The sequence below is a fragment of the Cnephaeus nilssonii genome, assembly GCF_951640355.1.
Source record: "Cnephaeus nilssonii genome assembly, chromosome: 5".
Taxonomy (NCBI): domain Eukaryota; kingdom Metazoa; phylum Chordata; class Mammalia; order Chiroptera; family Vespertilionidae; genus Cnephaeus; species Cnephaeus nilssonii.
In genome coordinates, this window is record NC_137076.1 from 106,046,024 (window position 1) to 106,176,066 (window position 130,043).

Consider the following 130,043-nt stretch of genomic DNA (forward strand, 5'->3'; position numbering starts at 1 on the left):
GGGCCCTTGCAGGCCCGTGGGGTCTTGGTCTCCTTCTCTCGGCCATTATTCTATTTTGCATCAACACCCAGAACTCAGCTCTCCTGCAGGTGCAGAGGGAAGCAGGGAACCAAGGCAGAGAGGTGGTGCTTCATGAAGCCTGGGGCGGGGAGGACTGCAGTGGGCAGGGTCCTCAGGAAGAAGAGAAGCCACCTCTGCCACAAGGACCCCTCTCCTCTCCTCCCCGTCCCTTCTCTTCCTCTCAGGTCCCTCCATCCTCTCTTCTGGCCAGGCCCACCCTGCCCTCCCTCTTTGGCCGTGTGTTGGCTCCTACCTGCTGCTTGCACTGTGGTCATGGCTAACTTCAGTGAGCTGCCCCTGGGTGGTGAGAGGGAGCCTGAGGACTGGGCTGGGAAAAGACCCCTTATGCTCCAGCAGAAGACAGGCTGCGGCCAACAACATGAATGAGCGGTGGAGGAGAAAGCCACGGGGGAAGAGCCATCTCAGGTGGGGTGACCGGGGAGGAACTGGGCAGGGCCAGTTCAGAATGCAGCCTCACAATCCTGCCCTACCACGAAGATTCTCAGGTTCTGAGCCTGGAGTCCTGCCACTAGGAAGAGGCTCACAGTGCCACTTACCACATTTCACTCCGGGAGCTGGAGAAGTTCAGGAAATTGCCTGTTTAATTCCACTGCCAAGGCAATTCCTGATAAAAACCATAACCATGAGAGGGACTGTAGGGCCAGTGAGGTGACAATAAAATATGACAGGCACCAAAGACTAAGTCCCATCCATAGTAAGGCTTTCTCCTATGTCCATGACTAGGCAAGAATGGCCCCTTGACTCCAGGAACCAAGCCCTCCTCAAACGAGACCATCATTCATTCGTCCGCTTTTGTGGGTCATTTTCCTTCCTTTCCTAGGACAAGTTCCTCCTGCAGTTCCAAAGAAGACCTAACAGAAAGGGAAATGCAGTTCTGTACCTCTGCCAGGAGCAAGGGGGTACCAGGTGCTGTGCCTACAGGTATCCAGGTCCAGAAAAGCAAGGGCTTTCGGGAGGAGCCCAGCAAGGTCCACTCTGCCCAGGCCATTCCCTATGTTCACTGACTAGTAGGACTTCAGGCTGGCTGCTGCAGGCTAAAAGGTGGAACAGATGTGAAATGCAGTGAGAGAGAGAGAGAGAGAGAGAGAGAGAGAGAGAGAGAGAGAGAGAGAACAAACGTGGGATCAAACCCGAAACCTTGGCACATCAGGACAACACTCCAAATAAATGAGCTACCCAGCCAGGACCTGCAGAGTAATTCCTAACTGCACACTCCATGCCACATTGTCTGAGGAATCCATTTCCAAATCTGAACTGTTACCTCAAGTTCACGATTACAAGCCAAATCCATATCACCTTTCGTCCTCGTTAGTTTCAGTGAAAACGTATCTCCTTCCTCTATTTCTGCATGTGGGACCTGGGACCTGTAGTCTTGTTCCTTCTTTTTAAAACAGTCTTATGGAGGTATAGATGTGTGTTCTTTCTTTCAAAGGCTACACAGCTTTCTTTTCCATCTCGTGACAGCAGGTCCTGGTCTCCGTCATGTCCAGTCTCTCTGCAACCCCTTCACACCAACTATCAGAAGAATCATCTTTAAGAGCCATGTGCTCAGTCATGCTTACCAGCACTCCCTGCTGTAAACCTTCAATGGCTCTCCACTACGCGTTTGTCTTCCAGCCAAGATCTCGTGCCCCTGCGAGAAGCACCCTCCACACAGGCCAGTCTTTCCTTCCTCCTCGGACTTCCCATGTCGCTCATTTAGCATGTTCTCTTATTTATTTACTAGAGGCCCGGTGCACGAAATTCGTGCACGGGGGGGTGTGTTCCTCAGCCCAGCCTGCACCCTCTCCAATCTGGGACCCCTCAAGGGATGTCCGACTGCCCATTTAGGCCCGATCCTAAAGGGATCCCAGTAGGATCGGGCCTAAACGGGCAGTCGGACATCCCTCTCACAATCCAGGACTGCTGGCTCCCAACTGTTTGCCTGCCTGCCTTCCTGATTGCCCCTAACCACTTCTGCCTGCCAACCTGATCACCCCCTAACCACTCCCCTGACAGCCTGATTGATGCCTAACTGCTCCCCTGCCAGCCTGTTTGCCCCTAACTGCCCTCCCCTGCAGGCCTGGTCACCCCTAACTGCTCTCCCCCGCAGGCCTGGGTCCCCCCCAACTGCCCTTCCCTGCAGGCCCAGTCGCCCCCAACTTCCCTCCTCTGCCGGCGTAGTCACCCCTAACTGCCCTCCCCTGAAGTCTTGATTGCCCCCAACTGCCCTCCCCTGCTGGCTATCTTGTGGTGTCCATCTTGTGTCCACATGGGGGCAGCCATCTTTGACTACATGGGGGCAGCCATCTTGTGTTGGAATGATGGTCAATTTGCATATTATTCTTTTATTAGATAGGATTTTTATTTTTTAATCCTCACCTGAGGATATTTTTCCATTGATTTTTAGAGAGAGTGGAAGAGAGAGGGAAAGACAGAGAAATATCGATGTGAGAGAGACATCAATTGGTTGTCTCCAGCTTGTGCCCTGACCAGGGCAGGGCCTGGGCTGGGGAGGAGCATGCAACTGAGGTACGTGCCCTTGACCGGAATCGAACCTGGGACTTTTCAGTCCGTGGGCCGGTGCTCTATCCACTGAGCCAAACCGGCTAGGGGCATGTCTAGTTCTTTTGAATACTGCAAACATCTTAGGTAGCAAAACAAACATATACTAATGTAACAGTAACAAAACCAACTTCTTACTCTAAATATCAACATCATGGATTTAACCAACATGTTATTTCCTTTACTTTTTTAAAAATAGAATTTTTGGGTTACTGCTATGTGTACTTTGATATTTTTTCAGGGTTGAAGGCCCCAATGAAAAAGAATACCATCCCTAACAAGTGAGTTAAGGCATTTTGGCTATAGAAGGCCTGATTCTTGGGTAGGGCTGGCTCTAGATGGCTCTTCCCAATGACATCAGATTAAAGTTGCATTAAGCTCAAACCCTTCTCATAGGTTTTAGTTCTCTGCATCCTTGTGTCTCCCTACAACAATGCATTTTAAAAGTCTTGTTTGGCCCTAACTGGTTTGGCTCAGTGGATAGAGTGTCGGCCTGTGGACTGAAGGGTCCCGGGTTCGATTCCGGTCAAGGGCATGTACCTTGGTTGCGGGCATATCCCCAGTAGGGGGTGTGCAGGAGGTAGCTGATCAATGTTTCTCTCTCATCGATGTTTCTAACTCTCTATCCCTCTCCCTTCCTCTATGTAAAAAAAAAAAAAGTTTTGCTTGGTAGTATTACATAACCCACCTTTGGGATTTTATGATTGGCTAGCCTAGTCTTGTCACTGCAATAGTGATTTGATTAGCATTATTAAAAATGTATGTTTGCATTCTTAGTACTGTATTAAAATGAGCAAGACCATTTATAAATATGTCACCAAGAAATGAAGGCTTGCATCTTCGTGGTATGTCTTCTCTTGAGGACATCTGGGTAGTGTGTTATCTGGTAACTCACTGCTGACCTGCTCACTATCTAGCTTTTGTGTGTGAGCACTGGGCTAGGCACCTCCGGTTCTCAGGAGTAACCACCAGTGCTGACAGTTCCTGCTCATTCTGGGGCCACCACTGACTGTTTATTGGTCTCATGCATTCACCTGTTTCTACTTACATAGACAGAAACACATACGCAGCGTCACTTTATAATCTGGGAAAACAACATACCCAAATATTAGCAGTCTCCTACTGTATTAGTTTTCTAAGCTACACCACAAATTACCAACAGATTTAGCAACTTAAAACAATGCACATTTATTATCTCACGGTTTCCATGGGTCAGGAGTCGGCACAGCTTACTTAGCTAGTCCTCCCCTCAGGGTCTCACAAAGAAGGAGTCGGCCAGGCTGCGTTCTCACCTGAAAGTAGGAGTGGGGAGGAATGTGCTGTCAGCCCCATTCAAGTTGTTGGCAGGATTCAATTCCTTACAGCTAAGGATTGAGGGCCCCAGCTTCTTGTGAGCTGTTGGCTGCCCTCAGAACCTAAAGGTCTGTGGTCCCCTGCCCTGTGGCCCTCCCCAGAGGCTGCTCACAACACAGCTGTTTGCTTCTGCAAAGCCAGCAGGAGAGAGTTTCTAGCCTCAAAAAGAGCTGCATCCCTCTTTAAAAGGGCTGTTACCTAATTAAACCAAGTTCATCCAGGATAACCTCCCTTTCAGTTACCTCAGTGTGCATTTGTGAATAGTGTGGTGTAGTCGCAATAACAGATCACTGTTTTGTTCAGATTCCTTTGTGTGAAAGAAACTTAGTTCAAAGTCGCTGATATGAATACCAGTAATATGTGAGTGCTTGCTGGGTGCCAGGCACTGAGGTAAGGGCTGTGCACACACCTTCTCACTTCATCCCTCAGACATCCCAGAGAGGTAGGTAGGTGATGTTATTCCTAAAGTTAGGATGGAGAAGAAAACAAAAAAAGGAGACGTGACTGATGAAAGGCCAGGCACAGTGCTCATAGAGGCTGAAACTGTCACTGGACCTAGGTTCCCTCCTTCCCCCCTGGATCTTTCCAAGGATGCAGACCGACTTTTTCCCTGATTGTGATGACTGGGGAGGCCTCACGTGGGCCAGCTCTAGTAGGAGAAAAGGCAGAAGCCTCTGATTCATCCTGATGGCTTTGTGCAGTCCTATGTCTAACCTGGAACCTAACTTGTGAGGGAATGGCATTCATGGACCGGCTTAGTCTGAAGATGTGGGTTGTTATGAGTTATAGATTTACATCCCCCACTCTCAAATTCGTAAGTTGAAACCCTAATCCCCAATGGGATGCTATTTGGAGACGGGGCCTTTGGGAGGTAATTAAGTCATGAGGGTGGAACCCTCGTGATGAGAGTACTGCCCTTATAAGAAGAGGTACGTGACAGCTGCAGCCCCCTCCCCTGTGAGGATATAGCAAGTCAGGAAGTAGGCTGTCACCAGACAGCAGAGCTACTGGAGCCTTCATCTTGGGCTTCCCAGTCTCCAGAACTGTGAGAAATATTGGTTGGGTAAGCCACCCAGCCTAAGGTGTTCTTGTTTGAGCAGCCAGAGCAGGCCAAGACCCATGGCATGCGGGCTCAGCGAGGCAAAAGGGTGGTTCCTTAGAGGAAAATTAGGGTATTAGCAGGAGGATGAGTGGCTGCCAAACTGCAGAAACATTAGTCTGCAAGTAGGAAGACCTGGATTCTGTTCTGGCTGTGACACTTTGTAGACATTTTTCCTCTCTGGCCTCAATTTCCACATTAGAGGCATTGAATTAGGAGCTCTCCAAGGTCCCCGCAGTGCTCATGTGCTGTGACAGAGTTCAATACCAATTTTCCTGAATTCAGGGTCTGGCACAGCAGACCTGGGGATCCCTGCCCCCACCCCCACTACGTCACTCCCCACCCCTAGTCCTTTCAGACTTTGCAGAGCTGACTTTCTGCAATTATTGTCAGAAGGTCTGCTTTTCTGCCTTTACAACTGATAATCCTCATTCCCATTTCGGCCTTTTTGTTGTTGTTAATCCTCATCCAAGGATATTTTTCCATTGATTTTTTTAGAGAGAGTGGAAGGAAGAGAGAGAGACAGAGAGAAAAAAAAATCGACAGGTGAGACATATCGATTGGTTGCCTCCCACATGTGCCCTGACCAGGGCCAGGGATCAAGCCTGCAACTGAGGTACATGCCCTTGACCAGAATTGAACCTGGGACCCTTCAATCTGTGACCCTTCAGTCTGTGGGCCAACGCTCTATCCACTGAGCAAAACTGGCTAGGGCCAATTTCTGCTTTTTTTAACTTTCATTTCTTGTTTCTTCTCCATCCTAACCCTGCTACTTCTCTCCCAGGCCAGGTACAGGGGGTTCAAATCCCAGCTCCATCACTTACTATGTCACTCAGCCTCTGAGCCTGTGTCCTCACCTGTAAAATGGGACTAACACCACACCTGCCTCTTTGGGTCAAAGGGAGGGTGAAGTGAGAAGGTGCATGTCCAGCACTGCCAATGGTGCCTGGCACCCAGTGGGCACTCACATATTACTATTATTATGACCTCTGCTTCTCTGGGATTGGGACACTTGGCCATGTATGTCACTGCTTAGTCAGAGTTCCAGAAACACTGGCTTCAGCACCACTCCAAATGATTAATAGAAGGCTGCTTTCAGGATGACGGACATTACTGTATACATCTCCAGTGTTTGGACAGAGAGGGATGGCTAGACTGATGCCAGGCTGGGCGGGCTGGAGTCCAGGGTCGGCCACAGGAAAGAGCTCTGGCTTTTCCTCACCGGGCTCTGCCTCCCTTGTAGCCTCGTTTCTGCCACAGCTCCCATGAACCTTCAGGCCTCCGCCTTGGCAGAACTCACTGCTGCAGGCCCTCCTCTACTCCATCAGACTCCTAGGCTTCCCCTACACAGCCCCACTGTCCCACACGTCCTAGCGACCTTCCTTCTTCCACTGTCCATTCCCAGTCAGCCTTACATCAAAGGGAACTCTTCCCGAACCCAAGGAGAAGAGCCCAGGCCCCTGCCCTCCCATACTCCAGGTTCTCCACTCTAACCCCCGCACATGCTGCACTGTCATTGTTTTCTCAGTTGTCTTCCTGACCACACTGTGAGTTCGCTGAAGGAGTCACTTTCTTACTCGTATTGGAATTTCCAGGGCTTAATAATTGCTTAACACCTAATAGGTACTCAGTCCTTATTAGCAGAATGAACAAGTCTCCCTCAATTCCCCAAATAACAGCTAAGTCACGCACTGAAAAACATTTGGAAGAGCCTGAGCCAAAAGGGCAGAGATTTGCAGAGCTGGCCTGCACACGTGTCTCCCTGTCTCCACCTCCTCCCCCACCGCCACGAGTTAAACAGGGGCAGTTAGGTCCCTAGTTCCTCAGCTCTTTCTGATGGTGTAATCTTTGTTAACCACTGTCCATTTTTAACTTTTTCTGTAGAAACTATCATTTGCTGGGAGTAAACTCTTCATCACAAGTGATTCATGGTATCTTTACTTTGGTTCTGCTTACAGTCATCCTTCCCTTTGCAAAGCCAATGAGCCAACCTCCAGTGCTGAGTCTGGTGCTCCTTGCTCCTTGCCCTTGGCTACCCCCTCTCACCACTCAGCCAGGCATGCCCAGCTCCCAGGGTCACACTGTGTCCGTAGCTCCTTCCTTACGCTCTGCTAATTAATTTCAACACTTGTTTTTCCTTGTGACACCTAAGGTGGTAGGTAGATGAAGCAGCTAAAAATGTGATCTTTCCCTCCCTCCCCTCTATCTTTGGCAAAGGAAAACTTGCAGAAACTGTAGAAAAGTGCAACTAGAAGTTCATGTGCACGTCCTAATTCACATATCTAAATACAGGCGACAATACCTTGAAGAGAAGTGGTGTTTTTGTTTCTAAGAGAAAAAAACCCCTAACACCTAAATCACAAACAAGGGGCTAAGCCTGGAAGTCAATGATAGTCACTAAGAAACTCAGCTGTCTGCCCTCCCGCTGGTTATACAAAATCATGCAAACATGGCCAAGGCAAGTGTTCATTCCACAGGTGTTTACGGAGTGCTTGCTATGTGCTGGGTTCTACGCTAGCACTGTTGGGAGTTCACATTGGCCAAGAGACCTTTTCACCTGGAGCGGAAAAGGTTCAATGGGGGAGAGAGAGAGTTAGAGGGAAGGGGAGACTGAAACCCATTGGGGTTTATGTGCGATGTGTGTATAAAGGTGGTTATTAGGGGTGAAGGAGGATAAACTGATGTCAACAGCAAAGTACAAGGGTCAGGAGTAGATAAAAGAGAGCCCAGGTTAATTTGTTGAACATAAACTATGCCCCAGGAGCAAAGTCATACTTGCACTCAGACCGTCAGTTAAGCCCTGACATTTCTGTACCAGGAGGCACATGGGTCTCTGTATGGATCTGGTGGACCAGAACCCTCTCACACGGGACCTGCCTTCCACTGCTCTGTGCATTACTCTGCACTACACCACGTACCGGCCTCTGGCTGACAACAGTTTGAGGCATTTCTACTGGCAGCAAACTCGAACAGTAGAAGGAACATACTATATATTTTGACTCCAGAAATGTAACTTGTCAAATAAACCAATTGTACCTAACATGTCTTTCATTGTGTTTTACATCATTTACACACATGAAGCTTATTATTAACCTGCTTCAGAGGGATGTTTTCTGTCCGAAAGCCCACAGCTGTCTTCCCAGCACAGAAGCAGAGCTCCGCGGACTGCCACCAGTGGGATCTGCCCTGGGTAGGAACCAATGAAGCAGGCCCCAGCCTCAGCTGCGATGGGCTCCCCACAGCTCTCCCAGGGCACAGGGCACCGAGGATGGATGCCACCCGGCCAGCCGGGCCCAGACCCGGCTTCTCCGTATGTTTCTCCACACCACACCAGAAGCCCTCAGTCTACTAGTACAAAGGCCAGAATCAGAACTAGCCACGAAGTGCTAACTTTTCCCCTAGAACAGTGATGGGCAACCTTTTGAGCTTGGTGTGTCAAAGTTCGCCAAAAAAACTGAGCATGCCGAAACCGGTTTGGCTCAGTGGATAGAGCGTCGGTCTGCGGACTGAAAGGTCCCAGGTTCGATTCCGGTCAAGGGCATGTACATTGGTTGCGGGCACATCCCCGGTGGGGGGTGTGCAGGAGGCAGCTGGTCGATGTATCTCTCTCATCGATGTTTCTAGCTCTCTATCCCTCTCCCTTTCTCTCTGTGAAAAATCAATAAAATATATTTAAAAAAAAAAAAAAACTGAGCATAACGCGGGTAGTGTGTCACTTTGAGGGAAAAACATTATTTCGCAATATTTATAGTTTAAATAACATAAATGTATAATTGTTATATATAATTGTATTTAATAAACCTCAGCGGCCGCGTGTCATCAGAAATGGCTACGCGTGTCAGTGCTGACATGCGTGTCATAGGTTCGCCATCACTGCCCTAGAAGAAAAGGGTAAGGGAACTGTACAGACACTTCAGGTGCCAGGAGAAGACATAAACCTAGGTACTATGGCCACTCTAATTACAGGTCTAAATGTGAAGCAAAACAAACCTTCTAGAATATATAACGTTCTTAAGACCTTGAGGAGGATTTCTACCAAAAAAAAAAAAAAAAAAAGGTAAAAAGCACCAACCTTAAAGACACAATTCAACTACCTTAAAATCACGAACTTCTCTTTATCAGGACACCATTTCATCAAGAGGGTAAAGAGGCGGGAGGAGATAACGTGCAACACCCACACCAACACGGGGCGGGGAACCAGGAGGCAGAAACATCTAAACTGGGGCGGGGGGGGGGGGGACGTGAAGAGACACTTTAAAAAAAAAGAGGAAATACAAATGGCCAACAAACTTATCAAAGAGCGACCTCGGCAGTAAGCGGGGAAACGCAAATTAAACCCACAAGGAGATGGCCTCCAGGTCGGCGAAGTGGAAGGGGTGCGAGGCCTGGGACACAGTGCGGCGTTTTCCAGCGAAGCCGATGGGGCAACGCCGCGCGCACCGCGCCTGCGGCCACGCGACACCGGGAGCACCTCTCCGGCCGGAGCGTCCAGGGCGCCCCCCAGGGGCAGTCAGCAGCCGGACACCGCCACGCACCTGACTCGCGCCGGGCTCTCCTCCCTCCTCGGCCTCCGCACCCAGGCTCCCTCCCTGGCCTGCTCGCGGGCCGGGTCCAGCGGTCTGGTCCGGGGTGGGGGGTTAGGGAGCCCACGGACCGGGATCTGAGGGGAGCGGGCCGGGACCTGAGGGGAGCGGGCCGGGATGTGAGGGGAGCGGGCCGGGAAGAAGCACGGGTCCTGAGAGGAGGCCGGCCGGGACCTGAGAGGAGGCGGGCAGGGAAGGAGGAGGGGTCCTGAGGGGAGGCGGGCCGGGAAGGAGGACGGGTCCTGAGGGGAGGCGGGCCGGGAAGGAGGACGGGACCTGAGGGGAGGCGGGCCGGGAAGGAGGACGGGTCCTGAGGGGAGCGGGCCGGGAAGGAGGAGGGGTCCTGAGGGGAGCGGGCCGGGAAGGAGGACGGGTCCTGAGGGGAGCGGGCCGGGAAGGAGGACGGGACCTGAGGGGAGGCGGGCCGGGAAGGAGGACGGGTCCTGAGGGGAGCGGGCCGGGAAGGAGGACGGGACCTGAGGGGAGGCGGGCCGGGAAGGAGGACGGGTCCTGAGGGGAGCGGGCCGGGAAGGAGGAGGGGTCCTGAGGGGAGCGGGCCGGGAGGGAGGACGGGACCTGAGGGGAGCGGGCCGGGAAGGAGGAGGGGTCCTGAGGGGAGCGGGCCGGGAAGGAGGAGGGGTCCTGAGGGGAGCGGGCCGGGAGGGAGGACGGGACCTGAGGGGAGGCGGGCCGGGAAGAAGGAGGGGTCCTGAGGGGAGCGGGCCGGGAGGGAGGACGGGTCCTGAGAGGAGGCGGGCCGGGATCTGAGGGGAGCGGCCCGGGAAGGAGGACGGGTCCTGAGGGGAGCGGGCCGGGACCTGAGGGGAGGCGGGCCGGGAAGGAGGACGGGTCCTGAGGGGAGCGGGCCGGGAGGGAGGACGGGTCCTGAGGGGAGCGGGCCGGGACCTGAGGGGAGCGGGCCGGGAAGGAGGACGGGCCCTGAGGGGGAAAGGGTCGCGACCTGGGGGAGGCGGGCCGCGTCCGGCGGCGGCGGCGGGCGGTCTGCAAGGCCGCTCCGCTCCAAGGAGCGCGGGAACTCGCTCCACCGGACCCTGCGGCACGGACCTCAACGCGACCCCGCCGCGACCCCGAGGCCGGCCCGTGACGCAATGCGCCTCAGCCAATGGCGCGCGCCCTGCTTCTGCGTCACGGAGAGGCCGGCCAATGGGCGCGGGCCTGGCTGCCGCTTCCTACGCGCCCGCTGTCCGAGCGGCTGAGAAGCGATCGCGGCGACCCTGCCCGCCGGGCGCCGGCCCAGGTGAGTGCAGCGGGGCCCGGGCTCGGCGACAGCGCCCCAGCCTCTCCCGACAGGTCGGGGCGACGGAGGCCGCGGCGCCTCCTCCCCCGGCGGCTGCGATGCCCGACGGTAGGAGGGAGGGCGGGGCTGCGCCCGTGCTCTTTTCTGCCCGGGGATTCGGGCGCCGCCCCCGCCCCCCGGAACGCGGCGGCCAGGTGACGCCGGCCCCCCAGCCCTCGCTCTGGAGTGACGCGTGAGGCGGGGGGCTGGAGCCCGGCAGGTTTGGAGGATCGCGCCGGGAGGAGCCCGCTGTCCCTCTGGGCAGTGGCGGGAGCAAATCTGCTTGGCGTGGGATTAGCGCGGGCAGATGGTCCGGGCCCGGCGCTCCGACTGCGCTCCTGGCGGCCGGGCCGGGAGCCCACCTGTCGCCCAAGTGCACGCAGCGAGGCTGACCCGCCCGCGGTGATGGGGACGCGGGGCCCCTCCTGCCTGGGCGCCGGGCGGACCTTGCTCCAAGAAAGGGCTCTACGACCATGCATGCCCCGCTGTGTTCTCCTGCCTCTTTGGACCCTCATGTCGCCTTCCAACAGCCCCCGCAGCTGGCAGGCAGTCATCCACCTTGTTTGCCAGGACTCTGTTTGCCAAGGGGGTGGGATTGACGGGGTGCAATAGGGAAACAAACCAACAGGCAACCTTTCACGAAGGATCCTGAAGCCGACTCCGGGAAGTAAATGCTTCAGGCGCTTCCTTGGGATTATGATCCTGTTCCCCACCCCACCTGCCTTGGGCACTTTGGCCTGAAGGGATCTGTTAATAAACCCCTGCAGATAGGCAGAGGGCTCTGCGAATGACCGAAGGTCCCACTGGAATTCATTGTGCCGAAGTTCTTGATGAACCGGAAGTGGCTTTCTTGAAAGATGTACCTTCCATCCCTTCACCCCTACAAAACAAAAGAAATGCCAGGACCCCAGAATCACGGGATTAAAGCTCCAACCCTCCTTTCAAGAGTCCTCTGACCCAGTGACCCAGTGTCCCCGACAGGTTACCTGATCACCTCGCACCTGGGAAGTGGCCTGTAGGGAGCCGGGGCAGCACCCTGGCAGAGGTGGAAAGGAGGTGCAGCTGACCTAGGTAGGATATTCTCGCCCTGTCATCTTTAGCTGGGAAGGGACTGGAGCCCAGGCCCCACTCGGAAGGCAGTTTGCAAACACAACCCCACCCCCATCCTTCCTCTGAATTAGGTGCCCCGAAGGTTCAATTACCGGTATATCTGTGTGGGAATTACTGCTTAGTCAGTTCTCTGAGGGAAAGTGTATCAAATACAAGTCAAAGTCCCCATTCATTGACTTCCACCTGTAGACTGAGCCTGACTTAACTGGTCACATATACAGTGAACTGTCAGCTAAGAGATATTTTTGAAGACTGGAGTTATATTAAAAACTAGAGGCCCGGTGCACAAAATTTGTGCACGGGGGGGGGGGGGGAGGGGGAGTGTGTGTCCCCTCAGCCCAGCCTGCACCCTCTCCAATCTGGGACCCCTCGGGAGATGTCCAACTGCCCACAGGGATCGGGCCTAAACTGGCAGTCAGACATCCCTCTCACAATCCAGGACTGCTGGCTCCCAACAGCTCGCCTGCCTGCCTTCCTGATTGCCCCTAACCGCTTCTGCCTGCCAGCCTGATCACCCCCTCCTGCTCCCCTGCTGGCCCAGTCACCCCCAACTGCCCTCCCCTGCAGGCCTGGTTCCCCCCAACTTCCCTCCCTCCCCTGCAGGCCTGGTCGCTCCCAACTGCCCTCCCTGCCGGTCATCTTGTGGCGGCCATCTTGTGACCACATGGGGGCGACCATCTTGTGTGAGGGCATGACAGTCAATTTGCATATTACCTCTTTATTATAAAGGATAACACCATTGGAACCAACATTTCCCCTCAAAAAAAAACCCTTACTTTTCTCCCCCAATAATTTATGAGGATTTTTAAGCATACAATCAAGTTGAAAGAATTATACAGTAAGCACTCACACGCCCACCACCTAGATTCTACTGTGGATGTTTTGCTATATTTGCTTTATCACACACCTGTCCACCTATTTTGACCTGGCTGCTGACCTGAAGTAATTAGTGATTTTTGGCTTTCCTGGAGCAATAGTTCCGTCTTAGCTCAGGGAGTTGGCAGTGTGGTGGTCGGAGGTGGTGGTAATTATCTCTAACTTCGGTAAAGACCTACTGTGTGCAGAGCACTGTAGGTGCTGAGGAAATGAAGAGGCTGAAGACTCAGGCTGACCAGAAAGGGGCTTGATTTTTGTTTTTGTTTTTAAGAGATAGAAGGTAAGTGGCAATTTGTGGTAGCAAATGCCAAGTAATAAAATGACAGCAGTAACATTCATTGCGTTCTTGATGGGTGCTGAGCACTATTTATTAAAAGCTCTGCAAAAAATAAATTAATAAATACAAGAAAAGCTCTGTACCTGTATTATATCATTTAATTCTCAGAACCACATAAGTAGGTCATGATTCCTTTTAGCCTTTTACAGATCACGAACCTGAGACACAGAGGTTAGTTGACTTTTGGTGGTGCTGGAAAGAAGTGTAGCCAGGACCCGAATTCCAACAGTCTGGGTCTGAGGTGGCTCTGGGCACTCTTAGTCACAGTGTAGACGCCACAGGGATAGGGGACCCTCAGACCTGACCAGGGAGGAGCAAAGGGGTCACTGGGCGTTGCCGCAGTTCTTCCAGGGGCCCCAGCTCGGGCACCTGGACTCAGGTGCCAGTTTCCAAGTGGCTCCAGAATGCTGGTATTCTGACTTCCCATATGTTTGACCTGGCGCCGGTGCCCTAGGAGACAGGTGGAGGTTCTGAGAGAGCTCCCCTGGGGTACGTGTGCCCCACTCTGCTGGTCAGGCTCTCTCCTGTCACCTTCCTCCACTTCCTGTCCCAATATTTCCCAAGCTTGACTCCTGTCCCTTGTGCTTCCTTTCTTCCTGTTCCTTATTCCCCTCTCACTTCCTTTCTAACTTGTCACTTCTCTTAGTGTTTATAAGACCATTTGTCCCCAAAAGGCCTGTTTGCCAATGGCAGATGCTCCTGTGTTCAGACGCGGTCCATCTCGTGTTGACATTGCAGTCGCCAGCCTTCCAAAGTGCCCTCGCTCCCCTGGCATTCACAGAGGCAGCCTGGCCCAGCTCAGGGTGCCCAGACTGCCTCCTGGTGGCTCCAGTTTCCAAACCAGACCGGCTCTGTCCTCACCTTCCGGCTCTTCCCTCCGTCGTCCTAGCCCTTGGGCAGGCTTTAATCTTGGATGTGGGAGAGCTCCTCACCTCCATTCCCCCTGCCCCCTGCCGCCCTCATCCAGCTGCTGTTTGGCTGCCATGGGTCTGGCCACATGGCCCTGCTATGGAGGGAGGCTCATTCCTACCCGATGCCAGGCTCCAGGAGTTATGCCCCAGGGTCAGCAGCACAGACATTCCCCAGGGTGAGGGGCGTGGCCAGTGGCAGAGTGCAGTGGTTGCCTCGCCCACTCTCTGCCAAGAAGAAAGAGAAAAAGGAACAGGAATGGAGAAAGGCAGGAGACGGATGGGGAAGAGAGAGAAGTGGTCACGCAAGGAGAGTGAAAATAGGACTCACACAGCCGCCGGGCTCCTGCAGGACCATGCCAGGCTCTGGCTAGGGTGCCAGGCCCACGTGGTGACCCCCACCAAACCCATAAAGGAAGGTCCCAGCGGGACCAGCACAAGGGAGGGGACCTTCCCACCGTGGGGCAGAGGCTTCCTGGGGTGGCAGCAGGACATTATTTGGAATTCAACTAAATCTGTGACTTTTCATTTGTTCTTTTTTAAAAAAATACATTTTTATTGACTTCAGAGAGAGGGAGGGAGAGGGAGAGATAGAAACATCAATGATGAGAATCATTGATCGGCTGCCTCCTGCACACCCCCTACTGGGGATCAAGTCCAAAACCCAGGCATGTGCCCTGACGGGGAATCACCATGGCCTCCTGGTTCATAGGTCGGTGCTCAACCATGGAGCCACACTGGCCGGACTCATTGATTCTTTTGGCATGAAAGATCTGAAGGCAACATGACAGAATAATATTCATTTAATCTCTGTGTTCTTTTGGATGCTTGAAAGAAGTCCCCGCAATGAGAGGGACAGAAAGGCAAAGAACGAAAAAGGGCCCTAGACTGGAAGCCGGGCTCTGTTCTCACTTGTGGGGTGACCATTCACCGCTGTGTGGACCGCATTTTGCCATCTGTGGTATGAGCCTAGAGCTGGTTGTGGACACGACACTGACCCTGACCCTCGCCCGTCACCTCCGGTTTTCTTTCCTGCAGCCCTTGCCGCCATGCCCAGCTCGGCGCTGTGGGCGGTGGACCTCTTCGGGAGGGTGTACACCCTCTCCACAGCCGGGCAGTACTGGGAGCTGTGCAGGGACACCCAGCTGGAGTTCAAGCGGGTCAGCGCGGCCACGCAGGGCTGCTGGGGCATCGCCTGCGACAACCAGGTCTACGTGTACGTGTGCGCCAGTGACGTCCCCATCCGCTGCCAGGAGGAGGCCTATGAGAATCAGGTGGGGCACGCGTGTTTGGGTTGCTGAGTTGGTTGGTTGGCTGACTGGCTGGGAAATAAAGTCCCCACTCACCAGACTTCCAGACGGTTCCCATGTTCGGCTAAAGATCCAAGTTGCATGGTGTCATGGGCCTTTGGGACCAGAACCCCTGTTGTGTCCTCACCGAGGCAGGCTGGTCAGGTTCACACAAGGGTGGGCCCCCAGCGGTTTCCAGGAGCCCAGAACGGGCCATGCCCTCCACTGCTGTCCCCTGGGGGGTGTCCTGTGGCAGGTTCTCTGCCCTTTGGGGCCGTGATGATGTGCTGGCTGATCCCCGAGTTCCGGGCAAGCCCTCTGCTCACATCCCTCCATGGAGACGAGCCGGAGTGCCCTGCTGGCAGGGGCCTGGCCTCCCCAGGCAGCTGCAGGCCTAGAGCCCGTGCCTGCCTCCACCCTCAGCGCTGGAACCCCGTGGGGGGCTTCTGCGAGAAGCTCCTGCCGAGTGACCGCTGGCCGTGGAGCGACGTGAGTGGGCTCCAGCATCGGCCGCTGGACGGGGTGGCGCTGCCCTCGCCGCACTGGGAATGGGAGTCCGACTGGTACGTGGATGAGAACTTTGGAGGGGAACCCACCGAGAAAGGGGTAGGTGAACTTGGCTCCTGGTGTGGCTCCACGTGGGGAAGGAATGCTTTGGGCTCAGCCCGTCCCCTCAGTGCTGTCCCCAGTGTCCTGTGGCAGCCGACCCCGGCCTTTGCCCTGCATGCACCCCACTTTCTGCACAGGATTGGTGGGGATCTGTGCTATTCCTTTGCCCTGCATGCACCCCACTTTCTGCACAGGATCAGTGGGGATCAGTGCTGTTCCTCCTTCTGCCTGCTCCCCCTTCCCCAGCCCTATCACTTCCTTCCCCCAGAGCCTTACAGAGCGCCCCCACCTTGTATTTCAGGGGTGGACATATGCCATGGACTTCCCTGCCACTTACACGAGGGACAAGAAGTGGAATTCTTACGTGAGGCGGCGGAGGTGGATCCGGTACCGGAGATACAAGTCCCGCGACACCTGGGCCAAGGTCGGAGCCTGCCTGTGGCCTGGGGGTGGGGCAGGGCCCACAGCAGTCCCACTGCTGGGGGGATCACATGGACCCTCATTTCTGCCTTCCTGCCTCTGCACAGAGGGTGCCACCCCACACTGGGACCTGGCCTTTGATTGTCTCCTGGGAACACTGTGGCACTGCGTGTCCCTTCCTCTGGGAGAAGGCCACGTGGGGAGGCAGGCCGATTGGCCCAGGACAGCACAGAACCTGTCCTGACCCTGGTCTCCAGCTGCCCTGTCCCAGAATGAGGCTCAGTCTGTGCACATCTTCCTCCTTTATTCCTGAACTAGAGGCCCGGTGCACAAAATTCATGCACGGGTAGGGTCCCTAGGCCTGGCCAGCGATCAGGGCTGATTGGGGCCTTCCGGATGCTGGCCAGGGCCTCCCTTCCCCAGCTGCCAGCTGCCGGTCGGGGCCTTCCTTCATTCTGCACTCTCCCCTGGTGGTCAGTGCACATCATAACAAGCGATAGAACTCCAGGTCAAACTCCCATGGGGACACTTGGCATATTAGCCTTTTATATATATATACACTTTGGCTCTTGTATTGACCCAGACAAACCTCCCAACTTAGAGACATGAGGCCTGCACTGGGTCCTACATGGCCTTCGAATGAGGGGAAGGCCTCGAGCCCTCACCAGACCTCTCTAGAGGGTCCACGCTTTGAGGTGGGTCTGCCAGCCCAGCGAACCTGCCCGTTGAGCTAGGAGTACCCCAGAGAACAAGGGCTTACACCGCAGGGCCACCTTCTGTGATCGGGCCCCCTCTTGGTGGGGGATGGAGTCCCAGCGTGCAGGTCACTGCAAAGCACAGAGCCATACCCTATGTGTGCAGCTGCCTTCCTTGCTGGAGCAGCAGTGACCTCTCGGGGATGGCAGCTGGAGCCTGGTGGCTGGCAGAGGGAGGACAGGGTAGAGAGCACCCAGGGGAGGAAGCCGGTGTTCTGATGTGCCTGCTCTGTGAAGCCAGGCAGCTGTGCGCTGAGGTGGAGAGTGAAGGCAGCGTGCTGAGGGCCTGTGGCGCGGCTGGTGCAGGGCAGCTATCTACCAGGAGGGGAACAGTGCCATCTGTTGGCCCAAGTGTCCTCAAGGACTTACTGCCCCTGCCTCCACCTGTTTCAGATCCCGTCAAAGGATGACCCCAAACAGCTGCCCGACCCCTTCAACGACCTCTCGGTGGGGGGGTGGGAGATCACAGAGGAGCCCGTGGGCCACCTGTCCGTGTGGGCTGTGTCTCTGCAGGGAAAGGTAAGGCCTGTGGCCCTGTGCCTCGAGCAGGGGGGGCTGAGGGGTGGCCACAGTCAGGAGTGGACAGGAGATAAGTCGGCCTTCGTTGTCCTCCCAGAGGTGGAGGAAGGAGGAGGGCTGCCCCTGAGACCTCCTCGCCTCCTGTCCCCACCGCAGGTGGCATTTATCAGGGTCCCCATAATTGCCCTTTCTGTGAATCCTGCTGTGCTGTTGACCCCCTGGATTCTACTCCTCCCAGAAGCCTCTGACCTCCCACCCTACTCCTGGCCCTGGCCTGGCCCTCCTATGAGCCCCCAAAGCACTGACCAGTGCCCACCCTGGGCTCAGATGCCATCAGCGTAGTCTCCTCAGACAGACTCAGAGTTCCCTGCCAACTCCCTGTGGCACCTCCACACCAGTCTCTAGAAGTACTGCTGGTTGGTGGGTGAAAGGGGATGGGTAGGTGGGGATGCATGGATGGATGGGTGGAAGGGTGGGTAGGTGGGTGGGTGGGTGGGTGGGTGGGTGGGTGGATGGGTAGAAGGATAGGTGGGTGGGTGGGTGGGTGTGTGCATGGATGGATGGATGAATGGATAGGTGGATGGGTGGGTGGGTGGATGGATGGATAGATGGGTGGGTGGGTGTGGGTGGATGGATGGACGAATGTATGGGTGGATGGATGGGTATGTGGACGGGGGATGTTTGGTGAGGAGAGGAGACCCTTTTCTCAAGGAGGTTGTAAATTAAACAAAGTAATAAAACCAACCCAATTACAGCAGCAACATAGATGGCCCTGAGTGGGGTGACCCAACACTTACTCGTGATTCAATCCTCCGTTCCACAAACTGACCAAAATCCTCTGGTTGGCTTTGGGACAGTCACGGCAGGCTTTTATCAGGCTTTCCTCTGGGGTCCTATTTGGGCCTGGCTTCGGTCAACCACAGTGTTTCTGAGCCATGCTGCAGGGCCTGGCTTGGGACAGAGCCCCCACCGAGGGGCCACGCCCACCTGGAAGCAAAGAGAAGGGAGAAGGGGGGCTCGAGAGCAGTGTTTGTGCTGCCGGCCGTGAGCCAGCGCTGCCCTGCACCAGCCCTGAGGTCCGCACAAGCTGTGACCAGGACCCTGGGCTCCAGGAGAAGCTGGGAGACAGGGGGGGCCCTAAACCAGAGGTAGCAGAGGGAGGCTGTCCAGGCCTAGTTCTGCAGTGCGGGCTGTAGGGGTGAGGCAACAGGGTTGGGAGGCCCAATATGGAGACAGGTCCCAGGAGGGGGCCCCCAGCCCTCCTAGACCACACAGCAATGTGCAGCCCCCTCCAGATGAAATGTGCCAGGCAGTGTGCACATGTGATCAGGTGGCTCAGTCTTAAATATTTGGTTATGCTCACTGTCTTCAGGTTAAAGAGAAAAAGAAAGTGTGTTTTATTTATTTTTTTATTTCAAAGAGAAGGAGGGAGAGGGAGAGAGAGATAGAAACATCAATGAGAGAGAATCATTGATCAGCTGCCTCCTGCACACCCCCCACCAGGGACCAAGCCCGAAACCCGGGCACATACCCTGATCAGAATCGAACCATGACCTCCCAGTCCATGGGTCGACACTCAACCACTGACCCACACTGGCCAGGCATCTTAGACAGCTTAGACATTCCTACGAAGGAGAGTGGTCAGCTTCCCCTAGAGACAGGTGTTTTGAGAGCGTGTCACCACTAGAGTGTGCAGGACGCCCAAGCTGGGGCTAAGTTCTCCCATCCAAGTACTAACCAGGCCCGACCCTGCTTAGCTTCCGAGATCAGATGAGATTGGGCGCGTTCAGGGTGGTATGGCCGTAGACATGGGGCTGAGTTCTCACTGTGCACAGGGTGAGGGAGGAGGGGGTTGTCCCCTAGGACAGCGGAAATCCAGGTGTGGCATTTTTAGCCGCCGGGAGAGATCTCCGCCTTTGGCACTCTGGGCCCTGGTCTCCCAGGACTCCACCCATGCTTGGCCTGTGCGTGTGCTGACGCTAATGCAGCCCAGCTTGGGCAGCTGGGTTCTTCACGGAGTCCTGGCCTGGCCCCGCTGGACCCTTCCTGTGGGCTTCTCTCACCTCTCAGGTGTGGTACAGAGAGGACGTCAGCCACCCCAACCCAGAAGGCTCATCGTGGTCCCACGTGGACACTCCGGGGGAGGTGGTCCAGATCAGCTGTGGGCCTCACGACCTCCTGTGGGTCACGCTCTGGGAGGGGCAGGCCTTGGTTCGGGAAGGAATCAACAGGAACAACCCCAAAGGTGGGAGACCTACACCCTTACAGTGGGGAAGGGGGTGCCCAGCTTCTCCCCGGTGCGCTTGCTGATGGAGACCCTGCGCTTTCTTCCGGGGTCGTCGAGTAGGAAGTTCCTGGTGCCTAGTGGAGCCTCCCACCTCTGAAAACGGCATCATGCACGTCTCCGTGGGAGTGGGCGTGGTCTGGGCCGTCACCAAGGACCGGAAAGTAAGGCTGGGTCAAAGCGGGGCTGGGTCCCAGGACTCTGTTTCACGTTGAGGGCGTGTGTGTTTTGTTCTTTTGTCCTGAACCCTTGAGAACAAATTAGCCGAGCACCGTGCACTGTCTGGGTCGCGTCCGAGATGTCCGGCACCTGCAGAATCCCTCCTGCTCAGGCCCTGTACCAAGTGCGGGACAGCGGCATTGCTCACTCGATAGGCCGTAACATCTCAAGGAATCAGAAACTGGTTTTCTAAAACCCTCACCTAATTGGTTGCCTCCCCCTGCTCCTTTTCGTGCTTGTCATTTTTATTTATTCTTTTTCCCCATTGATTTTTAGAGAGTGGAAGAGAGGGAGGAGAGAGAGAAATATCGATAAGAGAGCAAAACATCAATGTGAGAGAGACACATTGATTGGTTGTCTCCCGCATGTGCTCCGACCAGGGCCAGGGACGAACCTGCAACTGAGGTACATGCCCTTGACCAGGAATCGAACCCGAGACCCTTAGGTCCCTGGGCTGAAGCTCTAACCACTTAACAAAACCAGCCAGGGCTGGTCGTTTTTATTTTATCAGAGGCAAGGCCACTAAAATAAGCTGATTTCAGGTTGCTTACAAGTTCTCTAACCCCACCCACATCAAGGGCATCCCCTAACATCCAGGGGGACGGGTCTCCCACATATCCAGTCCATCTCCAGTGAAGCTCCAGAGCCTCAGGCCACACGCCCCCTGGGAAAGTACAGATGGGCTATTCCCCCGGGTCCCCAAGCACCCCACTCTCAGATCAACAGATAAATGAGCAGCAGATTAGATGAATAGGAGCAGTTTGCTCAGCCTTAAGACAAATATTTGGTTATATGTGAGCTAAGGTGGGGGTTGCACGGAGGTCCACGGGATGGGGTGTCACTGGTCATGCTCACAGGTCAGAGTCTGGATTTGAGATGGAGTATGTGCCCTTCCCTCCCCCACCCCTCCCAGCTCCCACTGCACCACTCAGCCGACACCTGCTGCTGCCTGCTGCCAACAGGTGCCACTAGTGTCTGAACTGGTGGGGAGGAGGTTCTGGAACGATTCAGGCAGTCTTGTCTCCTGGAGGGACAATGCCCTGAGCCAGAGAATGGACAGGAAGCCACCAGGATAAGTGTGATTGGGGACAGGTGACCCTCAGCCCAGAGGGATGTGGGCAAGAGGCACGGGGTGAACGTTTCCTTCCTAAAGGATGTGCTGTGCTCATTTGCGGCATGAACCAGAGGGTCAGATTATTCATTTGTTCTTCTTTCGCTTTAATTAAGAACAAAGCACCCCACCTGTGTCAGTGGCACTCCAGGAGGCGTTTGTGTCTGCCTTTCCCAGGTGTGGTTCCGCAGAGGCGTCAACTCGCACAACCCCTGTGGCACCAGCTGGATCGAGATGGTTGGAGAAATGACGATGGTGGACGTGGGGCTCAACGACCAGGTGTGCCGTGGTTCCACGCCTTGCTTCCTGGGGGCGGGTCTCAAATGGGGGCTCCTGATGCTTCCTCCCCGCATCTCTTCCTGGTGCCCCCATCGGTGGTTGGGGCGGGGGGGTCCCAGCACCTCCACACTCTCCCAGCCTTTGTCCCAGAGCCCCCGCCTGCCTTGGGTCACCACCAGCCCCCCACAGGACCCCCAGAGCAGGGGCAGGGAGCACAGATCTGGGGGAGAGACATGCATCCTGGAGACTAGAAGAGTTTGGTTGAGAAATATTTGGGGGAAATCAGACCACCAGGGAAGGACAAAGCTGATCTTCCCACTTTCTAGATGCAGTGTCTCTTAAACGTCATCCGTGTAGTTCGTACTGCATAACCCCCTCCTCGTCAATAATGAGGTCTGGCGATTTTTAAGACTCGATGTGTGAAGGTGACATGTCCCCCCTGTTGCACAGGGATGGAAGCTCCCCCCAGGGGTGCTGGCCCTCCCCGCACCTGCCCCAGTGAGCTGTGTGCATAGCGGTCAGGGGTGAGGCAGGCGCCAGCAGGTGCACACAGGGATGGAGCACCAGGCCAGCCCTCCTGGCAGAGGCACGGGAGCCCTCCCAACAAGGCCTCCTGGGGCCAAGGCTGGGGCCCGTCAGGCACCCCAAGTCTAGGCTCGAAATGGTTGCTCCCTGGACCCCTCCCCTGGGCCCTTCGGCTGCCCAGCACCCCTTCCTCGGCGCCCAGAGGCAGAGGGAAGAGCCACCTTTCCCATGGAAAATGAGGTCAGGATCAAGGAGGTTATTTTACTTAAAGACCAGGACCACCCTCTGTTCACTGGGAACAGCTTCCCTCCCACCAGAGACAAGATGAGCACATGTGGGCTTCGTGTCCCAGCCCAGCGCCCACCGGCACCACCACCTACTCTGGCCCCGGGTCTGCCTGAAGGTCGAGGAGCCGCACAGGCCCCTGCTTCTCCTGAGCTTGGTGCCAAGCCCTCACCCAATGGCGCTAGGCTCCACTTCCTGAATTTTACCTCTGCACTCACCCCACGGCCACGCCATCCACCTTCCACCCCCAACACACGTGTACACACACCCCACTGCGTGTACAGACACGCCCTCTGGTCTTGGGGCGCTCCCCTCAACCCCATCCTCCTCCCACACCCGCAAAGGGAGGAGAGCCCCCAGGTCTGCCCCGGCTTCCCACCCAGCAGCACCTCTGTTCCAGGTCTGGGGTATCGGCTATGAGGACCGGGCCGTGTATTTCCGGCATGGCGTCACCCCGAGCGAGCTCAGTGGGAAGATGTGGAAGGCCATTGTCGCCAGCCGAGTGTGTGACCGGTCGCACTCCGGCAGCTCCTCAAGTCTCCTCAGGTGATCCCAGGGGCGCGGGGCATGGAGGAATCGGGCGGGGAAGGGCTGTCCATGGCCTCAGTTAGCAGTGTCTGGAGGACGCTGCCGCCCAGCCTCTCAACAGGGTGCTGAGCCTCCTCTCGGGCAGGAAAAAACTGCAGCCTGTGGGTCCCCCTGCCTGTGCCTGGTGTTCGGGCTGGTCCCGAGGGTGGGAGGTGAGCGAGGCTGGGATGCCTGTCCCTGGTGGAGCCACGGATTGTCCCTGAGCAGGACTGGCCTGTTGGTTCTGGCACCTCAAGGTCAGGGGAGAAAAGGCCTCTTTGCAGGTGGATGCTCAGGGATGAGGATGGGCGGTCTCTCTCCTCTGGAGCTGGGACTTCAGCCTGGGGCGTGCCCCAGACCCTCTGGGGACTGGGTCCCTCGGTGTTTTCCAGGCCCCGCCCCCACAGCATCTGTTTCTATAGATACGGGCACCCAAGATTTTGTTTCTTGCACTGGCCCCAGGTATGCTGCTGCCTCAGTTCTGGGGCCACACTGAGGTCCTTGGTTCTAGAGAGTGTGGGTGAGGCCCAGCTCCGCCCACCGGCCCTTAGATTGCAGGCAGGTGATTTAGCGTCGGCTCCGTCCGCTCCACACGATGCTCCCCAGCCCGCCAGGTTCCTGTCCGCAGCCTGGGCCCTCCCACAGCCTGGTGGTCATTGCACTGTTGCACCACCAGCTGAGAGGGCCGGGAGGCCAGCCAGGCAGGGTTTCCTCCACTTACTGGAAGTTTCCGTCTCAGCTGGTGGTTCTCACGCTGAGCAGCACATTGGAATCATCTGAGAAGCTTCTGAAACTACTGATGCCAAAAATCTGCCTGACCTTGCAGTCGGCAGTGGCTTCTTAAATACAAAAAAAAAAGCACAAGAAACAAAAGGAAAGATAGATGGGACTTCATCAAAATGAAAAGTTTTATGCACCAAAGCACACTATCAAGAGAGTGAAAAGATAATTCAATGGGAGAAAGTATTTGCAAAGCATATATTTGACAAGGGCCTAGTATCTAGAATACACATCAAGAACTCTTACAGCGTGACAAGGACTAACAACCCAATTTTAAAAGGGCAAATGACTTGAATGCATTTCTGCAAAGTAGATAGGTGAATGGCCATCAAGCGCAGGGAAAGATGCCAGGTGTCGGCAGTCATTGGGGAAATGCAAGTCGAGGCCCAGGTGAGATGCCACTGCACACCCACCAGAACAGCCGCGATCAAAAAGCAGGGCAGTCAAAGGGTTGAGATGTGGAGGAACTGGAGCTCTGTACACAACTGGCAGGCATTGAGCGTTGGGAAGCAGCCTGGCAGCCCCTCGGGAAGTTAAAGATCAAGTCCCCTTGTGACCGAGCAGTTTCGCTCCTAGACAGGTACCTGAAAGAATGGAAAACAGGTGCTCACTCAACACATGTGTGCGAATGTTTGTAGAAGCAGGACTCACACCTGCCAGAAGGTGGAAACAACCCAAATGTCCGTCATGGGTGAATGGAGAAGTACTAGTAAAATGGGGTCTAGCCATAAAGCAGAATATCACTCAGCAATAAAAGGAGTGAAGTACCGCCCTGGCTGATGTTTCTCGGTGATGAGAGTGTCGGCCCGAGCACCGAAGGCTCCAGGGTTCGATTCCCAGTCAAGGGACGTACCTGGGTTGCAGGTTCTATCCACAGCCCTGGTCAGGACATGTGAGGAAGGCAACCAATTGATGTGTCTTTCTCACATTGTTTCTGTTTCTCTTCCCATTCCTTCCTCCTCTTCCTTCCCCCCTTCCACTCTCTCTAAAAATCAATGGAAAAGATATCCTCAGGTGAGGAATGAATAAATAAATAAATAGAAACGGCCTGCCCAGCGTGGCTCAGTGATTGAATGTCAACCTAGGAACCAGGAGGTCATGGTTTGATTCCTGGTCAGGGCACATGCCTGGGTCTCGGGCTTGCTCCCCAGTGTGGAGCCTGCAGGAGGTAGCCAATCGATGATTCTCTCTCATCATTGATGTTTTCTATCTCTCTTGCTCTCCCTTCCTCTCTGAAATCAATAAAAATATCTCTATATATAAAAGACTAATATGCGAAGTGTCCAACTATCCAGGTAATGATATCACATAGCCATGCCCGGCTTCCTCTCCCTAGTGACTAGCCTCCTTGCAGTTTTTTTTTAAAAAAATATATTTTATTGATTTTTTTACAGAGAGGAAGGGAGAGGGATAGAGAGCCAGAAACATTGATGCGAGAGAAACATTGATCAGCTGCCTCCTGCATACCCCCTACTGGGGATGTGCCTGCAACCAAGGCATATGCCCTTGACTGGAATCGAACCCGGGACCCTTCAGTCCACAGGCCGATGCTCTATCAACTGAGCCAAACCGGTTAGGGCTCCTTGCAGTTTCTTCAGCCCAGGAGCATGATTTGCTTTATAGCCAGGTGCAAACATTTTACACTTTTAACCAAATGTCTGTGAAGCATTTTCCCATGCCTCATCTCATTTGATCCTCACAGAAGTCCTGGAGTAGGTAGATAGGAGACTCAGTGGAATCCTATTTTCTTTTCATTAGCTGGAAAACGGAGATTTAGAAAGCGTAGACACTTGACCTGACTGAAACGAAGTAAGAAATAGTGGACCTTGACAATGACTTCAGGTTTTCTCGCTGCGCAGAATATAGTCAAACACTGCTGCAGTTAAATATTTTACCCTTTGTTCTCCCTGCGTGATCTACAATAATAATCTGCTTCGTGTTGATATTTACTGCTGTGTAGCTGACAATTACCTGAAAGAGAAGTTGGGGTGCTTCACTGGGATGGAAAAAGTTTAGCTAAATCAGAAAGCAGGTCTAATTAAGCAAGTTTATTCTCTATCTATAAAAGGCTAAGTTGACTTGCTCATGCGCAATACATATAAAGCTCTCACTGGCGCCAACCGCACACATGTGTTTCGACCTGGCATTGTCAATCGTGAATTTGGTTAACACTTATATTATAGAGAAAGGGCGAATAGCGATATTAAAATATTACTTCTAATTAATTTCCTTTCAATGTGCACAAATTTGTGCACCAGGCCACTAGTATTAAAATTAAAAATAAATAAAAAGGAACGAAGTACTGCCACAACATGAGTGAACCTTGACATCATTATACTAAGTCACAGAAGCCAGTCCCAAAAGGTCGCGTTTTGTATGATGTCATTTACATGAAGTGTCCAGAATAGGCAAATCCATAGAGAAAGAAAGCACATTAGTGGTTGCCAGGAAGCTGGGCAAGAGGAGGATGGAGAGTGACTCAGTGGTACAGTGTTTCCATTTGGGGTGATGAGAAGATTCTGGAACTTGGTTGTGGTGATGGTGGCACAACATTATGAATATACTTAATGCCACTGCATTGCATGATTTAAAATGGTGAACTTTATATCACACGTATTTTGCCATAATAAAAAAAAAGATATTAGATCTCCACGTCCAGGAATATTGATTTGATGGGCGTGGACACGGCCTGGGTGTCGGGACTGCGCACAGAGCCCAGCTCCCTGTGTTGCACAGAGAAGCTGTGACTTGCCCGGGGGTCACACAGGTTCTCAGTGGTGGAGCAGGTGAGCAGCACGTGTTCCTCCCTCCAGGGAGTCACAGCTCTGCCCCCTTCGTCCCCAGCGCTGGCTGTTTCTTTGGTGACGAGGTGAGGGTCAGTGGCGATTCCTGCGCGCCGAGCGACACGGATGCCTCCTCGGAAGCTGAGAGACCAGGGCCTGAGCAGCCTGTCCCTGCAGAGTCTCCGGAAAGTCCCAGCAACTCCAAGGGCAGCTGGGCTTCAGGCCCAGGCACCACCAAGACCACAGAGCATGCCTTGGAGGGTGCCAGCCCGGCTGATGGGACCCCGGGGCCTGAGCCTTGCCCTGGCCAGGCCTCCACCCCTGCCGAGCTGCCCTGGACCAGTATCGACCTGAAGGAGCCCAAGAAAGCGCCCAGCCACTCCGCTGAGACCACCGGCCTCTCCTCGCTGGAGATGCTCCCGCTGGGCTTGGAGGAGCCCTACTGCGCGGACGACCACCCGCTGTGGGTCTGGGTGTCAGGAGGAGGCTGTGCCGTGGAGGCCCACACTGTGCTCAAGTGGTTCACCGCGCAGTCGGGTAAGAGGGTGCTCCGGGGAGGGAGCAGGCCTGCTGCCCTGTGCTTGCCATTCTAGGCTGGACTGGGGGACATCAGGGAGAAGGATGTGGGGAGGGCTCGTGGGCATTTTCGGGAGATCATAGCTTTCTAGCAAGAAAGGGCTGACGTAAAAACAAAAACAAAACCCTGGCCTGCTGCCCAGCTGTGGGCGGGCCAGACATCTGGCCCTGAGGCTCTGGCCGGCCGCAGGCCTGTCTTCCTCCATGCAGACACTGTCCCTGTCCATCACGCCGGCCCAGACCGCCGCCTGGCGGAAGCAGATCTTCCAGCAGCTGACGGAAAGGACCAAGCGGGAGCTGGAGAATTTCCGACACTACGAACAGGCCGTGGAGCAGGTGGGTGGGCGCCGGGCACAGTTTCTCCGCCGGCATTTACTGAGTGCCTACTGTTTACCAGCCCCAAGGTGAGGTGGGAGAAACAGACAGACAGATGCCTGCAGCCCTCTGTCCATCTCTCTCGGATGGGAAGCCTGCCTTTCTCCTTGCAGATTCCAGAATGAAAAAACAAGTTCGTTCCTTTATTTGTCCACCCACAGGCCTCTGTCAGGCCCCACTGTGATGCGGGCACAGCGTAGACCCTGGGACCAGAGACCACTGCAGCCTCAGCGGGTGGTGGGGTGGGAATCACCGTCCTCTCCCTGCAGGAGGGTCCCCACGTGCCCGACGGGCAGTGTTTTATTGAGAACTGGGGACAGGATTGAGGGTGGTCTCGGCTCCCTCAGGCCGAGCCCAGCCCCTGGAGGCGGGAACTACATGAAGGACTCAGCTGGGTTCATGCAGAGGACCCGCTGTGTCTCAAATGGTGGCACAAGCATCTCCCCGTGGCCAAGGGGCCACCCGGCAGGCGGCAGGGTGTGCGCCCGCTTTGCCACTGGCTCACTCTGTGATGCTGGGCCAGGCACAGGATCCCCCCAGGCCTCGTTTCCCCACCCAGAACAAGGGGTGACTGTGACCCCCAGGCTGTATGTGCAGCTGACACTGGCTTGCAGCCTGGCCTCTGTTGGGGTCTGATAGTGTCCCTTGTCGTTAGGGTGAAGTGGGGGAGCTGGGAGCGCTGGGCGGGAGTCCCCTGTGAGGTGGCGAAGGGACTGGGGCCAGGGTAGCTCTGGGGTGCTGGGAACTGGGCACACGCAGGGCCCAAGTCGGGGGCCCGGGGGCCCGCCTGTGACCGTCTCTCGCCCTCGGGCCTGTGCTGCAGTCCGTGTGGGTGAAGACGGGGGCCCTGCAGTGGTGGTGCGACTGGAAGCCCCACAAGTGGGTGGACGTCCGCGTGGCCCTGGAGCAGTTCACGGGGCACGACGGGGCCCGGGACAGCATCCTCTTCATCTACTACGTGGTCCACGAGGAGAAGAAGGTGCAGGGGAGGGGCAGGCGGGAGGGGTGCGGTGCCCGGGGGAGGCGGGTGCAGGAGCAGGACGCTGGCCCCGAGGTGCCCAGCCCAGGACAGTGTCTGGCACCTACAAAACCCCAGCCCCTACGACAGAGTCCCCGTCAGTGGCGGGCAGGTGTTGGCGGCCCGCAGAGCCATCTCCCGGGTCTGATGCTGGCAGGCTCCCGTGTCTCATGAGAAGTCAGGCTCAGAAATAAAGCCGCCGCCCCCCTCCCAGCCCCCCCCCCGGGGCTGGGTCTGAACCAGTCAGTCCCAAGAGCCCTTGCCATCAAAGGTGAAACCCGCACCTGCTCGTGAGCTGGGCTTCCATGCTGGGACTCCCAGAGCCACCAGCAAAACCAGAGGGCCAGGGTCCCAAGGACCAGCTCTGTGGGAAGGGGGCCACCCAGGCCGACCCTGTCCATCCGGTGACAGCCTCGCCGTCGCCCTCTGTGCGCAGTACCTGCACGTGTTCCTCAATGAGGTGACGACACTGGTCCCCGTGCTCAATGAGGACAAGCACTCCTTCGCCCTGTACACCCCCGAGAGGACCCGGCAGAGGTGGCCTGTGCGTCTGGCTACTGCCACCGAGCAGGACATGAATGACTGGGTGAGTGGGCGGTGGCCCCACAGGCCAGGGGTCAAGGGGCAGCAGACTTAGGGCAGCCCAGCCTTGGCCTACTGCCCGCCCCTTCCCAGTGGTGACCGCCATCTGCCCACGCCAGCTGGCCCTGCTCAACCTGTCCTGCTGTGAGAGCCGGCGGGTCCTCGGCCGCCCCTCCCTGCAGGCCATCTGGTCCATCACCTGCAAGGGCGACATCTTCGTGAGTGAGCCCAGCCCGGACCTGGAGGCCCCTGAGCACCCGCTGCCCTGCGACCAGATGTGAGTCCACCCTGGCTGGTCACTGCCACCCACAGCCAGCGCCGAGGCTCCACAAGGAGGGGCCCCCGCAGGACACACGGCCTCGCTTCCTGCCGCCGGCCACGTGGCCGGCTGGTTCCCAGGCCTGAGTCTGCCCGAGCCTGTGCGAAGACCCTGCCCAGGGGACATCAGGGCGGGTCACCCTGCTGAACAGTGTCTGTGTCAGTGAGAGGATGGCTCTGCAGGTGGCATTTAAAACCAGGAGGTGGAATGAGGCCACCCACTGGGGGCAGCGTGATAGAATCTGGGGCACCCACCCTTTTGGTGGGAACATGGTGCTCCCAATTCTGTCCCCAGAAGGTCACCCAGAGCCAGGGAGGACCAGGGAGACACGAGACTAGAAGGCCCTGCCCAGGGGGGACCGTGGCTGTCTGCCCGCCTTTTGGTGATCCACTCATTTGAAAAAGTCAGATCCCCTCTGGTGCCAGTGGCGGGACCTGGGCCACAGGAGGTTGACCCAGGTGGCAGCCGCACCCTGCACTCTGCCCCCCAGAGGGCCTCACCGTCAGTGCAGCAGAGCAGGCGTCGCTGGCTGGCATGGCTCACACAGCCGATGAGACGACCCTGCTCCCTGCCTACTCGCTGTCCCAGGCCCCAGGGCTCCGGGGGGAGGCTGGAAGGCCTGCTGGGGTCGCTTCCCCGCCCTCTCTCCCCTCCTCCCAGGTTCTGGCGGCAGATGGGCGGCCACCTGCGGGTGGTGGAGGCCAGCAGCCGGGGCGTGGTGTGGGGCATCGGCTACGACGGCACAGCCTGGGTGTACACAGGTGGCTACGGAGGAGGCTGCTTCCAAGGTGAGGGTGGCCCGCGCCCCGAGCTGGCAAGCCTGGCTCCCCGCCCTGCACAGCCTTCCTAGCAGTTCCCTCTCGTCCCTCTGGCTCCCCGGCCCCACGCCAGAGCCGCCGTCCCGGTGTTGACACTCAGTTGGCAGCCAGGTGACAGGTGACCTTCAGCGCTGCCAGCCTCTGCAGGGCACGTTCCTGGGCCAGCCCAGGAGGCATGACAGCCCGGAGACCAGGCCTCGCCTCCCACGTGCCTTCCCGGCCTCGAAGGCTCTAGAAAGGCGGCCACCGAGGCCTCCACCCTGTCCAAGCCCTCATTTCATAGACAAGCCTCAGGCACAGGGGCAGCCCGGCACCGGGGTCCCCTGACTCCCAGGCCCAGGTTCCAGCTCGTGAGTTGTGCCTCGGGCTGGGAGCCCCGTGCGCTCCCCCAGCTCTGGGAGGCCGGGGTCCCTTTCTCCTACTGGGAAATGGAGCAGAAACAACGCTGGGACGGGACACTCCATGCCCACGCCCTGCGCTGGGGTGGCTGACGCTGTAGAACTGGGTGTCCACTGTGACCACGGGGCCGCACCTCTCACAGGACTAACAGCATCCGTGTTGGTGAGGCAGGGAGTGCCTTGGTCCCCACTTCACAAACGAGGAGATTGGGGCTCCTGGAGGTTAGTGAGTGTTAATAGGGGTGAGCTGGTTGGGCCTCTCACCTGCCCAGTCCAGGTAAGTGGGATGGTGAGGGGTAAGAGGTGCAGCCAGAACAGAGTGTGAGACGGAGGAGCTGGCGGGGGTGTGGATGGGTGGATAGCAGGTTCTCCTCACCAAGGTTAGGCAAACCCAGAACAGTCAGAGGCGCCCTGGCTGGCCAGCCGGCCCCTGCGAGGTAAGCTCAGCAGGCCTGTGAGCCCCTCTCGGCTGACCTTCAGCCTGACCTCCCCACCCAGTCTCTAGGGCCTTTGGGACCCGATGGGCAGGTGCAGCCCACGGCCTGGCAGCCTCTTCTCCCCCCAGGCCTGGCCAGCAGCACCGGTAACATCTACCCGCAGTCAGATGTGAAGTGCGTCTACATCTATGAGAACCAGCGCTGGAACCCCGTCACGGGCTACACCAGCAGGTGAGCACGCAGGGTGGACGCTGCATCAGCTGCTGTGGCCCAGGCCACAGTCGGACAGAACGGGGCAGCCACGGCCAAGGGGCTGATGCAGCGTGAGAGCTGGCGTCGGCCCGCCATGGCCTCACAGCGGCTTTTCTTCTTGAGTCTTTAAATGTAAGGAAAACTTAACAACTCACTCGAGAGGTACAACATACATGAAATGCACAAAACGTAAATGTACATACAATGAGCTACAGATCGATCTGTATGCCTGGAGACAGGTTCATCCATAGATAGGGGTAGACAGAGAGGTGGGCTTTCTGCCCTCACCGTGGCCACAGCCCTCCGTGGATTGCAGGCCAGGCCCCCTCATGATGTGGGGTCACCCCAATTGTGGTCCCGGACCTGGGGCAGTTCATCCCTTCGGAGGTGGAGTGGTCCCAGTGTGTGTCTGTCACTGGCCAGTGCCTGGGTGGGACAGGCTGTTCTTGCCTCTCGAGTCACACACAGACACACACACACTCCCCGCCTTGTCCTGTGCAGGGGTCTTCCCACTGACCGGTACATGTGGAGCGACGCCACGGGGCTGCAGGAGTGCACCAAGGCGGGCACGAAGCCCCCCTCCCTTCAGTGGAGCTGGGTGAGTTCCGGCGGTGGGGCGGGCAGGGGTTGGAGTGGAAGGTCGGCCCGCACTGACCCGCCCCTTCCCCAGGTTTCTGACTGGTCCGTGGACTTCAGCGTTCCTGGGGGCACTGACCAAGAGGGGTGGCAGTATGCCAGTGACTTCCCTTCGTAAGCATCTCTCTCTCTTTCTCCCTCCCTCCTTCCCTTCCCCCCTCCCTCTCTCCCTCTCTCTCTCTCTCTCTCTCTGCATGGGGAGGCCCTCATGGGGCTGCCCTGAGTAGCAGGACTGGGGGTGTGGCCCAGCCAGACCCTCCTCCCCAGCAGTGGCCTCACCACCCTGCCAGGCAGAGCCCTGCCCTCTGCCCCCCACCCCCCAAGCACCTGGCACAGCTGAGGAGCAGACCCTGTGTGCCTGCCTCAGCTGCCAGCAGGGTTTGGAACCGGCTGGAGAGGTTGGGGGGGCTCAGATGGGCCCACGGAGGATGCCATGGCTCCTTCGACACCTGTCCGGTGTCTGCCCAGCAGGGTGCGGGAGGGCCAGCTGGGGACCTGGCTCACCAGCTGAGGGGTCTCGGAGCTCTGGGCCGGCAGGAGGCCACGTGTCAGAGCGGGCAGTGCAAGAAGCGGCTGACAAGCCTGCTGGGCTGGGGTCCCTGGCAGGGGCGGGGCGGGGCGGGCCCCAGGCCTTCAGGGAACACCAGTCATAGGTTCGAGTGGAAGACGAGCTGGAGAGCCCAGCCAGGGCCTGAGCCATGAGCCGACCAAGGAGGTGACAGGCGCCAGAGGCCTCGGGCCCTCGGCTTGGCTGTTCCCAGGAGAGCCCTGGTTGGGCCTGGGGTGGCGAGGGCGCAGAGCTCCCTTAGCTAGAACCTCCGGTCGGGCAGCTGCCATGTCCTGGCCCTGGGAGACCCCAGCCAGGCAGGAGGTGTCTGAAGGAGGAGCGTCGTGTCCTGTGATACCTGCTCCCTCAGCCCACTCCCCAGCTCACAGGCTCCGCGCCCTGTACCAATGGAGAGAGAGTGTGTGTGCGCATGTGTGTGCGCATGTGTGTGCGGTGTCCCTTTCCCCGAAGGGGTCTCGATTTCGGCTTCTTCTTCCTCTTGCAGCTCATATCACGGGTACAAAACCATGAGGGATTTTGTCAGGAGGAGGTGCTGGGCCAGGTAAAGACTGAGCACAAGGTAGCTGGGGGTGTGGCCTGGCCCCTCGTCCTGGTCCCTCCCAGGCCAGACCCCCCTCCTCTGACCTCAGGCCCCTGGAAGGAACAGGGAGGCCGTGGGGAGGGAAAACAGAATCAAAGTAAATGTCAGCCCAGGAAGTGCCCGCGGCTCCCAACGCTTATTTCTGGAGAGTTTGCTTTCAAGAACAAATAAGAAAAATGTCATTGGCAGCCTCTGCTTGTAGGCAGGACAGGAGGCCTGGCTGGGGGAGGGAGCGGCCGGGGCAGGAGGGTGGGTCCACCCATCCAGGAAGGGGTGCCCACCCAGGTGCGGGGGTGGGTGGGGTGCCCTGCCCTCCCCAGGGTCCCACGGAGGCTGCTTCCTCCTGAGCCTCCAAGTGCCCAGGGAGGCGGCCTGCGGCTGGCAGTAGCCTCTGGGTGCCCAGGTGCCCAGGCTGTGCTCTCCCCACTGCACAGGAAATGCAAGCTGGTGACCAGCGGGCCCTGGCTGGAAGTGCCCCCCATCGCCCTCAGGGATGTGTCCATCATTCCCGAGAGCCCGGGCGCCGATGAGAGTGGGCACAGCATCGCACTCTGGGCCGTCAGTGACAAGGGGGACGTGCTGTGCCGCCTGGGTGTGTCCGAGCTCAACCCCGCGGTGAGCACCCCAGTCCCTGCCTCTGGGGACCACCAGCCTGCCCACCTGTGGTCACTCTCGGGGTTCTGACAGACTGTTCCAGAAATAGGACTCCTGCTGAGGAGTCCGGCGAGGCATGGGCCCACCCAGGGGTCACCAGGCTCTGGGGGCAGTTGGAACCGAGGGTGAGGTTGGCGTGAGGAGCCGCCAGCTCCTGGGCCCGGGGCTGAGGTGGCAGAGGCTGGGCCAGGCAGCCCTCAGCGCCTCCTCGCTCGGTCTCCAGGGCGCCTCCTGGCTGCACGTGGGCACCGACCAGCCCTTCGCCTCAGTCTCCATCGGGGGCTGCTGCCAGGTGTGGGCCGTGGCGAGGGACGGCTCTGCCTTCTACAGGGGCTCCGTGTCCCCCTCCAAGCCGGCTGGTGAGTGCCGCCTGCCCTGGAGGGGAGGGCTGTCAGCGAGGCTCAGTGCGGGGAGGCTGCTGCCGGGCCTGGCTTCCCGTTCCCACAGCGAGCACGTGGTGAAAGCAGCCTGTGGCCCAGCTGCTGGCACAGCCAGGGTCCCGAGGCCACGGCCCTGCCCCGCAGATGCGCTTCACCGTCCTGGCCTCCTGCCAGGGCACCTGGTGGTGGGCACTTTTGGGTGCCTTGCAGGTCCTGCCCGCCAGGGCACAGGCCTGTTGAGCCCCTCCTGGGGTGGCCCCGCTCGGCCCACTCCAAAGTGGCCACTCCCCGGAGGACAGCCTAGGCCGGTGTGTTCTTGACTGGATGTCTGGACAGTGTCCGGCCCGTGGGAGGGCGGCACCGGGATGGACGGATGAAGAGGTGGTGGCTGGTGCGTCGTGCCTTCCACACGGGGCCGCGGGCCTCGGGTTTGCACAGCAGCTGCAGGGCTGGCTCTTGCCCACATGCCGGGCTGGGCACCGTGTGTGCCTGCGTGTGAGACCGGCCCCTCCAGCCCCTCCATCTGGAACCTGCCCCGGCCTCTCTTGGGCCTTGAGAGAGGCCAGGGTGCTGGAGGTCAGCAGGGCATGGCCAGTGCACCCCCACCCACCCTGGGAGCTGGGAGGAGGCCATGGGCCCCCACGCGCCTGGGGTCGCAGGTTCGGTGCCTCCCAGGCGCACCCAAGTCCGACTCCCTCTGCAGGTGACTGCTGGTACCACATCCCGTCTCCTGCCAAGCAGAGGCTGAAGCAGGTGTCTGTGGGCCAGACGTCCGTGTACGCCGTGGATGAGAATGGCAAGTTGTTCCTGGTCCCCAGTGGTCACCAGGGGGGTTGGGGTTCTCTGAGCACCCCGATGTGATGAGACCCTCACCAGCCCCCAGGTCCCTGACACAAGACCTTCATAAGCCACCAGGAGAGGCCCGAGGTCAGCCTCCAAACAGATCCCTCCCATGTTCCCTAGGGTGGGGACCCTGGCCCTCCCCGAGGTGGTCAGCCCTGCCTGGGCGAGGGCACAGTGCCAAGGCCTGGGTGACCTGCGAGCCCCGCGACAGGCCCTGGGGGAGCAGATGGCCACATGGCGCTGCCTCCGGCACCTCTGTCACCGCTCCCAGTCCTGTTGTGCAGTCGTCCCGGCTGAGCGCTGAGCGAGGGAAGGCAGGGCGGGGACTGGCCGGGGACCCAGGCCCCAGTTCCAGACGGTCCTCTGCGTGTAAAGGATTCCTTGTCCTCAGCTTCTCATGCGTAGAAAGCAGAGGAGGGTGCCAGCCCAGCCCAGCGGCACAGGGTGTGGGGCGGGCAGAGCTGGTCCTCTGGGCTTCCCTGTGGGTCAGGGAAGCCCAGCAAGTGTGGGGACGCGGGGGGAGTGGGGGGCCAGACCACTGGCTTCGCAGACCCTGCGGTGGGTCCCGACGCCCTGGGCCTCACCGTGGGTCACACCCTTCTCTCCCCAGGGAACCTGTGGTACCGCCAGGGGGTCACGCCCAGCTACCCGCAGGGCTCCACCTGGGAGCACGTGTCCAACAATGTGCGCCGAGTGTCCGTGGGGCCCCTGGACCAGGTCTGGGGCTCGGGGGCAGGGCTGATGCTCACTCTGGGGTGGGGGACTTAGGGGGCTCAGGTTCCTGCTCTGGTCTCCCCACTGCCGTCCCCACGGTGCCACCACAGCCAGGGCTGGGCCTTCAGCAGGTCTGTGTTCCAGGTCTGGGTCATTGCCAACAAAGTCCAGGGCAGCCACAGCCTGAGCCAGGGAACCGTGTGTCACCGCACCGGCGTGCAGCCGCTGGAGCCCAAGGGGCAGGGCTGGGACTACGGCATCGGGGTGAGCGAGCCGGGGATGGCTGCTGGGCCAGGGCTGCCTGGTCACATGGTACCTGCTCCCCGATGGCCTGGGGTTGGTGGGAGACCCGGGCAGTCCCTCAGGGGTGCTTGGGCCCCAGCCATCTGGAAGGATGGTCTCTGCCCCTCGACCCCCTGCGGCCCTGGTGACGCAGCTCTCCCCTTCAGGGGGGCTGGGACCACATCTCCATCCGGGCCAACGCCACCAGGGCTCCCAGGAGCACATCCCAGGAGACGGCTGGCGAGCAGGGCCTCCCCAGCGGGCCCTCGAGGGTGGCCGGTGCCCTGCAGGAGGCCGTGGGCCCCGTCTGCTGCTGAGGCCACCTCCCTCGCCTGGTGGGCGCCGTCTGAAGACTCAGCGCTGACCCATGAGCCTTCCCCTCAGAGTGAGCCTCTCTGTGCTAAAATGTGGGTCCTGGCGTGGCTTGCGGGGACCTGGCCTGCGGTCACAGCTCAGGCACCAGAAATGTGAAGCCTGTGGACGTCCTCCACACTGTCCCTGCGAGCACGGAGGCGCTGGTGTGGAGTGGGCGCCCTCACCCGGCCTCTCCCACCCGTCCGTTCCCCCTCGGCCTCCGCCTTCCCAGGGCGGGAACCTAGAGCCTGGAACCTCCAGGAAGGCTGGCCCCTGGGAAAGCCGAGCCCCCAAGAGCCCCGGTGGCCCAGGGGTCCAAACGCAGGAGTAGCTGGGGGCTCGGGGCCGTGGCCCACGCTGTGGTCTTTCTCAGCACGGGACTTGCAGATACAGTCTCATTCCAAAGGTCAAGGGCGGAGTTGGCAGGTCCGAAACAAATGCTGGAGAGGTGCCCCTCCCCAGGTGGGCATGGGCCCCGCGGGTGGACAGAGGACCGAGGGGCCTGGGAGACGTGGTTGGAGTGCAGCTGGCCCCTCTCCGGATGGGGCTGGGGCATCGTTTACTTCTGATCATGTTGCAGGGGAGGGGCCGGGATGGAGACCGAGGCCCAGCCAGGCGGTAGGAGGGCACCTCCCAAGCGCCCCCCTCCTGTCCCGCAGCTTCTGGCTGCTTTTTATCCGACGACGACCCAGTCGGTAAAGTCCCCAGTTTGCTTCCTACAACCAGTCCAGGTCTCGGAGCTGCCCTCCACCTCGGGGCCCATTGGTGGGTTGTCCTGACCACCACGCGCCCTCCTGAGTAGCCACCCCTGAGAGCAGCCCAGGCACTGGGCCCCACCTGACCCCTGCAGGACGGCTGGGACGGTGGCGTGTGACCGCATAGCCCTTCCCAGGGGCTTCCCCCGCACGCTGGCAGGAGGGCTCAGTACCTCCTTCGGGGTGCCCTCCCCGGGGACATTTGAGGGGGCCGGCAGCCTCTGCACTTGCAGGTGGGACCAGGAGGCGTGAGTCTGAGCCCAGGGCCCAGAGGGGCCTCGTGGGGTTGCCAGTCTCGGTCTGTTTACATCCCTTCGTCAGGGTCTGCCTGGGCATTAAGGTTCAATCTACAGCAGCTGCTGTCCTCTCGCTGTGCCTCCCCGTGGCTGGTCTCCCTCTGTCCTTCCTCTCACTGCTGAGCACCAACTGTTTACCCGCTCAGCATCACTGAACCCTCTTGAGTCCCAGATGCTTTATTCAATTAAAACTTACACCAGCGTGTGAGTGACGAGACTTTTTTTTTGCTACAGTTATGTGTACAACGCGGTTCCCCATGCTGGAATGCAAACTGCTGTGAACTCGTATTTTCGTTTTGTGACACAACATCAATTTCATGAGTACTTTGAAGGGGCCATTAGGGAAAATAAAAGCCAAATGTGGGTCATTTAGGAAACATTTTCACCACAATTACAGCCTGGGCGTTCAGTCCGGGTTTTCCCAGACAGAGAAGTGGGAGTTCTGGTTGCTCTGCCCCATGGCTTTCGCCTCGGGAGCTGTCTGGTCTGCAGGCGGGTCCACGGCCCAGGTCGGGGGCAGGCGCCAGGGCTCCTCGAAGGACAGGTGAGTCCAGCTGGGCTTCGGGCCCACAATGAGGGTCAAGGGAGCAGACTCAGCAGCAGGCCTCTCACCAGACCTGTTTCCTCGCGCCCCCCTATTTAACACCCCAAAGCGGAACTGAGGCCTTTAAAATTCCGTGATGTGGCCACAGGGCATGCAAGTGCCCTCCGGCCTCCGGTGAAGGCGGACTGGACGTGTGGGCCGGGTCAGGAACAGGGGGTGCAGGTCTGGGACCGAGAGCAAGAGCCCCCACGGCTGTCCTACGAGGCGGGGGCGCAGGCCCTCCCGCGCCCGGCACGCTCTCCCGGACAGAGGGCACTGCTGGGCGCCCTCCCTGTGCTTCCGGCTCAGTTTGTCGGTTCCCTCAGCAAGTTCAGGGGCGGACTGAGCCCTGCTCTGGCCTCGGCTCAGCCAGGACAAGGGCCACCAGGTTTGCGGGCCTCACCTGCTTGTTCAGCCAGCAGGCCATCCTCAGCAGGGGTCGCATGGGCCCATCTGTCCCAAGCTGGGAGCTGCTCTCCACCTCAGGTCCCATTGGCGGGTTGTCCTGACCACCACGACCTTCCCAAGCAGCCACACCTGAGGGCAGCCAGGCGCACCCGGGCCCTCACTGACAGATGCTGAAGGCGGGCTGGGACGGTGGGGCCGGGCCCATCAGGCCGCCCAGGACCTCCTTCCAGAGGGGCCTGCACTGGGGCCTAGGGGGGGCCCGGCCAGTGTCTGACCAGGTAAGTGGCCACGGCTGTTGCGAGGGGTGCCGCCCTCTCCTTGATGCCAGGGCTGCATTAAATGGCTGGGCCCGGGCCTCCGGGGCTGAGAGTGAGGGCACGCATCAGGAACAAGCCCTGGGCCGCACAGCGCCACTCCCAGCCCAGCCCTCCCCCATCCACAATGCCCAGGACAGGGACTGGGCCCCGCATGCCAGGCCAACTCTACCCGCACCCCAGCCCCTGTCACTGTGGTTCCGGCCTGAGGCTGCCAAGGGCCCTGCCCCCTCCCCACGTTGGCTGTGGGCAGGAGGACAAAGTCGCCAAGCCTGCCGAAGCCAGCGGGGCAGGAACACAGAAGGAAGCTTGGCCAAAGGCTGCGGAGACCTGCCAACATGCCAGTCCTGTCTCTGCAGAGCAGCCTCGGGTGGGGGAGGGCGCTCCTGCCACCCCAGGCTCTCCCAAGAGCGCCCCTCACCCCAACCAGGACCCAACATCCTAAAGCCCTATCAGACCACACAGTCAGCCACGACTATGGCAGCGAGCAGCAAACCTGGGTGGGACCCGAGGGAGGCCTGGGGGTACACCCTCCCCAAAGGGCCAGGGCTGAGAGGCCCAGCCTCAGCCGAGCAGAGCCTCGAGCCTCTCTCCCGTCCTGCCCCCGCCCCCTCAGCACCAGGCCACAGCCCCTCTGACCCGCCCAGCCCCTCCGCCGCCGTCAGGAGCCCCCAGCACAAGAGGAGGCGGGAAAAGACCAGCCTCCGGGACCTCTGAAGGTCCCTTTCGAGTTCATGTGAGTCGTCTGATGAGGGATCCTGTCTAACAGATGCTGAACCGCTTCAGCCATCTTGGCTCAGCCGCACTCCCCAAGTGGCCCTGAGCTTTACTTGCTTTGTGCCTCAGTTTACCCCCAATGAGGAGGCTCTGCTGCAGGTTGGAGGCGGTCCCTTCCTGGGCCTGGGCTTCAGGAGGACCGGGGAAACTGACCCAGGACGCCTTTCCCGGGCCCTCCCTTGCTTCCGGAGGGAGCCCGCAGTGAGGAGAATCTACCTACAAAGGCCTGTCAGCTCCCGTCCAGTCAATTGACAAACGGGTCCGGGGCCCACGGCTCCATCCCGAAGGCAGCGGAGTGTTCAGGGAAGATGAAGCCGCTGGGGCCACGGCCACGTGGGGATGTGCCCCCGGCCGGGGGCTCTCGGTGGGCCCAGGGCGGGTGCTAGGAGCCCTCCCGGAGGCTGTGGATCTGTGTGGAGTACTTGTGCAGGTGGCCCTCGGGCTGGGCCTCCGCAGCGCCCAGGGCGCCCCCCGCCGCCTGCTGCTGCTGGTAGTGCTGGTAGAGCTTCGGGCCGGGCCCCTCCAGGCCGGGAAGGCGGCCGCTGGACATGGTCAGGATGGTGGCCGTCAGCGACTTGATGTAGTTCTTGGCCAGCGTGAGGGTCTCGATCTTGGAGAGCTTCTTGTCGGCGCGCACGTGCGGGATGACCTCGCGCAGCGCCTGGAAGGCGTTGTTGAGCGTGTGCATGCGCTGCCGCTCGCGCTCGTTGCTCTCCAGCCGCCGCTGGACGCTGCTCTCCCGCCGGCCGGCCTGGCCCGAGAGCCCCGGCCGCCGGCGCCCACCCTCCGCCCGCACCCCCTGCGCCCGCGCGGTCCTGCTCCGCAGACCCTTGGCCAGCGGGGCCCCGGAGGCCGGCTGGGGCCTGTCGGGGGTCTGCTCCCCTAGGGTGGCCTCTGTGTTCTGCGGAGGCACCCGGCGCCGGGGGGGCCGGTTCTTGGTCTTCATGGCTCCAGACTGGTTGTCCCCGGGAGTGGCGGCTCTGAGGGGGGCCCTTGGAGCTGAAATCCAGAACACAGGCCACGCCGTGGTCACTCGTGGGCCGGTGGACACTCAGAACAGCCAGCGGACACTCGGGGCGGCTCCCCCAGCAGCCTCCTCGCTGCCCCGTGGCAGCTGACCGCTTGGTGCAGGGACCCCGGGCTGCTTCCCATGGGCACACGGAGCCCCGAGCTGACCCCCCACACCCCCATGTTCCTGTTTGATCTCATGGTGACCCCTCAAACCTTTCCCTGACCTGGTGGCCCCCTCTCCCCCTGAGGGAGGCGTCCTGAGCCCCGGGCTTTTCTCTGGCTGCTGCTTCTCACTGCCCCCAGGTGCCTCCTGGGTTTAGGGGTCAGGCCACCCAGAGCTGTCACCCCCTCCCAGCTCAGCTGCCTCCCGTGTGCCCTGGCCGACGGCACCGATTCCGGCCACCGCACTGACTGCGCGGCCCGGCCATGTCACCTGCAGGGTCGGCCCCGGGGCCAGCTGCTGCGGACCGGACCGGGGTCAGCAGAGGTCGGCAGTGGCCAGCGCCTGCAGCCGCCCCCAGGCTAAGCCGCCGAGGGTCCCAGTCGGGGCTCTGCGCCCAGACCTCCCACCCAGGCTCCTCTCCAGGCCCCACCTGGCCCTGACCCTGCGTCCGCTCCCCGCGGCTCCCCCCACCGCCGACCCCTACCCCGTTACCTGGGGATCAGCGATCGCACGCACCAGGGCTGCCCACGGGGGACAAGGACACGTCGCTTTAGCCGCCCCAGGCGGGGCCGCGGCCACATGTAAATGAGCCCGCGGGGCGGGGCCGGGGCGGGGCCGGTGGCCGCGGGGGCGGGGCGGGGCGCGCACCTGGGGACCCAGCCCCGGGCGCGCCCCCACCCCCGCCGCGGAGCCCAGGCCGCGGCTGGGGAGACTGAGGCCTCCCGGCGAGCCCAGCGGCGCGGAGAGGAAGCCGGGGCGGCACTGGCGGCCGCACCTGACCTTGGGGTTCAGGCTCGGCACCCGGAGCCGGTCTGGGGATTCGCGGAGAAGCCGCGCTGAATAATGCCCGTTTCCTCCCCGGGAAGCGGCCACGTCCTCCAAGAGCAGCAGCCCCAGTTCCGGCGAACCGGCAGCGCCCGGGGGCTCTGGGACACCCCACCCCCACCCCGCCGGCCGGTCCAGGTGCCGGGGAGGGGCCCTGCCCGCGGAGCACCTGGGCGCCGCCTGCGTGCCAGTGGCCGGGAAATAACTGGCCATCGGCCTGAGGTCCCCAGGGGGCGGGCGGGCAGCTTGGGCTCAAGCCCGGCTCTGCCACCCACGTGCCTGACGGACTCGCACCGGCCTTTCCCGCAGATCAAGGCGCCCGGAGCGCAGTGAGACCGCGGCGGAGGCGCAGGAGCCGGGGCCCCGCCCCCGCAGGACCAGGGTCAGCGCTGTCCCTCGCTGCCCGGCTTGGGCATCTCTGAAGGGGGCTCCCAGGTCTCCATCCACCCCCTGAGGGTCACATGGCAGTTATCATCACCGGAGTTGGGGCCGGTGTGCTCAGTCTGGCTAAGAGCCTGTTAGGTGCTCTCGGCAGCTGGGACCAGGAGAGCAAGGACCGGCGATGGGGACGAGGGCCACTCAGGGCACAGAAAGGTTGGTTTGGAGCTGATGAGCCTCTTGGTTTGGAGCTCATTGGATGCTGGACCTCAGGAACTAAATGCTTCCGAAACGCACGGAAGGCTGCGGATTGCAGACACACATTAAGGCAGCACCATGTGCAAGCTGTTTCCCAGTCACCACCCTCTGTTCCGGGGGCCGTGGGATTTAGGTGTGCCTCGGAAAAGGGCATCTGGAGACCAGGGCCGTGCCAGCTACCTACCCAGGGTCTTCCGTGTTAGAATTATAGAATAAACACAGCAACAGAGTTTATAAATATATAACTATATTTATTTTGAATATTAAATAGTTTTTAAATTACAAGCAATTTATTGAATCACACTATGCATCAATATACAGTAGAAATCTTACAATTTAAAAATGTACACAATTTAAACTGAAAGCTCCTTCACTGTTACACTGCCGTGAAGATAGCTCTGACGATTGTGTTGCAGTACAGCAGGGAAACCACACAGGTGTGACTGCCCCCCGGGTCCTCCTCTGCGGACGGAACTGGACAGTGGATGCGCAGGCCCACTGAGGCCACTAGACACGTTCAGCCATTCAAACAACGGCTGCTGGTGGTTCAATACTGACAACACATCTTTAAGGATTTATTTACACATTAGAGAGAACTTTCTTTTTAATAGTCAAAACTTGAGCCAACCCCGTCACAACCTAGGAAGATTGTGTTTGAGATTCAGGTCTGAAGAACCACAGCATTCTTCCTCTAAGGCTACTTCTCAGAAGGCTCCTGTCTTGCAGCCCCTGACCCGGCCGCTTCTGGAATTTTCAGATGACCGGCTGAGTCAAGTTAAGCCAGGAGCAGCATCCCACACCTGGGCCCTCAGGGCGAACATGCGGCAAGTTAAGTCATTAACCCAACACACACCCGATGAACATAACACTAAGAGGCTTTTAAAGGTGTTTCATGGCAGCATGACATACAAAGACTTGTCTTAGATAAACCCATCTCTATAGAAACCACCGCCCGTACATTTAAAAATAGAACGAGTTTCCAATGCAGCGCTGCTGAGCTGCTTCACCCTGAAGACGAATGGCTTCCTCCCAGACCACAGTCCATGTCTCAGGAGGACTCGGGAGCGCTTTTTCCACATTCTTTCTGACTCACAACCGTCACTGATAACCCACGGGACATCTAGCTAGGAAGGAAAGGAAGGTTAGGTTGTTTGTACCACGGGATTAAACTCCACCGAAGTAGGACTAATTGAATTGAAACCTGATCAATTCCAAGGGAGGCCAGGTGTTTCACACCTCGCCCGCCTTCCCAGAGAATCACTGATTTGTTCACTGCATAACTTACTAGAGCAAGTGCTGCCTGAAAACCCACTACTGGTATACAACCGAGTAAAAAAAAAAAAAATGCAACAAAGCACACGCTGACATTTCAAAAATGGGCTGAAAAGTTTAAAGTTTAGTGTACATGATTTATTTCCTGCGTATTGCTTGAGATTTCAGAAGAACATGTTCACACACGTGTTCATTATAAATATAAAATATTCCCACCATGCAACCCCACAGTAAGATCTATTCCAACCCCTCCCCCCAACTCAATGTATAAAATGCCTTTTTGGCAATTAATTATGAGCGACACAGACTTAAATTAAAATGGGAATTATGTTGTTAAAATCTCCTTAATCATGGTGAAAAATGGTCAACCCAAAAATATCAGATTTAGCCTGGGCTGACTGTATAAGACTATATGTTCTATGGATTGGCTTGGTTTTAGTCATTAAGTCTGAACCCCTTAAACCTATACTTTGAAAAAACTAGTATAATGGTCTTATTTCTCACTCAACCAAGCTGGTAGTTAGATGTAAAAATTCAGAAAGCTCAGGAAGTCTCCATAAGTAAGAAACTCAGAGTTTGGCAACTTTGGCAAAATCACCTTCTAATGCCCTGTTAACTTTTCAAAGTGCACACCACAGGGTCCGGTTCCCAGTAGCGCCCCTGGCCGCCCCGCCCCCCCGTCCTCCCCCCCCCCCCCCCCGGTGATCCATGCTCACAGCAAGTGGGGGGTAAAGGGCTCTTCTCCAGCGGAAGTCTCTTGCTCTGAAACGTTATTGCTAGTATAAAAAGTCAGTGGAGTGAACAGAATTGGTAATAAGGATCAACATTTACTCCGGAAACTAGCCAGCGCCCACATTTGCACCTCGCCCTCGGACAGAGTTCCTGACTTACACCCCGTGCCCCGGGCCTGGAGCCGGCCTAGGGCTCGGCTGGAGTCGGAAAGCACAGCAGCACCGAGAGCACCTGGGGAGGGAGCCTGTGGGACCCGCCAGACCTGGCACAGGACGGACGGCCGAGCCCCCCAGCGCAGCGCTGCTCTAGCCCCTGGGCACTCCCGACGGCGGAGCAAGACTCAGAGCTGCACAGAGGCCGCCAGCATGAGGTCGCACTGCACACACGCATCCTTTTCCAGGAAGGGGAGGGCGTGGGCTGAATGCAGACGGGAGGGTCAGTGCAGGGCGCCCGGGGCGGCGTCTGGGTGAACGGCCAGGCAGGGCTGCCCAGCTTCCGACCAGGAGGACGTGCCGACTGCGGAGGCCTCGCCGCTGTCCCTCGTCCCTCCTTCCTCAGCGGCGGGATGGCAGGTACGGCACCTCCTCGGCTGCAGACACCAGCCGCGCCTGGACGGGACAAGCTCGGAGGGGTTCCGAGGGGAAAATTCCGCTCCGGGGTTAAGAGCTCCACACCAGAGGCTGAGCCTTTACAAACAGAATCAAACCCTCTGGGTCCAGAGCCCTTCGGGGGCAGCTCCTCCCTCCGTGTCCCCGCCTCCCTGCGGAAGGAGCTCAAGGCCACGGCCGCCACCGTAGCCTGCGCTTCTGAAAATCAAGCAGGTGTCCAGTGATGGCGTGGCAGCTGGGGGGAGTGCCTCTGGGGGAAGGGCCAGGGGCCGCACAGTCTAACCAGCACTCAGCTGTGGGGTGCACCACCTGTTGATGTTTACCCAAAGGGTTTAAAAACCGGGGGTGGGAAGCACACAGAGAGGCTGCAAGGCCCTCAGCTCCTCAGAGAAGCCCCCTCCGCCACAGGGAAACCACCGCGTGGAGAAGAGACAGCAGGGGTTCCAGCCGATCGACCGACCAAGGAGCAGTCTCTCGGGACTCATCAGAAACGTTTCCTATGAGGACACGAAGCACTAACGTTCGGAATCAGTTATCGTTTACGAAAGAGGACCATCTGTACAACTCCAGCAACGCTAAGGACTGCACACACTCAAAATATTTAAGCTTTACAAGTACCATGCAGAGCAAATAAACTATAAAACAACCAAAACATCAAACCAGTGGGTAGCACCAGCTTGACCTGCCTCATTTTCCTTGAATAACTTAAGATTCTGTACAATATCAGGGGCTCTTAGAACATTTACCCACAGTGCAATTACAGAAGCAGTTGGTGATTTCTTACAAAGAGTAAGTATGGCTCACGGTGCCAGGGCCCACCAAGTGCCCTCTGGGCCCCTGTGCGCAGATGGAGGCACGGGTGTGGGCACAGAGCACCCCGCGCGGAAACCACAAACAGCCGGGAGCCCCCACGCACCCGAGCAGCGCCAGCCCTCCCCCCGGCAGACCAGAGCCCGAGTGTCTTTAGTGGTGAGAGTGGCTGCAGGCGCGCAGCTGTCGGGGCAGCAAACCACGCGGGACAGGGCCCCGGCTCCCCAGACAGGCTGCCTGCCGTGGGTACCGGGCTCGGGGCCCAGGGCTGGCTCCCGCTCCGCCTCCTGAGCCTCTCCCTGTCCCGCCTCAGCAGATGTCGCGTGGATGGCGTTGTCCGGTGGGCAGCACAGGCCGCCGCCGCGGGGAAGCAGCCTGGAACCTGAGATGCGTCAGCATCCACCTAGTCCTTTTCTCCATCTTCGCTGCTTCCTGTCGGGAGAGAGCAAGCACAGCGGGGGTTAGAGTGCCCGGACCGTCCCAGATAAAACAGCGGGGGTTAGAGTGCCCAGACCGTCCCAGATAAAACAGCGGGGGTTAAAGTGCCCGGACCGTCCCAGATAAAACAGCGGGGGTTAGAGTGCCCGGACCGTCCCAGATAAAACTGCGGGGCAGCATCGGATCTGCACGCAGGACAAGGAGCCGAAGCCGAAGTGTGGGCACCCACCACCTGCCGCGCCCCGGGCGTCCTTCCCAGGGCAGCAGGCACATCTGCTCCGCTCCCACGCTGGGTCAATGTCGAGGCTGAGGGCGCAGAAGGCGGCTGAGGCCGGCACACATCTGCCCCTCTGACAGGGCGTGAGGTCGTGCGCGTTATCTAATCGGCACAATTAAGCGCAGCACAAACACAAACAAAAGCTCTTTATGTTTCCTAGTTGTTATTTGATCTGCAAACTTCAAATAAAAAATGTACCTCTTAACAGTTATCTTGCAATCTAGTTATGGGGAAAAAGGGTCCGTATGTTCAGATAATACAACTTCAAATGTGCCCTGCCCGTGACTTCCCTCCCAGGCCTCTGGTATCGCACGAGGACCAAGACTTAATGGCAAAATCAACATTCCTGGGAGAAACCAGGGTGAATTTGGGCTCAATCCCAAAATTGGGGCCAAGTGTTCCTAAGAGCACAGCCTTGTGAAGAGCTGCTTCGAGGGGAGGGGGAACTGGAGACAGGGCTGGGGTGGCCAGCAGCAAAAGCAGAAAAAGGGAGGCGATGCCCCCACACGGGGCAAGTCCCGCTTCCGCCCAGGCCAGCCCAGCGGGGGCAGCGAGGCGACGCCTGCAAGTAGTGCTGAGCCCCTGGAGTAACAGGGTCTGGAAGGGTGGGGTGTGGCCCCGCGAGCTGCGTAGCGAACTGTCCATAACCTACCCGCCAGGAAAGCAGCAGGTTAACACGCATTCAAGAACAGGGGGACGGGTCTCCCAGGACAGCCCCCAGGCCAGCACCCCCTCACCTCCTGGCTCAATGTCTGAGTCGGTGAGATGTGTGAGAGAAAAGCTGGCGATGCTGGCGGGAGAGATGGAGAACCGGGAGTACGGCGCCGTCTGGGGCCAGCTCTGCTCCGCGCTCCGGGGCGGCGGCGGCGGAGAAAAGTACTTGGAAGTCTGCAGAGACGGCTTGGAACTAAGGAGGTTACTCGTTGTCTTTGACATAAAAGGGTCTGGGGAGAAGTCGTCATCCCATTCAAAGCCTCCACCTACAGGACACAATGAGACATGGCTCTCCTGTGATCGGCTGATGACAAAGAACAGAGCAAACACACCAGTGCGCCCGCAGGTCAGCAAACACCGCTCGGCCAACAGATGGTGTGCACGGGTCCTTTAAAGCTACAGTGAAGCTATCTTCACAAGTTTACGTTCACAACGCACTCTTTTTAGTTTACGTTAAACCCGTCTGTGAAGTGAAATACCTTCTTCATCGGTGGAACTCTCGGAATTGATGCACCTGCTCAGGTAGGGGGAGCCTGACGACGGTGCTGGGCTGCTCCGCTCAGGGCCACGCGCTTCTGCCCCGCAGTGTCCCAGCTCTTTGGTTGGGGTCTCCTGAAAGGACAAGCAGAAAGCCCGTCAGGAAGTGCCGCCCCGGGAGCTGCAGGTGCACGCATCCCAGGCTGCGGTGCGTCTGACCGGCCGGCTGAGAAATGCTCCTCTTAAAGGAGGTGGCTTCTGGTCCTGGGAGGGGGAACAGGAACACACAGCCCGGGCAGAAGGCACGAAGCAGCTACGTGGGCCTGAGAAGGAAGCAGTAGCAGGCCGGTTGGGAAGAAGCCGGAATTCAGACACCAAACAGCAGTGAATTTCACCCCCTCCCCTGCCCCGAACCATCGCTCCTGGCCTGGCCTCCTGAGCCTGTCCTGTGCATGAGCCACTCTCTGGCCAGACTGGACCGGGGGCAGCGGCCCCCGACAGCTCCGTCCAGTGCTCAGTGTGCTGGTTCAGGCAGATCTGCCATGCGCACTTGGAAGCAAGCGAGCGCTCAGAAACCACTTGATGGGGCTGCCTTTCTGAGCGCCTCTGTGGGGTCTCTGGTCCTCTCGGATGTCTTGGGCCTTCCTATTGTGGTCCTCTGGCCAGAAAGCTGGGGCTCTGGTCCCCCACCACGCTGCACGCTTCGCAGGGGAGCACAGAGGTAACAGAGATCAGGGGTCCTCCTCACTCTCTGGGCTCACAGGCCCTCTGGGTGGAGAGGACGTGCGCCCCCTCACGGTCACAGGAGCCGGGCACCCCTGTTGCTGGCACCCTGGGACTGCCGGGGGCTGGACCAGAGAAAGGGAATAAAAGGGAACTTCTCCTCCCCTTTCTGGAGCAGAACACCCCCTCCTGCTGCTTCTAGGAGCAGAACCAAAGAGCCCCTAGCGCTCTCTGTTCACTCCTGGGCCCGCTGTGCATTTCGGGGTGTGCTGAGTTCAAACAGCACACAAACACCTTAAAGAGAGAACCCCCAACCCACGAAGGCTTAAAAATTAACATGAGTGTAAATAATCTAAGGATCAAAGAGGAAGCCTTGAGGAAAATTAGAAAATACTGTGAACGGAATGAAAATACAACATTAAAATTTGTGGGGTGCAGCTAACGTAGTACACAGAGGGACACTTATAACATGAAATGCTCATATTAGGAAGAAAAGGTCTTACATCCTAAGCGTCTTCCTTAAGAGTCCAGAAAAGAAAAGCAAAATAAATCTAAAGCAACTGAAGAAAATAAATGACACAGCAGAAATCAATAAAACTGAAAAGAAAATAATGAAGAAAAAACACTCCATGAATCAAAAGCAGTTCTTCAAAAAGATCAATAAATCTACACAATCTCTTTCACAAAGAGAAATACTGCCCAACTTCTTTTATGAGACCGGTGAGCATGTCCTCGGGTGAGGGGCCTGAAAACAACAGCAGAACACCCTGCCGGTCACTGAAGAACCAGCGATGGAGACGCGGTGGCGTGAACCCGGCTCGCCTCCGTGAAGACGGCAATTCCCCTCCCTGAGCTTTAGGTTTCATGCGATTCCCATCAAAATCCAAGTCGGGCTTTTGTTTGCAGCTATAGACAAGCTGGTTCTGAAATCTCTACGGCAAATTACAGGAACTGCAGAAGCCAAAACCATTTTAAAAAGGAAGAAAAGTGATAGAGGAATCATACCCCTGATTTTAAGATTTAATCACAAGAGTGAGGTATTGGCAAAGAGGTGAATACACCAATCAGTGGAACAGAACAAGAAGTTCAGAAACAGACCCACAGAGATATGGTCATTTAATTTCTGACAAAAGAGCAAAGGCTGTTCAATGGACAGGAACAGTCTTCTCAGCAGACGGCACTGGGACAGCCGCACTCACATCCAAACATAAACAATGAACCCCAACCTAACCCTCACACAGACATCAACTCAAAATGTGTAACAGATCTAAACATAAAACGTAAGAGGAAATATTCAGGATCTAGGGGTTGGTGAAGGGTGCTTAGACATAACAAAAGTATGAGCCAGCCCGGCCAGTGTGGCTCAGTGGTTGAGCATTGACCTAAGAACCAGGAGGTCACGGTTCGATTCCTGGTCAGGGCACTTGCCCCGTTTGCAGGCTCGATCCCCAGTAGGGGGCGTGCAGAAGGCAGCTGATCGATGATTCTCTCTTCACTGATGTTTCTCTCTTTCTCCCTCTCCCTTCCTCTCTCTGAAGTCAATAAAAACATATTTAAAAAATTTACGATCTATTAAAAAAAGTGATAAATGGAAGTCCATCAAAATTTAAAACTTTTGCTCTGTGAAAGACAACCTACAGACTGGGAGAAGTATTTCCAAACCATGGATCTGACAAAGGACTCCTATCTAGAATTTATTAAAAAACTCAAAACTCAAGACACAGAGAATCCAGGTAAGAAAATGGGCAAAAGATGGGACATGTCACTGAAAAGGACGGACAGACAGCCAGTGAGCGCGTGGAATAAATGAGCACTGGGGAGTCGTGCGGCCTCACTGGCCAGCCACCGGGAAATGAGGTTAAGATCACGACTGAGGCTATCAGAACGCAGAAATGGAAGACAGTGACACCACCCAACACTGCAAAGGCAAAGAGAACCTGAACCTCCGCTACACCGCAGATGGGACTGGCACAGCCTCTGGGGAAAAGGTTATTTTCTTTAAAAAACTAAACATACACTTACCATACAACCTAGCAACCACACTCCTGGATGTTCAGCCCCCCTCTCCCCCAATCTATGTCCACTCAAAACCTGCACACAACTGTCCAAAGTGGGAAAACCCAATTGCCCCCAGCAGGTGGATGCCGAAACCACCTGGGCACACCCACCCCGCGGGACAGCGCTCAGCAACACCAAGGGAGGCACGTGGATCCCTGCGACTCGGATGGTCTAGAGGGATTACACCAGAGAAAAGGCCAGCCTCAGAGGGCAGGTGCTGTGAGGTCCATTTACAGGACATTCCTGAAAAGACAAAACTAGCCTGAGGCGGCACAAAGCTGAGAGAGAGGCCGGCAGTCTCAGTCCCAAGGACTAACACCAAGGGCGGGCGGGCGGCTTTAAGGAGACAAGGGCCAAGGACTCCCACACCTTCTGGAATACAAAGGGGTCCCATCCCATCCCTCAGTGCCTGTGACTGAGCTTTCTGTACAGTCTAGCTGATTCAAGAAGTAAATTCAAGGACTACAGAGACTACTCGACAAAGAATATTTTTTAAAAAAGTCTGAATTATAGACTGGTTCATTTTCAAAGAAGGCAAAGTCTGAGCGGGCCGCCTGCTCCACAGTGAGGTGGAGGGCAGGAAGGGGGTGGAGGGCAAGAGGGGGGAGGAGGGGAGGAGGGTGGTGGAGGGCAGGAGGGAGAAGCAGTGCAGGAGGGGGGTGGAGGGCAGGAGGGGAGTGGAGGGCAGAAGGGGGAGGAGGGAAGGAGGGGGGAGGAGGGCAGGAGGGGGAGGAGAGCAGGAGGGGGGGAGGAGGGCAGGAGGGGGAGGAGGAAAGGAGAGCCACAGACCCTGTTGCTGCCCACAGGCACTGCCCCTGGGCCGCGTCTCCAGGGCTAATCATGAGCCAGCCTGTCCTAGCTGCACCTGCGTGCGGGGTCTTACTGCCAATGTCAGATTATAACAGTGTCCGTGAAGGGTAACCACCTTCAGCAGGACTCCGCCGGGAGACCCAGGCAGAGCACAGATGTCCTTCCTTAATAAACAGGAGTCCCTGTGCAAACTGCCTTTCTGCATATTCCTGGAATTGTAACAGCAATCAACCGCAATGGCTTTTTAAAAAAGCAATCTGTGGCCTCAAGATGGAAATGAGGGAAACAGCACACCCCATGTCCTACCACATTCTGGAAGCCTCTAATGTGACAAGGTGGAATAACAGATACCTGGTCAAACAGATAGACTGTGACGTCATCAAAAAAGGTCACTGCCTTCTTTTCTCTGTTCCCGCCATCCGGCCGCTGCTCAGCCGCCGCCGCCACCGCCACCGGGCGTTTCAACAGGCTCCGCAGGTGCCTCCCGTCGTCGCTGCTGAGGATCACGGGGACAGGATGCTCGACCTCGTCCTCCGACTCGGAGCTGAGGCTGTGCAGGCTGAACGCCCGCAGGTCCTCGTCCGAGTCGTCGCTGTTCTCATCTTCCTCGTCCGCATCGATGCCATCCTCGGAGAGGTCGAGCATCCCCGACACACCCAGCTTGCCCAGGTACTTCCCTTCGACGTCTGGCTCCTTCAGCTTGGGGCCCTCGGCGTGGCCGTGGCCGGGGAAGGGCCGATCGGCCGTCAGGTCCGCCGGGCTGCCGGAGCGGGGGGCGGGGCTGGCCAACGCAAGGAGCTCGTTGGTGTTCGTCCCGGTGGAGGCGATGGCGCAGGGGGGCTCTTCTTGTGCCTCGAAGTCGTCGCCGCTGCTCAGCTCCGAGTTTAACAGGCTCGAGGGACTGCCAGCCTCGTCCTGGGGAGCGTGCAGCTCGCTGGAAGTGTCCGTCAGTGCTGGCTGGGCCGTGTCCCTCGATTCCAGGAGCCGGGGATTCGGAAAAGCAGAGAGACACCTTTGGTCTGGCGGGCTGTTTCTGGTCTCCGGGCCACTGTCCGTGGTGCCAGGACTGTGCTCGGGAATGACTGGCTCAGGCAGAGGCCGATCCGTTACCGATGCCAAGGCTGACACCGAGGTTCCTTGGACCCCCTCCGACTTCTTGTCCGGTTCGGAATCATTATCTGAGAAGTAAGCAGAATCTCGGTATGAGCTCTGAGAGCCAGCTGCGAAGGTCTGGGAGGCCACTTCCGTACTTCGGTGGCCATCGGCCGCATCTGAGATGACGATGACAGGGTTGGGAGGCAACTCGCCAGGACCGCCGTCGCCTGCTATGGCCACGTCTGAGGCTGAGGCACCGTCGGGAGCAGGGTGCAGAGTCCATTCAGGCGACTCCAAGTTCTCTGTCTCGTACCCGCTGTCTGCAGGCTTGTCAGGGGGCAAGAGTGTCTCCTGCCCGCCTCCTAAAGAACCCAACAGAGCCTCATGGACGTCCACGGAGTCCAGAGAATCGGGGGTCTCCACCGACTGTTCTGAAGTTGGAAGGGGCGTGGACAAGCTGTCTTCCAAAAGGCTGTCCTGACTGGCAGAGTCCGAGGAAAGGGCGGACGCCAGGCCCCCCTCGTTTGCAGCATCTTGACAACCGAGCTGCTGCGAAGCGCCCCCGGCTCCCGGGCTGTTCTCCAGTGGCCTGTCACTGGGAGGGTCTTCTGAAGGTGGTTGATTTTGCAGGTTCTGTCTCAGTTCCGGAAGACTGCTCTCTATGCTCACTTTACTGGCAAAAATGTCATCCACAAGCACGGAGTCACTCTGGGTCCGTCCTGAGGCCTCTTCACTTGGCTGAGTCAGCCTGTGGGACGCAGGGCCCGTGCTGTTTGTTCCGGCGTCGGCCGAGGGAATTCCAACTGGGAGCGTCACAGAATCTACATCTGCTTCTTGGCCAAGACAGTCGTCATGGATACTGACATCCAAACGCCTGGGCGTGGTCTCTCCCTGCTTCAGGAACACCCCTGTCGGTGCGCTGTGAGGTGTTCCTTCCGTTTCGAGTGAGGCAGGAGGTACCTGCACTTCCGGGGAAGACGGCAACGCGGTGCTCAAAGTGTGGTCCTGGAGCACAACCCGTGTATCCTGACCCTTGGCGCTTGTGTTTTCCTGCAACGAAGAAAAGCCTGGTTTGTTTTCAGCAAACATGAACTCAGCATCTAAAGTGTTCCTCCGTGGAGTCTCTAACATGGTTTCCGTAAAACCAGCATTCTTAAGTTCTGTTTGAAGGTCATTTATATGTTCTTTGCTACACAACGAGTCTCTTAGTAGCTTTTTCTCTTGAAGAAATAAAAAGTTTGCTGACAATTCTTGCACATTCAGTGGATCAAAATCATCTTGGTGCGCAAGGTTTTCCGAGAAGCGAAGAGGCTCACAGTCAAAAAGCTCGCGGGGCTCTCCTTTCTCAAGGCGGCCTGTCATTGCTGCGTCTCTGGGGGCGTCCAAACTCGGACTTGAAGTGGCCGGCTTCAAGTCGGCTTGAACTCCATTCAGCTCCATTAGGTCAAATATTTTTTGGTGACTGGGCAGATCCTCCGATTTGTCAAGATCATTAAATATATTGTTGAAAGGGCTCTCGGGGCCCCGGGTGGCACGCATGTCCTCAGGGGTGCTGGGATCTGTGGGGTCTGTGCTGCTTTGGAAGAAATCCTCATCGGTACTGGACTCCTCACACTCAAGGCCCCGGAGGGTCAGAAACTGGGGCGCCTCGTCACGCGTCCTCTCTGGATCCTCCAGTTCAGTGGTCAGCAGTGCAGGGGGGTAATCGAGCTCCAAGTTGCTACCACTTTTTTCTTCTAATTGGATGTAATAGTCGCTGCCAACAGAAAGGTTGTGGGCATCGAACACGGGGACCACTCCCGGGGCTCTCACAGGGACGTCCTGGCCACTGCTGTCCTGCTTCCCGGGCCCGGGATCGGAAAGTGAACTCTCAAACACTTCGACGGGGAAGAAGATGCTCGTGTAAGACAAGGCCTCGTCGGGGGGACCCCGGCTGCGCTCATCGAAGTGGTCGTGCTTAGCTGCCTCCCAGACATACTCAAAGCTCAGGCCCTGGCTGGTTTCCGTCACGGTGAGGACTTCCTCCATTTCACGACCAAGCCGATCCCGGGAAAAATGGTCGAGGATGGGGAAGGCGGCGCTGTTGGACGTGTCCCTGGTGTGCGGGTTTGATTTCAGAGCGTTCCACTGCTGTTCGAAGTCAACCTCCGGGTCCCTCTGGCTCTGCATGCGCAGGTAGGTTAGCAGCCTGTGCACGTCCTCGGCCGCCGGTCTCTTGTCTGGTGACAACCAACAGAACTGCAACACCTCATACCTGAGGACACACGACAGCTGGTTAGCGGACTGATAACTAATGACCTCACTCGTCTATGGATAACAAAGAACATCATAACCTGATGAACAAAAAGAGAGATACCGAGGCAGAGAAGCATCGAACAGACTGTCAAATTACAGCGGGAAGGCTGGGTGGGGGGAGAGGTAAGAGATCAACTGAAGGACTGGTATGCATGCATATAAGCATAACCAAAGGACGCAAGACACTGCGGAGGTGGGGTGAGGGCATGTGCCGGGAGTAGGGGAGGCCGGGGGAAGGTCAATGGGGGGAAAAAAAGTGACATATGTACTACTATTTGTAATACTTTAAACAACAAAAAAATAATGTTAAAAAAATACAAAACGAAAAAAAAAAAAAAAGAATTGACCCCCCCCACCGCAAAAAAGAGTAATATGCAAATTGACTGAACAGCGGAACAACCAGTCGGCGGGGGGTGGGGGCTGGCGAGCAGGTGGCACCAAGGCATGTGCCAGCAGGCAGAGGGAAGGAACGGCGATGGGGTGGGGGGGGGGGGGGTGAGTGGCCGGCGGCACCATCCCCTGATCAGCCCGTCTGGTCGCCTCCCACAGAGGGAGGCCAGGTGGCGGCAGCGGTGGGTGGGGTGATGGGGATGGCGCCGTCCCCTGATCCCGTTCTTGCCTCCTGCAGAGGGAGGCCGGGTGGCAGCAGCGGGGTGATGGGGGTGGTGCCGATCCCTATCAGCCAGCCCGGTCGCCTCCTGCAGAGGGAGGCCAGACTGCGGCTTAGGCCCGGTCCCCACAGGGAGCTCCCTGTGGGGACCGGGCCTAAGCCGTCAGTAGGACATCCCCTGCAGACTCCTGGACTGTGAGAGAGTGCAGGCCAGGCTGAGGGACCTTCCCCCATCCCAGTGCACGAATTTTCGTGCACCAGGCCTCTAGTTTCTAGAATAAGAAAAGACTTTACAAGAGCCCCTGAGCCAAATCAACAGCCCAGAAGTTTCTATACTTGAATCGCTGCTGGCCATAGGAAGGCGTTCAGTTCCTGGTGAGACCGTGGTGAGAGAGGAAATGCAGAAATAACACATTTGTCACTAATTTCTGTGTACTCGGGACATTCCACAGGATCACTGCAATTCTGTTGCCTTGCATTTGTTCCTCTGGTGTTTAACCAAGGACTTGTTACTGAATTCAGAAAGAGTAGTTTTAACATGCTGTCCCCAAAAACAATGGCCACGGGTATTCTGTGTGGAACGAATGCACTTGCCTTGAGTTTGTAGATTTACTCACTTTATTTTGCAAAAACTCACAGACAAATGCTCTGTAACTAATCTCACTGCCCCCTGACGAACAGTAACACTATAACCTTCTGCAGCACGTGGTTCCCTCGACCATAAACGGAGCTGAGAGTGGAGGAAGCCCAAAAGGCAGCACCAGGAGCTGGTCTTCCAGGGCTGGCTGAACACAGCTGACGGCAGCCATGCGCAGAGACAACGTCACATACTGAACTTACGGCGTATATGCCAAGTTATTCTGAGGCAATGGTTCTAGCAACCTGGGAAGCTGAGCACTGCCTATAGGCAGGGGCACCAAGCTTCAGGGGCAATGCCAGCCGGGCACACAGGGGTGTAGACAGAGGCCTAAAGAGAAGTGAACCAGATCCTAATTGGAAATGGAGTGAGAACTGGTTCAAAGACTCTTAAGAAATAAGTTTGTTTTGCAAATGTGAACATATGTTATGTTATGTTATGCAAATTAGTTTCAACTGCCAATTTAAATATTATCATTTTATGCTATCTGTTTTCTCACATATTAGATAACACTTACATAGCTAGCCTCATTTGAAAACAATTCTACAATAGCAAAGTCTCCTACTGTTGACTTTTTTAATAAATCTAACTTCACATTTTTTATTGCGCATAATACAAAAATCCCTGCTTGTTCCATACATTTTTCAAAAACAATGTTAAATTATAAAAATATACATTAATTATTTTAAAAAGTCATGAAAAATATAACGTTTATTGTATAAAAACAGAAACAGAAGTCACCAACCATCTGTCAGAATAAGGCTGCTCCAGCTGGGGCTTGGGGAGTTTTGTGTCTCTCTCTCGAATGACCCGGTTAAGAACATCTAAGTTGGAAAGGTTGGAATACGGCTGAGCAGCATTATCAAAAAGTTCCCAAAGTGTCACACCCAGGGACCTGAGGGAAAAATAAAGTGATTATTTCTTTCTCCCTTTAGACGTTGAATTTTTAACATCCACATTATTTGTGCAGTCACTAGGAACTTTAAGGACAAGGTGTGTACTGAAAGGTAGTAAAGACAGCTCTCTAACATGATTGAAAGAGACATTCTCATTAAACCGGGGACCATGGCAAGCAGGCCTCCTCTTAGCTACTGGTGGACACGACTCTGGTAGTTCTGGCCAACGCAAAACAATGTGAAACAGAGACAATAGGCACAATTATAGGGAGGAGCTAATCTGACTCAACTTCAAAAGTCAAGAAATTATTTGAGACCAAGATGGCGGCATAGGTAAACACCTGAACTTACGGCCTCGCACAACCACTTCAAAACTACAACTAAAAGACAAAACGGACATCATCCAGAACCACAGGAAGGCTGGCTGAGTGGAAATTCTACAACTAGAAGGAAAGAGAAAAGCACACTGACACTCACAGGAGCTGCGGAAGTAAAGTGCAGAGGTAGGGAGGTGCGCGCACAGAGAGGGCTGGCAACTGAGGACGCGGCTGTCTTTTTCAATCGGGAGGGAGACACAAGCTCCCAACTGCTCTGAACTCCAGTTCCGGGCGAGACTCTTACGGGGACCCAGACTCATACGGGGAGAAACTGGACTGTCTGGCAGTGGGCGGAACTCCAGGGTGGCTTTCTCTCAGAGGTGCTTGCAGCGATTACCGAGGGACACTGAGACCCAGGGGCCTCTTAGGGCAGGGCTGATGGGAAGCCATTACTGTTTGCTCCGTCCTGAGACTCCGCCCCATCCAAGCTGAGCGCAGAGGCTTTTGCATATGAATGCCCTAGTCCTTTGAAATCTAAACTTACCTAACAAACTGCAGCTGAGGCAGAGAGACCCAGAACATCCAAAAGAAGGCCCAAGGCCCTGCAGCAGCTTGCATTGCTTCACAGCTGGGCCTCATCTGGGCATCTCCAAAACCCAAACAAAGAAGAGGAATCTGCAGATCTCTCCGTAGCTCCTGCTGGGTGGCCTCGGCAGAGGCTAAATTAGTACCTCCTTGGAAATCCAAGAGCCAGTGTACCCAGTGGTCAGAGTGGGACTATCCAGATTAAACTCCTCAGATCCATAAGGGACACACTCAGGGGGAAGACTCAGTGAGCACCAAAGCCCCACTGAAGCAAGTCTTGCCCCATAAGGGTGTCTCCAGCTCAGAAGTTCTCCCATTGTAGACTCAGCTGATCCTCACAGCCAATTGGCCTCGAGGTCAATTCCTCCCAGTGATAACAACAACAATCAAGGCTTAACTACAACAAGACTGTGCACACAGCCCACAAAGGGGTGCACCAAGAGTGTCCACCTCAGGTAACTGGGGAGGCTGAGCCACTGGGCCCTATAGGACACCTAGCACACGAAGCCACTCTATCAACTCAGGGAAGCAGCCAAAATGCGGAGACAAATAAACAGGTCACAAATGAAAGAAATGGAGGAAAGCAAATGACTGGATATAGAGTTCAAAACCACGGTTATAAGGTTTTTCAAGAATTTTCTAGAAAAGGCCGATAAATTTAGTGAGACCCTCGAGGATATGAAAAAGGGCCAATTAGAAATTTAGCATACACTGACTGAAATTAAAAATAATATACAGAGATCCAACAGCAGATTAGAGGATCGCAAGAATCAAGTAAAAGATTTGAAATACAAAGAAATAAACACCCAACTGGAAAAGCAAAACGAAAAAAGAATCCACAAATATGAAGATAGTGTAAGGAGCCTCTGGGACAACTTCAAGCTTACCAACATCAGAATTATGGGGGTGCCAGAAGAAGAGAGAGAGCAAGATACCGAAAACCTATTTGAAGAAATAATGACAGAAAACTTCCCCCACCTGGTGAAAGAAATAGACTTACAAGTCCAGGAAGCACAGAGAACCGCGAACAAAAGGAATCCAAAGAGGACCACACCAAGACACATCATAATTAAAATGCCAAGAACAAAAGACAAAGAGAGAATATTAAAGGCAGCAAGAGAAAAACAGTTAGTTACCTACAAGGGAGCACCCATACGATTGTCAGCTGATTTCTCAACAGAAACTATGCAGGCCAGACGAGAGTGGCAAGAAATATTCAAAGGGATGAATAGCAAGAACCTACAACCAAGATTACTCTACCCAGCAAAGCTATCATTCAGAATTGAAGGTCAGATAAAGAGCTTCATAGATAAGAAAAAGCTAAAGGAGTTCATCACCGCCAAACCAGTATTATATGAAATGCTGAAAGGTATTCTTTAAAAAGAGGAAGAAGAAAAAGGTAAAGATAAAAGTTATGAACAACAAATACATATCTATCAACAAGTGAATCTAAAAATCAAGTGAATAAAAAATCTGATGAACAGAATAAACTGGTGAATATAATAGAATCAGGGGTATAGAAAGGGAGTGGACTGACAATCCTCGGGGGGAAAGGGGTGTGGGGGGTGCGGGAAGAGACTGGACAAAAATCATACACCTATGGATGAGGACAGTGGGGAGGGGGTAAGGGCATGGGGTGGGGTGGGGACTGGGTGGATGGGAGCTATGGGGGGAAAAAAGAGGAACAACTATAATAATCTGAACAATAAAGATTTATTTAAAAAAAGAAATTATTTGAAAGATCATGAAAATGACTTAAGAGTTCAGCAAAATGGTTAGATAGAAAATAAATATATTGAATTCTGAGTTTTATGGTAGAAAAAGAGTTCCATTCATAATGGTAGTAAATATGATAAAGTATCTAAAAGAAATCTTTACATGAACAACTCTTCCCTGTTGGACCCTCACATTTATTTGTGTGTGTGTGTGTGTGTGTTTTTTGTTAATCTTCACCTGAGGATATTTTCCCATTGATTTTTAGAGAAAGTGGGAGGATAAGAGACAGAGAGAGACACATCGATTGGTTGCCTCCCACATGAGCCCTGACCAGGGCCAGGGATCGAGCCTGTGACCGAGGCACATGTCCTTGGCTGGAATCGAAGCTGGGACCCTTCAGTCGCAGCCAACGCTCTATTCATTGAGCCAAACCGGCTAGAGCCCACCCATTTCTTGTTGTTATTCCCGTCGTTGGGGGCATGTTGCTGTTATGAAGAGATTTCCCTCCATCACTCTGCCAGCTATGTGTGTGCCTGGAGCGCCACCTGCCCGGCCTCTCCATGCTCCAGGTGTGCGGCCGTTACCAAAGGCAGGAAGGCCCCTTCATCACTGGTCCCCCTGCTCTCACGTCCGCTGCCTGGCCCCACGGAAATGACCTCTGCTGCTCAAGTCAGACGGACACTGACTCTTCACCTCCTCGACGTGGTCTCCGCATTTCTCTTCCACATTTCCTGCCTTCTGTCGTGTATGATTATCTCCTCTTTATGGCGATGGCTCCCAAACCAGGCTGAGCATGTGTGTTATCTGGGCAGCTTTCAGGAACACTTTGATATTTAGGATCCCCGCGTCCCCCTGCACCCTCCAGGACGCTTAGCTGGTAGATGCCAGTGTGGCCTATGAAATGGTTTTTCTGAAAAGCTCCCTACTGATTCTGATATCCAGCGAGGTTTGGATAATGATGGTTTACGTGACTGTGATCAATACCCACCAGAAGGCTTATCTGAATAAGCTGTATGGAATTAAATAAATGTATTATCTGACATTGTATAATACAATATAACATGAATTAAATTCTCTGATGCTAATTTCACAAATCAGTGAAAACAACCAGCATATTCAGTATCTAAGCTGAGAGACCATTTCTATCAGAGGAAATAAAAGGACCCACATTTCTCGATCCAGTTCAAGAAGTAAGAAGTACTTAGCCTTTCTGTGTTTTCATTCACTTCAATAAATATTTATTAAATTTGTATTATATGCCAGGCCCTGTGGTAGGCACAGAAAATGGACTTGGATCCCGCTTTTATGGAGCTTATTATTGGTGAATGGGTAAGAGAGGCAGTGTTCAAAAAGTGAATTATGTCACTGCAATGTGACTACTGCCATATCAATGCATACACTGTCGTTTCCATACCACCAGGCACTCTCTTAAGTCCCTACATCGTCTTCAATTACTTCCTTTAAGAAAGTGCTCCAGGAGAAAGAGTTAGGACTTTGCTACACAAAAGCCTAGTAGAATGGTAGATCAATACATACCAAATGTTACTGTACTTAGTTTGATCTGCAGTTAGTAGTCTGTCTTGAAAGCTGGTTACTAACTCTGGAGCAGTCCATCGCAGAGGGAAAACTTTTTTATCATCTGTTTCAATATAATCCTCCTGTTTTGTTAGAAAGCACACAGAATTTTGAATTCTCTCATACTTTTAATGAGCTCAGTAATTTAATTCCAGATCATTCCCAGAAAACAATACTCAACCCAAAAGAAAGTGGGCATAAAGAGAGACTTTCTGGGCGGAGGTGGGTGAGGGTTCTCCAAAGCCCCTGGGCTTCATGAGCTGGTCTCAGCACAAACACTCGCTCCGTCACCCTTCCTGGGAAGGAAGGGACGCTGCATGTGATGCCCAGAACCCAGAGCTGGGCTCTACGCCCCGAACAGGGGAGTGTGCCAGTTAATAGGGCGCAGGCTTCAGAAGTGACAGGCTGGGCTGCAAGCCCATGTTCAGCCATTAACCAGCTCGGTGACTCCAGGTAGGAAACACAATGCCCGCCTCTTCCCTTACCCATAAAGGGAGGTGACGCACTCCCCCCCTCTCTTCAGGGTGCGGGTTAAATGGGATGATGCAGGCAGCACCTCAGAGTGCCTGGTATATACAGTAAGTGCTCAAGACACTAGAGCTACTATAGCAACAGATGGCCAACTTATATTTGCATAATATTTTTTGGTTAAAAGGTACCGAGGGCCACACGAACCCCCTAACACAGCACAGGTGTTATCCTCGTGTTGCTGCTTAGAAAAGGAGGTCGGTGGCTTCGCCAAGGTCTCCTGGCAGCGTGGGGCGGACAGTTGCCTTCTTTGCCCCACATCAAGCTACCTCCTTCCCTTCCGTTGGGCTACACAAACACACAGATAAAACCTCATCTACTTCTTCCTTTCTTTGGGGATATATTTATGACAGTTTAAAAACCTAAACGACAAGCTTACTGAATTTGACCCAAAATTTTACTGAACATAGGAGAAATAGTTATGTGGCATGTATATTTTATTATACACATGAATAATTATATTGCCCAAGTGCACTCTAACATTTGTTATACAGCATCAAACTATATCAATTACACCCAGTGTACGTCTTTTTAAACAAAGCACCAGGGAAGCTGAAACCCAACCTCCAGTACAAAGTCACTGATTTAGAAAAACCACACATCAGACGCCAACACTCCTACTTAAATGACGGGAACCAACCTCTCTCCAAAAAGGCAACCTGAACAAGATTCTCACCCCTCTTTCAGAGAAGGAGTGGCATTCTGTGCTCTTACCACCTTGGCACCATGAACAATTAAATCAGACTAACGACGAAGGAGAGAACCTGCGAACCTCTGGCTTACCTTGTACCTGCTGAATCCTATTCCGTAGTCTCCCACTTTCACATTTAGATCCGAGGTAAGAAAACAATTCCGCAGGGCTAAGTCGCTGAAAACAGAGAGAGGGAAGTGAACTCAAGAACAAGGAAAATCCGTGACCAGAAAACGTGACAGGACATCGCTATGGAAAAAGGCTTTCTCTGGGAATCAGAGTAATATTTTGAGCTCCCTACTTAATAATTTATATTTTAAAATTCTCTTTTTATAGAAAATGGATTATATATCATATTTTAGTGACTTAAATAGTGGAGATGATCAGATATTTTTACAACTACCTATGACGGGTAAGGTCAAATACTGAGCATATCTGTACCTTGTGCTGCATTAACACCAGGTTTATGGGTCCTTTCCTAGTCAAGGAGTGGTCAAGAAAGAACTCTAAAATACTATTGTCTAAATTGTCTGAACATTTTTTACAATAACCTGTATTACTTGAGTAATAGTCTAGTAAAGATTAATAAAGTTACAACTTCAAGGCTCTTGCCCCCGCAGTTTACATTATCAAACGTGTTTGTGTTTAACTTCCTTTTCAGGGATATGCAGGCATTAGGAGGAGGCCCTTTTCAAATTACTCTCATCTCCTCCAAACTCCTCCTCTCCACCAGGGAGCTAAAGAGGACATTTGCAAGAGTTACTTAAAACAATTTATATAGTTTATTTAAGAACAAACTGATTTTCAGAAACACATAATTTGAAAAAAATTACTTTTCTTAAAGGAACTTCCTATATAGACGACAGATTAAATTTCTTTTATTTTGGCTTTAGTCCTTGGAATTTTTTAAATCATCAACTGGCATACACATAAAAAAAAAGCCATTAAATTAAAAATGAATTTATAGTTTTAAATCATGAATAAAAGTTATCAAAAACTGAAAATCTATAGTCCAAAATTTAAAATGTTTGTCTTTATAGGATAGAAGACCAAAAACTTAAACTAACTCTTAAATCCTTCCTTTCAAAGATTTTAATTTCCAAAGCTCACATCTGAAATATAATAATGAGAATGACAACAGCAATAACTAACACTGATATAATTCAATGGCAACTTGGTATATAACACTGATGCAATTACATGCTAATGGCTAATGTTTACAAAGCACTTACTTTACACAACTCGTTTCTCTAAGCACGTTCCGGGTGTCGTTAGCTCATTTAATCTTCACATCAAACCTTTGGGGTGGATACTACTATTTTCCCCATTTATAGACAGCAAACCCGAGCACAGAGAAGTGAAGAGCCTTTGTTAGGGTCCCAAAGCTGACAGGACAGCAGCATTTCACCTTTTCAACATCAGTCACTCCCCACCACTGCGTTAACAGCCAGAGCGCTGCACCGTATGGCTGGTTCTTCATAAACATGTGCTGATCTGAATTTCCAATTAATCTCCCAAATAATCAAGTTACACGAAATTCCTCTCTACACATTCTCTGTTGACACACGGTGATTTTCGGCATTCCATCCAGAAGCCTTCAGACCTGTGGATGTGTCTGGGAAAACCTGGGCCCCCCGCCCCCCGACTCCATTGCTACAAACAATAGAGAAACTTCCAGTCTTAAGAACGGAATTGGCCCCTACGTTTTGGGAAGAGGGGAAGGGACGGAGGGAGCAGAAGTAGCATGCCATTTGAGGGCGGAAACAGGAAAGCGCTGTAAGGGGGCAGCTTTACCCACTGGACTGAAAGCTGCAACTGGACGTGCGCAGGTTTTGCCAACAGAGGTCCTGCTGCTGAGCACCACCGATGAGCACCTCTGGAGTTTCTATGAACAGACCCTTCTCAGCCTCCCCACACCTCCCTCCTGAGACCAGAATTAAAAGCTGGGCGCCAGCATTCCGACAGTGGCGTGCGCGCCCTCTCAGGCCTGGGCTCCGGACACTTTCTGCTCAGGCCATTCCAGCCATTCCCGGACTGCCCGCTTCCTCCCCCTCCTCACTCGTGGTCACTGTGGGCATCTAGATTTCAGATGTGAAGGTCAGGTGAAAGATGGGACGTTACGTGCAAAAGGCATCTGCACCTTGTAAAGGCACTGCAAACCTCTAACCCAGCTCCACTGACAGTCTCAGGGCAGAAGAGATGCCTCTGCTAACAGCCAGGGCTAAGGAGGAGGAAGACAGTGGTATGACGGGGGATTTCTGCTAAACCTGCTCCCTCCCTCCACTCCCAACACGCCAGTCCCCAGTCAGACCTGGCACTAGTCTCAGTCACTTAACACACCAGAGCCTCAGTGCCCTCACAAACAACAGGGCTGGACTGCAAGGGCTGATCTTCCTACGGATAAAATCATACACACAGGAACTGGTAAGTGCTACCCAGATTCCAGACGATAATGAGATCTTCTGATTCAGAAATCGGTAAAAAGTAGAGACTCTCTGAAGCCCAAAACATGCAGAGCTCAAGATGAGAGAAACACAAGGTGCAGCTTCTCAACAGCAGCGTGGACTCCTGACGTCAATGCCGGTTCAGGTGAGGAAACACAAACATGCCAGGGTATTCTCCCTCCGAGCTGAAAAACAGGTCTGTGCGGAGGCCGCCAGCAACCCGGCTCTGAAAGGCTCTCTGAGGCTCTGGCTCGCTCCCCTTGGCAGCGCCTACTGTCGCCTCAGCTGCCAGTGACTGCACACGACGCAGCCACCCGAGAGACTGGGGCGACAGACACAGGAACTGGGAGCTCACGGTTCTAAGGAGCCCCCACCCGACTTGTCCTCAACTCGCACCCGATCTGGAGTTTCCCCATCTGCAAAAGGACTGCTCTCATGAACAGCTCAATGCCACTGCAGCCGTTTTTCAGAACCAACCACACCCCACTCACTCCTGTGCTTTCCTGAGTAATCTGAATGCCTGGTAGCAAATGGCAGGCAAAATGACCGAAAGTTACTGACTGTCATGGATGTCCTGTGCTGACTGCAAAAATGCACCTAAAGCCAGGCCTGGCTCTCTCCTTAAACGACAGCGAGAGGAACGGTGACTGGGTGCTTCCCTACAGCAGCTTCCCAATGCAGCCCACAGCTTCCAGCCGGACATGTGGGCTAGTCTATTTTCAACCAACACAGAAAACCTGACTTTGAGTCAGCCAATACATATTCTAAATTCCAACTTTAAAAATGCTCTACCGCCCTGGCCGGTTTGATTCTCATTCAGGGCACGTGCCAGGGTTGTGGGCATGATCCCCAGTAGAGGGCGTGCAGGAGGCAGCTGATTGATGTTTCTTTATCTCCCTCTCCCTTCCTCCCTCTCTCTCAAATCAATACAATCTTTAAAAAATTGTCATTCTATAAATATATCCCAGTCTAACCTTCCTTTTGAAAAAAAATTTTTTATTGTTTTTTTAGAGAGAGGAAGGGAGAGGGAGAGACAGAAACATCAATGAGAGAGAGGAACATCATCGAATGGCTGCCTCCTCCATGCGCCCTCCTGAAGATTGAGCCCAAAACCCAGGCATGTGCCCTGACCGGGAATCGAACCTTGTGACCTCTTGGTTCCTGACACTCAACCACTTAAACACACCAGCCGAGCCAACCTGCCTTTTAAAAAGCATAATGTTTCATAGACATTCCTTCACATCAATACACATAGGTGTCCCTTTTTTAGGTCTTTAGATTATTAAGAGTTAAATGTTAATTAAATTCAACTAAAGAGACACTGCCTGGTTTCCCAGGAGACCCAAAAAATAATTTTAAACATAAATCAGAGCTCAAAGGCTAGAGAATAAGCAGAACTCTCCCTTTGGGTTCACAGAACCATCAGATCAGGTAGGACTCAAAGCCCTTTGTTGTTTTAATTACAAAATTACATCAATGATCTGAACACAACGTGCTCCAGGGAGCCGCGGTTGTGTGAGCAGGACCAGAAAGTTTTGACAGAAAGGTGTTTACCCACCGCTGTGCTGCTCACACAACCGCTGACCTCCTGCACCACACGGCAGGCCTCTGGAGCCCTGGCCAGAAACCAGTGCTAAGACCTGCCGTGAGCCTCCTGGGCCCTCTCATCCTCTCCCAGGGCAGTGACATGGGACACACCGTGAGACCTAGCAGGCAGAACCGGAACCTAAGGCTGACATGACAAGGACACGGGAGATGTCAGGGGGTAGGCTCGGGATGTTTCTTCTCATGCAGAGCAATGTATAACTTGGTACAGTCTTTGAAATTGGGGAATAATTCCTAGAGCTCAGGCTGTATTATGACGTTGTGTCCCCCGGTATTGATTTAAACGAAGCCCAACTTATTCTGACACTGGGAAGCACAGGACAGCTTCTGCAATGTAAGCCGGAGTGGACTCTCCAGTCCGTCTCTTGGAGCTTTTCACAGGCCCTCTGACCAACTGCACGGCCTCCCCCCCGGACGGACCCACCTGTGCAGGAAGTGCAGCTTGTGCATGGCCGCCAGCCCCGAGGCGATCTCACACGCCATCCGCTGCAGCAGCATGGTCTGCGAGTCCCCCCGAATGTGCTCCTGCTCGTTGCGCAGGTACGCTTTCAGATCGCCCTGCAAAGATCAGTTCAGTTTGCTTTTACAAGCAGACAACAAATGGGCAACTAAACACGTGCCTTAACGGGCATTAGTTACTAAGATTACTTATTAGAAATTACTTATAGAGTTAGCTTAATAAAGCATCACAGACTGAACAAGTTTCAAATTACAAAATACTTCAACCAAATACTTCAAAGGTATAGAAAACACTCTTCACCTTTAGGGTCATTCTAATTAAAGGCCAGCTTACCTTTGTTCTATAAACCCCGTAAGACAGAACAGTGAGAAAGGGAACTGTGCAATGGCGCACGATTTAATCTACGGCAGGAGTAGAAACGTGCAGGGAACAGAGATGATGAGAGAGTACAGGAAACGGTGCCCCTAGCACTACCGGTGGGGATGCTTGGAGACACAGGGTCAGAGGGCACCCCATCATGAAGGCTACTGCCCAGGACTCACGAACAAGGCCGAGGGGCAGAGCAATGGGAACGGGAAAGAAAGGGCAGTAAGTGCAGCACTGGGCCAACGGCCTCAGGTGCCTGCCAGCTTCCCCAAGGCCCGTGTTGGGCAAAGGCCACTGTGAGAAAGACATTCCAGTCCCTCAAGAAAAACTCACGAAGCTAAGCAGCCTATTCGAAGGACGGCAGCTTGGGCAGGAAGATGCACAAACTCACACTTAGCATGCACTACACGTACAGGTCAACGCTGAGCTCCCAGGGACTCCGCCCGGCTCCCATGTTACTCCTGGCTTTATTTCATGACTAATTCATTTTAATTCCAGGCTGCGTGCTTTCGGGAATTCACTTTGGAGGAAATAAGTACTCTCCATTCTCTACCATACGATTAAATATTTATTGATGTGATTTAATTCCAAATTAAAGCTTTATACAATCATGCTAAGCTCTCCCCAGCATGGAGTGGTGGGAATAAAGGCAGATTTGGATGACAATAAATTAACCCAGAAAAATTCCAGCAAAAAAGTCCAGGCCTACAGGCTATGGGATTTTTATAAGGTAGATCACATGGAAACTAAGTATGAAAACAAATAGCTTACTTTATTTATATTACCAATGGAATGGCAGCTTAAACTCATTTGTCTAACCCCTTTCCAGAAGTACCCATCTGCGGTAAAAATTACCCCACACCAGGTAGCATTACACTGGCTGTGTCTGGCTAATTCTCAAAGCAAACAGAAGCTTCTGGCAAACCAGGAACACTTCACGAGAGACTCTGGCCATGAAGGCAGAGGAAGGGCAGAGCGGGCGCGGTGACTGTTCAAGGTTATCTGAGATATATTCATCACCAATCACCGTTCTTAAAATATCTTCTCTCCACAACCGATGCCACTCCCCACATTTCACTAGAAGACAGATATAACGAACAGGAGATTCTGCTTCCTAATGCTAACACTCCTAGTGTTTCTAGCTGGGCAAAAACTCAAAGCCTCACCCACAGGTCTCTAACCTGGGGCGAGGAGTTTACGTCAGCGACTACAAGGAGCCTGAGCAGTTTCTCATGGGTGAGGTTTGTGATGACTAGCAGGATCCAGGGTTAGATCTATGGTCTAGAAAGATCCTTAAGAGCTCTCCATTTAAAAGAAAAATCTGAATAAAACCTTTAATTATATAATAAAAATGTTTCTATTATATAAGTACTAAAAATTGATCCATTCTATCCAAAACAAAGCTGTTTTTCAATATCTAGTTTGTTTTATTTATGTTTTAACGATGTTTAGTGAGTAGTCGGATTACTGCTTTGATTTGCTATTAAAAATTCCCAACACTGCCCTAGCCAGTTTGGCTCAGTGAACTCAGTTTGGCTCAGTTCAGCCTGGGGACTGAAGCGTCCCGGGTTAGATTCCGGTCAAGGGACTATGCCCAGGTTTCAGGCTCGATCCCCAGTGTGGGGTGTGCAGGAGGCAGCCGATCAATAATTCTCTCTCATCATTGATATTTCTCTCTCTCTCTCCCTTCTCCCTTCCTCTCTGAAATAAATTAAATATATATATATTTATATTTTTTTAAATGCCCAACACTTAAAAACAGCAATGTATTCTGAAAAATAGTTTCCTTTATCCAAGTTTAAAAATGTCTCAGATCCTCCCCAAAATCCAAAAAAAAATCAAAAAGAAAAATTTATGACACTAGATGGCAGCAAAGTGCTATACGTACAAAGAACTCAGATAACAGAACAACAAATGGGAATGACTTCTTGAGTCATTCAGTGAATAATAGACCTTTAAATGGATTACTTAAATTCCAACACAAACTGCCATGAGGGTTTTATTCAGTTTTTGACAGGATACTGAGAACAATTAATTAATTTCAATACAATGTAAACACCAAACAATTAAATAGCTTTGTAACTGAAAATTTAGTTATTTATGTTTGATAGGATGATTTGGTGGTGGAGGGGGAGGGAGTTATAATTTTTAAACAAAACTGAATGAAAGGATGAATGAATAGCCTACATAGCCACATATTAAGCATTGCTGACTATCATCACAGCTGCAGCCCCAGGGACCCAGTCCCTGTCTGTACAACTATTTTTTCTCACTACCACTTGAACTCCCCCCGCCCCCCGTCTCCATCCACCCTTACGCACCTCCACACCTCTGTCTGTTATTATGGACCAGAGGCCCAGTGCACGGATTTGTGCACCGGTGAGGTCCCTTGGCCTGGCCTGCAGGGATCGGGCCAAAACCAGCAGTCCGACATCCCCCGAGGGGTCCCAGAGTGCGAGAGGGCACTCTGCTAAGTTGTCGCTCAGCAGCTCCTGCATTGAGCACCTGCCCCCTGGTGGTCAGTGCACACCATAGCTACTGGCTGGTCGGCCGGTCGCTTAGGCTTTTATATATATAGATTAGTCACCCCATTGCCTTCCTAAGCTCAGCCTCTTGGTGAGCCCATCTCTTCTGCCGCTCTAATGCTCAAATACCTCTCAGGTAAATCCAACAAAGAAGCAAACACGTTTCCTGGGCCCCCACTCCTCTCCCGCTGCCATCCCAGTTCCCTCCTCTCTTCCCAGATAACCCTCACAAGCCTGGTCTGTCTGCTATTCCTCCTCCTGGCCTCCCACTCTCTCTGAATCCTTCACTCCCCCAACCCCACAGCCCCTCCCCCCACGCTCAGCTGCAGCTGCTCCCAAGGGGCTATGGCTGACGGCCTCTGCCACATGCTGGTCACTGGTCCAAGTCTCACCAGCATAACCAAGTGATGGGCCCATCCCCTTTCCCCACAGCCTCCGGGCTTTCTTCCTGTCCCCCTGGCCACTCCCTTCTCGTGCCCTTTCTTGGATCCCGCCCTCACTGATCTGTAAGTGCTGCCACACCCCCGGGCTCAGTCCTTGGTCCTCATCCCTGTGACACGCACTCCTGGGTGATTCTACCCACCCCATGGCTTGTAAATAAATCACTCAAATACATTTCCTGGCCCCAAACCCCTCCATCTCCTGAGCCCGAGGCTCATTTGTCCAATTGCTGACTTGATACCCTTTCCCGGATGACCTAAGAGACACCTCAAACCTCACATGTCCTGCGTGAAACTCCACCAATCTGTTCTTTCTCAGAAGTGGCACCGCTTTCCCAGTGGATCAGACCAAAACCTCCCCACCTCCACCCTGAGCAGCCACTGCTTAAAATCACGCCCAGTCCTAACTGGCACTTTGTTTGCTTGTCTGTCCTTCCCGCCAGAAATAAGCTACCCAGGGCTGGGGCTCTGTCTGATTCTGTGTTCCCAGAATCTACAACAGCATGAGTTTGGCAAATATAGGCCATCCTCTGTAGCCACAGGTTCCCCACCTGTAGATTCAACCAAACACAGATCAAAAATATTTGAAAGTTCAAAAAAAAATATGGCGGCTGAATAGACACACGTTCTAAGCCTGGTCCTGGGGCGGAGAGTAAGAACAGCTGAGATTCGCACGGGGAGTGTCTGTTGGCAAGCTAAGGGACAGCTAAACTCCAGGAGAAGGTGGAGGAGTGCTAGGCAGGGTTCCTCTGACCTTGCAGCACCCACAGCGGCTGGGTCCCCTCTCGGAGCAGCGGGCTCAGAGGAGGAAAACTCGCCATCTTGCAAGGAAAGGAGGGTTTTATTGGAGGCCTGACTTTCCGCGACAACGGCGAACATTGAACAGCTGTGAGCACCAGAACACCAGCCCCCAATCTGCGCAAACACGGATTCAAAGGAACTCTTCACTGCACCAAGAAAAGGAGAGAGAGAACTATATAACCAGACATCCGGAGAAGAGAGACCATGGGGAGACAAAGAAACAGCCCCCATAGGAAAGAAAAGCAGGCATCACCAGAAAAGGAAGTAAACGAATTCGAGGCAAGCAACCTATCAGAGAAAGAATTCAGAGAAATGGTCATAAGGTGGCTGAAAAGAATGGAAGACAAATTCGACAATATGAGTAAGAACCAAGAGGAAATTAAGAAGAACCAAGAAGAAATAAGAAATGACATCGCTGCTGTAAAGAACTCAATAGAAAGCATCAAGAGTAGACTAGAAGAAGCAGAGGACCGCAAAAGTGAGCTAGAAGACAAGATGGAAAAAAATACCCAAGTACAACAGCTTCTAGAAACAAAAATTAGAAAGAATGAGGAGAGCCTAAGGGAACTTCGGGACAACATGAAACAAAACAACATCCGAATAATAGGGGTACCTGAAGGAATGGAAACTGAGCAAGGAATAGAAAACCTGTTTGAAGAAATAATAACAGAAAACTTCCCTGATATAGGGAAGAAAAAACCCACACAAATCCAAGAAGCTCACAGAGTCCCAAGCAAAATGAACCCCAAAAGACCGACGTCAAGGCACATTATAATTAAACTAGAGGCCCAGTGCATGATTTAATCATGCACCTGGTGCACCAGCAGGCTGGCTGTCCGCGGGTACCCCAGGCCTTCCGAAAGCCTCCGGCGCTGCGGAGGCTTTCGAAAGGCCTTGCGCTGGAGCAGACAGCCGGCCAGGTCCCCCAGGCCTTCCGAAAGCCTCCGGGGCAGCCATGGCACAATCAGCTACCCCGGCCACCCTGAGTCCCGCCCCCTGCGCCTCCTGCTGGCCCAATCGTGGGCGTAGCGGAGTGATGGTAATTTACATATTACCATTTTATTATGTAGGATTGGCAAACACCAATGACAAAATAAGAATCTTAAAAGCGGCCAGAGAGAGACAGAAAGTTACATACAAAGGAACCCCCATCAGACTAGCAACTGATTTCTCAAGAAAAACTCATCAGTCCAGAAGGGAATGGAATGAAATATACAAAGTCATGCAAAGGAAGGGTCTGAATCCAAGAATACTGTACCCCGCAAGGCTATCAATCAAAACTGAAGGTGAAATCAGGAGCTTCACAGACAAAAAAGGACTAAGGGAGTTTATCACCACCAAACCAGCAATGCAAGAAATGCTAAAGGATCTGCTTTAAAAAAAAAAAAAAGAAAGAAATAGGAAGCAAAGAAGGAACACAGTATAGAATAAAAATGGCGACAAATAAGTACCTATCAATAATAACTTTATATATATATATATTTTTAAATATATCTTTATTGAATTTTTACAGAGAGGAAGAGAGAGGGATAGAGAGTTAGAAAACATCGATCAGCTGCCTCTTGCACACCCCCTACTGGGGATGTGCCCGCAACCAAGGTACATGCCCTTGACCGGAATCGAACCTGGGACCTTTCAGTCCGCAGGCCGACGCTCTATCCACTGAGCCAAACCGGTTTCGGCCAATAATAACTTTAAATGTAAATAGATTGAATGCCCCAATCAAAAGACACAGGGTAACTGATTGGATAAGAAAACAAAATCCATATATCTGCTGTCTACAGGAAACCTACCTCAGAAAAAAAGACGCATACAGACTGAGAATGAAGCGATGGAAAAAGGTTTTCCAGGCGAATGGAAATGAAAAAAAACCTGGGGTAGCAATACTTATATCCGACAAATTAGATCTCAAAGTGAAGGACATAACAAGAGATAATGAAGGTCACTTCATAATACTAAAGGGAGCAATCCAACAAGAAGAAATAACTCTTGTAAACATATACGCACCAAATACAGGAGCACCGAAATACATAAAAAAAACTCCTGGAAGATATCAAAGGAGAGATTGGCAGCAATAAAATCATAGTAGGAGACTTTAATACCCCACTATCACCATTGGACAAATCCTCTAAACAAAAAATCAGCAAAGAAACATCAATCCTAAATGACTCACTAGACCAGATGGAATTAATCGACATATTCAGGACATTTCACCCCAAAGCCACAGAATATACATTCTTCTCAAGTGCACATGGGTCATTTTCAAAGATAGACCATATGTTAGGACATAGGCAAAGTCTCTCCAAATTTAAGAAGATAGAAATCATATCAAGTATCTTCTCAGATCACAGCGGCATAAAACTGGAAATCAAATACAATAAAAACAATCCAAAGAAATCAAACACATGGAGACTAAACAGCATGCTATTAAACAATGACTGGGTTACTAAAGACATCAAGGAAGAAATAAAAAACATCATGGCAACAAATGACAATGAAAACACAACAATCCAAAATCTATGGGACACAGCGAAAGCAGTCCTGAGAGGGAAGTTCATAGCTCTACAAGCCTACTGCAAAAAACAAGAAACAATGGTAATAAATTACCTAACCCAACAACTCAAAGAGTTAGAGAGAGAGCAACAAGAAAAGCCCAGTGTAAGCAGAAGGAAGGAAATAACAAAGATCAGAGCGGAGATAAACGACATAGAAACCAAAGAAACAATACAAAAGATCAACAAAACCAAGAGTTGGTTCTTTGAAAGGATAAACAAGATTGATAAACCTCTAGCCAGGCTCACCAAGAAGCAAAGAGAGAGGACCCAAATAAACAAAATCAGAAATGAAAGTGGTGAAATAACAACAGACCCCGCCGAGATACAAAGGATTGTTACAACATACTACGAACAACTCTATTCCAACAAACTGGACAACCTGGAGGAAATGGACATATTCCTAGAAAAATATAACCTTCCAAAACTCAATCAGGAAGAATCTAAACAGCTCAACAGGCCAGTAACTATGGAAGAAATTGAAGCAGTCATCAAAAAGCTTCCGGCAAACAAAAGCCCAGGGCCAGACGGCTTCACAGGAGAGTTTTACCAAACATTCAAGGAAGAACTAAAACCTATCTTCCTCAGACTATTCCAAAAAATTCAAGAGGAAGGAACACTTCCAGGCTCCTTCTATGAAGCCAGCATCACCCTAATACCAAAACCTGATAAAGACAACACAATGAAAGAGAATTACAGACCAATATCCCTCATGAACATAGATGCCAAAATCCTCAACAAAATTCTAGCAAATCGGCTCCAGCAGTACATCAGAAAGATCATACACCATGACCAAGTAGGATTTATCCCAGGAATGCAAGGATGGTACAATATCCGCAAATCAATAAACGTGATACATCACATAAACAAATTGAGAGAAAAAAATCACATAGTCATATCAATAGATGCAGAAAAAGCATTTGACAAAATCCAACACCCTTTCTTGATAAAAACTCTCAACAAAGTGGGAATAGAAGGACCATACCTCAACATAATAAAAGCTATATATGATAAACCCACAGCAAACATCATACTCAATGGACAAAAACTAAAACCATTTCCCCTAAGAACAGGAACAAGACAGGGATGCCCTCTCTCACCACTCCTGTTTGACATAGTACTGGAAGTATTAGCCATTGCAATTAGACAAGAAGAAGAAATAAGAGGCATCCAAATTGGAAAAGAAGAAGTAAAGCGGCCCTTATTTGCAGATGACATGATATTGTACATAAAAAACCCAAAAGACTCCATCAAAAAACTAATAGACTTAATAAATGAATTCGGCAATGTAGCAGGATACAAAATTAACGCCAAGAAATCTATGGCATTTCTATACACCAATAGTGAACTTACAGACAGAGAGACTAAAAAAGCAATCCCATTTACCATCGCACCAAAAAAACTAAGATACCTAGGAATAAACTTAACGAAGGAGGTAAAAGACCTATACACGGAAAACTACAGGACACTGAAAAAAGAGATAGAGGAAGACGTAAACAGATGGAAGAACATACCATGTTCATGGATTGGTAGAATCAACATCATTAAAATGTCCATACTACCCAAAGCAATCTACAGATTCAATGCACTCCCCATCAAAATACCAACAGCATATTTCACATACCTAGAAAGAACTCTCCAAAAATTCATCTGGAATAAAAAAAAAACCCGAATAGCCACAGCAATCCTGAGAAAGAAGAATAAAGTAGGAGGGATCTCAATACCAGACCTCAAGATGTATTACAAAGCCACAGTTCTCAAAACAGCCTGGTACTGGCACAAGAACAGACATATAGATCAATGGAACAGAATAGAGAATCCAGATATCGACCCAAACCACTATGCTCAATTAATATTTGACAAAGGAGGCATGAACATACAATGGAGTCAAGACAGTCTCTTCAATAAATGGTGTTGGGAAAATTGGACAGATACATGCAAAAAAATGAAACTAGATCACCAACTTACACCATACACAAAAATAAACTCAAAATGGATACAGGACTTAAACATAAGATGGGAAACCATAAAAATACTAGAGGAATCCACGGGCAACAAAATCTCAGACATATGCCAAAAGAACTTCTTCACTGACACTACCCCTAGGGCAATGGAAGCTAAAGAGAAAATTAACAAATGGGACTACATCAAAATAAAAAGCTTTTTTACAGCAAAAGAAACCATCAACAAAACAACAAGAAAGCCCACTCTATGGGAGAACGTATTTGCAAATGCTATCACTGATAAAGGTTTAATCTCCAACATCTACAGGCAGCTTATGCAACTTAATAAAAGGAAGATAAATGATCCAATAAAAAAATGGGCAACGGACCTAAATAGAATCTTCTCAAAAGAAGACAGAAGGAAGGCCAAGAGACACATGAAAACATGCTCAAAGTCACTGATTATCTGAGAGATGCAAATCAAAACAACAATGTGGTACCATCTCACACCTGTCAGAATGGCTACCATCAACAAATCAACAAACGACAAGTGTTGGCGAGGATGCAGAGAAAAAGGAACCCTCGTGCACTGCTGGTGGGAATGCAGACTGGTGCAGCCACTGTGGAGAACAGTATGGAATTTCCTCAAAAAACTGAAAATGGAACTCCCATTTGACCCAGTAATCCCACTCCTGGGAATATATCCGAAGAAACTAGAAACACCAATCAGAAAGGATATATGCACCCCTATGTTCATAGCAGCACAATTTACAATAGCTAAGATTTGGAAACAACCTAGGTGCCCGCCAGCAGATGACTGGATCAGAAAACTGTGGTACATCTACACAATGGAATACTATGCTGCCGTAAAAAAGGAATTCTCATCATTTGAAACCACCTGGATAGAACTGGAGAACATTATGCTAAGTGAAATAAGCCAGTCAATGAAAGAAAAATACCACATGATCTCACTCATTTATGGATAATAAAGAACATTATAAACTGATGAACAAAAATATAGATACAGAGACAGTAAAGCATCAAACAGACTGTCAAATTACTGGGGGAAGGTTAGGGAGAGGTGGGGGACATAAGAGATCAACCGAAGGACTTGTATGCATGCATATAAGCATAACCAATGGACACAAAACTCTGGGGGGTGAGGGCATGTATGGGTGTGGGGTGGGGGGGACAATGGTAAGATATGTACACATATAATACCTTAATAAAAAAAAGTGGAAAAAAAATATTTGAAAGTTACATTGATGCTGACATGTACTAGTAGTTGGACCCACAATGATCGCATCTGAACTGAATATGTAGATTTTTTTTGTTACCACACAGTATAACAACTATTTATATAGCATTTACATTGTAGTAGGTATTATAAGTAATCTAGAGATGACTTAAAGTATACAGGAGGGCCCCAGCCAGATGGCTGGGTGCAGCATCATCCCCTATACTAAAACAGTTGTGGGTTCAATTCCCTGTCAAGGCACATACCTAGGTTGCAGGTTCAATCCCTGGTATGGGCACATATAGGAGGCAACCTATCGATGTTTTTCTCACACATCGATGTTTCTCTCTCTTTCTCTCCCTCCCTCTCTCTCTAAAATCAATAAACATATCCTCAGGTGAGGATTAAAAAGAAAAAAGTATACATGGGGATGTGCATGGATTATATGCAAATACGACACCATTGTACATAAGGGTCTTGAGCATCTGTGGATTTTGGTATCTGGGCGGATTCTGGAACCAATTCCGTGGATATCGAGGGACATCATTGTTTAATGTGGATATCAATGCTTAATGAGTGAGGGGAAAAAGAAAAACTTTCTGAGAAGTACTAAAAGATGTTCTCCCAAATTAAAGTTGAGACAATAATTTTCCACAAAGCAGTCCATCATATTTCAATTTAACAATAATGAATTTAGGAGAAAATCTCTAGTTTCAACATTTTATTGGGCTTAATATTTATTACTTCATTACTCTGCACATTCAAGCTAGCCAAAAAGAGGCAATATGTAAAGTATTTTACTTTAGCCGAAGCCGGTTTGGCTCAGTGGATAGAGCGTCGGCCTTCGGACTGAAAGGTCCCAGGTTGATTCAGGTCAAGGGCATGTACCTTGGTTGCGGGCACATTACCAGTAGGGGGTGTGCAGGAGGCAGCTGATCGATGTTTCTCTCTCATTGATGTTTCTAACTCTCTATCCCTCTCCCTTCCTCTCTGTAAAAAATCAACAAAATATATTTTTTTAAAAAAGAAAGTATTTTACTTTAAGTAAAATCTAACTGATTCTGTTTGAAAGTTTTATCTTTGTTAACTAGGAAAAGCAACAGATTTTACTTCAAGAACAGGGAGTGTGGACTGTTCTGAAACTCAGAGTACACCTGAACCTCAGACTGTACTTCTCCAGACACAACTGAAACAGGTGCCAGCCACATGTGTAATTTTAAATGTTCTAGTGGCATCAAATTCCTGAAGAAAACAGCTTCCCCACGCGTTCACCTGACGCATCAACTCCAGGTGTGCACCTCGGTGCCCAGCAGTGAGGGCCTGTGACAGGAGGGAGGGCAGAGCCGGCTACAGGGTCGCCAGCCTCAGCACACCCGGGGTGGAGTGAAGCAGGCGTCAGGAGGGCAGGACGGCCTGGACACAAGCAGTCAGGACAGCCGGCGGGCAAAGAGCCAGCGCCACGGGCCCAGGGCAGCAGCCCGGCCTGGGGAAGGGGGAGATGAAGACAAGAGCCACGTGTAACCTACGCCCTTCCGTCACCTCAACTTGCAGTTTGGTCTCCCCAGTGGTGTCACTGCTTTTCTTCCAACTGATGTTTCTCAGCAGATGCCAACCTGCTTCTCCTCGCCCGCCGCCTGGACTCTGCAGCCCGCGGGAGCATCTGCTGCTCCCCCCGCACCGCCGGGCCGGCTCATGCTGCTCCTGACATCCTTTTGTGCCAAGGAAGTCAATCCACTCATCTTCCACACTCCGATCTAACGCACTTCCTTGGCCAAGCCTTCCCCAACGACTCTAGTTCGATTTCTTCTACACACACTACTCAAATCTTTACTCAATCATTATGATAAATGAATTTAAGTAACTAAAAATGAAAAAAACAAAAAAACACCCTACCATTTCCTGGGCACATACTCTAAGCCCAGCAATTGACGTTCATAATCTTAGTAATGGTGAGAGTAGTCTGTGAGGTAGGCAGTATTATCCCCACTTCACAGATGTCTAAACTAAGGCTTAAGGAGTTCAGGTAACTTTTCAAGGTGATACACAAGTGGCAGAATGAGCAGCTGAAGCAGGCCTGCCTGGCTCTACAGGCAGAAAAGGCAGGGATGCGGGGATGCGGGTGTGTGTGTGTGTGACTCACCTCTGTGTCCCCAGGGCACTGCCCAGCTCTTCGTACTTAATAGGTGCTTGATATGTTTTTGTTGAATGATCCTTACCCAAAAAACAATCTCCTTGCCTCCCTGTTCACGTGATGGCTCTGTGTACTTCCCATGGCAACAAGTCACAGACAACGCCCCGCAGTGAGGGCTCCTTCATCAACACCGCACCACCAGCATTACACATCAGCGGCTACGGTCCAGCTGTCAAACTCACTCAGAAGTGTTTTCATTTTCTTTCATAAAATTCTAAGATAAAGTGTTTTTGAAAAACAGGCTGGTAATTCTATCTTACAAGGAACTAAGTAAGTGCAAAAATATTCTCTCCTTTCTACTTAAAAGATGTTATCACTGAGCATGATCAGGGCCGGGTGACGACCGGAGGCTCCTCCAATAGCTCCTGACCTACTAAGAACATGTGGAGATAGTGGCCCTTTCACGGTGCCCGCCGCTGCTTGCTCACGGGCCGGGCGGCTTTGCCTGGATGGCGCCCCTCGGCTCAGGCAGGCCCTCTCCGGCTCACTGGGCTGACCCCCCTGACCGTTCCTGACACGGAGCCTCTGCAAACCGAGCCTAGAGCCCGAGACCGCAGGCCCAGTGACCGCGGAGGCCCTGGTCCTTGCTGCAGGGAGCTTCTGAAGTTGACGAGGGCCGAGAGGTGATGAGCACAGAACTGCCCAAGCAGACATGTGACCTCTCACTACTGGGCACCCTGGCAGGGCCCTGGATTAAAGGCCTTTACTTTGACATGAGACTAGCCATTCCAAGTACTGACAGATTTCCCAAGGAAATCTGGGAATTTCTTGCCTCCTCCTAGTATAGGTAACACAGAGTATAGGACCTTAAATAACAGTAGGTAATTATCAATGTTTTAAGAATTGTGGTAAAATGCATGACATAAAATTATCTTAACCATTTCTAAGTGCAGAGTTCAGGGGCATTATATACATTTACACTGTTGTGCAATTGCCATCACCACTACCCAACCAACAGAACTTTTTTCATCTTCCCAAACTGAAACGCCGTACCCATTAAATACCAACTCCCCATCCCCCCTCCTCCCAGCCCTTGGCAGCCACCCTTCCACTCTCTGTCTCTGAGTTTGACTACTTCAGATACCTCATATAGGTGGAATCATACAGTATTTGTCTTTTTGTGACTTGGCTTATTTCACTTAGCACATTAGAATAATATCCCATTGTACGGATATAACCGATTTTGTTCATTATTCAACCATTGATGGACGCCTGGGTTGCTTGCTATTGTGAATAACGCTGCTTTGAAATGGGTGCATGGAAATCTCTTTAAGATCCTGCTTTCAATTCTATGTTCCAGTGAAATTGCCGGATCACATGGTGATTCCATTTTAATTTTTTGAGAAGTAACGACTGTTTTAGAAATTTTACTAGAGGCCCAGTGCACGAAATCAGTGCACAGGTAGGGTCCCTAGTGGCTGCCAGCCAGGGGCGCCTCCCTTCTCCCAGTCACTTGCTGCCGCCACCGGCCCCGCCCCCTGGTCTAACTCCCGGTTGAGGGGACAATTTGCATATTAGGCTTTTATTACATAGGATTGTTGATCAATGTATCACAGATGGTGGACTTAACTGAAATAGCCATTAGCTCTGCCCTGCCTATGACAGCTTGGGGGGAGGGGAAAGATGGGAGCTCTTTCCAGATGTCCAGCCTTCAAGAGTAACATCCTCCCAATATGGCTGAGGAGAGTCACATAAAATATGTGTTTTAACCATAAAAATCCTAGAACAAAACACAAGCAGAAAAATCTCAGACATTTCTTGTAGTATTTTTTCTAATATTGTATATCTCCTCAGGCAAGGAAAACAAAATAAATAAATAGGACGATATCAAACTAAAAACTTTTTGCACAGCAAAGGAAATCATCAACAAAATGAAAAGCCAACCCACTGAGTGGGAGAACATATTTGCCAATGATATATCCGATAAGGGGTTAACATCCAACATTCATAAAGAACTTATATAACTCAACACCAAAAAAACCAAATAATACAATTAAAAAATGGGCAAAGGACCTGAATAGACACTTCTCCAATAGACATGAAAAGATGCTCAACTTCACTAATCATCACAGAAATACAAATTAAAACCTGTCAGAATGGCTATCACCAATAAGCAACAAATGATTGTTGGCAAGGATGTGGAGAAAAGGGAACCCTCGTGCACTGTTGGTGGGAATGCAGACTGGTGCAGTCACTGTGGAAAACAGTATGAAGTTTCCTCAAAAAATTAAAAATGAGACTTCAGGGAATGTGAAAAGTGGCTGCCTAAGAGACATCAAAGAAACCTAAGACAGTAATTCAAAGGAATATATGCATCCCCATTTCACTGCACCGTTATTTACAATAGCCAAGATTTGGTAGCAGCCCAAGTGCATATCAATAGATGAGTGGCCATTAGAAAAAATATCCTTGGGCGAGGCTTAAAAAAGAGAGAGAGAGAAATATGATTAGATAAGCAATGCATAAGAATAGCTTAGCATAGAGATGAAGTATAAAATAACACTAATACTATTATCAAAGGTAATGAATGAATACTTCATTAAGTTCTTAATATGGAGGACAGAGTGAAAGCTGCCCCTCATCCAGGATTTCTCTCTCTCAAACCTTTTGCATGCTTGACCTTGAATTTCTACTAAAAACTTACCAGGTCACAGAACTCAAACACCAGAAGGTAGGGAATTGCTTCTACACACTGCCCAACACACTGAAGAACGTTCGGATGCTGAAGAATACTGGGGGGAAACAGTCACAGTACTGTTCATCAGAGAGCACGCGAGTAAAACTGTTCAAACAGTAATCCACATTTTAACATTCATCATGATTTAAATAGGATAACCTGAAAAGAGCTCATTAACAGATTGATTGTTATCTAATAATTAAATCATTCAAAGGTAATCGGGTGAACATTTTCAAAATCTCTAATATTAGTAATTTTAATTTATAAATGATCATTTTGAAGTAGCACTTTCAAAAAGGCAAGGAAAATATATCAAGTTCTGCTTTATTTTCAATCCATATACTAAACAGCCCAGCTACGCCTAGGCTATCTACCTTATAACTACTTCCATAAATTCCCACAGCATATGCAAACTCTTTTTTGGAAAATATTTTGTCCAAAAGAAAGTTTATAAAAAAAATATGCCAAAATAGCTTTTTAAAAAGCTTTTCATTTTGAAGCAATTGTGACTTAACAATAAGTTGCAAAGGTAGTATAAAGAGGTTCCACCTTTCCTTCCCCCGGTTCCCGCTGGTTACATCTGACAACCACAGTGCAGTGCCGGAACCAGGGCACTGACACAGCACCCATGTGTGCACATGTGTGTGCTGTTACCACATGCGTCATTCCCACAACCACCAAACCACCACCTCAACAGAAATGCAGAAGTGCTCCCTCACCACACAGGCTTTCCCCAAGCTACCCTGCCCCCCACATCCCCTCCTCCCTAAGCCCTGGCAACAGCTAATCTGTTTTCCATTTCTATAATGTTCTCATTTTGAGAATATTACGTATATGAAATCATATAGTACGTGGCCTTTTAAGATGGACCTTTTTCATTTAGCTTAATGCCCTCAAGATTATCCAAGTTGTTGCCTGTATCAATAAGCATTTCAATCCACATACTAGATAGCCCAGCTACTCCTAGGCTATCTACCTTATATACTACTAGAGGCCCAGTGCACGAATTCATGCACGGGTGGGGTTCCTTGGCCTAGCAAGTGATGGGAGGAGGCGGGGGGGGGGGGGCGCGGGGGCGGCTGGCCAGGGCGGGGAGGGACCGAGGGAGGTTGGCCGGCCATGGGGAGGGGATGCAAAAGGTTGGCCAGCTGGACCCACCCCTAATTGGGGTGGGGGGCAATTGGGAGCGGGGCCAGCCAGGGGGAGCGCCCGCGGGTGATTGGCCAGCCGGCCCCGCCCCCTGGTCTAACTCCCAGTAGAACTCTCGGTTGAGGGGACAATTTGCATATTAGCCTTTTATTATATAGGATTCCTTTTTATTGCTGAGTAGTCCCTGGTATGGAATATCAGTTTGTTTAACAACTCACCTACTGAGACACATTTTCATTTTGAGTCTTATGTTATGAGACTCTGGATCTGATTTAAATTGTGTATTTTGCAAACAGAAATTTCAAAGTTTAGTTTTTTGGGGCCTTAAAAAATATTTTGGCTTTACTCAAAAGCAAACTTACTTGGTAGATAAAATATTCTTAGGTCTAACAATGCTGTAATTTTAAGTGACATATTTAAAATATTGTTCCTTGAATGAAGTTTTACAATCTGTCCATACAGAGATAAAGAGAGAAATTTCCTGAAAGAGTTCACTTTCGTTATCCATGACAGGTGCACAAAATGACGTGCAGTGGAATGAGCAGGACAAGCAGATGTGCCTGTGACATCAATGTCCGTTTCCTTTGAGGTCCCCTGTGTCTGGCTGACAAATCTCAATCTTTCCTTCTCCCTTAGGGTCACAAAATCAATTTGTTGCCAAGAACCTTGACAATCATGCTCTACTTCTTGCTTTTGGAATTATAATGCCATCCTTTTCCTGACTAGGAACTCTCATGTTCTATAGCTCCCTTTAGATTTGTTGTTTTTTTAATTTAAGTATAGTTGGTATACAGTATTAGTTTCAGGTGTACAATATAGTGATTCAACATTTATATACTTTACAATGTAATTACAAAGTAGTTTTAAACATGTGATTTTCAAAAGACCACAGACTGTGTTTACAGAACATATATTAAGGATTACTTACTAGTACGGTTCTCCATTTTTCAAAAAAGTATCTTGTTCCTTTGGGCTTGCACTTGCTTTTAACTCCTTCACTATTACTCTTGCTACACTAGTGCCCGTGTAAATCTCTCCAAGGAGGACCTAAAACAAAGAACAGTTTTTCATTTCACTCCCAACAAAATGGTAAAGAAGTGTGTCTCATTTATTAGGAAGTGGAATACAGGAAAACAAATTCAGCAACAAGCAGATGGCCTTCTATTATTTTAAATACTACTTCACAAAAAGCTTGGAAAAGTAAAATACAACCTTCAGTTTTAAGCCATTCATTAGATATTTACAATATTCTTAAATTTATGTGTATCTCTTTTCTATTTACTTAAAAATGTATTATACTTTCATGGAAATTTCCAATGGTATTACAGAAGAGTAATCTATAAGTTCAGTTCAAACATAACAAGCATTTCTCAAAAACACTTCAAATGAGATTTCTTATTTTGTCTCCTTCACATAGAGAAAGTAAACTGACAAAGAGCCAATGTACAAACAAATTATCACTGCATTATAATGCTAAAAATCCATGGCATTCCAATTATTCCAGGCCCTTATCTTGTACTAAAACCTTAATCAAAATTCAGGGGGGCGGGGGGAAATATAGCAATGAAATTAATAGAACACAAAATGAGAATGAAAATAAGAAGTTAAACATGAAATATTAAATGTAATGTAGGACAATGCTAAGGCATTCCAAAATATAATCCTATCTAATAAGAGAGTAATATGCAAATTAACCACCACTCTGTCACACCCACAAGCCACACCCACAGCCAATCAGGAACAAGTATGCAAATTAACCCAACCAAGATGGCTGCGGCCACGGAGCGAGCAGGAGGCTTGGGTTTCCCCAGCAATGGAGGAAGCCAAGCTTTCCGCACACCCTGGCTGGCCCAGGCCTCCGCTCAAGGCTACAGAGTTTCAATTATAGAAGATAAATAAATCCCAACAAAAATGGCGGCAGCCACGGAGCTGGAGAGAGCAGGAGGCCTGAGTTGCCCCCAGCGATGGAGGAAGCCAAGCTTCCGCAGCCCTGGCCTGCCTTGGCCTCCACTCAAGGCTATAAAGTTTCAATTATAGAAGATAAATAAATCCCAACAAAAATGGCTGCAGCCACGGAGCAAGCAGGAGGCTTGGCTCTGCTCAAGGCTACAAAGTTTCAATTATAGAAGATAAATAAATCCCAGATACCAGGGCCTCCACTTGGGTTGCCAGGGGGCGTGGCCGGCCTGCAAACCACCACAGGCCCCTCACCCAGGCTGCCCCATGCCCCAAGGGAACCCCCACCCTGATCCAGGACACCCTTCAGGGCAAACCAGCCGGCCCCCACCCATGCACCAGGCCTCTATCCTATATAATAAGTAATATGCAAATTGACCATCACTCCAACACACGATAGCTGCTCCCATGTGGTCAAAGATGGCCGCCACTAGATGGCCAGCAGGAGAGGGCAGTTGGGAGGGACCAGGTCTGCAAGGGAGGGCAGTTGTGGGCGATCAGGCCTGCAAGGGAAGGCAGTTGGGGGCGATAAAGCCTGCAGGGGAGGGCAGTTAGGGGTGACCAGGTCGCCTGAGGAGGGAAGTTGGGGGTGACCGGGGCTGCAGGGAAGGGCAGTTGGCGGGGGGGGACCCAGGCCTGCAGGGGAGAGCAGTTGGGGGGGACACCAGGCCTGCAGGGAAAGGCAGTTAGGGGTGACCAGGCCTGCAGGGGAGGGCAGTTAGGGGCAAACAGGCTGGTAGGGGAGCAGTTAGGCATCAATCAGGCTGGCAGGGGAGTGGTTAGGGGGTGATCAGGCTGGCAGGCAGAAGCGGTTAGGGGCAATCAGGAAGGCAGGCAGGCGAGCAGTTGGGAAGCAGCAGTCCTGGATTGTGAGAGGGATGTCCGACTGCCTGTTTAGGCCCGATCCTACCTGGGATCATCCCTCGAGCGATCCCAGATTGGAGAGGGTGCAGGCTGGGCTGAGGGACACCCCCCCACACACCCCGTGCACAAATTTTGTGCATCGGGCCTCTAGTATCCTTATAATAAAAGCCCAGCGACTGAACGGGGAACAACCAGAACGACCAGTCGACCAGTCGCTATGATGTGCACTGACCACCAAGGGGCAGCTGCTCAACGCAGGAGCTGCCCCTGGTGGTCAGTGGGCTGCCACAGTGGGAGCGCTGATCAGCTGACTGGGATGAGCAGCTGCTCCTGCTACAACCCCCGGGCCGACTAGCAGGAACCCGGGCTGCGATCATCGCCCCAGGCTCCTCCTCCTCACTCCCTGCCGCCTCATCCAAATGCCCACAGGCTGTGCAATGCCGCCACCAGGCTTGCAAAGCTGACCCTGGAGGCTGGGAGGCGGGTTTGTGGCCGCCGCGGGACTGAGGCCTACTCCGCTGCCTCTCAGTGCTATTGTCCCTGGGCCCAGCCCCAACAGGGTCCCCTGGAGAGGGGAGTGCTCCAGCTCCATGGAAGATGCTGGACCAGGGAGCAGCCACTCAGAGGGCGGGTCTATAGCCGCTCAGCTGACCGGGATGAGTGGCTCTCCCAAAGTGGGCTGATCCCTGCAGGCCACGCCCCTCATCAGTGCAAGAATCCCGTGCACCAGGCCTCTAAAATAAAAATGATGATGAAGTAAACATTTTTATTTAATTCAAGAATGATCAAAACTAAAGGCTGCCTTTTAGAAGTTATTTTATCTTTTTATAAAATAGATTCATTTTAATGCCCTTGAAAGAAAGAGCATATACTTGAACAGAATTTAATGTCTTTATTAGGAATATAAGGGCAGAAATATGAACAGAACAAGAAATTCTGATAATTAACAAAGTTACTTTTTTTGTTTGTTTCAAAGAGCCAACTTGTGCCAATATACTATAAGACTAATAACCATAAGATATCAATTTCAAAAAGAATAATAGTATGCTATTGCAATAACCTGGCTCGTTGTTTCTCTCCCGCCCCCACTGTTACCATTCTTGATGTTCAATAGATGCAGGGACAAATTCTTAAAACCACAACCTCTCAGTTCTTTGATCTCACTTCCAATAATCATTTTCCTACTATCCCATCTCAGCAAACACTCCCATGAGTCTATACATAGCTAATTAATAAATATAGTATGTCCTAGACCTTGAATCTTAACTTCTTCTCTGCCAGTCCTTTGATTTCCAGCTCACTTACTTCAACAGTCTAATCCAACAAGTGTACAACTTGTCCTCTGAGTCCAGTAATGACACCACTTGTCTACCATCTTGGCTGGTTCCAAACATCTCCTAGTCCATTTCTCTAATTGCTTTTAGAGTAAATCTCCTCTACAGACTTGTCTAAAGGCTGTCTCCACTTTCTCCCTTGAACTTCCTCAGGAGTGCAGAAGGCAACTGATCAATGATTCTCTCTCATTATTGAAGTTTCTATCTCTCTCTCCCTCCCCCTTCCTCTCTGAAATCAATAAAAATGTATTTTTAAAAAATAAAAGGACCTTTTTGGAAGAACGTACCACACAGGAATGTTGAAGCTCACATTCCCATGTAGTTTCACAGGGTAATGGGAAAACTCAATCAGGACTGTAACGGCTGGAGAGAATGTGGAATGTCACGCAATACAATTCTTAATTAGCCTTAAATTCTAAACAGTATAAGTAGGAGGAAAAAAATAGAAGTAAACAACACTTTACCTTTCCAAACCATCCATTTCCAATTTCCTGTATATAGTTTAGACTGTGGCGGGCAACTTGAGACTTCAAACCTTCTGTAGGAAAAAGTAAAAAACATTAAAAACTAAAAATAGGGCCCTAACCAGTTTGGCTCAGTGGACAGAGTGTTGGCCTGCAGACTGAAAGGTCCCGGGTTCGATTCCGGTCAAAGGCATGTACCTTGGATGCGGGCACATCCCCAGTAGGAGGTGTGCAGGAGGCAGCTGATCAATGTTTCTCTCTCATCAATGTTTCTAACTCCCTATCCCTTTCCCTTCCTCTCTGTAAAAAATCAATGAAATATATATATTTTTTAAAAACTAAAAATAGGTATTTAACTGAAATAAATTAAATATTAAATATACAACCTATAGCCTAGCTGGTGTAGCTCAGTGGTTGAGCGTCAACCCATGAACCAAGAGGTCAGTGGTTCAATTCCCAGTCAAGGGCACATGCCCGGGTTACAGGGTCGATCCCCAGTGGGGGGCATGCAGGAGGCAGCTGATCAGTGATTCTCTCTCATCATTGACATTTCTATCTCTCTCTCCCCTCCCTTCCTCTCTCTCTAATATCACTAAAAACATATTTAAAAAATACAACCTATAAAGTTCAAACACCAACATAAATTTAATGCTTGTGCTAAAGACAGAAACAAATACGTAAAACATCTCTTTCAAACTAACAATGCCAAAACGTTTTAAAACTGACAATATTTTGTAATTGAGTATCCCACCCTGACTCTTCAATACCTTGTACTGTTTTTTCTGACCCAACTACACTACCGTAACCTCTAGTCACCATTCTGCTGGCCTTTACTCAGTCCTGTTTCATGATGGAGCAGGGAACCCCAGAGACTGTCCTTCCGTATCTTAGGGTGCAAAATCCATCTGATTAACAAATCCAAATACACCCCTCCTCCCAAACACAGGGCACCCCAGAAGACGGCAGAGTCCATTCAGCACGACAAGCAGGCAGAGAACTGGGAGAGAAGCGTGCCTACTGAAAAAGAGGCAGGAGCCCTGGATCAGTGGATAGAACCCCAGCCCTTGGACTAACAGGTCCTAGGTTCGATTCTGGTCAAGGACACTTACCTCGCTTGCAGGCTTGATCTGTGTGTGGGAGGCAAACAATAGATGTGTCTCTCTCACATCGATGTCTCTCTCTGTCTCTGTCTCTCCCCCTCCCTTCCACTCTCAAAAATCAATGAGAAAATATCCTCGGGTGAGGATTAACAAAAAAAAGGGAGAAAGAGAAAGGCAGAAGCTCTGTCTGAGAATTCCATTCTAAGAAAGTGAGGAGGCTATTCTTAAAACAGATCCAGGGTCCAAAGGAAAGGACTCAGTTTTTGCGGGAATGCAATGTGCCTGACCATTCAGCCTCAGCAGGGAGCAGAAGGAAGAGAAATAAGCCCAAGAAGGAGACAGTCGGTACAATTATTTTACGCTTCGCAGCAAGGTTCCCAGTCTCACCTCTTAGAAATAACTCAGGAAAACACGAAGGTCTTACCTACAGAAGGCTGGAACTGGGATGGAGCTGGTAGTGAAACATTTGGTACTGAAAGTGTGAACACTTCTGCTGGGGACTGAACGGAGGGAGTATCTTCTGCTGGTGGTGTGAAATCTATCTCATCATCAAAATTATCTTCAAATTCCTAATATAAAAGAAGAGCAATGTTATAGTGAATATAGGTCAATTTGAGAGCAAATCCTTAAAACCACTGGCTAACATTTAAGATATGAACATTTATTCATTCATTTGGAACATGTGGCCAAAATTTTTTTCCCAATTCACACTTATTTCAAGTAAAAAGCATATAATTTGTGTTCTCCAACTCCAAATAGCAGAATCAATAGGACTTGAAAATAAATTATATTTTATGTAACTCTTTAGACTGATAGCTTGAAGTTAAATGTAAAATCCTTTATTATAAAAGGCTAATATGCAAATTGACTGAACGGCAGAATGACTGGTCACTATGACGTGCACTGACCACCAAAAGGCAGACGCTCAACACAGGAGCTGCCCCCTGGTGGTCAGTGTTCCCACAGGGGGAGTGCCGCTCAGTCAGAAGCTGGACTCATGGCTGGCGAGCACAGCGGCGGTGGTGGGAGCCTCTCCCGCCTCCATGGCAGCACTAAGGATGTCTGACTGCCAGCTTAGGCCCGCTCCCAGCGGACAGCAGACCTAAGCCGTCAGTAGGACATCCCCAAGGGGTCCCGGACTGCAAGAGGGCGCAGGCCAGGCTGAAGAACCTCACCGAGTGCACGAATTTCGTGCATCGGGCCTCTAGTTTTCTATAATGACCATGGAACTTAAAATGGAAATACTCTTCTAAGTTCAAAATTTTACTTCTAAATTGTTATAGTCTAAGCTATTCTTTTTTCTTATTATTCACTTTCACAGATCTCTTTGCATATTGAATCAAAACAATTTATTTTAAAATTGTATATGCACTTCTGGTTACAATGTAATTTCAATCAAAACAAGGAAGTTAAAAGACTCAGGAAAGGTATTTTTAGGCAAGTCCTATTTATCTGAAAAAAGCAGAATAAAAAATTAATCGAGGTAGAAAATAATCTGAGATCTGAACACCAAGATTACAGTATAAACCTGCAGCACACTAGTTCAGTTGACATTCTAAGAACATCTGGTTTTCTAGAGATGGCAACTTGAAAACCGAGGCTGCCCCAGTTGAGCTGCAGAAACCTTTGAAGTGACTTTGTTCCGCAGAAAGCTATCTTACCTGTTCCCATCAGCGAGCTGGGTCTGCCTCGGTATCCATGTTAACACAGATACAGCTGATTATCAAGGTCATTCATTCCCTCCGGTAATGAGAGAGTATTACACCACCAGGCCTAACAGAGTTCTTTCCATTCCTCACAGAACAACCTTCTTTTCATTTTCTACCACCTCCCATAGCCCTCCATATAAGGAAGAAACTAAAAGCTGGAAGGGCAGGTCTCTCTGATGTAGCATTCATGTTCTCACGTGCATGTGAGGGGGCATTCTTCCATGTATGTCATATATGTTGCCATATGCATTAGGGCATCATTGCTAATGGGAAGCGGGAAGCAGAATAAGTGAGGTACACCTTCAAACAGAAGAGCTGTGTCAACTTTCCTTCCGGACATTCCTAAAGGTTCTCCCATTGAAAATAACTTTATCCATCACTTCCACCTTAGAAATAATGCTACTCAAGACTTTGCCACAGCATGGTACACCATTAGGCAGCAGATGATTCTAAGGTTCAGAGAGGGTGGCCGGCTGATGTGGCTCAGTGGCTGAGCGTCAACCTAAGAACCAAGAGATCATGGTTCGATTCCAGGTCAGGGTACATGCCCGGGTTGCGGGCCGATCCCCAGTAGGGGGCCTGCAGGAGGCAGCCAATCAATGATGTTCCTCTCACTCGTCGAGGTTTCTATCTCTCCTTCTCCCTTCCCCTCTCTAAAAATCAATAGAAACAACATTCTACCCATCTGCGGCTACACAAGCCAGTATTTACAATTGGCAGCATTCTTCTTTCTCCCCACTTAGGGAGCTGTAGGGTTCAAGGTAAACTGAAAGACGCTCTCCTCATACACAAAACACACTAGGGGATCCCTTGGCCTCAACAATCACAGACCCACCAGCATAGAAAGTTTGGGGAAAATCAAAACCAGCCAGCTCTTCCTTGTAGGCCTTATAGCAAGTGAATACAATCATCACACTTTATTCCTCCCTTTCAAAACTTAAAATTGTCAATAATGCTCTAAGGCAGGGCGAGCAAACTACAGCTAGCGAGCCAAATCCAAACTACCCATTTTTATAAAGTTTTATTGGTACACAGCCACAACCATCTGTTTCTGTGCTGTCTATGGCTGATGTAGCACTTCGCTGGCAGAGCTGAGAGGTGACTGTGACAAGACCCTGCGTGGCCTATGGTATTTACTATTTACAATGGCCGAATTTATTTACTATTGGTTCTTACAGAAGTCTGCCCATCCCTGCTCCCAAGGGAGTGTGATACTTAGCCATTCTATTGATAAATGTATCGGAGGATGATTTTGAATGTTCCCACCATCTGTGCTCACCTTAAAGTCAATTTCTGGGTCTTTACAGCAGGATACACAATTTGCAATTAACACGATTAATATAATGAAACTGCACACAGATAGGATCACAAAAGATGAGGAAACTTCGGCAGCAGGTGACTCCCCTAGAAAGAGAAGTAAGTAATATTAACATCGTGGACATTCCAAAATCAACTTTAATAAACAAATCAATATATTTTCCACCAAATATAAATGAGGCTAAGGGTTAATAAAATAATGCTTAAATGTTCAAGATAAAGATGATAACCAATCCAAGATAAGAAGTTAGGGTTTTGCCCTAACCAGTTTGGCTCAGTGGATAGAGCGTCGGCCTGCAGACTGAAGGGTCCCAGATTCGATTCCAGTCGAGGGCATGTACCTTGGTTGCGGGCACATCCCCAGTAGGAGGTGTGCAGGAGGCAGCTGGTCGATGTTTCTCTCTCATCGATGTTTCTAGCTCTCTATCCCTCTCCCTTCCTCTCTATAAAAAAAATTAATAAAATATATTAAAGAAAAAGAAGCTAGGGTTTTAAAAAATCTTGTGAAATAATCTTAGATTTACAGAAAAGTTCCAGAGACAATCCAGAGTCCCCATGCCGCTTCCCCCAACATTAACATCCTACGTCTCCATGGTACACGCATCAAAGCTAAGACAGTAACATTGGTACACCACCAGTAACTGAACTTCAGACTTTATTTGGATTTTACCAGTTTTCCTATTAATATCCTTTTACTTTTCCAGATTCAATCCAGGTTACCAACACTGCATTTAATCATCATGTCCCCTTAGTCTTCTCCAATCCCTGATGTTTCTCAGTCTTTGTGTTTCATAACTTTGACACTTTTGGAGAGTACTGGTCAGTTACTGTGAAGAACGTTCCTCAATTTGGGCTGCCTCATGATTGGACCGAGGTTACAGATATGCCCGAAGAATCTAGACTAGCACAGGGTGAATGGCCCTTCTCATCACATCAGAGCAAGGGCACAAGATGTTGGCACGACTTGTTCCTGGGCATGTGAACTTGATCACCTGACCCAGGTGGTTTCTGCCGGGTTTTACCACTGGGAAGTCACCCCTTTCTCCTTTACTACTCGATTCCTTAAAGTAGGTCCGAAGTCAGGTGCACCTCACAGGGGAGTAAGCTGTACTTCCTGGAGGAAGGAACATCACAGAATCATGGACATACGTTACAACTTCCACAGTAATTAGTATTTGGGGGAGACACCTTGAGGTTAGGCAAATATCCTGTCTCCTTAAAGTTCTGCACACTAATTTTCTTATCTGTCACTGCGCCTTGCCTGCAGCCATTAACACCATGATGTTCTAAGGGTGGTTTTCTATTTCCCTCGCTCCTTCTACATTTATTATTTGTAATTCTTCCTCTCCCCCCACCCCCTCACTTACACAGTTATGACCTCACAGGTATTTCTTTTAGATGCTGGGTTATAAGCCAGGATATCATTATTTTGTTGCTCAAAGTGTTTTAGCTTTGGCCAGGGAGCGCTTTCCCGTTGCCCACGGGGCCTTTGGACGTGCCCAGCCCCCGCTGTTTCCCGCGTCTCCTCCACGGGCTGGCACTACAGCGAGCTCCGGCTCCTCTTTACCTTACCCACCCCGCTGGAGAAGCAGCCACCTCCCCGAGGAGCCCGTCCTCACCAGGAGCTTGTCCCCGGGAGCAGAGCCTGCCCGTGGCCCCTTCCGCACGGCACTGGTAGGGGCAGGGGCAGATAGAGTGGTTTTTACATCTTTAAAGAACTGTTTTCAAAATGAAACAAAACGAGGTGCAGCAGACACTGCACGGGAGCCACAAGGCCTAGATATTGGACTATTGGCCCTTCATAGGAACTGTGCAAGCCCCGTCTAGAGCACAGAGCTTTTTACATCTCACTTGCAACACAAAGTTACTGAAAACATCTCATCCAACGAGGGCTATTTTGAGCATTTTCTTTAGTAGAGCAAACTGCTGAGTCTCACCTACCGGTGTTTTACTAAGAAATAAACATTTCCCCCCAGTTTTATTGAGCTTATGACTGACATATCACATGATGTCAGTTGAAGGTGTACAACGTGATGATTTGATATACATATGTATTGCGAAATGATTACAATAAGGTCAGACATAAATTTTTCCTTAATATCCTCATCTGCAGCTAATTATGTGTTCAAATACACCAAGGGGAAGGCATGGAGACAAGTTAATGAATGATGCCACCGTTTTTCTGCAGCAAAACTATAATACCTGAAGGAAAGAAAAACGAATCCCAACGCCTACGTGAGCAAGACACACTCCTGAGCATAAACGACCTCAGTGAAGAGCAGAGAGGTCTGAAGCCAGCCGCAAACAGGACTAAGTTTCTTCTCAACACAAAGGTCTGTTTGTGGAAGCAACGCCGAAACCACACTGCTACAAGCGGGGCTCGCCTCTGGGTTTACAACTAAGAGAGTAAACGGGGGGCTGTTAAGAATCTGCAGGCTCTAAACCAACAATATCGACAACAGGAAAACCTGGACATTCACTGAACCCCCAGTGCTGGCTTGCTGACTCTCTCAAAAGCCCATCTGGAGGAAGTCAACTTCCAGAGAGAGCGAATTCCTTAACTACAGACACTGCACAATTCTCAACCGAGTGAGGCGCGGGAGCCAACTTTCTAAGAATGAAGACGACCCACAAAGGTCACTTCCTCCTCCTCCTCCAGCTACCTGCGCTCTCCTTCAGCTCGGCTTGCGTGTCCCACTGGTACTTATTCTTATAACTGTTTTCCTGCCTGGCTCATCCAATAAAAAGCAAATATGACTCCTGAGGCTCCTTACAGCAAAGCACTTTCATAGCCGCTGTATTTTATTTTTAAAATGCAGTTTGTCCACTGCATTTTAACATCCTGAATTTTCAGGTGTATCTTTTTTTTCCCAATATATTTTATTGATTTTTATTACAGAGAGGAAGGGAGAGGGATAGAGAGCCAGAAACATCGATGAGAGAGAAACATCGATCAGCCGCCTCCTGCACACCCCCCACTAGGGGATGTGCCTGCAACCAAGGTACATGCCCTTGGCCGGAATCGAACCCGGGACCCCTCAGTCGGCAGGCTGACGCTCCATCCACTGAGCCAAACCGGTTAGGGCTTCAGGTGTATCTTATACTCGAAAAGTTGGTTTTCATTGGCAGAGTTTCCTCTTTTTTAAAGGCACAGAAGGGTGTGTCGTAATCAATTGTATCTGAGATGTGACAAACTACAGCATGATTTCATTGGATCGTTACCGCAGCGCTGAGGGAATCCGACCAGCTCCACATCACAGGTGACACACTGACATGCAAGGACACAGTGGGAATGTGGCGCTGAGTACAAACCCATGCTCCCCAGGACCCCACATGGTTTGCCTCATCAAGGTTAACTTTTAACTCTTAAAAACAGCCTAACCTAAGTACTTTGAACAGAAGTCTGTTAATTAAGACAGTACACACTTCTGGGGCTCTCTTCCAAGCTCCACATAACAAATATTAAATCATTTTTTCCTCTCTTTTCAGCCATGTTTTTTTCTCAGCACACACTGTCTATTTATTGTAAAGTTTGATCAGAACTGCCTGAAGGCAGCTCAATTATCTGATTCAGAACCATCTTCTGTGAGTCATGGGGTCGGCATGAGAAGTCTTACCGTGTTAAACTAACAGCTGTGTGGAGTCTGGCCCTCCCCTCACTTACTTGCTCTATCCACCTACAGGCCTATCTGGTGAGGACCCCACGGGGCATCTGCTCCCCGCACTCCGATTTCCTCCGTGTGCACCAGGCCTGTTCTCCTCCGGGTCTACCAGTCCCACCGAAAGGACTCTACAAACTACAGCCTGAAAAGGAACCTACTAGTAGCCCCAAGTAGAAATTTTTAGTTTTATCACTTTTAAAACCATCTTATATACTGTGCTTTTCTCCTGGTTAGTCCACGGCACTGTGCTTTAAAAAACTCTATATCCCAGTTAAAGGAAAACTTCCGGAAGCTGAAGAACTGGAACCAACCTCACACAGGCTGGAAGGTGAGCTGGGCCTGCAGAAGCCACAGAGGAAGCAAACTCCAGCCTGAGGAACTACAGCCGAAGTCCCCACTCCCCTGCGGTCCAAGTGCAAACAGCCCCTGGGAGGTTCCTGATTACAACTGTTAGGAAACCATGAAGCAAGACGGGTTCCTTTAACATTCTCGGTCCACGCCATTCAGAACGCGTAAGTCAAACCAACCGTCTAGAAAAGAAAAGCATCAATAACAACGGGAGTGTCTCCAGACACTGAGGCAGCTTTACCACTGCAAACTGGGAATGAGGGAACTGGAGGTCTGTGCTGCTGAGCCTGCTTCCCTCAGACACCAATGAAAACATCCCTGGCATCTCTAAAACACATTCTGTGAGCGATATTTCAGTTTCAAACCATCTTAATAGTTATCTAGCATTTGATTTAATAAGCAGAAAACTTGAGAAACTCTAAGAGGTAGGTACCTATTATCTGTTTTATAGACAGGTAATTAGGAGCATGCAATTTCTCAGTAATGACTCAGAGTAAGTCAGGAGTACTACCTGATTATTAATTCAACCATTATAAATCCCTGCCTAGAGCTTCCATCAGAATTTGAACATACATGTAATTAACTAAAGAGTTACCTGTGAAACAATTTTGGGGTTAAATAAAAAATGTAAACATCCACAGATAAAAAGAAATGATAATTAATGCTTGATCCATTAGAGATTGCAAAATGCTGATACTCTAATTTTGTCATTCCTTCTTCAGTTACAAGCTGATACGCTTTCATAAAGAGAAATTTCTTCATATTTGCCGTTGGGTTACCCAGTGGTTCAGGTCAGAAAGGGGGGGGCTGAAAGCACAAACCCTCTCATCACGTGCTTGGCTCCTCTGGCTACCAGCCCCATCATGAAGCTAATTGGGGCCCACCTAGAGTCACGTCATGAGCATAAATTCATGTATGACTGACAGGGGCTTGTTGTTAATAACAAGAGATGCTCCCATCACCCCTATCACCAGGAAATCCCATGTTTTGGGAGCTCTGGTCCCGGAAAGGGGGACAAAGACCAAGTATGTGTTCCCTGTTACGTCACAGGCATTTACGTTCTTTCTACCGGGAAACTCCCACACCCTTCCACTAACTCCTCTTCACCATCCGATCAACCTGGAAACTGGTCCCACAGGTCCCAGTCCCTACCTTTGGACCCCCACCGCACCCTGTATTTCCCCATCGTAGAGTTTATCACCCCAGCATTCTAAACGTCCATGTCTTCCCCACTAGCTGAAGCTAAGCAGGGTTGGGGACCAGGCCTGTATACTCCACCAGCGACTCTCAGGGCCCAGCACAGAGCCTGGCATTCAGTCAGAAGTGGGGGGAGAGGAGAAAGAGAGAAAGTGAGGGAGACACCAACTAAGGAGCACCAGCAAAGGAGGGAAGATAAGCAAGGAGGGAGAGGAGGAGAAAGAAATGCATGACTAATCTCCTGGGTAACAGAATGAACTTAGGTTTTAAGGGTCAAACATTGCAACAGCAGCAGTCCTTTGATAATTTGATGCTCTTATTTGGCAAAGATTTTCCTCCCACTACTAACCATCCCCTAATGCATACTGTACCGGGTATTCCTGTCCCTCCCCACCATTAACAGTTAACCACTATTCCCCAGGTCTCAGAGAACTTCCAAAAACATTCTTAATTTACCCATTCTGCAATTCATATTAAGCAGTGTAACTATTAAGTTGTTTTCTTTAAACAATAAGTTTTCTTAAAAAGTGGATTTCCCCCAACTTGTGTTCTCCTCTGATAACGATATTCATTCACACGCACCATGTTCTCCATGCCGGCTCATGTCACCGGAAGCTGCAGGAGACTCACTGGGTGCTGGCAAAGCAGAAGTCCCAAGGTGCCCGCTCCTCCGTGGCGGCCCGGGGTGTTGGGCTACCCGCCCCTGGGCTGCCACTCTCTTTATTTTGGTCCAAAAAGGAATCTTAATAGATGCTTTCTAAGATGTGACTCTAACGTTGTTTCACTCAGCCTATTCCACTAAAATTTGTCATCAAAGGTTCATTTCATTCCAGTTTTAAAGACACTAACTTGGATGGAAGCGACCAAAGAGGAGAGCTCCCCTAAGGAGGCAGAGCTGGGCCAAAGGGGTCGGGTTTAGAAGACCTCTGTGGGCCTCCGGTGCCCCGCACGCTGGCAAACGATGGCAGGGCGGTGTTCTATGAAGGATGGCAGGGCGGTGTTCTATGAAGGATGGCAGGGCGGTGTTCTATGAAGGATGGCAGGGCGGTGTTCTATGAAGGATGGCAGGGCGGTGTTCTAGGACCGGGATTCTTCATCAAGCTGCCGGCCCGGCCGAGCTGTGCAGGGGTGCGCCGCGCTGTTTGGGCAGCTCTGAGTCAGGGCTTCCTGCCGGCCCGGAAGCCCGGTCAGAACAGGCAGGGGCTGGCCCGGAGCAGGGCCTCAGGCCCGCCTCCCAGGTCCTGTCCCCACCCCGGCCACTTCCGTGGCCATTACTGTCCGGGGGAAAGGACGTTCTGTCTCCACGCAACTTCCCATGGAAATCCGTACCAACGCGCAGGCAAGTCAATGGAAAATGGGAGTCACCACACAAACCAGCCAACACGATCTCCGCACCACAGGGCCAAAGGCTGGGCGATGACCGAGATGCAGGCACCTGACTTCCAGGGAGGGCAGACCCTGAAAATCCTAGAAAAACACGCCTGCCTTTCTTTTTCTTTTTCATTTCCTGCCACACCCTGCTAGAGCCTCTAGTTTCAGAAGCTTTGTAGCTTCCTAGGGCCCAAATTCCATTCTTGTTAATGTAACTGCAACAGTCACAGGCAATGTGTCTTTAAAAGTTCTCTCCAGAGAGGAAGTTGACGGCGGAATGGATGCAGTTGGACCGGCCGGAGGCACAGCTGGCACTGGGAGACGGGTAAAGAGAATTCATTTTACCCTTCTGTCTACTTTTGTGTATGTTCAAAGGCCTCCGTAACAAAGCTTTCTTTTGTAAGTTCTATCTCCATAACTCAGCCAGAAACTGCTCACCACACGGGCCCTGACAAGGCTCCGCAGCACACAGGTGAGGTTTACTAGGGTGTCCTGATGATGCTTCACGGATGTGCCTTTACATTACACAGGAAAACAGACCACGGAGAGCTTAACCCGATAATCTAGGTGCTTCCGCACTGAGGTGTCCAGCCCAAGAGAGAAGACCTTCCGGTAATAAGGAGCCACGGGAACAGGAAGGTCTCTTTATTGAAGTGGCTGCTTCATGGCCCTGATGTGAAGCCCGCCAGTCAACAAGTCCCACCCAAAGCATCCTTCGTCAAATGTTTCCTAAGCATCTTCTCTAAAGCAGGCACTGCCACGGGCTCTGGGAACCTGAGTGGAAAACAGCTCACCTGCTTGTGCAGGGAAACAGTAAGGAATGCGTGGCACCTCGGATGGAGATAAGCCATGTGGAAAATAAAGTAGCAGATGGGGGGGGGGGGTTGTTATTTTATATGGAGTGATCAGAAAACACATTTCTGATATGACAAAAATTCATGCAAGAAATGCTGGTGGTTTTTAGAACCACCTGGAGTGGTTCTAAAAATACATAGTTAAGCCCGGTGAGTGTGGCTCAGCGGTTGAGTGCCAACCCAGGAACCAAGAGGTTACCAGTTCGATTCCCGGTCAGGGCCCATGTCCAGGTTGTGGGCTCAATCCTCAGTAGGGGGCTTGCAGGAGGCAGCCGATCGATGATGTTTCTCTCTCACTGATGTTTCTCTCTACCCCTCTCCCTTCTTCTCTATCTAAAAATCAATTTATAAAAACAAATTAAAATGCCCACTAACCTTTAACAAACCAATGTAGTTAATACTTGAACGGTGCTTCTATGTGCCACACACCATTCTAAACTCACCCAGTCCCACAACAGCCTTCGAGTAGGCTCTATTATTAGCCCCACTTAAAAATGGAGAAACTGAGCAATGGAGAGGTGAGGACGCTTTTCCAAGGTCACATGGCTCCTATGCGATGCTCAGGGCGCACGCCCCTACCCTCCCTGACGCGGAGGGTGAGAGGCTGCGCCCAGGACTTGGTGGCAGGTGTGACATGGAGTGTGGGGTGAAAGGACAAGTCCCATCGGCGTCCCTCACTCTAACATGAACAGACTTCCAAGGACCACCTGACACGGAAAATAACCCTCCTTAAAAAAGTTAAGAGAGCGGCCAACCCAACAGACAAAAAGGTACTTGCAGGAAGCAGACAGAGCAGGTGTTTAAAAAAAAACAAGAACTAAAACTAACAACTATACTTATGTCCTCAGCAGTAAGAGGAGATATTATATGCATGAAAAGATCCTATTTTAAGTGTGTGGGCATGTGGGAGGGGGATTCTTGGAAATAAAATGTAATAGAAAAAATAAAGGCTCTCACATTGTAGAAAGAAGAGAACAAAAGGAGAGAAGCAGCTCATTCCAAGAAATCCAACTCAACAGATGTTCTTCAAAGAAATAACATGTTTATAAGTGAATGTTTTACACGTTTGTCATTACATGTTTAAAAAATTAGAAATATTTTACACCTTTAATTAAACCGTACAACTTCATCTCACAGGTGGAAACGAAATTATTCATACAAATTTTAAAAAGTAAAAAATGAACCTGGTCTTTTTGAGCCTAATCATGGAAGCTAGCACTTTAGTCTATTAATTTTTACTAAGTAATTATCTTCCATACTTCAAGAATCGACTATGTGACAACTGTGTTTGCATTTCATCTCAGTACTTTCAGACAGTAAATAGAAATAAATATCCAGAGGAGAAATGACTGGAATTAGTCTGTGTGTGTGCATCACACTAATAAGAGAATTCTCGACAGAGCGAGGCGATGAACTTGGTGAACAGGGTGGACGGGACGGTGGGACCCCTCATTCCACAATTAGTCTGCCACTGACTGGCAGTACGGGGCTGGATCTGCTCCTTAACTTCTCTGAGCCTTGGTTCCTGCACCTGTAAACTTGCATGTCAGCTCTGAAGTTCTATCTATAAGGACATACAATTCCAAAACGTTATGATTCTACCAAGTGCCCATATGGTTAATATTGGTTGTAATGATCTTTTGTTAGAAGTTCATTTTTTCCTCAAGAAGAAGTCAGATTACAGATTGCTGAGCTGCAGCAGGCCTCTGGGAGAGTGTTCCCAGGACTATTTTGGTAAGTGTGTTATTGCTCAGGGTCTCACTAGCAATCAGCGTGCAGGTGCTGCGTTTTAATAACAGTCTGAAGTCAGAGTCAAGTGGGGCTCTGCCTATAACTGCAGGCGGGGTCCTTGGAGAGTAACAGTTGCTACTGACATAAAGAACCATTCTAGAGAGGCACCCTGCCAGGGAGAACCAGGAAGAGGCATTTTTTTCCTTCTGAAAGGAACACAAGTTGAATTTATTGAGGTTCCGAGGAAGAATTTGTAACGTGAAAAACACATAAAACTTAAATTTAGAGGCTTATGTGAGAGGTAACCAACACTTCGGTTTTGCAATAAAAAGCTGAAATTATAAAATTTCACAATTACTATTTAGTTAAAATAGATATTTTAAATGTGTAAAATGACTACAAACTCTCCCTCATCAATCTTCTAAGTCCAAGATATCTTAGAGATATACTTCCTATAATTAAAAGTTGCAATTATATCATATGAAACTCAAGTCTCCTGTTCACTATAGCAAAAAAGGATGTAAGAGGTGTTTGGGATGGACTATGAACATGGCGAACACAGGAGAAAAAAAAAGTGCTTTTAAAAATTAAATTATAGTGGTTTCACTTTGGGATAAGAGCAACTTCCCTAAGTTCACTATCATAGATGCTTGAACTAATTTCTTTTCTCCTATTCAAGGCATATGTGTTGCAAAAAATAAGAGAGTCCTGAATTATCTGTACTGGTCTATGAACCTATGATGTTCTTAATCAAACCCATTATAATATAGCAGTTTCTGGGGTAGTTTACTTTAACTAATCAAAAGAATATTTTGTACATCAATGCAAAATGTACAGTTTTGGAAAATAATACAATAATCAATCAATGATAATACAAGAATAAATGCTATATTTTCCATACTCACAACTGTTTTTGCTCCATCCTGTGTATCAACATATATCGACTAACTTTAAATAAAAAAGTACCTGTTGGAAAATATGAAATACGCTACGAACCCTAAGCTATTCCAAGATCAACTAGCTTGAAAAAACAAACTTTTTAAAAACCAAGAAGTTAACATGATATTGTGCTGAAAAAAATAACGCCAGCAGCTACTACACAGGTCATGAACCGAACCGGGGCCCACTGGGGTAGTGTGCACATCGGTGACGCGGGGGACAGGAATGTCGCCGAGTTACGCCGGCTCCAGCTTCGAGTCCTTGCCAGCGGGGCTGCAGGGCAGAACCTGGCATCGGGCTGGCACGTCTACACCACAGGCTCTCAGCTCCCCGGGCCGGCATCTGACTGTCAGGCACCGGTTCACAGTGTTTGCTGATTATTTATACAGGATATGTATAAAATGTAAAGAGGTTACTAGTTATGCTGACTTCCAAAGAAGGGGCTGAAGTTAAAAAAAAACAATCAAAGGCATGCAGAGCTGTAAGGATGTCCTGCCCTGGAGAGCTGAAATTCTTCTGTGGTTACGAACAGGCACTTCTCCCAGAAGAGTCTTCAGGACCGTATCCGGCACAGTGGTCAGGAGGAGCAACCTCTTCCCATTTCCGGTATTGACATTAATTTTAATTTTTTCAATTTAAAGTTGTTCTTCCTTCCTTGAGTCTCACTGGTTATACCAGCCAACAGATTTCTATTAAATAACTGATACTATTTTGTCGCTAGAAGATGAAATATTTTGTTGTGGGGCAGAGAAATCCCAGAAAAGTGTTATAAATGCAGATTTCCAGGCCAGCCTCCAGAATTCTGACTCAGTTGGTCTGTTTGGGGCTCAAACACCTGCACTCCTACAAATCCCCAGGTGATATTTCTTTTTCTTTTGGTTTTTGGGTTGTTATTAAGAGAGGGAGGAAGAGGAAGAGAAAGATAGAAACATCAATGATGAGAATCATTGATTGGCTGCTTCCTGCACGCCCCGCACTGGGGATCGAGCCCGCAACCCGGGCATGTGCCCTGACCGGGAATTGAGCCGTGACCTCCTCCTGCTTCATAGGTCAACTCTCAACCATTGAGCCATGCCGGCTGGGCTCCCAGCTGATCTTGATGAAGTGATCCTGTTTTATAAAAACATCTTTACTTTTTCCTGAAACATTTTCAGCTGAACTGATCCCATAGCTGGGATTTACATCAAAACAATGGGGCTGGAGCCAGTGAGAAGGGTACATGTGAACAAGATTGACCATAAATTAAAAACTGTTGATGCTGGGCGATGGGTACATGAGAGTTCATTCTATTACTTCCTCTACTTTTGTTTATGTTTGAAATTTTCCAAAATAAAAAAAGAGAAAAGCTCCGTAAAGATCAAAACAAGTCTACCACCAGGCTCTGCAAGAGACCTGCCATCAGACATGTGATCTTCACTTTCACCAACTACAGGAGGTGCCCACAATCCCTTTCAACAATTTCCAGAGTCGACAGATCCCTAAAATCACTCTAAACTCATTAAGCCTCCGAGGCTTCCCTCCCATCCTGAGGGATCAGGGGTGTAACATCAGCGCACGTTCGGTGTGGAGGAGGGGGAGCGGTGACTGTACCGTGGAGAAAGCGGACAAACAGCCCCTCAGCCAGGTGAGCAAGGGAAGGAAACCAACCTCTTAGGCTTAAGAGTTTCGTTAGAGTGACTTGAGGGGGTCTGAAAATTCAGTTGGTAAAAGTTCCGATAAAACGTCCGATGGCAGTCATGTTGAAATCATGTAACCATTAAGTGATGTGAGGAGAATGGTACTTTATCTCTGGTGTTCCGCCTCAGAATATATAGCCCCCATCTAATCATGAGGAAAACATCCAACCAATGACAGCAGAGGGATATTCTACAAAACACCTGACCAGTACTTCTCAAGGCTGTCAAGATCATCAAAACAAAGAACAGCCCCTGGTCGGTGGCGCTCAACGGTTAGAGCGTGGGCTTGCGCACCAAAGGGTCAAAGGTTCAATTCCTGGTCAAGGGCACGTACCTGGGTTGCAAGTTCCATCTCTGGCCCCAGTCAGGGCATGTGTGGGAGGCAACCAATCAAAGTTTCTGTTTTTCTCTTTTCCCCACCCCTTCTACTCTCTCTAAAAACCAATGGGGGGGGGGGGGTAATCCTTGGGTGAGGATCAAAAAACAAAACAAAATGAAACAAAGAACAGATTGCTGGAGCCTAAGGGGACACAGCTAAATGTAATGTGGCGTCCTAGAACAGAAACAGGACTCAGGGAAACACTAAAGAAATGGGAATAAAGGATGGACTCTAGTTAATAATAATTATTAGTAATGGCTCCTACGTGAGACAAATGTACTATGCTAATGTAACATGTTAACAATAGGGAAATCTGGATAAAGGATGTACAGGAACTCTGTGTACTACCTTTGCAACTTCTCTGTAAATCTAAAATTGTTCTAAAAGAAAAATTTTATTATTAAAAAATAAAACAATTATAAATGGCCTCATTCCAGGCGATGAATTGTGGCTGGATAAAAAGCAAGGTTCACAGAATTAGAGGCTCTAAGCTTGTACTCTCTCCTTTTAACACACACACACACACACACACACACACACACACACACACGACTCCCGGTGTGATGAACCCAGTTCTCCTGTATCATCCTGATCATCCTCACCCACAAACTTTTACTGATCATCTACAAACCGTGAGATACCATGCAAACACTAGAAATACTAAGGAAGTAAGACAAAGTCCTGGCAATCTGGGCGAAGAGGCAGAACTTAAAGAAACAAGGGGTATTTGCTAAATGAAAACTGTAGACTGGTACACTGAATCCAAACCTTTTTGATCACACAGCCCGCCCATCCGTAAATTTTCTTTACATTCCTTCCATTTCATATAAATTTATTTATTTACAAACCATAAAAATGTATTAGTGTACCAATATGTTCTATAACTTAAAAAATCACATAAACCAAAATATTAAAAAGGTGAAGATAAATAGAGTTAAGTTCCAATGTTTTCATCCTGCATCCCATGAACATCCTGTCCCACAAATAAGCACTCTAGGAGTTCCTTAGGGTTAGGGATCGCTAAGGACTGGGCAAAGAAAAAAAAGAAAAAAGGTCTTAGTAGGGAAATTGAGGCTGCAAAGAGCTCTCAGGCACCTGAGGCATTTCGTGTCAATAGTTCTCATTTTCCCCACTTGAGTCACAACGAAGTCAAATGAAATGTGGAGTTTCTGCACTGTGCTAACCTTGGTAAAAAAAACAAAACACTTTTTTGAAATAGCGAGGTTATTTTTCTGATACGCCTGTTCTTTGTGGCAAATAACTGTAATGCCAAGGCATGGTTCCAAATTAGTCACTTGCTACAATTTAAAAATACTTCACTCCAACAGTTTGCTCTGACACACTGGTTTTAGCCTATTTCTTCAGCTTTCTCTGACAACAGTGTCTTCGTACGAAGATTCACAGGAAGGTTGAGATTAGAATCTAAAAACAGCCCTCGATGTAGCAGTCTATTTTATACCAGGAATATCCAGCTTCTTTCTAAAATATTCTTTTCCGCATGTCAGAGTAATAAATACACATTTTTAAGAGAGTAACGCACAGCTAGGAGGCTGCAAAAAGGCATGATTTTAAAAGAGAAGGGAAGACAGTCATGGTCATCCCTCCAAATGCCGTTTTCCGAGGGAAGCCTCAGCCCTGTGGGTCCCGGTTGACTGGCCGCCTTCAGGGATGCTTTATGCGAGTACACAATTTTGTTTGGGATCAACTAAACTGAGATTGCTCTCGGCTCCTTTAAATTAAAACCAGCAACTGTTCACATGCAAGAGCTGTAGGCATCTTGATGTTTAAGACCAAGTTTATTACATAAAAGTAGAGTAATCCAGATCATCTTTTAAATTTCTGGCATAATTCCCCAACCTTATAAATTTCAAGAAGTAACACCACCAGCCTATATTTCATACTTAAGCTAGATGTAAAGGGTTCCTTCTCCACCCATCATAGAACAATTTATTTTGAGTAACAAAGTTTTTTAAATCCAGCAAGTTCTAGGCATTCCACTTGGGAGTTCCCTCTCTGAAGCCATACCACTGCCCATTAGTCAATTCTGATAACCCCCTCAATTTACAAATCAGAAGCAAAGACGACGACTATGTTGTTGAGTGCTCAACACGCAGCAGATGCGTCATGCACCGGGACCCTACCTCACCTGCCCAACAGCCCTTTAGGTGAATATGACCATCGTCTTGTTTTCATGACTGAGATCTAAGAAGCCGGGAGAGGTCAGGTGACTGGCCCAAGGTCTTAAAGCTACTGAAGTGGCACAGGAAGGCCAACGCCAAAGTCCAAGCTTCCCCTACCACACCTGCCCTTCCTGTGATTGGCTCAGGACTTTTACTCTCAGCGAGACTGGAAAACTTTTTATGTGGCCACCTACAAGGACTTTTTGAGCACTTGTTTAACTGTTTCAGAACCCTGGCCATCCCTTCCTGACACTACAAAGTCTGTTTTATTGCATGTACAGCTGTTATCTAAGTGACACAGCCCACAGGGGACACAGAGGCCCAAGGACTCTACATTTCAGGAGTTGTATAAACAGTCAGCACATTGGTATCAGCAAAACTGTAGGAATTTGATAACTTCAATGCTAATCAGCTACAAAATTGTTGGACAGACTTCCTATTACTGGGCAAATGAGCATATTTAGTTAACCCAAAAATATCACCAACTGAAAGCAATTAGAGCATTCCCAACCTGAATCTCAAGCCCTATAGCCACAAATCCTGAAATAATTTGCATGGGAAGCTTACTGAAAATACTTTTTCTCAGAAGCTGTTATAATAAACACAAAAATTCAAACTGTAGAAAGCACTACCTTTATTTACTTCAGAAATCTTTTTCAAGATACAAGTCTGTTTGTTTAATCTAAAACGAGAGCCTCGGTTTCCCGAGCTGCTGTTTAATCAGGAGCCGAGTCCCACGGGCTTCGCAGACTTCCGTGAGGTCCTGTATCTGGAGCTGCTCAGCGCTTCCTCTGTACGCCGTGACCTAATATGCCACAACACAATAGAAGTGGCTTCCTTGTCTAACCACTGCCCTAATATTAATAAACCGGCCTGAGAGGAATGCTTCACCCATACAAGATCTTTCCTTCTTGTGTGAATCCGGAGTAATCGTACAAAAGGCACATAATGGGACACTATGATCTGTAGAAAAGAATTTCTTCACTGTAATCTTAGTTCGGCAACTTAACTGTGTGAAAACAGGGGACTTTCTCCCTCTATGAAAGCTTCCCAGTGAGGGCCAGCAAGATGCCAGTCTACCTAACAAGGCTATTTCTGTATTTGCAGAAATACAGATTCTCAGGAAAAGCAGCTTCCGGAGAGGGTGGAAGGGACTCCCATAGAGACAGAGAGGCCCACAATAAAATGCAACCAAGAAATGCCTTTTGCCTCGACATATTTACAAAGTTTTCTTATGATTAAGTGGATAAATATTTGTTAACTTCTGAATCTAGAAATTATTTTGGATGACAAAAAAAAACCTTGGATAAATGAATTTTAATTTAAATGCCGAAATTTAGTAAATTGCCTCATTTCTTTCCCCATGCAAATGGGCTGGCAAAGGATAAAATTCAAGTATTTTTTCCAACCTGGTTTTGATAAGCCATGCTTTCTCCAAGACATTATTAGCCAATTTGAACTTTAAGTAGAAAGAATATGGCTAATGAGGCCAAAGACCCATGCAATGATCTATCCTTCATTTGACAATGGCCAGCCCTGCAGATAATTAACAGCTTGAGTTATCATGTTTTCAATGTTTAACTGCTCTTTATCTACCATATATGTTCAAACAGGTATATCTTTCATCACCAGTGGGCTCACTTATGAGAATTAGCTCCAAGGTTTCTTTATTCTCCTTGGTCTAGAATCCATCTCTGCTACCAGGATTAACAATCTCTTCTAGATGGAAATACAAACCCCAAATCTAGGTGTGATTGTGCATCTTTTCCACAGAATTTAACTTTATTTACCTGTCAGTCATAAGCCTCATGTCTAACCATACACCTTCCAAGCAACAGAATATGAAGGGAAAATTGTAAAAAGCTGCTATAAATCACCAAATATTTTTATGCTTCATTTATGTCAAGATTTGATACTTCTATTTACTAATTAATTTTCCTGATTTTACAGCACTCAAAAATTTTAGATTTTATTATTTATACCACCATTAAAAAAACACATTAAGAGATTTATAGGAAGGCAAATTTCTATAGGTTCCTACATAGGATCTGTTTTTCAAAATATAAAAATATTCGATTAAGTGCAAGTCATCTGGAAACTTCTTGAATCCCTTCCACTCTTTATCCCTTATCCTACTCTGGGGCTAATTTTCAATTGAACCATTAATATCTTTCAATACCAATATCAATATCTTTCCATATAATTTTTTTTAAATATATATATATATATAATTTCAGAGAGAAAGGGAGAGGGAGAGAGAGAGAGAAATATCAATGAGAAAGAATCATTGATTGGCTGCCTCCTGCACGCCCCCGACCGGGGATGGAGCCTGCAACCCGGTACGTGCCCTTGACCAGAATCAAACCCAGGACCCTTCAGTCACCAGGCCGACTCTCTATCCACTGAGCCAAACCAGCTAGGGCCATATAGTCTTTTATAACTTGCCAGATACTTTCTGTGACTCCTACCTGGCCTGCCTATACACTTCTAATAATAGTCACTCTTATCTATCATATCAGAAAACAGAATTCACCTTACAAATATTTGATCTAAGGCAGTGGCAGAAATTTAGCAATACATTACATGATACAATGATAATAGTTAATACTCAACTAAAGGATACTCAGTGACATAGCCTGGTATAGCTCTGAAAATAATTACATATAGCTTTCACTGCAGACGTGTTTGAAAAATATGTCTTTGCTGGGGACGGTAAATTCCACGTTGGTACCCAATTAACATCATCCTAAAATAACCCTCAACTTCAAAAGTATGCCTAAGCAGTTACAAGACTTGAATCACACAAGCAGGGAATCAAAGACCTGGGTTTTAGTTATGATTCTACCTACAATCCAGCTGTCACCTTGGGTAGGTCATTTGACACCCCCATGGCCTCAATATCTTCAACTAAAAAATGAAGAAATGGTACTAAATTCTCTTTATGGTCTATTCCAACTCGAAAATTCTATGATGGTGACAGGAGAAGACTTGACTTTGGGTGGTGGGCATACAGTGCAATATACAGATCTTGTACACACAGAAACGTGCACCTGAATCCTGTGTGTTCATGTTGACCAGTGCCACCCCAACGAATTTAATAAACAGAATAAAATAAAATAAAGAAAATTCTAAGGAATTTCAGTCTCTTCATTTCAAAGATAAGCAGCAGATGATAACGACAAATTAGCCTAGATATTTTTTTCCTTAAAAAAAAAGAAAAAGATCCAACTTGGGGTGCTTTCTGGGGTGGGTGTTTTATCTAGGAAAATAAACCGCAAATGAAAACGGCATCGCTAAAACAGAAAGAAAATCACAGACGTGGCTAAAATAGAAACTTCAATCACCCTTGGGCCATTTTGTCAATAGTTCTTCAAAGGCGGCCACTCTAATCACTGGCTTCCTAAAATAGAAATATTCAGAGTTGTTTCCTTCTCATCCCCCGAGATTCAATCCGAATAAAAAGCACAGCGTCTAACACCGTGTGCAACTTGAGAACAAGTTGCAGGGACGGAGGGAAACTCCGCAGAGCTCTCGGGTCGTCAGCACTGAAGCGGGTGATGAGCGCCGGGAAGCGGTTCTCATTGTGAGAAGGGGAGACTCAGGGGCAGGCGGCGTCTGGAAAGGGAAGCGGAGCTGCCAGGAAGGGATGCGGGTCGAGGACCTTCAGGCAACAGGTCTGGGGCCAGCACCGCAGTCCGCCCGGGGGGGGGGGGGTCGGCGCTGCCCCCCTTCGCCGCCCGCCCAGCCCCGACCGCATCGCCTCGCCCCCGCTTCGGCCCCGGGGAGGCAGCCCGCGCCGGCGGCACAAGCCTCCCTCCCCGCTCGCTTCCCCGGGCCTCCCGGCCCGGCGGGCCCTCCGAGTCCTCGGCGCCGAGGCCGGCCCGGCCTGCCGCCTCCTCCGGGTCTCGGCGGCCCCGCAGCCCGGCCCCCGCACCCGGTCCCCGCAGCCCCGTGGCCGCCGCGGGCCGCTCACCTGCACCTGTTTGCGGAAGTGGCACGGCCCGGGCACCGCCGGCGGCCAGGAGCAGCAGCAGCAGCAGCAGCAACGCCGGTGGCCCCGGCATCTCGCCCACGGCACGGCCCGGGGCCGGCGCTCGGGTTGCCTTCCGTCCGTCCGTCCGTCCGTCAGTCGCTCCTGCCTCCCTTACGCTGCCTCCGCGGCACCGCGCTGGCGGCTCCGGAGCGCACGTCGCTTCGGCCAAACCTCAGCCCGGCTCCCGGTCCGCACCCGCCGCTCCGGCCACAGAACCACCATCCTTCCCGCCCGCCCGCCTGCCCGCCTCGCCGCCGCCGCCGCCGCCGCCTCTCAACAGCAGCAACGGCAGCAGCCCTGCGGAACCCCGGGCCCCGGCAGCCGCGCTCCCGCCGCCATGATGGGCTGCGTCATGTGACGTAGAGCGGGGGCGGGAGGCCGTGACGGACAGCCCAGCTAGCCAATGGTCAGCTCCACAGGGCACAGGAGGCCCCGCCCACTAACCTGCCAGAGAGCGTGTGTCTGCGGGTGCGCCCCCTGCAGACCGAGAAGTGCGTGGGCAGCAGGTAATACCGGCAACTAGTTTAAATTTGAAAACACAGGAAAGCATAAAGACAATAAAAAGCATCCAGAATCCATCCTGAATTTTCCCCTCCCTATTTTAAAACATGTTTTGCCTTCGGCCTTTTTTTACTTGTCGGAGCCGTTCCAGGCTCTTCTCCTTAAGGTTGACCTACACATCCTATCAGCCACCAAGGAGCTTTTGGCTTTTTATTTCAGCTCAACAAGAATAGCATCCCTCTTCCCTCACACCCCCTGACTCAGATCCTGAGCTCGAGCCACTCCCTTTGCCAAGAGTGCCCTTCCTGTCCCATCTTGGCCACCTGGCACACTCCCTTTCATCCGTCAGCACTCACCTGAAGGTTGGCGTCATCAGAGAAGGCCACTCCCCAATCCCAGGAGAAATGACTAATGTCTCCTAAGGCCCCGCCCCGGCCCTGGACAGATTGCTCTCCCAGATGCCATATTTATTGTTCCCGTGACTGTAAGCTCCCTGAGGACAAGAACTGTGCCCATGTCCGCTGGGGCCCCCCGGGGGCTGGCTCAGAGTAGGCGTTCTCTAAAGGAAGGGTGCCTGGCCTATTCCTGGGAGCAGCTCCCAGGTCCAACCTCTCCCCACCCAAGGACAAGGTCCAGCCAACAGGGGGAAAGGGTAGAGAAAGCATTTTCCAGACGGAAGGAGCAAAATCATGGGAGGCCTAGAGGTTGGGCAAAAGTTGGGCTTTTCTGGAAAATACCTGTAGTCCAGTTTGTGCCTGAGAGGAACTGATCTGAATCTTATCAGATGGGCTCTACCAACCCGCAGGGGAGCCTCCCCAATTCTCCAAATCCTCCGACGCCCATCCTACGTGCCCCCTCTCTGTGGTGCTGACCCAGCGCTGGACACACAATATGTGCCCAGAGAATAGGTGTCAAATGATCAAGGTGAGCCAATAAACACCTAAGAAAACAAACACTAGCTGGCATGTGAAATGCTGAGTGACAGCTCCCTGGCTATCTGCTGATCTCCACGTGGGAACGGGAAGGAAGGCGAAGGTCTAGGAAAGAGACGCAATCGCCCTGGGGTGCTTCGACAGCTATCAGGACGGATGTGGGGTCCCAGGAAGCCAGGGAACGCCCTCGCCCGGGGCCGGAGGAGCCGCTGAGCTGGCCTGCAGTTCATCCTGAGGAGAGTGCACCCCAACAGCAGCACGTCAGCCCAGGATCACAAAGCAGGTTTCCTTATCATCTGAGCAAGCCCAAAGGTTCTTGGAGAAAACTTTTTTTTTTTTCCACTTCACAGAACAAGGGTTGAGGTGCACATTCCTCAGAGGTTGTCTAATGGCAACCTTTACCCCACCACCCACCTGGCCACTCACACCTTTGCCCCGTGCTTCTCCTGAAGACTCCCAGAATGTAGAAAACAAACGAAAACCTGCCGGCTTTGTCTCGTTTCACCTGGGAGTCAGAAAATAACCTTGGGTACAAATGTGGGATTAAATCCCAAACTGTGATGGTGGGAGGTATTGTCCCGCGTGTTACTGTTGTCTGTGCTTTGAGGTTATGCACATCTGTTGCAGCTGTCTAACAGAAATACTGTGTTATACTAGGCTACTGCACACCTCTTCCCAACTCCAGCTTCAGTTGTATCATGTCTGTAGCCTGAAGTAAGCCGTGGTGTGAGTCTTTACACCATGGAAATTGGCCAACAGCTCCAATCAGGGCTCTTTTCCCCGCACACCAGTGGTCTTGCCTAGGGGACCCTCCACAGGGCCTGATGACTGCCCCTTGCTGCCCCGAATCTTTCTCGTGGTTGTCGCTTTACTTCACTTCGGCCTTTGGCAAATTAGGAGACCACGCAGACTGAAAGCCAGACTCTCCCTGGTTCTCTGCCAATCGAACAAAGGTCACATACCTCATCCTGTCTCGCCTTCTAAATGCCTTTGTATTAAACCTCACCTTTTGTTGTCTTCTGGATCCTCTGTCTAAAACTGTCTGAGTCAAGGACAGCGCACCAGGTGCATTTCAGAGCCCTGAGGCATCTCCCATTTTAGAGGCATACCTATATGGCAAAAGTATGAATGAATGAATGAATGAATGAATGAGTGAGTGAATGAATGAATAGAATTAAGAAATGCTGAAGGCTAAATACATGCTGAAGTAAGTGTAATGAATGAACACTTTTAATACACTACATAATTTATGTTGCAATATAACGATGCTATCCACAACATAATTACAGGATTTATAAAAAGCGCACAACAGACAATGAGATTCAGCAATGAGATTGCACTTCAAAATTGTATTATGAATATATTTTTCCAAGCTTATTGGTGTGTACACCTTCATCTGGAGGTGAGTTTTATTTGACAATGACTTAAAAATCACTTTCTACCTGTCAGGCACTTTGTAAGTCATAACTCTTTAAGCTTCACCTAATTCTAAAATAGTTTCATCGTTCCTAAAAGAAACTCTATACCAGTGGTCAGCAAACTGCGGCTCGTGAGCCACATGCGGCTCGCGAGCCGCGGTTTGCCACTCTGTTGACTAATGAGTCTGCCGACCACTGCTCTATACCTATTACCAGTCCCTCCCCACTTCACCTCTCCCCTAGTCCCTGTCAACCACTCACCTATTTTTTGTCTCTATGGACTTACCTAACATGGACATTTCCTATAAATGGAATTATACAATATGTGGCTTTTTGTGACTGGCTTAAGCTACGGTTCCCATTTTACAGAGGAGGAAATTGAGAAACAAGAGAGTTAAGTACTTTGGCAAGGTCACGTGGCACAGGTAGGACCCAAACGCAGGCAGGCTGGCTCCAGAGTCTCTGCTAAATGTCAGCATCAAAACTGAGAGAGGCCCTAGCTGGTTTGGCTCAGTGGATAGAGCGATCCCCAGTGGGGGACTTGCAGGAGGCTGCCGATCCATGATTCTCTCTCATCATGGATGTTTCTGTCTCTCTCTCTCTCTCCCTCTTCCTTCCTCTCTGAAATCAATAAAAATATATTTTTTTTAAAAAGCTGAATGAGATCAAAGTGTACAGGCCAAAATGAGTGCCCCTCAGGGGAGAGGCCCTATTAGAGCTGCCTTCTACTGGGGACAGAGGTGGGGACAGGGAGAAGAGCGGAGGTGGGGACACCAACACTACCCTGCAGGCAGTAGTTGCTCAATAAAGTACATTTTTTTCCATTGTGAAAGACAGAATCTCCTCCTGGAATGAACACTTGCATTTCTTCCCTTTGGCCCGCCCAGCAGCTGAGTCCCTTCCTTACTGAGAAAGCCCGTGATAGGAATCTCGAAATGGAAGGTCGCCTCCACTCTGAAGACTGGAGGCCAGATACGCCCTCTGGGGCGTCCTTTCAAGTCCCAAAAGGCGCCAGCCGCTGCGACATCCTAGCGCACAGTTCCCCGGGGGGGGGGGGGGGGGGGACCTGGTGACCTCCCCACTGCCCAGCCCCCTCAGTGGCTGCTTATGCCCTGAGCCCACGTGCCCAGCTCTTCGGGGCCTGACCAGAGCTCTCCAGCGACGGCTCAGCCCTGCTCAGCCTCTCCAGGGTCAGATGCTCACAGCCACCTCAGCTCCTTCCAGCTTCTGCAAAGACCCGTGGCCACTCCAAACGGGCGGCCAGCTCCCCGGGAGCTGCTCCCGGACCAGGCCCGCGGGCGTCCATCGGGCGTCAGTTTTATGTCGATCGCTGCGCTGGGCCCTGGCGATGCCGTGACGGACAAGACGGATGGAGTCCTCCCTCCTGGCGCTTGTGCTCGTCGGGCACAGGAATCACGCCGCCTCTGACGCAATTAACTGTGAATGTGCTGTTGTGATAGTGGGAGGTTGTGAAGAGCGTGTGCGCAACCCAGCCTGACCCAGCCCTGTTTAGGGATCCAGGAAGGCTTCTCGGAGGAGGTGACACGTAAGTGGCAATCCCACGGATGAACAGGAGGTAGTGTAATAAAGGGATAAAGGGAAGAGCACGGGTTTTAATGTTTTCTCTCGGATGTTTCAAAGTGGAGGCCATCCCTGCCTGATAGCAGGACCCTGGACAGGCAAGTCTTAATGGGGAAAGGGAAGAGTCTGGTATAGTCCATGGGGTCGGGTATGCCCCGCGAGCATGGCAGGTTCAGGCCCCGCGTGTGGTGTAGACACGGGGCTTGGGGATGACATGGAGGACGGCTGGGTTGGGTCCTGATTCCTCCCATTTCTCCCCTGCAGTGGGGTGGGGAGAGCGTCATTTCCATTTTTGGCTGCAGGGCAGACACACAGTTCACACAGTGACACTGTCCCGCAGACTGTCATCTCCTCCCTCTGTGTACCCGCCTTTCCCTGGAGTAGGGCTCCCGGCCGCTCCTCACACACTCCACGCCGCTCCCTCCTCAGGGCCCCTGCACGCTGGTCCCCGGGCCTGGATTGCACCCCCCTCTCTGCCCGTCGCTCCCTTAGGTTCTGATATCCCCAGAGGGGCCTCCTGGCACCCACCCTGACCGGCCCCTCCTCGATGTCCCCGTCCCCCCAGCGTTTCCCTCTGCCTATCCGGCGTCAGAATGGAAGGCCCAGGAGGGGAGCCCTGCCCGCGGAGTTCCCACCACTTCCCCCGCCTGGAGGTGCTGGCACCCGCGGGCTCGCAGGCGGCCACCGTGCGCGGCCGTGGGCTCCTGGCCTGCCGGGACCCAGGTGGGTGATGCCTGTGTGCCTGACTGAGGTCCCCCGCACAGTCTGCAGCGTGTGTCTGGGCGGGATGCACGTCCCGTCACCTCTGCTCCTCACCAATCATTTGGTGACTTCCGCAAACCTAGGAGGTGGCTGTGGAGTGCCGGCCCCGGTCAGGGCACCGGAGTGAACCAGCTCTCAGGAGTGGCATTCTGTGCCAGGCGGAGCCCAGACTGCTGTGCAGAGTCCTGCCCGGCTCGGCGTACCTGCCATCACGAGATGCTCGCCCCAGGCCCCCAAAACCCAGGCCGGCTTCCAGCGCACCCTCTCCCGTCGGTCCCGCCGGCAGCTGGGGAGGCGGGTGGCGGGTGCCAGGCGGCCTGCCCGTGCAGGCGGGAGCGTCACCAGGGTGGGGCTGGCACGTGGGCCCAGCGCGGCTGGAAAGGGCAGGCAGGGGCCTGTGGGCTCACCCTCACCCACCGGCTCGTGCAACGCCGCCCGCGGGCCCCGCCTTGGCACTGGGCCAGAGGGGGGTTCCGGAGGGAGGCCCAGGGAGACCCTCCAGCAATGCCACCTGTCCCGTCCCAGGTGGCCATGGTGGCCCCGTGGGAACAGCTGGAAATAGGAACTTTCCTTTTCTTTTCCGTCTGCCCCCAAACGCCAGGGAAACAAACGCTTCGTGTGACCCCAAAGCCAGTGAGTGAGGAAGCGACTCCTCCAGATCCAACTGCTCAGAACCGGGGTCAAGGCCACCCCAACAAGCCAGGGTCACTGTTTGGCTGATGCCTGGTCCTATGGGGGCTCAGTGCCCAGCAGGAAGCTGGGCCTTCCCAGCAGCACCCCTCACCCCCACCCCAGCTGCGGGCCGAGCCAGGGAGGCCCAGGGACTTCCTGCACCTCCCTGTGCCCCACCTGCGGGTGCCCGGAGCGGTTTGGGGCGGTTCCACCATCTGCCGACAGGCTCAGCCAGAACAACGTGTGGCTCCTCAATGGGTTTATTATTTTATGGCAGAGGGAGGTGTGGCTGCTTTTAATCACCAGATCTCATTAGAAATGGGCGTTTTCACTGTTCCTTGCACACCCGGCTGCAGCCCCGAGCCACAGCCCTTCCAGGGGGACGAAGGTGCGTGTCCCTCGCTCAGGTTGTCGGGAACAAACCACACGCAGTTCCAGACTGTGCTCAGGATGCGGACCGGGCCGGGCCGGTGACCTGCAGACACTGCCAGTGTGCTGGCTGCCCCATTACTCCCAGAGCACCCGCCGGGTGGGCACTGCGCCCACCTACAGATGCATCATTGCCCGCCCCCCCCCCCCCCTGCCAGGATGACCGGGGGCGGGGCAGCATTTGATTGGCAGCAGGAAGGTCAGAGGAGGCTGACCTTCCAACTCGGACCTTCCAACCCTGGGCCCAAGTGGTTTCCCTCTCCACGCCCGTTTCCTCTCGGGGGAGACCGGGTCTGTCCCACCTGCTCACCTCTCCGTGACAAGGGCCACGGCTGCCACCTGGGAGCGGGTAAGGCTCACCCAGGTCAGGTGGCGCGGGAGATGGGGCAGGGGGACCTGGGCGTCAAGGACTGACACAGGCCTGTCCTAGGTCTTGAGAAGACAGAAGACCTCACCGAGCCCTTCCGAGGAGAAGCGGGACTTTCCTGGCCCTGCGAGGAGTCGGGCTCAGAGTGTGGGACCTCTCCTGGCACCCCTGGAAACAGCCCCGGCCTCCTCCGCGGGGGCCGTGTTCCCAGGGGTGTGGCTCCACCACGGCCTGGACTCCTTTGAACAACCACCTGTGACTTTCTCCGGCAGAATGGGAACCATGATTCTCACAGGGAAAACCGGTGGCCAATTCCTTTACACGTCCAACAAGTCATTTCAAGGCAGATCCGGGCCTCATGAGGCCGGTGGTGAGCGGCAGCTGTCTGCAGAGGATGCTGCCCCGGCTGACGACAGTCTGGCCAGGGAATTGGGGTCCAGTGGGGCTGGCTGCTGGGTCCCCAGAAGGGCGTGAAGGTCCTGCAGGCCCGAGCACAGAAACTCCAAAGGAGAGAGAAACAGAGGGGAAAATCCCTGGGGGTAAGGCCGGAGGAGTTAGGGAAGGGCCTGGCGGGAGAGATTCCAGCCAGAGGCCTCCACAGGTAGGGCAGGGAGTCCTGCAGGTGACCAGGCCAGGAGTGACCAGGTCCAGGGGAAATGCCATGTCACACACTAAGCTGGACCCCATGTTCACGTTCTTACACATTCACAAGGAATAGAAGGACACCGCCAGCCATCAGGATACTACCGCGGCGCTCTGAGCGGGAGGCTCTGGATGTGTCTTCCTTTGTTTTGTTTTGTTTTTCCTTTTCTTTTTTGACGCTTTGGGTTGTTGTTTTTTTAATGTTGTTATTGTTTTTTGTATTTTCTCACGTTTTCATAATGAACCTGAGTTAGTTTAGAGGCGAAAGGGAGGCCTTCTCTTCACCGCATGCTTATTCTTCGTGCGCTTGAGCTGCTGGATCTCACGGATTCCACTCAGAACACCATCGTGTCGCGCACAGAGACGCTGTCCGCGGCGTGGCTTTGCAACGAGAGGATCACGAAGGGTTCTTTCAATATGCTTTACAGGGTGGGGAACGCTCCCGACGGGACCAGAAGGGTAATACCCATTGCTAAACGTTGCCAAGCTCGGCGCCAGGGCCGGCTGCTCCTGGCCGAGCCAGTCCGTGTTTTAGTTTCCACCTGGGCCCTGGCTGCTTGCTTATGCACTGCTATCCTCACCAGCTGAGTCTGCTGCCTGCTGGGAGGTGTTAAAAAAAGCGCTTTTTTAAGAGAGATAATTGAATCGGCTTAGGAGAGTGGGGTGTTTTATTTTTGGGTGGGATGGTTGGCTATCGTCCATGTATTCTCTTCAAATTTTACTTCAAAGATTGTTCTATTCAGTGATGGCCGATAGCTGTTGGACCTTGTTCTTGGGCACTGTTTGTGAGCAAGGTACAGACGCGTGGAGATGCTATCCCATTCGTCGTGTCTTCATTAAAATCTGGGGGAGCCCTAGCTGGTGTGGCTCAGTGAATAGAGCGTTGGCCTGTGGACTAAAGGGTCCTGTGTTTAATTCCGGTCAAGGGCACATGCCTGGGTTGCTGGCTCGATCCCCAGTGGGGGGCATGCAGGAGGCAGCCGATCAATGATTCTCTCACATCATTGATGTTTCTATCTCTCTCTCCCTCTCCCTTCCTCTCTAAAATCAATAAGAATATATTTTTTAAAAAATCTGGGGGAGGAGGTGTCTATGTTCAGAAGGAAGCTGGAGCCATCAGCTGACTTGTTTAGGAACAAGACATGCTGTGCGACTTTAGGGTATCTGAGCGGAGTCAGAGGGTCTGGTCTCCCGGCCCGTTTATGTAAGAACTAGAGGCCCGATGCACAAAGATTCGTGTAAGAATGGGTCTTCCAAGCCCTAGCCGGTTTAAATAAATATATTAATAATAATAATAAAAAAGAATGGGCCTTCCTTCCCCTGGCTGCTGGCACCGCGCAAGCATCCCACCCCCAGCTGCTCTGCGCCTGCATATGCAAATCAACCTGCCATCTTTGTTGGGTTAATTTGCATACTCACTCCTGATTGGCTGGTGGGCGTCGCGAAGGTATGGTCAATTTGCATCTTTCTCTTTTATTAGTGTAGATGGGGGAGAGGGTTGGCTGGGTGCTTTCCTCTGTCCTGATTACAGTTATCAATGAACAAGTGAGCTGATGGGATGTTCTGACATGTTGCTTGGCTTTAGTTCTGCCAAAAGTCTTTGAAGACACTGGGCTCTGAGCAAGCAGACATTTTCAAATTATTATTATGGTAAAATATACATAACATAAAATGCACCCCTTTAACCACTGTTCATTGTACAGTTCAGTGGCCTTCAGCACATTCACACTTGGTGCAACCACCACCACCCTCGTCTCGGGAACTCTCTCATCTTCCCAAGCTGAGACTCTGTCCCCATTAAACACTCACTCCCCACCCCCCTCCCCCAGCCCCTGGAACCCACCCTTCTCCTTCTGTATCTATGAATTTGACTTCTCCAGGTGCCTCATACAAGTGGAAACATAATGACTGGCTTCTTTCACTGAGCGCAATGTCCTCAAAGTCGGTCCACATTGTGGCACACACATCAGAATCCCCTTCCTTTGGATGGCTGAGTAATATTCCACTGTACAGATAGACTGCATCTTGTTTACCCATTCATCCAGACATAGCCACGTGGGTTGTTTCCACCATTTGGCTATTGTGACTATCGCTGCTAGGACCGTGGTGTGCCAACTCCTGCTCATGTCCCTGCATTCAGTTCTCTTGGGTGTATATGCAGAAGTGGAATTGCTGAGTCAGCAGACATTTCAATAGAAATGGAAATGAGGTCAACTGCAAAGTCTTCTGGCTCTCAGCGATCCTTGGTGTCAACACCTACATCCTGGAGGGACCCCGGGAAGATTACAAAACGCAGCAGCAGCAAACCCGAAACATTGGTGTGAGCTGCAAGGGTCTTCGGAGGCACGGAGCTCAGAGCTCTCTCTTTTGTGGATGGAGAGTCTACATGGAGTCCAAGTCTTGCAGGAGATAGTTCCTCTGTCCTGGTCACGGAGCCTGGGAGCTTCTCCTCTCGGGGATAAAGAAACCAAAAGTGGGCCCTACCTGGTGTGGCTCAGTGGATAGAGCACCGGCCTGTGGACTGAAGGGTCCCAGGTTTGATTCCGGTCAAGGGCACATGCCCAGGTTGCGGGCTTGATCCCCAGTAGGGGGCGTGCAGGAGGCAGCTGATCAATGATTCTCTCTCATCAATGATGTTTCTCTCTCTCTCCCTCTCCCTTCCTCTCTGAAATCAATAAAAATATATATTAAAAAAAGAAAAAAAGAAAAAGAAACCGGAAGCGGCAACTCTGGAGCAGGTGCCGTAGGGGGTTTTCTGCTGGGTCAGGAACTACTTGCTCCCCAGGCTGCACGTGCATATGCTTCTCCTCAGGACGGGCAGGGGCTGCAAGAGGCACCATGCGGACGCATTACGTCCAAAGGGCAGGCCCTAGAGCACAGGCAAGGGTGCGGCTGGGTCGGTCCTGGGTAAGCCGCTGTCCATTTCTTCCCCGGGAACATGAGCCAGAGGCTCCGTTCAGCAGGCAGCGGAGACTCTGCTTTGGAAACAGCGGAGGGAAATGCCAGAGGGGGCTGCAGGGCCGTTTGTCATCCCTCCGGCCGACCAGCCCCGGCCGTGGGAGGCTGACAATTACTTCCCTTGAAGCTGGGGTCCTGCCGTGGGACTCTGTTCACAGTCAGACACACAGGTGCCTAAGCAGGGGCCGGAGAGAAAGGCGTCTCCACGTGGAACGAGGGGGGTGGCGAGAATGGCATGTGGCGGCTAGAGAGAGGGAACCAGGGGGCTGCTGTGTGCCTCTCACTGGTGCCTCACCAAGCCTGTCCTCTGGCCTCCCACTGTGTGGGCTCCAAGCACACTCTGCAGCCTTCCTGGCGATCCAGAACCCTTTCACACTCAAACCAGTTAGAATGAGTCTCTGTGCTTACAACCAAGAACCCAGACTGACCCCTCAGACTGCTCGTTAACAGAAGTAGATTCAGTGCAGCCCTAGCCCATGTGGCTCCGTGGATAGAGCGTCGGCCTGTGGACTGAAGGGTCCCGGGTTCGATTCTGGTCAAGGGCAAGACCGCCGTTGCAGGCTCCTCCCTGGCCCGGGCCCTGGTCAGGGTGTGTGCAGGAGGCAACCAATCAATGTGTTTCTCTCACATCGATGTTTCTCTCTGTCTTTCCCTCTCTCTTCCATTCTCTTTAAAAACAATGGAAAAATATCCTCAGGTGAGGATTGAAAAAAAAGAAAAAGAAGAAGTAGGTTCATTGTGAATATCAGTGTCCCCTTCTTCCCGCCCCCCCCCCCCCCCCGACCAATAAGACAAAAGCCTCCTCATTTAGAAGTCTGGGCACCAGTTCTGCACCAGGGAACCGAGTGTCACATCTAAATCCACATGGCTACATGTGACGAGTGACTGCACCAGACAGCACTGACACACAACACCTCCAGCCCTCGGCCAGAGCCAACCTCCCGCATCCCCGGTACCCCTGCTCCAACCTCTGCCCCCAGGGACGATGTGCCTGCTCCTGAGCTTCCTGTACGGGGAATCACAGGTGCACGCCTGTACGCAGGTTCTGTCACTCAACATGCCACCCGAGAGCCATCCAGAGGAGTGCCGGTAAATGCTTGACAGCAGGCTCTCCAGAAAGGAAAATGGACCAGGGATGCTCTCAGTGCAAATGCTCCCTCCGCGGCCCATTGGTGACATCAGCTGGCCAGGACCAGCTGGTTCCAACACGCCACTGCTCAGGCCTGCTGCTGGCTCCTTCGCGTTAGAGTGGCGGCAGGAGTGTGTCCTGCTTCCTGTCCGTACCCCAGGCCCCTGGCGCCAAGGGCAGCCTCGCTTTCTCCAGTGCAGGCTCCCATTCACCCGGTTCCCCAGCGCTGAGCTGCCCCCTCGGGGGCTTGGGTCTGGAAGAGCTACGTCAGGACACGAGCTCTCATCCCCTGCTCCCTCTGGCCTCGGTCCCTCTCTCCTCACTGACCGCTGTGCTGGAAGGGAACACTGCCGCTTCTTGTCAAGCCCTTCGGTGACAGGATGAAGCCAGCCAGTCCTGCACGTGCTCATTAATAGAAGCTACAAGAAGTGAGGAAACCGCCTTCCTTCGTGACAAAGCTTGGGTGTCAACACCACCGACTCGCGATGGACGCCCAACAGAAGTCAGTGTTGAGGCAATGAGTTCCTGTTCTCCCTCTGTCCCTTCCATCCCTAGAGCGATAAGACCTGCCAGGTCAGCCCAGGACAGGGGTCGGCCAACCACAGTGGGGCCATTTCCTGTGTGGTCCACAAGTAAGAACGGGTTTTGCCATTTTTAATTGAGATATAACTGACAAAACACTGTGTATGGTTAACGTTGTGTACACCAATGCGTTGCTCTGATACATCCCTACATTGCTATAGGATTACCACCACAGCCTCAGCCGACACCTCCATCCTGCCGCACAAGTATCATGGCTTTTCTGTGGGGAGAACAGTTAACATCCAGACTCTCAGCAACTTGGAAGTTTATACTCAACCTTGTTGACTGTAATCACTGTGCTGTGCATTAGGTCTCCAAGACTTACGTTCCTCCTGGTTGCCAGTGTGTGTCCTACAACCTCTCCCCAGTTCCCCCGCCCCAGCCCCCGGTGGGCACCGGACGCCTTGCGCTCTCTGCGAGGTCAGCTTTTTTAGATTCCACCTACAAGTGCTACCAGGTCGCAGCTGTCTTTGCCTGACTTACTCACGTAGCACAGTGCCCTCAAAACCCATCCCTGTCACCAACGGCAGGGTTCCCTTCTTTGTCGTGGCTGAGTAATATTCCACTGTATGTGCGCCCCATCTTCCGTATCCACTCATCCGCTGCTGCACCCGGGCGGTTCCCATGTCCCGCTGTTGTGACTAATGCTGCAGTAAAAGGGTGTCTTGTTGATGGCTTGTTTTCATTTCTTTTGCATCTATACCCAGAAGTGGAATTGCTGGGCCCTATGGTATTTTTAATTTTTTTAGGAACCTCTATACTGTTTTCCATCATGGTTTTCACATTTTTAAAACCCTTTGCACTCGCTTGCTTTTTTCTCGATTCCTTTATTCTAATGCTAACCGTGTCGAGTCACACTCGACATCCGAGTACAAAAGGTTAATGGTTGGAAAAAAAAATCAAAAGAAGAATAACATGTCATGAAACATGAAAGGAAAGAAAACTAAAATTTCAGGATCCAAAAGAGAGTCTGTATTGGAACAGCCACCACTACTTGCTCATGTAGCGTCTACGGCTACTTTTGCGCTGCCAATTTCCGGAGTGTAAATACTCTCACCAGGGCCCATTTACTGGACTCGGAGCGGGAGAGGCTGCCTACGCCTCTTGTTCAGTTAATGACACAAGATATGCACTTTTAGCTTAAGTTAGCTTGTTTTCTACTTTCTGTCACCAAAAGAGCCCTGATGCCGGTGCCAATAAAAAACATAACACCAACGCAGGTGGCATTGCCGCCGGGACAAGCACGGCAAAGAGAGAAGCATGAGAAAGTTCGCCAGGCAGCACTGAGCGAGGCCTGACGGGGGAAGGGATGCTGACATGCCCAACGCGTGAGAAGGCCTGTGAGACAGGTGCCGGAGCCCGGGGGACCCCATGAGAGGTGAGGGGGAGGGTAGACAGATTTCGGGGGCCTTTATTAAAAAGAACATTGAACTACGCCCATCTAAAAAGCTTCTGCACAGCCAAGGAAGCCATCAACAAAAGGAGAAGTCAACCCAGGGACTGGGAGAAAGTATTTGCAAGGCTTATATCCGATAAGGGATTAATATTCAAAATATATAAAGAACTCACACAACTCAATAGCAAAAAAAAAAAAAAAATTCCGATTAAAAAGTGGGCAGAGGAACTGAATAGACTCTTTTTCCAAAGAAGACATGCAAATGGCCAACAGGGACATGAAAAGGTGCTCCACACCACTGGGCGCCAGGGACATGCAAATCAAAGCCACGGGAGGGATCACCTTGCACTTGTTAGGACACCTGTTATCAAAAAGACACGAGATACGGGCCGGCGAGCGAGGATGTGGAGAAAAGGGAGCCCTTGTGCGCTGCTGGTGGGAATGTAAATGGGTGCAGCCGCGACGGGAAACAGTATGAAGGGTCCTCAAACAAATGAAAAATGAAACAGCCCAGCAACCCCACTTCTGGGTGTTTATCTGAAGGCAATGAAATCACTATGGTGATAAGCTATGTGCCAGAGGAAAGAGGGCAGACCAGCTAGGAGAGCGAGCTGGTGGGGATGATGGACGAAGGAGGTGCAGGCAGAGATGAGGGAGAAAGACGCCGCGGGTGTAACAGGACTGGCCATCTCTCGGATCCCGGATCCCGGGGCGGAGCAAGGGAAAGCACGCAGGGTGGCCTCTGAGTTCCTGGCTGGGGCACAGCTGCCTCGGCCATGGTCCGGCCCCTCCTGTGTGCAGCCCACCTGCTAACTCATTCGGTCCTCACGTCAGCCCAATGAGGCAGGAACGATCACCAGGGTTTTACAGGTGAGAAAACAAAGACCCAGAGAGATAAAGGAACTTTCCCAGAGTCACACAGCCGGAGAGAACCTGGGAATCACCCCCAGGCAGCCTGCTCCCACAGTCTTAAAGCTCACCCACGAAGCTACACGGACTCTCTGCAGTAAAACACAGGGAAAGAAAGAGGGGGGAAAAGTAAAAATATCTGTACCTACTGATTACAACTGTACTCATCCCCACGCCCTCAAGAAAGAGCCAAAGGTCACTGGAAGCGCCTGGGAAGTTGAGGTCACATAGGTTTTGGGTCTGGGGTTGTAAAGTGGCCGAGGCAGGCAGCATTCGGGGTTTTCTGCTCCACATCATGCGAGTTTGACGTGGCGTCTGCCGGCTTCTCCTTCATTGCTTCAAGAATTAGCAGCCGCTTGGGAGTTCTAGGGAACAAGTGACTCTGTCCAGGGACTCTTTTTTCCAATGTATTTATTGATTTCAGAGAGGAAGGGAGAGGAAGAAAGAGATAGAAACATCAATGAGAGAAACATCATTGATCGGCTGCCACTTGCCCGTCCCACAATGGGGATGGAGCCCACAACCCGGGCATGTGCCCTGATGGGGAATCAAACTGGTAACCTCTCGGTTCCTGGGTCGGCGCTCCACCGCTGAGCCACACCGACCGGGCTTTGGGTATTTTTTAACCACCTGGGCCAAACCACCAGCATTCCTTGCATGAATTTCTGTCAGATCAGAAATGGGTTTTCTGATCACTCCATATAAAATAACAACCCCTTGCCCTAGCCAGTTTGGCTCAATGGATAGAGCACTGGCCTGCGGACTAAAGGGTCCCAGGTTCGATTCCGGCCAAGGGCACATGCCCGGGTTGTGGGCATATCCCCAGTAGGGGGCATGCAGGAAGCAACCGATCAATGATTCCCTCTCATCATTGATGTTTCTATCTTTCTCTCCCTCTCCCTTCCTCTCTGAAATCAATAAAGAAATATATTTATAAAATGAAATAACAACCCCCCCCCCATCTCCTGCTTTCCTTTTCCCCATGGCTTATCTCCATCCGAGGTACCGTCATTTACTTCCTGATTGTCTGCCTCCTTGCACGAGCACGGGAGCTGTTTTCCACTTCCAGGTCTGCCACCTCCTGCGGTGTGACTCTGTGTGTTGCTTGACTTCTCTGTGCCTCCGTTTCCTCCTCTGGGACAGGGACGATGGGGTCCTATCTCTTTGGATTGCTGGGAGGACTAAATGCAATCATGTATCAATCGGGTGTTAAGAAATAGCAACAGTCACAACTGCAAGAGCTCCCGGGAACGTGTGCTTAAACACCCAGACAGTGGCCAGAGCCTCGATCTGAGCCTCCATCCCAGAACTGAGCCCCAGGCACCTGAGCTGAGGGAGCTGAGGCCTCCCTCCCAGGAGAAGCTGGCCACTCGGCCCTGCCTTTTGGTGTCAGCACAGCAATTGCTGACATGATTGCAACACAATTCTCACCTAATTACAGCAAAAATGAGCTCCCACCCCTTGGAGACAAAACCCACAATTAACCCGGGAGGGGTGCCAGCACTCAGGTGCACTCACCAGGCCCTGAAAAGCTTAGGCCTGGGGTGAGAGTCCTAACGTCTTCCCTCCTAACGTCTTCCTTTCATTCTTAACCACCAACCACGCTGGGAAGGTCCCCTAGTCAAAATGCCCAAAATGCTTGCCGGCCAAGCTCAAGGAAAGGGGAGGAGAGGACCAGTACGTAGCCCCCGCCCATCCCCCAGATGTTTCCGCGGACTCGGTTTGGGCTATTTGGACCTGCCTTCCCTGTCTGTCCCTTCGTGGCTGCTAGTGACTTCAGAACCTCCAAGACGGCGGTTAGGATTGACCTCTCCAAAGAGAGGCCTGGCCTCTGCCCCCAGCTCCTGGGAGGCGACCTCTGTCTGTGCCCTGCAGATGTCCCGCCTCACGGAGCTGGGCCCTTGGGCCACACTGGGCAGCCTGACGTGATTTATGGTGGGGACGTTGAGCCGCACAGTATCAGCCTGGCCTCTGGGGGGGCTGGAGATGGGGGTCAGCCCTGTGGGAGCCAACCATGTCTTCGTGACGGAGCCCCAATAAAGACTCTGGACAGCGAAGCTCAGGGGACTTCCCTGGTTGGCAGTATCCCGGGTGTGCGGTCACATGTTGCTGGGAGAGGTCAGCACTGTCCACGCCTCCACGGGGAGGGGCATCTGGAAGCTCGGCACACGGCGGCGCCCTCCCGGCCCTTCCAGCGTCTTTGCTGCTGTGATAAAGCCCCCGCGGGGGCAGGAGCGCTGAGCGCTGAGTCCTCGGGCTCATCATCAAACTGGAGGGGGGTCTTAGGAACCCCGGGAGTGTGCAGACTGGGTGACTGAGAGCGGTCTTGGGGATCTCTGACCTTTGCAGTTGATGACAGAAGTGGGAACGGTGTGGGGGACCCCAGACTGCATCCTGCATTGCCCGTGACTCGCCTTTCAAGGGCAGGCAGCAGACCCAGGGAGGAAGTTGGGTGAGGCCGTCACCTGTGATAAGTGGCCCAGGAGGAGCGAGAACCCGGTGGGAGGTGTTAACGTGAAAGCATTCGAACCCGTAAAGAATTTCTGTGAGGTTATTTGAATTATTTGAGCCAAACTGTCGACAATTGCCGGGAAGCAGAACCTCAGCGGATTGGCTTAGTGCTCCGGAGAATGGCGGGTTTTCACCTATTTTTATACACTGCAACCAAAGGAGGGCAGGTGGGTTACAAGAAATCCACTGGAGACAGATTAGAGGGGCGGCAGAAAGCAAAGCAGGAAACCTCCGGGGCTGAATAAAAAGTAAAATGATGGACACATCCTTAGGTGGGCACAGATAGTTCACAGTCAACAATTAACATGGCAACAGTAACAACGGGGGGGATCTGTGGTCTCTGTCCTGGCACCCAGGCACCTTAGGTTGTGCCCTGAGGGGTCCGGAAAAAGGGAAGTTACAAGTTACCCAGACATTTCAAGGGTATGTTATCACGGATGCAAAAAGACAGAGAGGCTCAGTTAGGCAAAGGTGACCTTGTCAGGGAAGATACAGGCCTACGATGTAACTGCCCACCATAACTGCTTTTAAAGTTTAATTTCAGGCCATCCTTTGTGGTGACTTTAGGTCTCTGAGTTTGCAACACCGCCACGCAGGCCTCCCCTGAGCTGTCAGGTGAGCATGCAGCCCCTTTCGCCCACAGACATCCCTGTCCGCCCTCAGGGGGGCCTGTGTAAGGAAGGCTGAAGTGTGGCGCCCTCTTTTAACCGAGGATCTGAAACCAGCCTGCCCGGGTGTGATGGTTCCTCCCCACCTTCCCCCTCCTTCCTGGCAGCTCCCACTCTGGCTTCAGCTGTTCTTCGGATTCCATAGGGCCGTGGAGGGGAGCGGGGAGAGGGCAAGACAGCCCCAACCCCAGCCCAAACTCCAGAGTGGATCCTGATGGGTCTCTGCCAGTCATGTGACTCCAGTGTCCCTGCCAGGGATTGGCTCACACATGACCACGTGGTACAATCCTGTTCAGAGGTCCTTTTCCTAAGGGACATTCGGAAGGAAAGATGGGCGATCCGTGGAAGCAAGGGGTCAGGAAGAGACCCCTAAGGGCACTGGCCATCTCGAAGCCACTCGGGGAGCCTTCCTGGGGGCCAGCCCACCGCTGGCCCTGCTGGCCCTGTGACAGCTGGACCCGCCCAGCCGCCCCTCCAGACACCTTGCTACGAGATAAACATCCTCATGTGCAGCCCAGCTTGGGTCCAGCTGTCCTTTTCCTCCCAGGAGAATACGTCCTGGTCCAGGCCCAGCACCAGGCCTCTGGGGACCGGCCGTGCGGTGGACATGACGGCCCTGCTTTGTGGTGGGAGGAGCGGAGCAGAGCCATTTCAATCCGAATGCAAGTAACACTCAAGCAGCTCGGACAGAGTGGGGCTCGGTGGGAGTCCAGGAGCCACCCGAGTCACAACCAACAAGCACACCCATTCCAGGGTGTCATGGGGAATGTGCCCCTCCTCCTCCTGGCCCTGCTCACTGCCTCTCACCCCGACCCTGACCTCTCGTGCCATTTCCACCCCGCCCCCCCGCGATGGCCTGCACTGGCGGCCCCACCCCTGCTAGTCCAATAATCACACGGAGGGGCCTGGGGTAGGAGCCAGGCTTCCGGCTGGCTGGCGGGGCTTCCTTCCCAGGGAGGTCACACCTGCTCCCTGGAGGACAGAGGCTTTGGGCGTGGGGGAGGGGCACACCAAGAACACCTGGGCTGATTTGCCAGCGATGACCAATATGCCCCAACAGCACAGGGGACGCAGGGCCCTTGGCTTAGTGTCTGTGGAGAACAAAAACCCTCCATTGACCGAAACCTGAAAAACCAGCCCCGCCCCGCTGAGGGCGCCTGCAGGGGAGTGCCAGGGACATTCTTCTGCTTTGCCCTTGGCCCAGAGATAAAGGCTCCTAGTCCCTGTTCTTGAAGAAAACTGTGCACAGGAGCTTTAGGAGGAAGGCAGGAGCCAGGGAAGAAAGGGTGCTTTCTCGAGACCTCCCAGCTCAGGAGGGCCCCAGAGTGCTGGAGGGAGGGAGCGGAGCCCCGGGCCTGAATCCCCGGCCCTGTGAGGGCTGACCCCTGCCCGCGGTGGGACATGTTGGGAGGCCAGGCCTGGGTCTATGTGCCAAACACAGGCACTGCCGGTCAGAACGGGGCGGTGTCTGCGGTGTGGACGGCCTGGCCTGCCCACGGCCCTCCATCTCCTTGGTGTCCCGTGGCCAGGCCTCACCAACTCTTGCCTGGAGATAGTGGCAGGCCTCTCTGCTTCCTCAATGGTGTCCCCGCAAATCCACACCCGCCCGTAACCTCACAGTGTGACCTTATTTGGAAACGGGGTCTTTGCAGGTGTCCTTAGTTACGGATCTTGAGCGGAAGTCATCCTGGATTTAGGATATTTAGGATGGACCCTAAATCCAATGGCTGGTGTCCTTCTAAGAAGAGGAGGGCACAGAGAGACACTGGAAGAAGGCCATGTGACCACGGAGGCGGAGGCTGGAGGAATGAAGCAGCCACAAGCCCAGGAGCGGTGCCCGGGGCCACCAGAAGCTGGAAGAGGCCAGCGAGGTTCCTCCTCCTCCAGAGCCCCGGATGGAATGTGGCAGGCCCACACCTGGAACTCGAACTTCCGGCCTCCAGAATAAGGGAATGTATTTCTGTTGTTTTGAGCCACCCAGCTTGCGGGAATTTGTGACAGCCGCCCCAGGAAACTCACCCCCAATCTGTGCCCCACCCCCACCCCCAGCACCTGTTAGAATGTTCCTGGAAGGGGACCTGGCCTGCAGTGTGTCTGCCTAGGGCCGGCGGCAGTGTTACCAACTCTTGACTTCGCTCAGGAGAGATTTCACAACACGAGTCCAGGCGATTTTCTTTTTAAGTTAATGTTTTCATTGATTTTTTTAGAGAGAGGAAGGGAGAGGGAGAGATAGAAACATCAATGATGAAAGAAAAATTATTGATCAGCTGCCTCCTGCACGCCCCCTACTGGGGACCAAGCCTTCAACCTGGGCATGTGCCCTGACCAGGAATCGAACCAGTGACCTCTAGGTGCATGGGACGACACTCAACCACTGAGCCACACCGGCCAGGGCCGCCCACCTGGTTTTGCTGCTTTGCTGGGCCTGGGGCTGAAATACAATGGGAGCCTGGATAAGATCTCTAGGGAGGGGACCTTCTGTGTCTGGCTGTGAAGTGCTCGGCCAACGGGTTCAGCTCTCGGTCTCGGTTTCCCCATTCCACTTGGCAAGGGAAGTTCCCGGCTTCTTGCTGGGCTGCCTCAGAATAAAGCCCAGCATGGCCTTGCCACAGCCTGGCCGGCCGTGCCCACCTCTCCACTCACCGCCTCCCGCCCGGACTCCACCCTCGAACTGTGTTTCCTTGAACACTTGCATTTCTGAGAACCTCTGCTCCCGCACATCCTCTCAGCACCGCCACGTTTCCTGTTCCGTTCTTGTCCCTGCCCCCACCGCCATCCTCGGGATCAGAGGATCTGCACACGGGTGACTCTGCCCCTCAGGGGACACTCGGCCATGTCCATGACATTTCCCGTTGTCACAACTGGGGGGAGGGGCGGCGGGACGGAGGGCATGACAGGCATCTAGTGGGTAGAGGCTACAGAGGCTGCTCATCACCCCACACGGCACAGGGTGGTCCCCACAGCAACGAATTCTCCTGCCCCAAAGGTCCCCCGTGCTGAGGGTTACAAACCTGCTCCGGGTCTTCCCGGAACTCCGTCCTCCGCAACGTT

The 130,043-nt window shown here is 51.8% G+C and overlaps 3 protein-coding genes across 5 annotated transcripts; 1 reads left to right on the forward strand and 2 right to left on the reverse strand.

Annotated features, from left to right (window-relative positions):
- The first annotated feature begins 10,711 nt into the window (after positions 1 to 10,711).
- On the forward strand, positions 10,712 to 37,658 carry TECPR1 (tectonin beta-propeller repeat containing 1). Of its 2 annotated transcripts, XM_079770777.1 has the most exons (25): positions 10,712 to 10,918; positions 15,227 to 15,462; positions 15,901 to 16,083; positions 16,388 to 16,510; positions 17,655 to 17,780; positions 19,851 to 20,025; positions 20,128 to 20,228; positions 21,572 to 21,673; positions 22,884 to 23,029; positions 26,675 to 27,150; positions 27,380 to 27,525; positions 28,388 to 28,543; positions 29,019 to 29,168; positions 29,284 to 29,441; positions 30,144 to 30,271; positions 31,265 to 31,367; positions 31,890 to 31,986; positions 32,059 to 32,138; positions 33,077 to 33,133; positions 33,607 to 33,787; positions 34,050 to 34,185; positions 34,910 to 35,002; positions 35,660 to 35,766; positions 35,908 to 36,027; positions 36,213 to 37,657. In XM_079770777.1, exons 1-25 carry the CDS (start codon positions 10,825 to 10,827, stop codon positions 36,360 to 36,362), a joined length of 3,624 nt encoding a protein of 1,207 aa, XP_079626903.1. In that variant the 5' UTR covers positions 10,712 to 10,824; the 3' UTR covers positions 36,363 to 37,657. The 2 variants fall into 2 exon arrangements, with proteins under 2 accessions (XP_079626903.1, XP_079626904.1); XM_079770778.1 differs by lacking the exons at positions 10,712 to 10,918; positions 15,227 to 15,462; positions 15,901 to 16,083; positions 16,388 to 16,510; positions 17,655 to 17,780 and adding an exon at positions 17,809 to 18,187 and having other exon boundaries at positions 36,213 to 37,658.
- A 1,757-nt stretch (positions 37,659 to 39,415) lies between these two features.
- Positions 39,416 to 41,290, reverse strand: BHLHA15 (basic helix-loop-helix family member a15). Its single transcript, XM_079770780.1, has 2 exons — positions 41,199 to 41,290; positions 39,416 to 40,531 (listed from the first exon to the last, which is right to left on the reverse strand). Exon 2 carries the CDS (start codon positions 40,476 to 40,478, stop codon positions 39,915 to 39,917), a length of 564 nt encoding a protein of 187 aa, XP_079626906.1. The 5' UTR covers positions 40,479 to 40,531; positions 41,199 to 41,290; the 3' UTR covers positions 39,416 to 39,914.
- A 2,850-nt stretch (positions 41,291 to 44,140) lies between these two features.
- On the reverse strand, positions 44,141 to 109,836 carry LMTK2 (lemur tyrosine kinase 2). Of its 2 annotated transcripts, none has more exons than XM_079771960.1 (14): positions 109,482 to 109,836; positions 91,128 to 91,252; positions 88,564 to 88,708; positions 87,040 to 87,113; positions 83,350 to 83,468; positions 81,240 to 81,327; positions 66,505 to 66,638; positions 62,124 to 62,208; positions 60,774 to 60,895; positions 56,469 to 56,618; positions 51,438 to 54,435; positions 47,498 to 47,630; positions 47,042 to 47,284; positions 44,141 to 46,021 (listed from the first exon to the last, which is right to left on the reverse strand). In XM_079771960.1, exons 1-14 carry the CDS (start codon positions 109,564 to 109,566, stop codon positions 45,993 to 45,995), a joined length of 4,530 nt encoding a protein of 1,509 aa, XP_079628086.1. In that variant the 5' UTR covers positions 109,567 to 109,836; the 3' UTR covers positions 44,141 to 45,992. The 2 variants fall into 2 exon arrangements, with proteins under 2 accessions (XP_079628086.1, XP_079628085.1); XM_079771959.1 differs by having other exon boundaries at positions 109,476 to 109,835.
- Between the last annotated feature and the right edge of the window lie 20,207 nt (positions 109,837 to 130,043).

Excerpts from the sequence above, each read along its gene's own strand:
- TECPR1 (XM_079770777.1), top strand. The coding sequence starts at position 10,825 with ATGGGCGCGGGCCTGGCTGCCGCTTCCTACGCGCCCGCTGTCCGAGCG. Across the intron at positions 27,151-27,379 it reads GTGGTTCACCGCGCAGTCGG|GCCTGTCTTCCTCCATGCAG; the intron begins GTAAGAGGGTGC and ends GGCCGGCCGCAG. Across the intron at positions 34,186-34,909 it reads GTCCCCCTCCAAGCCGGCTG|GTGACTGCTGGTACCACATC; the intron begins GTGAGTGCCGCC and ends CTCCCTCTGCAG.
- BHLHA15 (XM_079770780.1), bottom strand. The coding sequence starts at position 40,478 with ATGAAGACCAAGAACCGGCCCCCCCGGCGCCGGGTGCCTCCGCAGAAC.
- LMTK2 (XM_079771959.1), bottom strand. The coding sequence starts at position 109,566 with ATGCCGGGGCCACCGGCGTTGCTGCTGCTGCTGCTGCTGCTCCTGGCC. Across the intron at positions 87,114-88,563 it reads CCAGTTCCAGCCTTCTGTAG|AAGGTTTGAAGTCTCAAGTT; the intron begins GTAAGACCTTCG and ends TTTTTCCTACAG. Across the intron at positions 56,619-60,773 it reads ACTAAGTACAGTAACATTTG|GTCCCTGGGTGTGACACTTT; the intron begins GTATGTATTGAT and ends TTTTTCCCTCAG.